General features: G+C 46.1%; 1 protein-coding gene and 1 long non-coding RNA gene across 2 annotated transcripts; one reads left to right on the top strand and one right to left on the bottom strand.

The window, feature by feature from the left end:
- The first annotated feature begins 334 nt into the window (after positions 1 to 334).
- Positions 335 to 4,399, top strand: LOC310748832. Its single transcript, XR_014541374.1, has 5 exons — positions 335 to 491; positions 762 to 821; positions 1,332 to 1,529; positions 2,227 to 4,351; positions 4,385 to 4,399. It is a non-coding gene; the product is annotated as an uncharacterized lncRNA (long non-coding RNA).
- A 2,247-nt stretch (positions 4,400 to 6,646) lies between these two features.
- RAB26 (RAB26, member RAS oncogene family) lies at positions 6,647 to 116,605 on the bottom strand. Its single transcript, XM_083584773.1, has 9 exons — positions 116,183 to 116,605; positions 111,815 to 111,925; positions 33,589 to 33,630; positions 31,537 to 31,603; positions 25,857 to 25,909; positions 11,254 to 11,319; positions 9,969 to 10,025; positions 9,123 to 9,199; positions 6,647 to 8,887 (listed from the first exon to the last, which is right to left on the bottom strand). Exons 1-9 carry the CDS (start codon positions 116,435 to 116,437, stop codon positions 8,785 to 8,787), a joined length of 831 nt encoding a protein of 276 aa, XP_083440899.1. The 5' UTR covers positions 116,438 to 116,605; the 3' UTR covers positions 6,647 to 8,784.
- Between the last annotated feature and the right edge of the window lie 7,359 nt (positions 116,606 to 123,964).

Genomic DNA, 123,964 nt, shown 5'->3' on the forward strand with positions numbered 1-123,964 from the left:
CAAGGCATCTGGTTGGCCAGTCTCAGAACGGGATGCTGGACCCCCTTTGACCAGGTCCAGCCCCTGGGCTCCTTGTTAAGGCCTCCTCTTTTACCTTTCCAGGTGTGTTTGCTGCCACTGAATGATATGAACCCAGTAGATAGGGAGGAGCCTAAACTGTGATTTTGGAAAATCTGTGTGGGTAATCTGTTAGGCCCATCAGACAGCAGCCGATGATGAGCTCTTAATTTTCTGACACCTCGTATGAAAACTGGTTGCAGTTTACTGATTACGAGCACGAGCTGAGGCTTAAAAGCTGGTTTCAGAGAGGCACCTTCCTTTCAAGCTAGAACCTTGTTCCTGTCTATTTAGAAAACAAAATGTATTATTGGCACTTTATTCATTCTTATTATTATTTTAATTTTCTTCAGGAAGCACATGGGAGAAGAGAAGAGACTATGTTGGTATCAGAAGTGATCTAGCAGGACACTGGGTTGTGCCAGGCCTTTGTGGTGAGTTTTTAACCTACATCCAAGAAAATTTACCAGACACACTTTTCGTTGTGCACTTTACGCATAAGTAGACCTAGAGGGTGCTCCTTGGATGAATAGCCCCAAATTTTAGCCTGTTACTAGTTAGTTTTCCTTTTGAAAAAGAAAAAAATCACCTGCGACATAAAATGTCCCAGAAATACATCGAGTTTTGCCATTGAGATGCATTTACTACCCCAGCCAATGTTAGTGGATTGAGATAACTGTATTATTCCATTGTTTTTCTCATAGGAAAATGGCCAGCAAACAGAATATGTGGAGTGCCAATAGGTTGGTACAAACCTAATTCAGGTGTGTTGAATTTTTCAACTTTCAAATTCAAAAAATGAGGGGTGCTAAAAGTTGCAACATGACTTGGGAATTCAAAAAATATTTTGGTTGAATTAATATAATTTAGTTTTGCTTGCTAAATAAGTACAGTCATACCTCGGGTTAAATGTGCTTCAGGTTGAGCGTTTTCAGGTTACGCTCTGCGGCGACCCGGAAGTAACAGAAAGCATTACTTCTGGGTTCTGCTGCATGCACAGACGCTGAAAATGACGGATCCCGTTCACATCGAGGTACCACTGTACATACAAACATTTTTAACATTTGTGTGGAATTCAACGTAATTTTAAATTTCTTATTTTTAAAAAATGTGTAAAATTGCATAAACATTTAAATAATTGTCAAGTACTTGCAGTTATATATTGATTCTATTTTTTATTTATATACTATACATATTTTTATATAGAATTGTATATTACAGTTAAACACATATAATTCACTAATGTGCTGTAGCTGTATTTGCTTCTTTCACAGATTGAAGAATCTTCATCATTGTGTTAAAAATTACTTGTCTGTCAGTGCTGCTACTACTACCGTCTTAACCAGTGGGAATTGACCAATGGATTCTAACCAGAGAACAAGTCTTGGGACATCCGCGCACGTGAGCGATCTAATTGGAACTGGCAGAGAATTGTTGCCCTCTGAACTCCCAACTCTGCGAGACGTTATGAGGTATGGGCTGCTGCTAAGAGAACAAATTGGTGAGGGGGGCTGGGCGATGTATCAATACAGTGGTGCCTTGGTTTACAAACTTAATCCATTCCAGAAGTCCGTTCTTAAACCAAGGTGTGCTTTCCCATAGCAGCGGGGGACTCAATTTACAAATGGAACACACTCAACAGGAAGTGAAACATGTTCTTATTCCAAGGTAAAGTTCACAAACCAAAACACCTACTTCCGGGTTTGCAGCGTTCTTAATCCAAGTTGTTCATAAACTAATCCAAGTTGTTCCCCCGTTGCCATGGGAAAGCATGCCTTGGTTTAAGAACCAATCTGGAACGGATTAAGTTCGTAAACCAAGGTACCACTGTGTATAGTTCAAAACCGGTTCTGAAGTCCACACTATTATAGCATTTTCATAGTATGTGATGTGGCAATAAATCATGATGTGTGTGTGCTATGCAAAAATCATGATTTTAGAAAAACCGTGAAGCCAGTGCTTTTTTTATTCCTGCGCAGTGCAGGCTCAGCTCTCCACTGCCATCTACTACTTTCTAAAATTTTAAAGTTGCCCCCAAGACTATATAGGACATTAATATCTTCTCCAGAAATCTTTAATTGTTTAGTTGAAGAATGCTATCATTGAGTTGCTTTTCATATATCGTATATATCAAAATTAGATTTTTCTTTTTCTTTAATGTTTTCCCAGATTATATGTAACTCATCATCGCCGTTCTTTGAATTGTCCTGAATACCACCATTTGGTAGCCAAGCCCAAAACCAAAAGTGCCGTTTGGGTGCATTTTGGCTTGCCTGCTGATGAAAGTGACCGTGTGGTGGTTGATAATATCGCCATTTGTAAGATATGTTTGAATTCGGTATCTGCGAAAGGCGGAAACACCTCAAATCTAAGTAGCCACCTCAAGTTTCACCACCCACTGAAATTTAGGGAGTTGGCTTGTCCATCAAGAGACATTTCCGTCGATTCGTGTAATGAAGCTGATGATCCTCCACTTGCAACAACAGTTAGTGCTGCTGAGCCTGCAGTAACGGTTGCAGAAAATCCTAAAAAACGGCTGAAAACAACATTGGATGTTCAGCCGCTCAATTCGAAGGCACCAAAATCTTGTACTCAGGCCATCATAGAGTATGTGGCTACATGCATGCAGTCTTACGACACAGTGGACCACCCAAAATTTATCCAGATGGTTAACACTCTAAACCCAAGATATAAGTTGCCCAGCAGAAAATACTTTGCAACCAAAGGAGTTCCAAAACTGTACAATGACACCGTGGAGAAAATGAAGAGAGAAGTAAGCCGGATAAAGGATACTGAGCTGGTCATCACTACTGATTGCTGGACATCAGTGGCAGGCACTCAATTTTTGGCAGTGACTGTACATTTCATATCAGATGAGTGGAAGTTGACTAATGCTTTCTTGGGCTGTAAACATATTTTGAAGGACCACAACTCAGATAATCTTTGTGAAATGCTCACAGACACATTATCGGAATGGGGCATAGATGTAAAGAATATATTTTGCAGTACTACTGATAACGGTACAAATATTGTAAAAGTAGTTAGGCAGCTGGGTTTAGAGCATGTTTCCTGCTTTGCCCACAATATAACTGTTGGGGTTAACCGAGCTTTAAACTTGACACAGCTGAAAAAGGCAGTTACAAGATTGAAAAACCTGCAGAATAGCATTAGCCATAGTTGGAAAATGAGAAGAGACTTTGCCAGATCTCAAGAGATACTTCAGATGGAGAAAGTTAGCTTGCCAAGTGCTTGTCCCACAATATGGTGGAGCACATTTAAGCTCTGCCAAACGTTTCTTGAAAACAAAAGTGCATTAAGTGAGATGTTTCTGGGTTACCCCTCCAAAAACCATTTGATGTTGGAAGAGTGTGATATCTCTGCTATACAAGACTTTGTGTCTGCAACTACTGTGTTAGAGGACATCACCACGACTCTGAGCGGAAGCAATGATATCACTGCTTCATCTGTTCTGCCGCTTTATAGACAAATTAAGAAAAGTCTCCAGCCTGATGAGGGAGACAGTATGCTGCTGCAGGATATTAAACATGAAATTTTGGGTGCACTGTCAGAAAAGTATGAAAGTGCACCTATGACAACCACTTTAGGTCTAGCTTCGCTGTGTGACCCAAGGTTTCGCCTGCGGTTCTTGGAGGCTCCTGAGGCTGTCAGGCAGGAGGCCATAAAGAAGATGGCAGACTTGCATGGGAGTCTGTGTGCTGCTTCTACGGAGCCCAGTACTCCGCCTCCTCAGCCAAAAAAAGGGTTGGCGAAAATTTTTGATTTAGAGGAGGAAGAGGAGGACCTGGCAGAAGATGGATTAGCACCGTTGTCTGAATTGAAAGCAGAAAAAGAGCTAAGAAGCTATATGGCTATGCCAAGAGTGGACTTTGATGAATGCCCTCTGATGTGGTGGAAGGCACATGAGGCATCCTTCCCAATGTTGAAGGTGCTTGCAAAGAGGTTTCTGGCTATCCCAGGAACAAGTGTGCCGTGTGAAAGTGTTTTCAGCACAGCTGGCAGTGCTCTTCAAAGACAAAGGGCATCTCTATTGCCAGAGAATGCTGAAATGCAGATTTTCCTGGCCAAAAATGTAAATTTTGTTTAATACATTTTCCTTCTGTAATTTTTTATCTGTTCTTTCTAGTGTTGCCTGGCTTAGAAAAGAAATGCAAGTTTTTCTGGCAAGATTTTGTAACTTTTGTTTAATAAAATGTTCTGTAAAATAAATTTTTGACATCTAATTGCAAGTGTAAAAAATTTCTTTGCTCTGGATTCGGCTGCCCTGCAGATGCTGGTTGCAAATAGGAAGCACCCTAAGGAAATGAAGATCTGTGTGAAGGAACTTGCTTTCATTAGTGTTCAGAGACTGGTTCTGTTGGAATGCATCACGTGGGCTTGCCAGATCTGCCTGAGCATAACAGACAAGTCAAAAAGCAGAAGTGCCAAAAACAAACCCCTGTGTTGCAATGAGAACCAGTCACAGAAATATAGACCCAACACGTAGACTAATAACTGTTAGAGCATATATAATAGAATAAGGAGATCATTCAAAAGGTAGAAATAAAGCAGAACATTAAGCCATGTGTTCAAGATAGGCATCAAAGGTCAGTCACAATGGTTATTCAAAACTTTCAACAGAAAACGTCTAAAAAGTAAAGTTTTCACAATAGTTTTTCAAAAGTTTCAACGGAAGATGTCCCAAAAGTCTCAAGGGGTGTTTCCGGAATGATACTACTGTTTCATAATAGTCTTCATCAGCCAATATTTTTCACAAGAATATGTAAGTAAGATTCACGCTATGGATCAGTGCTCACTATACTGGCTGATGAAGACTATTAAGAAACAGTATCAGTTCTTGAGACTTTTGGGACGTCTTCCATTGAAACTTTTGAAAAACTATTGAGAAAACTTTACTTTTTAGACTTTTGAGACGTCTTCTGTTGAAACCTTTGAATAACCATTGTGAGACTGACCTTTGACACCTATCTTGATTAAAAAGCAGAAGTGGGCAGAAGATGAGAAGAAAGCAGCTTGCTGAATCATAGAATCATAGTGTTAGACGGGACCTCCGTGGTCATCTAGTCCAACTCCCTGCAATGCAGGTGGCCTTTATGCTGATCAAACCCACAACCTTTGCGTTATCAGCACCATGCTCTAAACTCTGCCCTCCAGATGTTTTGAGACTACAATTCCCATCTTCCCCGACCACTGGTTCTGTTAGCTAGGGATGATGGGAGTTGTAGTCCCAAAACATCTGGTGGGCCGAGTTTGCCTATGCCTGCTCTGACCAAATAAGCTAATGCTTTATTATTACAAGGTAATGTATGCTTAGGACACATTTTATCAGAAAGGCTGTGCTTTTATAATATCTGACATTTTCAGAAGGTAAACTTAAAATCTTTTGGTTTTCCAAGGGCTTTTTAATCAAACGTATGTTTAGCAAGCTAAATGTTGTCCAGTCACAAAAATAAGAGCAGATTTGAATTTCTCTCATGCCAAAATATATATATAAGAGCCCTTGGTGAAGAAGTTTGCAACAATATACTTTTTTCCAATTAATAATAGCTTATTAAAGAAACAGATTGTGTTTGCGCAATGTGCAGGGGGAAAGGTATACTGCACAGAAAACTTCTGCCTCTGAATAGAGTTTCTGGCTCTGGATGTTTGGGGATTATCAAATCCTTCATCTCACACCACAGACACCAACTTATCTGAGCTTCTCACACTGTCATTTGATAAGGGAGGGCAGGTAGTTGTAGCCCAATGGTATAGTATTTGCTTGAATGCGAAAGGCCCCACATTCAGTCATGATTCCAGGTTGGGCTGAGTGTCCCCCCTGTTGGAACTCCTGGAGACCTGTTTCGGGGGGTGGGGGGGAGTGAAATTTGTTTCCTTGGCTGTTGTTGCCATTATGCAATATGCCTATTTGCCAACAGGAAAAATAACACACTGATTTATGCTAAGTGGCAGTTAAATGTCTGAGGCTTCTACTGATTCTTCTCTTCCACTCCCCCTCACCCCAGTTTGAATGATGGATGGTGAGAATGGTGTTTGGCACAAGATTCTCTGCAGATCGCCAGCTGAAAATCAGGGTGCAGGCAACAGATCTCTTGGGTTGTAGTTTAGGCGGGGACGGAATCTCAGAAATTCTCACGCTGGGCAGGTTTTAAATAAACTGCCACGTATGGTGATGGAGCGCAGCACTCTTAAATTGGTTGGTGACATTATTACTAGTTTAATGAAATACCTGCCATTCACCCAAAGGTCCCATGGGAGGGTCACAAAAATACAAATGACAATGATGAGAATAGGCTGGATCCTAAGAATATAAATCTCGAATGTCAAAATGCCATGGTAAAGAGGTGCATCTTCACAGGATGAAAGCATTACTTGAGTGTAGGTGTCAGGTGTCACCTGGAAGCTGCACATGCCACACATTAGGTTCCTTCAGTGGTGCAACTACCAGGACTTACACCCACAAAGGTCTTTTAGAAAGGAAGCATTCTTTCAGATCAGCAAAACGGAAAATGCAAGTTCTTGTAGGGAGAGTTTTGGCTTTCCTTTCCTAAGGCTTTTGAGACCGGAAAACGACGTTTTAAAAAAGTCTTTTATTAGGAATATTGAGGTGGGGTGAGATAGAGAGAGAGAGAAAGCTATAAACAAGAGGCAGCATTTTCTTACTACATTAATAACACTGTTTGGGAACTGGACAGGCCTCTCTTGCTAGGTGGCAGTAACAGCCAGTCTATGTAGGAGGCAGACCCAAGTCCCTGCAAAGAGGCAGCGTTTTTGAGTCCATGCTTCTCTTGCAAAGTGGAGGCCGCAGAAGCCAAGCTGCAGGATTCTGCAAAGGGAGTGTTTGGATCGAGAGCCAGCAGCAGGCTTTCCTATGGTACAGGATTGAAAAAAAATGAAACTGCCCCAATTCACATACTATGTGGCTGGTTTCCTCTGCGATGCAGTGACCCTTGAAGCTTTTAGGAGAGCTGTGAGCATGCAAACCGGCTCTGAGGCAAGGTGGTCTTCCTTAGGAAACTTGTAGTAGCTCGGAAACAATAAGGAGGGGAAAGGAATCCAGCCTAGGGCCTTTGTTTCTGAATAAACCCTTTAAGTAAAAGAAAATGAGCAGCATACACACACAAAACTCCCACAGTACCAAAGAAAGCATGATAACTTAGTATTTATAAATAAATATACATATATATAGCACTTTGAGTGTACAAAGCACTTCATATACATTCTCAATTATCCTTACAACGGTAATGTAAGGTGTTGGGTTATTCCTGTACTGTCAAGGGCTGGTGCTGTGCCAAAGATCTGGGGCTAGTTTGTGAGATTTTGCTTATGGCTATTGAGTCAGGGACTTTTCACCTTGTGCTTCCGGCCACGAAGCTACACTACCTCCCTTTTCTTGACGCCAACGGGAGGTGGAAGCTGGGGAGAGCTGCAGGCAGAAGCGGGCAAGGTGGTTTCTCAGCAGCTTCCCTTGCAACAAAGAACAGCAAAGCCCCCTTCCTGGAGACCCCACAAACCCCCATGGGCATCGCACTTGCCTGCTCCTATGGGGGGGAAGCAAAGCGCTGCATTTTCAAACCCCTGCCATAAAAAGAAAGCCAGGCAGCTCCACCATCAAAGTAGCTGAAAGGGCAAGCGTTTTTTTGTACACGACGTTGCAGCTGTTTGAAAAAGACCCTCTTGTATCCAAGAGCAACCATGAGAGACACAGCAAGGGAGTTAAACAGTACCAAGTGGTGGGAGACAAATTGCACTTTAAAAATAGTTACTTCAAAGATACAAAACCAGTTAGCTTTGTGTAATAACCTACCTCCACAAAAAGAAGCCAAAGTGTTTGCGCTCAGGAATGAGCCAGTCGGACTCCCAGCGGTCAAGTGACCCAAGAAGAAAACATTGGATTTTTTTCCTTCCTCCCTACAGGCTATCCACATGTTGCAGACAGCAGCAATTTCCCCTCCCTTTCTCGGATGTTAAGAACAGCGCAGGATTTAGGGAGGTGTGAGCAGTTCCCCTACACGGGGTGTGCAGAGCCAAGGGAGCGCAAAATAATAATGGTAATAAAACTTATTTATAAGGGTACCTACTCAGAATTAAGAGGTGCCAAATTCTGTCCCTGCTCTGGGTGCTATATTACATATGCAGGGTACGTATTGCAGCGTCAGTGGAGTTTGAAAAATAATAATAAAGGACTTATAAGGGTTGGAAGTACCAGGCCTGGGTACTTGCTGAAGCTGCAACAATAACATGGAGCACAATTCCAAAAAGGTTGCCGCCAACAGGGAAAAGCTTAACATCAAGGGGGGTACAGAATGCCATCCCCTAGGAAAACGTCCTACGTGCGCACCTCCAAAATGCACAGGAGTTGCATGTCCATTCACACAAACCACACACCCTGTTCGTTTTAGTGGTGCCTGTGCTTGAAGGCTGCCAAAGATACTTCACTCGCTGCCACAATTCCCGTTGATTATCAACTACCTTCTTCCCTGACAGATCTATTATTTTTAGCCTCTTAGCTGTGTCTGGCTTCCTGGAAAGAAGCCACCCAGGCCCTCCTCCGCCTCCCGCACTCCCACATGTCCAATTTCACCTGGACAAACACACAGACACGAAGAAGGAATCATGTAGTGGCATAGACAGATGCAGCAGGGGACGTGGGACGCTGGTTGCGAGTCTTTGTACAAAGGGCAGAACCTCAAATGGGCCAGGCGGGTTCTAGGACCCGCAGCAGCCGGCGCCTTTCACCTCCTTCTTGACGTAGTCGTGGAGTTTAAAGCGAGGCTCGTTGGGCAGCTTCATAGATCTGTGCTTCAGCTCCCTGGAAACAAAATGCAAGCAGTTTGATCAATCTGGTTCCCTAGTCTCTTATCACAGCCCTGCAACAAGGCGTTTCTCCTGCTTACCTGTCTCAGGTAAGGACCAGTTTGCCACCAGTGTGGCACCATCACAAATGGTTCTTTTTGAGACACGGCCCCCTTGGTCCCATAAACTCACCCCCAGTGCCACGTCCCCTGAGAAAGTTAAAGATGGAAAGTCAAAAAGAAGCAACTTACTTGGCAATAGCTGTGAACGCTAAGTCGACATTCAAACCACTCTTGGCACTGGTCTCCATGAAGGGCACTCCGTATTCCTACAAAAATGAAGATGGTATTCAGTGTTTGCCTGTTCCCTAAAATTCAGGATTTGTGGTTTTGTTTGGGGGGGGGGGGACTCGGCTCCCTTTCTGTTAAAAAAGTATATATATTTTATTGTCGGGAGGGCTGGAACAGATATACACCCAATGCCTGGGCCAAAAATACACCTATACCTGTAATGAATAATGTGGCCATTTCTAATCCAGATCATTATGTGTGTGAATTTTTAAATCGCATCTTACATTTAGCCACTGCCTCGGGGGGGGGGGGGGGTCGACAGCAAACAAAGAAAGAAACTGTGTGGTGAGTTCTCCCACCATTTTTTCCAGAAAAAAACCTACATTCCATTTCTTTTAGAAGGAAATCTAGCTCAACGTTCCCCAACAAGGTGCTCTCTGCATGTTTTGGACTATGACTCCTGTCAGCCAGGAATTTTAGTCCAAAACAGCCTGAGGACACCGATTTTGTGTGAGGGCACTGATTTTGTAAGGACTTGATATTTTAGTATGTCAGCACCTACACTTTGGAATCCCCTGCCTGTTGATATCAGGCCTTCGCTGAACTCCTTTTATCCTGATATCAACTCCTGATATCAACAGGCAGACAATTATTTTCACAACAACTTTGCAAACATTCTGGTTTAGCTAAGCCTCCCCAGATGTTTGCAAAGTTGATGTGAAAATAATAATTAACAAGGTTGCAGAAATTAGGCTCTCTTGAAGCAGAATTTCAGCTTGTTTTAGTGAGGGCAGGTGGTTCCCGTACCTTGGCTAATTTCTCCCCATCTTCTCGTTTCACCACTCGCTCCTGGGTCGAGTCCACCTAGGGGTGGCAAAAAAACAAAAACCAGCATAAGAGAATAAGAAGAGCCTGGCTGGATCAGGCCAAGGGCCCACCTAGTCTTCCATCCTGCTCTCACAGTGGCCTCCTAGATGCCCCAAAGGGAAACCCAGAAGCAGGACCCAAGCACAAGAGCCCTCTTCCCTCCTGTGGTTTCCAGCAACTGGTCTTCAGAAGCATTGCTGCCTTCCACTGTGGAGGGATATCATAGCCATTGTGGTTAGTGGCCATCAATGGCCCTCCATGAAATGGTCCAATCTTCCAACGCCATCCACATTGGTGGCTGTCACTCTTTCCAGCAGAATTGTGTTCTTTGACTATGTATCTGCAGTGATGCCTAGTGTTCATTGGGACTGGTGGGGCAGAAAGCAAGGAATCACAACAGTGGCTGGAGCCACAGTCAGTGTGTGATGGCCTGGGAATCCAATTCAGATGCTGATCCGGAGGAATCCCAGCCTGCACAGGAGTCCCCGCCTCCAGGGCCGGCTGAACTGGGGCAGGGCCTTGATTCTGAAGCGCCTGCACCTGTGCCGGATCCTCAGGAGCAGGCACCAGGTGAAGCCACTCTGGCTCCGGGGGTGGTTGAGGACTCAGTGCCTACAGGTGAGTCTCCCCCTGGGTCCAGTAACCCTTCAGCCACTCCTGAACTGCAGAGGCTCAGGGCAGAGAGGCGAAGGGAACTGGTTTCTCCCAGGAGGAGTGCTTGCCTTAAGGCCAGGAGAGGCAGGTCTCTTGGGGGCCGGGGCCGCCCCTGGCCTTAGAGAAAATAAAGGCCAGTCAGCCCGGTCCCAGGTTGCGGGAGCAACGTCGTTAAAGAGCTGTTTCGGCCAGCATCCAGTCCTGTTCTTCCAGTATTCCTGTCCTTGCCCGGCTCCTCGCTTTGAACCCCGCTTCGCCCGTGGAGGACTGTCTGCCGTCCCTCGACTCAGGTCCTGGACCTCGCCCCACGGTAACCTCCCCCTGGGACCGGCACACAGTGACAGATACAGTCACCTGCTGTCTGGTTGTAAGAAAGATGGCGGACAGGTAAGAGGGCAGTGGCCTCCACTGCCTAGCTGGTTGCTGCTGCTGCCCCCATCCGTGTGCATGGGCAGGGTTAGCCCTGAGACACCTGCCTCCGCATCCACACCCTCTTCATCCCAGCAAACGGCTTCCATTGCCGCAGAGCACCTGGCTCTGTATTGTTCTGCCAGGAACTAGCCTGGTTTACCTTGTTTCCCAGCAACATCAGGACCACGTCTTGCTTTGCGTATTCATGGATTTCTGTCAGCCAAGCCTGGCAAAGCAAAGGAAAAACAACAAGGTCAGAGGAGCTAAAGCTAGAAACCAAGGAGAATAGCCAGCTGCTGTGGAGACCTCAAGCCTCCTCTGGAAGCAGCTGGCTGGGGCCGATGGAGAGATGTAGTTCAAAACAGCCAGGCTGAAATGCTGCTCTCAGAGAGGCTAATTCAACATAGTAGAGTGGTTGGGGGTCAAGTTAAAAAAGACAAGTTGGAGACAACTTGGTTTATGTTTATTACTTTTATGCCAACAAGTCAACTTCCTCAATAAAACTTCCAGTGATGCACATACACTGTGGAGAGATTTAATTGTTTTAAGAGTATTATAACACAATGTACATTTGTAATTGCCTCACATAAATGACAGACGGTACTTTTTATTCCGTTTGGGTTTGGGTTAAACACAGTTGTCCTGTGCTTATTGAAAATCAAATATATTAGAACCCGAATTGATAGATTCCAGTTATAAGAAACAAGGCCGGATTTAGGTTTGATGAAGCCCTAAGCTACTGAAGGTAATATATGTCCAGCTGTCCTTTGTCAACAACAAATTGTCACTGTTTTTTGTGTTGAATATATGCTATATGGTAATTTATGGACCTAATAGGTATCTAAAGCCATTTGCACATAATAAAATAATAATTTTTAAAAATCTTATATTTTGGAAATGTACATCCATTTTTTTGTTTTAATTTTTTGGGGGCCCCCAAGAGAGTGGGGCTCTAAGCTATCGCTTGTTTAGTTTATACCGTACGTAAATCCAGCACTGATAAGGAGATTCTACCTAAGCATTAGGAAGAACTCTCTGGCAGTAAGAGTTGTGGACATAGGAATGGACCATCTCAGAAGGTGGTGGACTCTCCTTTGTTGAGCTTTTTAAATAGACGTTGGATGGCTATATGCCAGTGAATCTTTAGCTGTGATTGCTGCAGTGCAAGAGGTTGGACTAGATGACCCTTGAGGTCTCTTCCAATGCTACAATTTTAGGAACTAGGAGCTGCTTTGTCATCTCAGATACTTCCCCAGATGCCATTTCCTAAAACTTCTTCAGAAAGTCACAGCCCCACCACAGGTGGAGGAAGGTCCCAGCTCTACTACAGCCCCTCCAGCAAAGGCGTGAAATGCCTTTAAGGATTATGATGTAACTTTAGAGGGGTCTGGTGCCAGCGAAACGAGACTTTTAAATGCCGCTACCTGAATTTCAGTCAGTGAAGCTAGACCACTTCTGATCTGATGCCACAAAAACATCATAACAACATTCAACACCTGAGGAAGCCATTCCCGATCTAAGTAAAACTTGCGGCCCCATAATGAGACTCAGAATCTAAATGGACCCTTTTCTTTCTGGGGAGGGAGCTGTGTGGGCTGCACATGTATTATAATGTCATGAGCCATTAGCCAAACCATTTCTCCAGCTCCTGGCTTCAGAGGCTGGAATTAATGTTTTGCTCCCATGCAACTTGGCAGTGGCAGAGGGAGGAAGCAAATGACAAAAAAGAGAAAAGAACAGTTAATGCCTCTCCTCCAGTACTCTTCTGGGTTCACTTGCTTTACATCCAGGCCTGCAGCTCCTCCTCCTCCTCTTTTTCTTCTTCTTCCTATTTGTGTCCAGCATGCCAGCCTCCTCTCAGGGCAGAAACAGCATGGCATGTTGAAACGAGACTGCCAGGCCTGGCCCTTTAAGAAAAACATTTCATGCCCCTCTTTCTTCAAGCATGGCACAGCTCTGTCTGAACCTCTGCCTGTCTGTCTGTCTGTCTGTCTGTCTGTAAGGAGCGTTGGGAGCTGGGGCAGACCAGCCTGTGCAGAACATGAGTTGCATACTTGAGGATCCCACACTTCAAACTGTTGGTGAGCCACAAGCACAGAGGAGAGCCCAAGGCAAGCCACCAATATTAGCCCTACTCAGAGTAGAACCACTGAAATCAATGGGGATGGCTAACTTAGCTCCATTTATTTCAGTGCGTCTCCTCCACATAGAACTTTGTCGGATACAACCCTCAGCCTCCAATTTTTAAGCTATAACAAGAGGCCTATCATACAGGGTTGTTATGAGGATCTGCTGAGCACTTCGAACACTTAGGAAAAGAGCTCTGCAAATGTCACAGAATTGTAGAGTTGGAAGAGATCCCAAGGATTATCTCGTCCAACCCCTGCAATGCAGGAATCACGGCTAAAGAACCCCTAACAGGTGTCCACCCAACCTCTGTTGAAAAACCTCCAGTGAAGGAGAGATAACCCCCTTTGAGGAATTCCATTCCACTGTTGAACTACTTTTACCATCAGAAAACCATCTTCCTAAGGTTAAGTCGGAATCTCCTTTCTTGTAACTTGAATTCATTGGTTCGGGTCCTACCCTCCAGGGCAGGAGAAAACAAGCTTGATCCATCTTCCATGTGACAGCCCCAGAGATATTTGAAGACAGCTCTTATATCACCTCTCAGTTTTCTTTTAACCAGGCTAAACATCCCCAGCTCCTTCAACCGTTCCTCATAAGGCTTGGTCCCTTTATCCTCTCTGACACCCTCCTCTGCACACCTCAGAATCATAGAATTGTAGAGGATATTGGCACGAAGGGTTATCTAGCCCAACCCCCCTGTGGTGCAGGAATCTCAGCTAAAGCATCCATGACAGGAGCCACCCAGCTTGTCAATATCCTTCTTCAACTGTGGTGCCCTTGCAATGTCCAGACTGGACAACATTCTGCTCACACAAGGTCTGATCCCCTCAGTGGAATCAACGAACATAGGTAACATAAGAATCACAGACCACGCCCCAGTAGAAGTTACCCTTGGAATAGGAGAGGGAACACAAACCACCCCATCATGGTCCTTCAGTCCCATCCTAACCACAAATAAACAAATTAGAGAGAGTCTCACAAAAACTCTCCAGAACTACTTCAAGGAAAATGATGTAGACAATATAACAACCCCCCTCCTATGGGACGCAATGAAACCGGTCACCAGAGGAGCTTGCATAAAAGAGAAAACATCCCTTTAAAAAAAACCCACCTCAAAAGTGAGCAAAATAGAACAAGACATCACAGCTCTCACATCGCACTACAAACAAACAGGATCTAAAAAACTACTTAAACTTCTAGAACAAAAGAGAGAAGGAGACTAGGCTCCCTAGAAATCAGCTGTGGTGCCCTTGGTCTTTGGTCTCGGTGCGATGTGAGGTTGTTTCCCCACTGCCTCTCAGCTCCTGACACACATGCACCCTCCCCAGAACAAGAGTGGGGGGACTTATCCTGCCACCTGCCTTGCCAGCCTGACACCGTGCCACAACATAGTAGTAAAAGAAAACCCGCAAACTTATTAGTATGGATGGCCAGTGGCAAGCTTGATGCTTCATCCAGACAGCCGTTCCAGCAGGGCGAGAACTCGTTTGGCAGTTCCCACCAGCCCTTTTTAAAAATTCGGAACAGATTTAATCAGGGGGAGTCCGGCCGAATTCTTGACAGGGTGTCTGATGGAGCGGCAGGGGGCTGTTGGAAGCTGAGAGGACCACACCGGCTCACCTCACAGAGCTGCTGCTTCATCACTCAAATCCCCCCTCCACCCAGGACAGATAATAACTGGTTTTATTCCACATTAAATCCGTCTAGCATAGAGACAAGCAACAGGGCGGAGGTCTATGGCCAAGCCCAGCCCCCCCCCCCAAAGCATCATCTGGTCCAAGGACCCCCTTCCTCTCCATGCAAAATATCGTTCATTTTTATACATTATTACATTTACCTCTCACCTTTCCTCTAAGGAACTCAAGGTGATATAAATGGTTCTCTCACACACCCTTATTTTTTAAAGACATGTGGATAGTTCAGGTGGTTAGAGTGTGGTGCTGATAATGCCAAAGTTGCAGGTTTGATCCCCATATGGGACAGCTGCATATTCCTCAGGGTCCCTTCCAACTCTACAATTCTATTTCATGAAATGGTTCTCACACAAACCCTCCCTTTAAAAAAAAAAAAAAAAAGGCATTGGGTGTTTATTGGTATTTTTTAAAACCCATCTTTCAATAATAGTAATTGCATTGCTTTCAAACCTTTTTTTGTTTGCTATTTTTAACTGCATGATTTCAAATTGCCTTGAGATTTCTACGACTTCTCTGAAAGGCGTTTCATCATTTAACACAACGCTGAGAACAATTCAGAGGTGGCTGCTGAAAATGTTTCCATTCTGCCAAGCCTATGCAAGCAATCAAGAACAGATCCCTCCACAACGGTTAATTGACATCTGTTTCTTTACTTTTTAATGTTTTTATTGTTGTAAACCACTTTAGTTTCCTTTTTTATGATATACACACACACACACACACACACACAGAGAGAGAGAGAGAGAGAGAGAGAGAGACTTCTTATAAAACAAATAATAGAAATATTCTGGACAAACATCCAAAACAACTGTGAGGTTGTTTAAGCTGAGCTGCAGTGCCTGGTCCAAGGTCACCCAGTGAGCTTCATGCCCAAGGGGGTATTTGAACCCTGCTCCTACATCCTAGGTCCAACACACTAACCACTATGCAACACTGGCTCTCAGTTGATGCCTATTCACATCAAAGATGAAACTAAACCTTCTCTCTCTCTGATGGGAGTTGCAGCCAAAAACATTGAGAGGGTGCCTGGTTGAGAGAGGCTGCTCAGGAAGGAGGCTGGAGTATTTTAAGAAGATAGAAGAAGTTCTAACACTGTACTTTCAAAGCTGGATTGGGGAGAAAATGTGTCAGTACAGTGTATTTTCTGACCAGCATGCAATGGCTGCATTTTGGCACAAGATGGTGCCCGAGAGACACATCTGCGCTTGCAAACAAATAATTTGTATTTGCAACATGTCTCCTAACAAGCAGTCACGGTTGCTGCAGCTGAGAGATGTTGTTGATATGTCACCATTCTCTACTTTTATTTTTAAAACACCCACTCTGGGAGGGGGCTATACTTCAGTAGCATTCCTAAGAGCACAGAGTTCAGGTGCAAGAGTCCATATCAAGCAGCTGGCTCACATTTACTCCTCTGTGTGTGTGTGTGTGTGTGTGTGTGTGTAGACCGGAGGCATGTGTAAATATTGCTCAATGCAGAGATTCACAGCTGCTTTGGAAGTGCCAGGATGGTACCCATAAGCAAGCTTCATCAGTAAGAGCATAAGAACTGCTCTGCAGCTGGATCAGGCCAATGGCCCATCTAGTCCAGCATCCTGTTTTCGCAGTGGCCAACCAGTTGCCCCAGGGGGGATCCCACAAGCAGGACCTGAGCACATCAGCACTCTTCTCCCCTGCGATTCCCAGCGACTAGTCTTCAGAGGCGTAATGCCTATGGCAGTGGAAATGCAGACCCTCCAAGCACCCCTATTTTCCAGGGACGGTCCCAGATTTACAGAAGCCGTCCTGGTTTCTGCTTATTATTTTTTATTTTTTATTCATGCTTTTTGAATTTATACATTCCATTAATTTTACAATCATTTAAACATTTCAAGGTTTGACTTCCTTCCCCCTCTTTCCGCAGTTCCTTAGATTTATTTTTTAATATCTTCTGCATATCCAAATTCATTTAATTTGCTCATTTAATTATCTACTTTAAATATATATGAAACTGCAGGTTATTACAATGTCCTGGTTTCTGATTTGACCCTGGAATATCCTGCTTTCCCCTAGAACGCCCCTATTTTCATGGGAGAAATGTTGGAGGGTATGGAGTTATGCAACCCCTGAGCCAAGGAGCTAAGTAACTATAAAACCTTTAGAAGCCCTGTTTGGGGAAGTTTTTAAAGGTTTAATGTTTTATTATGTTTTATATATGTTAGAAGTTGTCCAGACTGGCTGGTGCAACCCAGTCAGATGCGTGGGGTATAAATAATAAAATTAGTATTCTTATTATGGAATAGGACGTTTCTATTTTCATCGGAGAAATGTTGGAGGGTATGGAAGTGGAACATTGCCATTGGGCTTAGTAGCCACTGATAGTTCAGTCACACAGATCTCACCACTGGAAACTGCAGCCAGCAAGTGATTTGACATGAGTGTATGAATCGCTCTGTTAGAATGCTGTGCTGTTGGGTGAATGAATGGTGGATAGAGAGCGGGATGTCAGTGTGTGTAAGAAACAGCCTACTTCATTGCTCCACCCATTTTCCTTCTGGGTGTGCTCACCATTGGCATGGTGGACCAGAAGGAAATGGGGCTCTCAGGCTGAAAGAGATTCCCCACTCCTGACCTAGAGGGATTTAGGCTTACTCAGGATCCTCACCCTGGCAGGGTTGGAGGAACATCAGGTGAGGCTTGGCCAAGTTGGTACCTTCTAGTTGTTATGGACCATGATTCTCGTCATCATCTTCATCATGTATTAATTTACGTACTGCTTACAGGCCAAAATGGCTTCTAAACCATTTACAAGTATAAAACCCTCTCACCATCAAAGTACGCAATAAAAACCAAATTCCATCAAAAAATTAAACCACCCACAGTTATCTTTTTCATTGAAACGCGGCTGTAAAGTAACAGTTAAAAGAGCAATTAAAGCAATCAGATCAGGAGGTTCAAGTTCAGGGAAGCAGCTGCATAAACCAGTATTCCTTCAAGAGCCGGCGGAATGCCAATGCTGATGGGCCCTCTCATATTTCGGCGTGGGTGGAATTCCACAACGCTGCTGCCACCAGTGAAAAACCCTGCTTCTATGTTACCATAAGCTGATCATCATCAGGCCATGGCAAAACTAACCTGGTTCCATTTGATGATTTTGAGGCCTGAACAGGGAGTGGAGAGGAAGAATGTTTTCCATCATGCATGCCCAGCACAACCCAATGATGCTGAGCCTGGTGGAAGCTGGGGCTGATAACAGACATATAGTCCTAAACATCTAGAAGGCACCGGCTTGGAGAAAGATGCTGCGACCGTTTTGTAAGCGCACCATTCCTGCAGTGCAGCAATTACTTGAAGACGGAAGTTTCCCTGCCTGCAGCCCAGTCATTGTTAATTAATCTCCTAGCTTAAATGGAAGAGGCCTACAGACTTCAGGTGGCAGAGCTCTTAAAACGAGTTAATGTGCTCTCCTCGGGAGTGTGTCATTGTGTTGCTCCCGATGGGGCTATTTCAGTTTTCTCATCTGCTCCAAGTGGAACTGCAAAGGGCCTCGCAGAGTTGCATGCAGGGTTTGTGCTTCTCCTGCTCTCATCAGGCTGCAATGGACCCTCCTGCTGCTGTGTTTATTAAACAGCCAGATGAACTGCTCCTCCAGAACAAGGATAAGAAAAGCCTGCTGGATCAGGCCAGCAGCCCACTGAGTCCTACTTCCTGCTTTCAGAAGCAGCCAACCAGATGCCTCTGAAACGTCCACAAGCAGGACCAGAGCACATGAGCATGCGAACCCAATAGGAGCCCACTGGATCAGGCCAGTGGCCCTTCTAGTCCAACATCCTCTTCTCACAATGGCCAACCAGATGCCCCTGTGCAGGACCTAAGACAAGAGCCCTCTTTGCTCCAGCAGTTTCCAGCAACTGGCATTCAGAAACATCCTTCCTCCAAGAGGGAGGGAGATCAAATATCATCATTAGGTAAAGGTAAAGGGACCCCTGACCATTAGGTCCAGTCGTGACCGACTCTGGGGTTGTGGCGCTCATCTCGCTTTATTGGCCGAGGGAGCTTCCGGGTCATGTGGCCAGCATCAAAGTGCAAGTAGATAAATAGGTACCACTCTGGTGGGAAGGTAAACGGCGTTTCCGTGCGCTGCTCTGGTTCGCCACAAGTGGCCACATGACCCAGAAGCTGTACGCCGGCTCCCTTGGCCAGTAAAGCGAGATGAGCGCCGCAACCCCAGAGTCGGTCATGACTGGACCTAATGGCCAGGGGTCCCTTTACCTTTACTTTCCCAGATCCTAGTCCAACACTCTAACCACTACAACACACTGGCTCTGTAAAAGGACTGTAGTCAACATAGCATAGCTCTGGGAATGTTTGGGTGCATGTAGCTCCAGGGTTTTCTCCCTGTCACTTGGCAGACTGTGGGATGGCCTGGCAAGGTCATTTTGCTCTTCAGACTCCACTCTCGCTGGCCTGGATGACGCTTTTGTCTTCTGTGCCCTGGAGACGTTCCAACAACACACGTTCCTCTTTCTCCTCTTAAAATATGTTCCATCTTTGAGGAAAGGGGGAGGGAAATAAAGTGAGAACAAGCAACAGTTGAGCCAATAATTGCTCCCCATCTTGTAGGATTTTCCATTGGAATTAAATTGCAAGTGCTACTAATGCCCCTAATTAAAGTCATTATTACACAGAGGAAATGAGGAGGCAATGCCTGGCAGCCTCTGCTCCTCGCTGTGTAAAGTCATCATGCTTTGCCTGCTGGTTTTTTGCGTGGGAGAAAAAAAAAGGGTTTAATAAAGTTTCCTAATTGCTTGGCCCTGAGGTACACAGTTGATACATCAGAAGCAACCTTCTGCTGCTCGTCTGCTACACGGCACGTGCCAAAATATGCTCGGATTCCACTTTCCAGAGGGAACGGGTCTTCTTTGTTTACTTATTTAATCCAGATTTATACCTTGCCTTCTACACCGTGCCCCAGAAGCTCGGTGAATGCTGCAAAACATACAACCCTAACGCAGCAAAAGCAGCATCTAAAAACGGCACCAAGAAGTATAACATGAGCACGTAAAGAAGAAAGCAGGAACGTCTGGACTCAAAATAGTGCCATCAAGCAAAGCCGAAAGACACAATCAGTGCAACAGCCTGAAAGCGTGTCTAAATAATCATCATAGAGAAATAGTCTTTGCTTAGTGGTGCAAGGCCATTAAGTAGATAGATTGGGCCCTCCCCCAAAAGAGGATGTTGCAAAGCCTGGGGGCAACCATGGAAAACGCCTCTAATGCAACACACACACACACACACATCTCTGATGTTCGGTGGGACACAAGATGCACTGCAACAGAAGATCAGGAAGGAAAGTAAGGAGGCCAGGGCGGGACAGTGGAATAGATCAAAGGCAGAACTCAAGAGCATCCAATGAAGCTGAATGAAGATTCAGGGCAGACAGAAGAAGAAATTTCTTCATGCAGAGCTTAGTTAAACCATGGAACTCTCTCCTGCAGGAGCCAGCGATGACCACCAACCTAGATGGCTTTAAAAGAGAACTGGACAAATTCATGGAGGAGGGGAAGGCTATGCCCATGGCTATGCTCTGCCTTGATGGTCAGAGGCAGCAATGTTCTTATGTTCTTATGCCCATCGCACCAGCTGTGTGAAAGAAAAGGGGGGGGGACCTCTTCCTCCCTGGATTTGCCCCATCCTCTTTTATAGCCATCCAAGTTGGTGGCCATCCCCAACTCTTTGGGGAGCGAGTTCCATAGTTTAACTATGCACTTGTGTGAAGACGTATTTCCTTTTGTCTGTCCTAAATCTCCTATCCTCTTTGATCAAGAATTATGAGAGAAGTAAAACTTCTCCATCCACTTCCTCCACACCCCAAGCATCATCTTGGATGTCTTTATCATGTCTCGCCCTTACTCAATTTTCTTCTAAGATAAAAATCCCCCCCACCAAGGTTGCAGCCTGTCATCACAGGGGAGTCATGCTTGCCTCTTGATCATTTGGCGTGCCCTTTACTGTCCTCTTTCGAGCTCTACAATATCTCTCCCCCCCCCCCCATTTTATTTTATTTTTTGAGATGAAGCAGCTAGAACTGAAAACAGAATTCCAAATGTGGCATCACCATCGTTTGGTAAGACAGCACTACAATATCAGCACTTTTGTTTTCGATCTCTTTCCTAATGATCCCCAATATGGAATTTGCCTTGGGCAGAAGAACCCATGTCACTCAATTTAAATCACTTCAAGGCGGGGTTGACAGCAGAGGAGTGGTGCCTGGGCTCAGAGATCAAGGGATGTCCATGAAGCTTGCCTCCAGTATCAGTCATCCCAAATTTATTACTCAGCCTGGCAAAGCGCTCTTGTTAATTGAATGTATTTGGGGGCGGGGAGATGGAGGAGCCACGTATCATGGTACTTCCAGCAGAGCTTTTCCTGTGGCAATATCATAAAATCACGGAATTGTCGAGTTGGAAGGGGTCCCGAGAGTCATCTAGTCCAACCCCCTGAAATGATGCGGGCCAAGGAGGGGCAAATGCACTTTTCAACACAGCAAAAGTGGTTCCAGGAGATGGTCTGAAGACCCATGAAGCTACCACCTTGCTGAAGGTGGTCAGGGTCTGATCAGTGCCTGCTGCTGTGAGATAGAATACTAGAAGCTGCCTTATACTGAGGGAGACCATGAGTCCATCTAGCTCAGTATTGCCTGCACTGACTGGCAGCAGCACTCTAAGGTTGAAGGCAAGGATCATTCCCACTCCTACCTGGAGATGCCACTGAGGACTGAACCTGGCACCATCTACATGCAAAACAATGGCTCTACTAATCACCTGTGGTTCCTGCCCCTAAAAATAAAGCAAGATTCCAGTCCCTGGGGTTCTCAATAAAGGGCTGAGTTAAACAGAACACTGGAAACTGCTTTGTTTACACTCCCATCTTGGGTTAAAAAAAAGGGATTCTTTAAAAAAGCAACATCTAACTTAATATAAAATGTATACACTGCTTGATTGTTAACAGAACCTCTAAGCAATTTACAAAAAAAAAAAAAAAAGTTAAAAACATTGAAATTTTTAATAAAATGCAAAGTTAAGATCAGGTGGTTTTATAATCAAAATATAATTAAAATAAACATTTAAGCTAAAAACAGGTTAATTTCTACATGTCTGGATTAGCTTGATTCAACAAAAATGCTTTTAGGAGGTGCTTTAAAGAGTAGAGTAAATATACCTTCCTCATGTCAACAGGCAGGGAGTTCCAAAGGGTGTTTGCTGCCAAACAAAAATACTTTTTTTTTTTTTTTACAAGTATATTAACTGGCACCTGTCACAATGCCATTCCACAGATTAAAGCAGCCGAGCGGGCACATATGGGGTAAGGAGATCCTGCAGGTAAACTGGCCCCAAGCTATTGTGGGCTTTATATACCCATGGTTACACCTTGAATTTGGCTGCGTAATATATAGGCAACCAGTGCAGATCTCTGAGCAGTGGTCTCATGCTGGCAAGGTAGGGTCTTGCTCCTGTCAGCAATTGTACTGCAGCATTCTGCACTAACTGCAGTTTCTGGATCAAGCACAAGGGAAGCCTCACATTGCAGTAATCCAGCCCTGAAGTAACCAGCACCTGAACTACAGTGCTCAAGCTCCTCTGATCCAGGAATAGCTGAGACTGTCATATCAAGCACAGCGGGCAAAAGGCACTTTTAGCCCCTGAGGCTACCTGGGCCTCCAAGAAGCAGAGTGGAGCCCAGAAGTGCCCCTAGACCAGGAGTCAGTAAACTTTTTCAGCAGGGGACCGGTCCACTGTCCCTCAGACCTTGTGGGGAGCTGGACTATATTTGGGGGGGGGAATGAACGAATTCCTGTGCCCCACAAATAACCCAGAGATGCATTTTAAATAAAAGGACACATTCTACTCATGTAAAAACATGCTGATTCCCAGACCATCAGTGGGCCGGATTTAGAAGGCGATTGGGCTGGATCTGGCCCCCGGGCCTTAGTTTGCCTACCCATGCCCTAGACTGTGCAATGTACATTCGGTGGAAACGGAGCTCTCCTTTTTTGTTTTCTCCATCACGTTAAAGGCATGTAGAAGCAGCACAATGTAGGCTAAAAGGCAGACTTAGCAGCATCCTGACTCTCAACACCGCCTGAAGTGTCAGAACAGCTCTGAGGTTGCTAGATAAAAAAAAAGGGGGGGGAGTCCACGTTTCAGCCAATTTATCCCGGAAACTCTTTCGAAGCTGTATATCCAGGCACTTAATCTTCATGATATCGGTAGTGTCAGAGATATCCTTGTAGCAGATTAATAAAAGGCAGCTCACCTTCCTTCTCCAGAAGCAGTAGTCTCAAAACCTCCCCTGTTAGCTTTCCAGGTTTATCGGAATAAAATGAAGGCATTTTTAAAAAATACTGTTATCCCAAGTACAGATATAATTCCAGTGGAGATGTGACACTTAACCACAATCCGTTGCCAAAATCCTGGTAAAGCAAGCAGCCTTTCTCAACCTGTGGGTCCCCAGATGTTGTTGAACTACAACTCCCATCACCCCTAGCTAGCAAGGCCAGAGCTCAGGGATGATGGGAGTTGTAGTCCAACAACATCTGGGGACCCAGAGGTTGAGAACCGATTTTAAGAAGCGCCTTCTGGATCAGGCCAATGGCCCATCTAGTCTAGCATCCCACTGCCCAACCGGATGCCCCTGGGAAGCTCACAAGGAGAACTTGAGTACCACAGCGCTCTCCCTACTTGGGATTCTCACCGGCTGGCATTCAGAGTGATTTGGGAGAAGAAAAGGCTAAGGAGTAAGGCCTACACAAATCTGGAGTGGAGTCCCTAAGCCAGTTGGGATGATGCTTTGTACGCCTGCTTCTGGCAACTCCTGCACCAAAGCTGGTGCCAAACATATTGATCTGCTTTCCTTTGGACCACATCAGCAAACCCAAAAGTGGGGTCGTCATCTGGGCAGCCCAGGACCTCCAAACACACTACCCGGGCTTGTGTCCCAGGGGAGACCACTTCAGAGCGGTATCACTGCATCCCCGGAAGCACACTCTATGGTCTCTTGAGACAGACAGTTGCCAACCACAACAACTGGAATTGGTTGTTCGGTTGGACTCCAAGTCCAAATATGGCAGTGCTCTGGCATGACTTTTTGAAAGGATTCCTTGTTTTAAAAGCGGGGAGGGAAAGCCCCTCTTCTTCTAAGCTTTCTTGTGTGGGGGTGTGTCTCCATCTCAGAACAAATGACAACTTGCTTGCTATAGGTATAACTTTTGTGACACAAAAGCTCCACAAATGTGGTCGAGGGACAAATTTATGCATTAAAAACAAATCAATCAATAATGTATGTCTGGTGTGTTTAGTCAGTGGACCGATGTTTATCTGAGGGCAAAGAAAGATGAAGCACGTAAAAAGAAGTCACGGCGGAGTCCTTTGCCAACAGGCTGAGCCCAGCTTGGACTAGCAGCAAAACATACCATCCAACATTTGCTGGTTCAGTTATCAGTGTTGCATCTGTGCAGAGACAGGTGCTCCCCTTTTCTCATTTAGTGTTGCATTTGTTCATGGTTAAACTATGGATCTTGCTCCCATAGGAGGCAGCGATTGCCACCAGCAGTGCTTTTTTTCAACATGTGGGTCATGTGGCCAGCACGACTAAGCCGCACGGAAACACTGTTTACCTTCCCGCTGGAGCGGTACCTATTTATCTATTTGCACTTTGACGTGCTTTCAAACTGCTAGGTTTGTAGGAGCAGGGACCGAGCAATGGGAGCTCACCCCATCGCGGGGATTCAAACTGCCGACCTTCTGACGTCCTAGGCTCTGTGGTTTAACCCACAGCGCCACCTGCATCCTTCCTCCCAATTAAAGAGGAGGACCCCCCCAAAAAAGAGGGCAGGAAAAGATGAGACGGAATGAAACCTCAGGAGCAAAATATTTTGCCACCAACTAAATGATGAGTTTCTGACCACACCAGAGCTTGCCCCCGCCCCCCGCAGTCACATGCAAAAGACAAAGGACACCGTTTTAATTTAAACCTGCTGTATCTGAGGGAAAAGGCCCCAGAGGGGAAAGCCAACCTCCCAGAGATGTAATTTCCTCATCCAAATTCAATACTGTGGCCTTTTAAACTTACTACTGCTATTATAATTGGTATTCTCCCAAGCTCCTTAGTCCTGCGAGCTAACTAATTCTGCACATGGCCATTTTTCTCCTAATACTGAAAATATCAGAAGTTGCCTGAGACGATTGGTTTGAACTGCTGGAAGATCAGGGCCATCTCCTTTGTAGCCCTCCAAGCGCGCAGACAAAGCGAGGCCTACCAGAGACCAATTTAAACTGCAGCAGCCTTTGTCCAATGTGGTGCTGGAGGTGTAAATAATTACTGGACTTTGAAAAACTGGCATAGAACTATAGAACTGTAGAGCTGGAAGGAACCTCAAGGATCATCTTATCCAAATCCCTGCAATGCATCATGGGAGATCAAGTTCCTCAATTTTGTTGAACTGATTAGTTTTAATTGGATTTGGAATCAATGAGTAATTAATTGTTACAGCTTTGAATTTTATCGTCTTACTATCTTCCTTAGTGGGTCTGTTCGGAATAATGCTTTTTATAGGGTAGGGGGCACAGGGGGTGAGTTTATAGGACCAAGGGGACAGTGACCCAATAAGGTTTGGGAAATGCTGCTCCAGGCAGTGTTTAATGGAGAGGTGCAGGAGTTGTGATGTCTTCTGGAGAAGTCTTCCTTCAGTGAGCAGCTGCAGTTTGGGTCTTTAGTGTAGGAAGAAGGGAGTTGCGGGGGACTTCCAGTGTCATGGTGGCTGGGAGGATTAACAAGCTGCTCCATGCCCTGTTCAGCAGCCCACTTTGTCAGGACCAAACCTTTCGGCATCATGGAACAACCGGAAAAGGCACCAGAATTCTTGCACCCCTGGACATCAGCAACCATTGTCAAGACTTACCTGGATGTTGTCGAAGGAGGTTCTGTTAGTGACGTCATAGAGCAGCAGCAAAGCTGAAGAGGAAGACCAAGGGACAGGGAGAGAAGGCAAGGCACAGGTCAGCCCGCTAGTCAAACACCACAGATTAGAACCACAAAACTGGAGAGCTGGAAAGGGACCAAAGGGTCGTCTAGTGATATCCATGTCCCTGCAATGCATGCCTTGTATTTTACATAGGACAGTACATTTGGGGTCGGGTACCTTTTGGCCAGGGCTGAATTAGGCCTCTTTTTTAAAGGGTGCTTGTGAGGAGTGGGAAAATTTGATTCTGTTCAAATAATAAGGTGGTTTATGGACCCCTGTGGTGCAGGTACAAAGCACACAGACACACACCTCTCTGCCACACAACAAATGCAAAATCTAGCCTGTGGATTTTGTGGTCTCAGCTTCACTGGAGATATTTAAACAGAGGTTGGCTGGCCATCCACCAGGGCCTTTTGAGCTGTGATTGCGGGGGGTTGGACTAGTTGACCTTTGGAGGTCCCTTCCAATTCTACGATTCTATTCTTTGATCCACCCCAGCTCTTCATACCTCCAGGGTTCCCGTGGTGAGAAATTCTCTCTTCCTGCTTCTGCATTTTTCCTTCTCATCAGCATTTTAATCACTTTCACTTAACGAGCTCCCTTTCCACTTGAGAAACCACTAACTGATTCTCTGAGAGAGCTCTAAATTTTTTACTGCTGAAGTTTTAACAACAAGCGTTTGGGAAACAGCTGAGTCCTGGCAGGCCTGCTTCCTGTGGTCTTTAATTCACGGGCAATGCTTTAGTTGGCGAGTGGAAACTGGACTGGAAGAGGCTTCCACACATACACACCCCTTGCTCTCTGACCCCTCAGCTTTGCAAGACTAGTAGATGGGGTGTCGGGGGGGGGCGCTCCCATGTCCAGCAGTATCAGCAAAGCAGCTGCAATCAGAAGGGGCCCTGGACACACCCAGGTGGGATTGCTGCAAGGATTTCTGGAGTTGTCCCAATGCCTTCTTGGGTGCCCCATTTTGGCAGAGCTGGTGTCATGGACTGGCTGAATTGCAGAGGAGTGGTGCGAGGCACCAGCAGGGGAACCCCCAAGGGAAGAAGGCTCAGAGCCTGGGGATTAGCAGTGGGAGAATGACAAGTGGTCAGAGGGAGAAGAGAGGGCAGACTGGGAGGAGGAGGAGGTGTCAGAAGGAGAAGAGGCAACAGGGTTTAGTGAGCAGGGAGATGCAATGGCAGGAGAGGAAGTGGGCCATGAGACAGAGATGAGGCAGGCTGCTGAAGAAGCCAGGGAGTCTCCCCCTCTTGCTGCGACCAGCTCCCCCCCCCCCCCGGTCTCCTAGAACCTGCAGAGGAATGAAGAGGGAAGAGCAAAGAGAGACAAGACGGCGGAGCCTTAGGCTGCTGAGGAAGAACCTTAGAGAGCAGTGAGAAGGCAGGGACTTCAGTCCTCGCAACTGCCTCTTTTGATCGAGACTGGGGAGGGTTGCTGTGACCACTAGGCATGAGCTGTTTTGCTTCTCTGAATGAGTTCACTGACATCAGGTGCTTTATGGTTTTATTGCTGACCTACGCCTGACTCCAGCTTCTGTCAGCTGTTTGGGATTGCAAAACAACCTCCAGGCCAGCTTTCCTCTCATGGTGCTCTTTCTACTGGGTGGAGAGTGTGTGGGCAGCAGAAGGGAGAGGCAATTGCGATGGGACCCTCACCTGCCCTGCCCTGGTTCCACAGAGGAGCACAGAAAGCAGACAGACTGTTGTTTGTTGTAGGCCTGGGGAGATACCCTTGAGAGCTCTGACTAGGTGAATGGAGCACTTTTGAGCCTCTGCCTCTATCCCACCCCTTCTGGAGTCTCTTAAAGGGTCAGCTCTCTGGCCTGAAGGCAGGACCCCCTCCCAACTGGCCTCCCAACTGGTGGTGCACAAGCCTGCACTGCTTGGACTGGTGAGGTCTTGCCAGAGGCACACTGTGCCAGGGGAAAGGATCTTGGCCATAGTTCTATGGGCCTGGTTACCATGGCAGCTGGTTCAGTGGCCTCCTGCTGCCAGCCTCAAGTTCTGTGGTCATCTGATGATGATGATTTATCACATTCCTCCAAGGAGCTCAAGGTGGCATACATGGTTCTCTTCCTCACAACAACCCTGTGAGGTAGGTTAAGCTGCGAGACTGTGACTAGCCCAAGGTCACCCAATGGGTTTCATGGCTGAGCTGGGATTTGAACCCTGGCCTCCTAGACCCTAGTCCAACACTCTAAAAACCACGCCACATCAGGCTCAGACCCAGGAAGCTGGTCACTTCCTTAGCCGAGGACACTGTTGCCTCCAACTCAGTATCCTAGTTGCTGCTGGGGTCGTTACATTGCCTGTTCAGCCAGAGGGAAGTGGGAGGCAACCCACTTAATCTGGAGTAGGACACTAATTTGCCCCACCTTCCTTATTCTGTGCACCTTCCCCCACCCACCCCCATTTTTAAAAAACCTCTGTTTCCTGCAGACCTTTGAAGGCTTCCTTTGAAGGCTTCCAGTGTGAAAGTTTCCTCCTTGCTAACGAGCTAGGCAGAGACTTCAAGGCACTTCATGGGGCTGCCTGCCTGACTTTAGAGGGCTGGGAGAGCAGCAATCTGAAGAGGGAAACAGCGCTTGCCAGCATCTGCTGGCAGCCCTTGACAAGGCAAAGGGGGCTTTTCATGCTGTCGCTTTCCCTGTTTGGAATTCTGTGCAAGTTCAAAGCATGCAAGGAAAGGAAGAGCCTAGCTCGATACCCCCCAAATATCCCACCATTTAGCTCCTTGATCTTCCTCTGCAAGAAGTGAGTGGCATTCCTTTTTCTCTTGCCTTTTGCAAAATGCCACTCTCTGCAAAGTCACAAGTGAGGCCGGGGAGGAGAGGCAATGGCCCTTTGATGTTGGAAATTCTGAACCAATGTGGCAAATCCCATCCCCTCTGAAGAATGTGACTAAACGCCAGGTAAGGGACAGTGTGGTGTAGTGGTTAGTATTGGACTTGGAGACCAGGGTTCAAACCCCACTCAACCATGAATGAAGCTCATTGGTTGACCTTGGGCCTTGCCTCTCAGCGTAAGCTACCTTGCAGGGTTGTTTTGGGAATTAAATTAGGAGAGGGGAAACCATGTTCGTCACCTTGAGCTCCTTGGAGAAAAAGGTGGGATACTAATGCAAATAATAATTAATAATAAGAACAACAGCAACTTTCCCCTTGCTTTCCACTTGCTCTGCCAGGCTGGAGAAGCATTTTGGCGAACTCGAGATCAGGGGCATCTCTCTCTTAGTGTTAATGGAATGAACCGTCCAGCGAATAGGAAGAATATCTCTTATTGGATTAAGAGAGGGGAAGATGATATGGTGTGTTTGCAGGAAACCCACGTGGCTCAAAAGGACAATCATTTACTAACTAACATAACCAAAGGGCATAAAGATACCATTTCATGCAGCAAATAAAACTAGATAGGTAGCTGTAATAATAACAGGCAGAATCACAGAACTATAGAATTGGAAGGGATCCCAAGGGTCATCTAGTCCAACCCCCTGCAAGGCAGGAATCACAGCCTAAGCAGGGCAGGTGTGGCTTCCCTAAAGTGGCTTCATGGGCCACATGGGGAGCCAAGTTTGGCCTGCAGGCTGAAAACTCCCCAACTCTGTGCTAGAACCTCCAGCCAGTGCAGGGACAGGCTGTGATGACAGGATTCAAAACATAAAAGTTTTCAAATCAAACCAGGAAATATATCTGGCCAAAGACTTTTTAAAGTCCTTTTCACATGGTCTCTATAATTGGCCTCACTCATGAGGGGATAAGGAGGCTTTCAAGGAGCTCAAGAGTTGTAAATTACAGAGCTAAAGTTCCCAGAGTTCCCTGGGAGGGGGGGACAGGTTTCTAAACCACTCTGGAAATTGTTGCTTTAGGAGGGGAATAGGGGGTCTTCTAGCAACTCTCGGTACCCTTAACAAACTAGAGTCCCCATAATTCTTTTGGGGAAGCCGTGACTTTTTAAAGTGGTATAATAGGGATTTAATTGTATGCTTTGTATATGACCTGAATCCACCCTACCAAAGAAGAATAGCAGATTAAGTTGATGGATTATGCTGAAATGGCTAAAATGACAGGAGGAATCAGAAATTAGGAAGACGAAAACTTTAACAAGGAATGGGGGAAATTTATAATTTATCTTAAAAACCATTGTGAACAGCTAAAATCATTAGTAGGATTGGAATGACATTTGTAGTTTAACGGTGAATTTTGTACATAATGGAGATGTACAAGATTTGGATTATCATAAAAGATGCCGGAGGAAATGATTAACAATAGGACCCACAAAGGGGAAGAGGGAAGTCCAGGAGATTCTTTGGAATCTTGTTTTTATGTTGTATGTTGGATATGTGATTGTAAAATATGAAAAACCAAATAAATAAGTTTCATAAAGCAGAGAAAAGCAAAAGAAAGAAAGAAAGAATCTGCCCTGAGTCCAATCCAGCACTGGGAACCAATTGAAGTGGCTGAGGGATACCAGAAGCTGACAGCTTGTAGAAGTTCAGAAGGGGTGAGATGAAAGGGCTCATTGCTTTTAAAAGACAATTTTAGGAATGTCAAAAGGTTCCTTTCAACTGTTTTCCAAGGATGGCTTTCAAAGTGCTCAAACCCAACACCTTCATTCTCCACTGACTCTCTCTGCTCCCGTTTACAAACCTGGCTGGCTTTGTAATTCTGTGCCATCATCCACTGCTCACTACATGATCTCTTATTGGCTGGGCTAGTCCATGTCACTAAACTATGAAGAAGCAGTGATTAGTGATGGAAGCAAGGATCTGGTATTAAGGAAAGTAGGAGGGCAGAGGTGGGAGCTGGAAGCCCTCTTTGTCCATTCTGCTGAAGACCAGCAACTTTGGGGCTCCTCCTCTCCCTGAAACACTTCTGTCCCAGCTGGTCATTAGAAGAACTTGTAATAAAGAACTGCTACCCAAATTTGCAGTTTTCCTCCTCCCTCCGAAATCCATTTTCCTCTTGTGTTGTGTCTTTCATATTGGAGCTGCAAAAGGTAAGGGCCATATTGTATTTACTGCTTTGGGACGCAGGAAGCTGCCTTATACTGAGTCAGACCATTGATTCATATAGCTCAGTACTGCCTACACTGACTGGCAGTGGCTCTCCAGGATTTCAGATGGGGATCTCTCCCAGCGCTACCTGGAAATGTCACTGGGGATTGAACCTGGGACCTTCTGCAAGTAACACAGGTACTCTACCACTGAGCTATGGCCCTTCTCCTAGGTGATTTTTTGGGGGGGCGGGGAGGAGAGTGGGTTTTGTAAATAGATAGATAGATAGATAGATAGATAGATAGATAGATAGATAGATGGATGGAAGAATGTTGCTGAAACCACAGGCAGGGGTACAACAATAGTCATGTGTGGGCTTGGAAAGGGGCGAACATTTTCATAACTAGGAGGTTTGGGGAAAATACTTCTCTTTTTTTCCATATTTGTTTATTTTATTTATTTGTTCAATTTCGGTACCACCTTTCTGCCCTGCTTCCAACCTGAAAATCAAAGCAGAAGACCAATGGATGGAGCCCCAGGCTGACAACAGTTTCTCTCTTCTAACTTCTCCCACTCAAACTGAGTTTCAATCAGAAAGCAAGAAACGCTTAGAGGTTCCTACCATGGGCGTCTCGGTAATAGGCATGTGTGACACTGCGGAACCTCTCCTGGCCGGCCGTGTCCCAGATCTGAAAACATCAACAAGCAATGAAGTCACAAGAGGCCAACTCGTAACACACATCATCTCCTTCCTTCCATCCCATAAGTCAATGCCCCAAGTCAGTCAGGGAGGTGGGGAGAGAGGGTGGATTCATTCTTCTCTTGCTGAAAGCACCTGGTTGGTAGGAAGTGACATTTCCCTTTTTCAGCTTGTTTATTGGGGTTTCCAAAATTCTGAGGGTTGAGTCCAGACCTTTAATGGTCTTGCTTTTAATGGATCTTTACGAGAACCACCTGCCCACAGAGCCTCCATCTCCCCAGGATGTCTCCCCAGGCTTCAAATTACAGGCTGCCCTTGACGCACTGTTTTGGAAATTGTTGAGCAGAAATCTAAAGTTGTCCTTTCTGAAAAGAAGCAGGAAGTTGAGCTCCTCTCTCCACGATCACCAAGGCAGCTCCCCGCCCTTGGTGGAAGGTGTCCTTCCTAACAAGGAGCTGAAGGGGCCCCATCAATCTGAAACATGATTAATTTTCTCAGCCCGCAGAGAGATGTTGATAAAGATAATTATAGGCAAAAGGTGACATGAGTAATGCCTCTTCAAAACGGGCCGTGCCATTCCTCAGCCTGGCAGCATTCTGAAGCCGTTCCCATTTACTTGACGAACAGCTTACGGTGCATCCTTAAATGAGAAAATCCATCCGACAACCAGCCAGAAGGGCACCCTCATAATTAGATTTATCTGCCTTTAATGGACTAAAGGCATTTTCACAGGGTGAACCATCTTCCTCTGTTGTGTGGGGAGAGGATTGCCAATGCCACCAGTCCCATCGGTACTAAAAAAATCCCACCATTTTGCACATTCCCTAAGCCCCTTCTGAAGATGGAGACAGGCGGTGACAAATTGCTACCTGTGGAACTGTTGGTGCTGTATTACGGTATACCCCCCAACTGATCATGACTATGTGGTAGGACTTGGTGGGTTTTCAGCGTCTCTAGAAGGGATCCAAGTAAGTGTGAGCAGAAGGAGAAAGGAGGTAGAGGCAGACTTATAACAGCACAGCACCCTGATGCCTCAGGGGGCTGCATTGTAACATGAGCATCAGCAAATAATGGAAATACGTTTGTTTGTTTTTTTGCAGCCAGTCATAATCAAGAGCATGTAACAGCTGAGGACCAATTCTACTAGCAATGATAGCTATGTTTTACATCCACAGTCTGCTATTTCTAAAAAACCAGTTGCTGGAAACAGCAGGAAGGGAAAGCACTCTTCTGCTGGGGGTGGTCCTGTTTGTGCATTTCCCATTGGGGCATCTGGGTGGCTGCTTTGAGAACAGGAGCATGGACTAGATGGGCTGCTGGTCTGAGCCAGAAGGCTGTTCTTTTTATTTTGTATTTCATAAAATTTATACACTGCTTTACTGGGGTGGGGTGGGACCCTCAAAGCAGTTTACGAAAAGATAAAACGATTTTAAAAAATCACTACAATACTTTAAAATGTACACAAAGTTAAAATACTAAATCAGGTTAAAATTCACAACAACTTTCTAACCATCTGGGCAGGCTTGTCTATACAAGAATGTTCTAGCAGGTGCCAAAAAGAATACAGTGAAGGCACCTGCTTGATATCAACAGGCAGGGAGTTCCTTATGTTCTTCAGAAGAGCCTGGAAGCTGGATCAGGCCAATGACCCATCTTGCCCAGCAATGGCCACCCAGATGCCTCTTCTGGAAATGCTGCAAGCAGGATGTGAAAACCATGCAAGGCGTGAGACTGGAATGACCCTGTAGGTGAAAAATGTGCCTGGGTAGGGCTTCTCTTTAAATATGACACCTCTCTTCACACTCAGCTGCTAGAGCATTATTCCATTAAATTCCACTATTTAACAGTTGTTTGGCAGGGTGCTGGGAGCCCAACACATGACAAGGGCTTTGCTCATGGAAAGAGTTATCCTGGCACACACACCCTAAACATATCAGAAGCACCCTGAGCTCAGAAGGACACAGTTTGCCTTACCTGCAACTTCACTTTCACGCCATCCACATTCAAGACTTTATTCTGGAAGAGAGGAGGGGAAAGAAGTGAATTAATCCATGTGTGATGTGAGCCTCTATCGACATCAGGTTTGGGGCAGCCAAATAACCTACGAAGCTGGATTACAAATACTTCTGATGCCCAGTGGAGGCTAGTCACCTAGGATGAACAGGGCACTGCCCCACCAATTTCAGTCTGTCTACAGCCAACCCACACCTGCTTGCCTTCCCTTCCTGGGGGGGGGACACAGCTTGCCACCTTCCTCCTCTTCCTCCATCTCAGTGTTGCCCTTGTAGAACTCAAAAGGAAGGTGGAGGGAGACAAAAATTAATGAGCTCTGATTCTGATCATCATTGGCCCTGGTACCACTTTCTGTTGGGCTCCCTGCCTGCTGCTGGTCTCAATTTATTTATTTTCAAATCTCATACAATTTATACACTGCTGTTTTTTAAAAAGCCCTCAAAGCTAAAAAAAGAAAAAAAGAAGGGATTAAAACTCACATTAACTTTCTAAACATCTAGGTAAAGGGACACCTGACCATTAGGTCCAGTCGTGACTGACTCTGGGGTTGCGGCGCTCATCTCACTTTATTGGCCGAGGGAGCCAGTGTACAGCTTCCGGGTCAGGTGGCCAGCATGACTAAGCCACTTCTGGCGAACCAGAGCAGCGCATGGAAACGCCGTTTACCTTCCCGCCGGAGCGGTAACTGTTTATCTACTTGCACTTTGATGTGCTTTTGAACTGCTAGGTTGGCAGGAGCAGGGACCGAGCAATGGGAGCTCACCACCCCGTCACGGGAATTTGAACCGCCAACCTTCTGATCGGCAAGTCCTAGGCTTTGTAGTTTAACCCAGAGCACCACCACGTCCCATTAAACATCTAGGTAGGCTCGCCTAAACAATAATAGTTTTAGCAGGTGCTGAAAAGAGTGCAGTGAAGACACCTGCCTGTTATCAATAGGCAGGGAGTTCCAAAGTGCAGGTGCTGCCGCACTAAAATAGCTATTTCTTACAAATCCAGAATGGGCGTTAAGCAGCACCTGTAGCAATGCCAGTTCTACAGTTCAAAGGAGTTGAGTGGGCATTTATGGGTTAATGTGATCTTGCAAGCAAACTGGTCTCAAGTTGTTAAGGGTTTTACATACTAATAGTAGCACTTTGAACTTGGCCCAGTAGCAAATTGGTTGTCAATGCAGATCTCTGAGCAAAGATCTTTCTGTACTAACTATAGTTTCTGGATGAAGTGCAAGGGAAGCCCCACAAATGGTGCCTTGTAGTAATCCAGTCCTGAAGTATTGGGCACCAGCAAACATTGTTGGCAGATGCTGAACTTTAAACCGAGGTGGGACCCACCAGAGCCCCCTCCAACCTGCCCACCTCCCTAGTTCTTGCACACTCAAGCATCTCATTCACCATGCTTCTTGCAACACTTTGCCATCAAATGCAGAAGCTGACACAGCAAACTCTTTGCAGACAATCCGTCCCTGCTAGGCGAGAGCAGAGACTACAGACATCAAAGTCTCCCTCCTGGGATAGGCCAGCCTTAGAAGTTAATTCAAAGCCATGTCAAAGTCTCAAGAGAACAAAGGCCGATGTTAAAGGGTGCGCATATCCGCAAAGGGAACATAGAAAGATAGAAATCACAGAGTTGGAAGGGACCCCAAGGATTATGGAGCCCAGCCCCCTGCAAGGCCCAATCCTCTTTTAAAGCCCTCTAGGTTGGGAGCCATCACTGCCTCCTGAGGGATTGAGTCCCACATCTCATGGAAGACCAAGGTTTCCCCATTTTGGGGTCCCTTGGCTGCATTATGCATTTTCTAAACATTGCAAATCCGGTCATTTATCATCAAAGAAACATTATGTATGTTCCCCGATTCCCTCCAGCATTTACAGAGTTTACTAGGCAATAAAATCCACCGTGAAGCAAGATTAAAAGCTTGGAACAATAGGCATTAAAAAGGGATATCAGCTGTTCTTGCCAGAAGATTAGCACACAATTACAGGAAACAGGTCAGGCAAAAACACCACTGGCAGTGGTTACTCTCAAACATTCAGACAAAGGATATTCCCAGTCTTATTTGGAGATTCTGGGGATTGAATTTGGGGTGCTTTGCTTGCAAAGCAGACACTCTACCACTCAGATAAGATTCTAGACCTCATGGTTTTGTTATTCAGCTGACTGAAACAGGAGCATAAGTAGTTGCCTTTTACTGAGTCAGACCACTGGTCCATCTAGCTCAGCTTTGTCTGCACTGACCAGAGGCGGCTCTGCTGCTGGGTTTCAAATAGGGGTCTTTCCTAGCCCTACCTGGAAATGCCAAGAACTGAACCTCGGACTCAGTACAGATTTTGGTAGCAAAACTGGGCTGCCTGCCTGCCTGCCTGCCATCTCCATCACGTCAGCTTCCAGCCCTTCTGTGAATCTGCGAGCATCATCGCTTTAGGAAGATTAAATCTTTGACCGAGACTCCGCGAGGCAGGAACTTCCAGAACGAGAGCTACAAAGCTCTCATCTCAGGCTCCAAAGCCGCCATCCCAGAGAGAGTGGAGCCAAGAGGCAGCCAGCTTCAAAAAAGCGAAGCGCTAACCTTCCCCATGCAGGGGCTGGGCACGCTGAAGAGATCTAACAGGGGGAGGAAGAAGGGGAGAGGCACACACCAGCAGCAAGCACATCAGGCGCGAGACAGAAGCTGTAACGTCCCATGCGCAAACTCCAAAAAGCCATCAAAGAGCTCAGCTGCGCAAGTATCTCTGCTCCCCCTACCGCACTCAGAAAATCAAGTTTCTGGTGCTAATGTTTCCCTAGCAGCTTGATAAACTCTCAGAAGTCGGCCTGCGTGTGGGGAGGCTATGAAGGATTTATTGGAACCAGGACAAGGATTCTGTGTTGTTTTCATAATTCACAGAGCTGCAGAATTCAGCTTCTCTTGATACAGTACAGTGGTACCTCTGGTTACAGACGCTTCAGGTTACAGACACCGTTAACCCAGAAATAGTACCTCGGGTTAAGAACTTTGCTTCAGGATGAGAACAGAAATCATGCTCTAGCGGCGCGGCAGCAGCAGGAGGCCCCATTAGCTAAAGTGGTGCTTCAGGTTAAGAACAGTTTCAGGTTAAGAATGGACCTCCGGAATGAATTAAGTACTTAGCCCGAGGTACCACTGTATTGGGTTACTTTAGCCCAGGATTTTGAGCTGGTTTCATGGTGCCCTCCTTAAACCCCGAACCAGATTGCCAGTCAGCACAGCCTCATTGCCCTGCCCTTCAAATCTAACACACACACACACACACACACACACACACACACACACAGCCTTGTTTTATCATGACACATCCATGCCTGCAAGCTTTGCTTTCCTGGTTCCAGTAGGATCCGCCGTCCCAAACTCTCCCATTTCCTCAAAAGGCACGACTGTTTCAACCTTCCTACCCGGTATGCCTGGAACTACCGTATTTTTTGCTCTATAAGACTCACTTTTTCCCTCTTAAAAAGTAAGGGGAAATGTGTGTGCGTCTTATGGAGCGAATTCAGGCTGTGCAGCTATCCCAGAAGCCGGAACAGCAAGAGGGATTGCTGCTTTCACTGTGCAGCGATCCCTCTTGCTGTTCTGGCTTCTGAGATTCAGAATATTTTTTTTCTTGTTTTCCTCCTCCAAAAACTAGGTGCGTCTTGTGGTCTGGTGCGTCTTATAGAGCGAAAAATACGGTAACTCCCTGAATGCCTGTGTATTCCTTCAAAATGCCACTCCCTCTGCCAAACACACACACACACACACACACTGCTGCCACCACCATGAAACTCAACAGATGTGCAGGCTGCAACTGATGGGAGCTGTAGTCCTTTGCTTAAATGACAACGGCAGCACAATGTATCTTAAACTGGTTGCGAAACAGGTTTCAGTGCTGTAGGTTCCTCAAGCTACTACAGGAACCAGAGTTTTCTGAGGATGCTAGGACCTCTTCATTAGAGGCCCTTGGTCCTGTCACAGCACCAGAGTGCCTAAGAATGAGGTATGTCAGTGACATCCAATAAAACGGGAAATGAGAGCAAAATTTGCTCACGTTCACTTATTCGTCTCACATCTAGTATGGAAATCAATCAATCCAGCAAGTATGTTTTCACTGTTATTGTGAGTTTCAGTCTGCAAATGCAATTGATTACATTTCCCCCTCATTTGCATAGCCTTTCTCTGCACTGAAATGAATGGGATGGAATTAGGTAATGATAACTTAACTTACATAGCAACTTACTTAGTTATGTAAGTTACGATGTTTGAGCGGAAGGCGGACTGAAGTGGAACAGAAACGTTGGAGCGTTTACCAAATACAGAACAGATGAGCAAAACAGTGCCTTCTTACATTCCTGCTAAGGACTCTTGGTTGAAAGAGGGTTGATAACTGGATTAAACATTTAGCACATATATGCCACAAGAATCCCATAGGGAGATCAATAATCTGGATCAAGAAACATGTTTTTAAAGAAAAGTCAGAACAGCTAAGATGATATAGTGTAAATAACCTCACTTTGTTATTTATTTACTGTCATACCTCGGGCTGAAGTAGCTTCAAGTTAAGTATTTCCGAGTTGTGCTCCACAGAGTGTGTTACTTCCGGGTTTTGCTGCTCGCGCATGCGCAGACGCTCAAAATGAAGTCACGCGCATGCGCTGAAGCACCGAAACGCGGTCCGCACATGCGCAGACACGCATTTGCATCTTACGTTTACTTCAGGATGTGAATGGGGCTCCAGAATGGATCCCGTACGTATCCAGAGGTACCACTGTATTACAATTATATCCCACCTTTCCTCAAAGATCCCAAGATAGACCTCTTCCTCCATTTTGTGCTCACAACAGCCCTGTGAGGTAGGTTAGGCTAATTGGCCCAAGGTCACCCACTGAGCTTCATGGCTGAGTGGGGATTCGAACCCTGGTCTCCTAGGATCTAGTCTGATGCTCTAACCACTACACATCACCCCAAGAGCCCTGGTCACCAGTCTGTTTTCCAACCCCATATCCATTTTGCACCTATGAAACTGCTGGGCCCTTTATCAAAAATTCATTCAACCAGCTCTTGCCTCCATTAGCAGCTTAGCAAGTGGCAGCAAGATCAAATGCTCTTTTTTTTTTCTTTATTAAGCATACCCATCTTTATGCATCAGGCTTTATCAGAATCTACACTGGAATGGATATTGGCATCTCAGACAATCCTCACCAGGCTGCCTCTGACCGTCCATCAATTACGACCTGCAATCCAAGCTGGCGCCTCACTCAATGCAAGGAATAAATGAGTTTGCTTTGCAGAGAAAAGCAAGGCCTCAAGTTCATTACCCGTGTCGACAGCACGGCTTATCCCCTCCACGGATTTGCTTTCATTAGGGATCAAGTGAGATTCATGTCCTAACAATGCCAGCCGGAGAGAAGGGCTCCCACTTCTGAAAACAAACAATGGTTTTCTGAGAGAACTGCAAGATGAGAGCTCCAGGTTTATGTAAGCCCTGAAGCAAAGGAGGACTGTAGCTCAACCACGACAGTCAGCCCCATAAGGGGCTTATCCACACTTACCTTTTGCCCCACTCTTTCCAGGCAGAGGTCAGGGTTTTAATGCTCCATGTCCAAATGGCTGTTTTTGTTTTGCTTTACCCCAGGTTTTCCCCATGAAAACCTGCTCTTTAAAGCTGAATTGGAGAAAACATTCATTCGGGTTTTCTGTGGGTGTATGTTTGCTCTGATCTAGATTTAAAAAGTGGGGTTTGGTGGTGAAAGCTCCGGAGCAAAACAAAAAGAGGGTGCCGACACAGAGCTTTAAATCGCAGACCGTGGCTGGAAAAAGCAGAGGAAAAGTGTGGATAAGCCCACAGCACACTGCTGAGGCAACAGCTCTCTCTCTCTCTCTCTCCCTGGAGAGTCTGTGCCAATGAACTGTCCAGGGTCCTGATCAGTGGCTTCTCTAATCGTCTGTGGTCTGTGGACTCCCTGCTCTTCAAGACACCACATGGAAGCAAGTCTGGTTTAGCAGTCAGTGTCAGACTAGGGCAGGGGTCAGCAACCTTTTTCAGCCGTGGGCCGCTGCACTGTCCCTCAAACCATGTGGTGGGCCGGACTATATTTTTTTGGGGGGGGGATGAACGAGTTCCTATGCCCCACAAATAACCTAGAGATGCATTTAAAATAAAAGCACACATTCTACTCATATAAAAACACGCTAATTCCCGGACCGTCCACGGGCCTGATTGAGAAGGCGATTGGGCTGCATCTGGCCCACGGGCCTTAGTTTGTCTACCCCTGGACCAGGGCCTGGGAGACCATTGGTCATTGGTGTGACCTTCAGCCAGTTACAATCTCCCAGTCTGACTTACCTGGCAGGGTTGTTGTGAGGATAAAATGGGGAGGTGGAGGAGAACCACGTATGCTGCCTTGAGCTCCTTGGGAGGTTTCTAAGCAGAGTTTGGATGGCCACTGGTCAAGGAGTCCATAGCTGTTATTCCTGCATTACAGGGGGTTAGACTAGATGACCCTTGGCATCCCTTCCAACTCTACAATTCTATGACAGTGTGCCACAGTCTCAACAGATGGCCAGGCATACCAGTGCCTCAATCAGGCCTGCCTTCAGCTGTCACACCTTTACACATGCCCTAATCTACCTCTCTAGGAAACAAGAACGAACCTCCCCCTTTCTTTGCGTAACAATTAGGCTGTATTTTGTCCTTTGCAAAAACCTTCAACAGTTACAGGAAGTTCGGCCCTGTTCTGCTTGCAGTGGGTAATTTGCACATCCTTCAACACCTCTAAGCTCAGTGACAGGCTGTCTCTAGCAAAGTACAAGACAATGGGTTTTTGGGGTGGGGGGAGAAGGATTTCCAAGTGATTTCATTATCACCAGGGAACCTTCTCCTGCTTTAGTTAACGGAAAGAACCACCATTCACAAATTATGATTGAAAAGCCACACTCTGGTGAGCATGGGAGCAGAGAAGACATCCCCCTCCCCTAGTTGCTAGTCTTGGAGGTGCCATGCAGCTGGACTTAGGTACTGGCCCATCAAACCAATTAACCTGCCCAACTGCTACAAGCGGTCCTTTCTCCAGGCAACTGAGTACAAGCGGTCCTTTCTCCAGGCAACTGAGTACAAGCGGTCCTTTCTCCAGGCAACTGAGTGGCTTCTGTTGCTCTTAGACCAGCGAAGAGGGATGCCTTTGGCGACTGGTGGAGTGAAAAGCAGGGAACCCAACTGGTGGAACCAGATAGGTGTTTTGCCCCCATTCTCACTTCAGAAGACCAGTTTCTCTGCCCACTGGAAAGGCACAAGTTTTTTACAGCCTCCTTGTGGAGATGAAGGCTCCTGAGGACTACGAGCCACAATGGCTGTGCTCTGCCTCCATAGTTGAAGACAGTGATGCTTTACAATGCCAGCTGCTGAAACCACAGGAGGAGGAGAAGAAGAGTTTGGATTTGATATCCCTCTTTATCACTACCCGAAGGAGTCTCAAAGCGGCTACCATTCTCCTTTCCCTTCCTCCCCCACAACAAACACTCTGTGAGGTGAGTGAGGCTGAAAGACTTCAAAGAAGTGTGACTAGCCCAAGGTCACCTAACAGCTGCATGTGGAGGAGCGGAGACGCGAACCCGGTTCCCCAGATTACGAGACTACCGCTCTTAACCACTACACCACACTGGGAAAACGCACTTGTGCTCAAATCCTGCTTGTGGCTTTCCCACTGAGGCATCCGGGAACAGGATGCTGAACTAGATGGGCCACTGGCCTGATCCAGCAGGCTCTTCTTGGGTACTTATCCTTGTCCTGGGGGAGCAATTCACCCCAACCTGGCAACTTCTTCTGTTCTCAACAAACAACTCTTCGTGCCTGCAAATACCTTCTTCTCTTACCGCAAACTAGCGTTTCCAACTGCTCTCAAACTAAGAGCATTTTTATTTTATTTTGGGGGAGAAGTGGGGGTCAGGGAGAAGAGGCAGATGGGCTTTTGAGACTGAACAGAGTTGTCGGACTCCTACATGACATGCTTCTGCCGAGCATCAACCCATCTCAACTCACACAGAGCGCTTCTCTGATCCCAACCCTCTTTCCCTCATCTCGCTGCTCCCTCTCAGGGAGCTTGTCTCTGATAACAAGCATGTGGCAGCAGCACCTTTCAATCAGGGCACCCAACCTCGAAATGAATCGTGCTGATGCTCTTGGAGGCGGTGAGGTTGCTTGCAGAATATAAATGACCTTGGGAGGAGGGGAGGGGAGAGAAGACCCCTCACTTCCTGAAATAAACCAACAGCTGCTGAGAGGCTTCAGGTGGGGGAGAATGCAGGTGCCTGCCTTGCCCTTGGTTCATCTAGCTCCGTATTGCCTTCATTGAATGGCCGCAGCTCTCTAGCATATCAGACAGAGCACATTCTCAGTTCTACTTGGAGATGCTGTGGATTGAACCTGAGACCTTCTGCATTATCTACCACTGAGCTACATCCCCTTCTTCAAAAATGAAGCTTCCAGCCTTCATGATTTTGAGTTAAAAGCTGATTTGAATAGGAATATAAGCTGCCTTGGGATGCAGGTGGTGCTGTGGGTTAAACCACAGAGCCTAGGACCTGCCGATCAGAAGGTCAGCAGTTCGAATCCCTGTGACAGGGTGAGCTCCCCGGGGTGAGCAATGGGGTTGCTCGGTCCCTGCTCCTGCCAACCTAGCAGTTCGAAAGCATGTCCAAGTGCAAGTAGATAAATAGGTACCACTCTGGCGGGAAGGTAAACGGTGCTTCCGTGCGCTGCTCTGGTTCGCCAGAAGCGGCTTAGTCATGCTGGCCACATGACCCAGAAGCTGTACGCCGGCTCCCTCGGCCAATAAAGCGAGATGAGTGCCGCAACCCCAGAGTCGGTCACGACTGGACCTAATGGTCAGGGGTCCCTTTACCTTATAAGCTGCCTTATAACAGAGTCCATCTATCTCAGTATTGTCAACAATGACAGGCAGCAGTTTTCCAGGGTTCTAGGCCACTCTTCTTCCTGACTATACCTGGAGATGCTGTTGAGGATTGAATTCAGGGTTTTCTGCATACAAAGCAGGTGCTCTAGCACTGAGCTGCAGTGGCTCTTATCCTGATTGGAAGAGGCACTCAGTGGCAGGTTACATCAACACTTCAGTATCTCTGCTGCCTTCTGGTCTTGCCTACACAATTGATCAAACAAACAGAGCCTTCAGCAACCTGAGTCTAAATAGCTGAGAGCGGCCTCCGGCATTATTTCCAGAGGGGCGGTTGTTTCAGCCATCTGAGTCCCCTACTGTCTACAGCAAAACATCAACAACAGAGGGTCTTGAGGCAACCTCAAAGCTAGCAAATTTATTGTGGGCATAAAGATTTTGCAAATGATGGCTCACTTCATCAGAGGCAAGGAAAGTATATATTCACATGAATTGTTGCTTTTTGCTTTTTTTTGCTGGGGTGGGAGCAGGATTGTGAACAGTGAGGTCAGAAGGAAATGAAATGCAAAGAAGGAAGGTTGGTGATAATAATGACACAATTAACAGCAGTAATTCACAAAAGCCCTGCTCCTGGTGCACAGGTGAGCCAATTAACATGTATGATGTCAGGGCTGGCCCAATATGTTCCTCTGCCTGGAGCAAAAACAAGATGGTGTCCCACTCCACCCCATTCTGAATACATAAGCCAGCTGAATCTTACTGCAACACTGTCAGTGGGACAGCAGTAGAGGCTGTTGGGCACACACACTTGTCCTCCAACAGAGGGGAACAGGAGGCGCTCCTCAGGAGAAATGGCCATAGGGTTGCTGCCAAAGGCCCCCATCAACCGCTACCTGAAGCAGTTGCCTCTTTCTGGCTAATGGTAGGGCCGGCTATCAATAATGTGCTAAATATATATATTGTTGGAACTCATGGGAGTTGTTGTCCTAACCTTCTAAAGGGCACCAGGTTGGGGAAGGCTGATTACATACCATCCAAAACATCCTGGGAACTGGAGGCTGAGTTATAAATATTGCCTTCCAGTCTCACAGAACTATAGTTCCCAAGGAACCCTGGGAAGAGGAAGTGTGTGCTAAATCTCTTCAATTCTGCCATGCACAAATACTCTCACATTCTCTGCTCCACTGAATTGCTATAGATACTTTCCTCATTTGCAGCCATGTGAATGCGCAGCAAAACAAGTATTGGTACAGAAGCCTAGCATATTGATCAGGGGAAGCAACAGTCCCACTCTATTCTGCCTTGGTCAGACCCCACCTGGAGTCCTGTGTCCAGTTCTGGGCACCACAGTTTAAGAAGGATATTGACAAGCAGGAACCGTCTGCAGAGGAGGGCGACCAGGCTGATCAAGGGTCTAGAAACCAAGCCTTATGAGGAACAGTTGAGGGAGTTGGGGATGCTTAGCCTGGAGAAGAGAAGTGTAATAAGTGACATGAGAGCCATCTTCAAATAGCTGAAGGGCTGTCAGGTGTAAGATGTAGCAAGCCTGTTTTCTGCTGCTTCAGATTGGAGGACCCAAAACAATGAGATTCTGGCTAAACATCAGGAAGAACTTTCTGATGGTGAGAGCTGTTCAACAGTGGAATGGACCATCTTGGAAGATGGTGGACTCTCCTTCACTGGAGGTTTTTAAACAGAGGTTGGAAGGCCCAACTATCAGGGATTCTTTAGCTGAGATTCCAGCACTGCGGGGGCTGGACTAGATGACCCTTATGGTCCCCTCCAACTCTATGATTCTATTAAAAGAACAGTGCAGGGTAGAAAGAGCTAATGGGAAAATACCAGCGAAGTGGGAGGCAAGGAGAGGGAAGGTAGTGCATTACTGGAATGGACAAATGAAGGCGGCCCCAAACAATTGTGAAAGAGTCATTCTTTGAGCCAGGAAATGTCTCCAGGAGCTGTTGAGTGCCAATGAAGTCAAGAACATGGTGACATTTTGGATTCAAAGCCAGAACAAACAGGAGACAAAAATCAACCCTTGCCAATTTATTTCAAAGAAATCCAGTGTTGGCTCGTCCCTCTTTTCGATTATACGCCGTCCAAGGATCAAGCAAGCTCAGCATGCACAAACAGATTGGGATCTTTTTGGTGCAACATGAAAACAAATCAAAAAGTGTTGTTACACAGGGCCCTGGCTGTGTGGTGGGTTGGGGGTGTCTTCTACAACGTGTCGTCGACACAATAATAGCGCATCAGTCCTGGGTTTATAACTGGATTGTCAACACTTCATTCTATTTTATCAGTTGTCCTGCAATGCTTCCCCGATGTCACCGAAACATTGCCATCTGGAGAGGGACTTTTGCATCACAGAGCTACAAAAACAGGACATAAAAGCCCACAACTCCAGAACATTAGCAGTATTGTCTATGCTGCCTGGCAGTAGTTCTCCAGGGTCTCAGACTCCAGCCTTACCTGGAGATGTTTTTGCAGACCGGACCTGGGATGTTCAGCTTGCCAGACAGATGCTCTACCACTGGCCCTATCCCCAAAACCAGCTTTTAAAAAACAGAAAGTTCTTTTAGAAGATCGGTTTTGTGTGCAAGCAGCAGATAGCCGCCCTGCTAATAGATTGATTTTTCTTGATTGATAGGTCAGGAATTCAGATTCCATTCCTTCCCAAAGGATCTGGCCAGGACCCTTCTCCTTATCCCCCCCCCCCCGGAAAAAAAACCCCAAGCCTTCACAAAGGAGAGAAGATGAGGAGAAGCAGCAGCAGCAGCAGCGAGGCAACAGGCTAAATTTACACCGTCTGCTGGAGGGGAAATGATGATTTAAGAGGTTTAAAAATACCTTTACAAAAAACCCAACTGTCTGAACAGGGAGAAAGCGAATGAATCACAGTATTGGGAAAGGTGGCGGTTTAAGAAAGTAAGAAAGAAAGCAAAATCTGGGGGAGCGAGAATGCAAGAGAGACCCTTGGAGAGATGCTCCGCCAGGAGAGCGTTGAAGGTCAGTGCAGAGGCTGCAGCTGGATGATACCTGTTGTAGCAGAAAACAGCCCAGCCAGGAGGCCAAATCTGGTACTCCCTTCTAGCAGCAGACTTTTGGTTGTTATGAAGGATGTTTGAGGGTGAGCTGGACGGCTCTGAACATGGGCATCCATAGGAATTGGGGGGGGGAGGCAACAATCCCAGCCGCAGCCCAGATGAATCGCCAGATCCCCAGCTTTCATTTTTTTAAAAGAGCACGTCTCTAGCATTTGCAGAACCTGAGATGTAAGGCAAGATGGACAGGCATACATTTTCTCATTTGGGAGGTAGGGAAATTAGCCTGTTCCTCTATTGACAGTTTTATCCTTTTCTTGTTTGTTTGTTTGTTTGTTTGTTTGTTTGTTTGTTTGTTTCCTTTATTTATATCCCACCTTTCCTCGAAGGAGCTCAAGATGGTGGGACATGGTTCTCCCCCAATCTCATTTAATCCCCCCAACAACTCTGTGAGGTAGGCTAGGCAGGGAGTAAATGGCTGGCCCAAGGTAACTCACTGAGCTTCATGACAGAGCAGGGATTTGAACCCTGGTCTCCAGGTCTAAGTCCAACACTCTAACCCAGCCTTTCTCAACCTGTGAGTCCCCAGATGTTGTTGAACTACAACTCCCATCACCCCTAGCTAGCAAGGCCAGAGCTCAGGGGTGATGGGAGTTGTAGTCCAACAACATCTGGGGACCCACAGGTTGAGAACCGCTGTGAGTCCAACCTTTGCTTTGCTTCCTCACTGGAAGAATCCCTGTGACTGCCCATGACTCTGACCCATGGGGCAGTTATTCTGCGCTAGCCCCTCTTGCCCACCAGGTTAGACCCATGGCATGTCCACGCAAGCCTTCGAATGCCCCCTGCTCTAGAGTAAGGTTACCAGACATCCCCATTTCCCAGGGACAGTCCCCGGATTTACAAATCAGTCCCCATACAAAATCCATTGAAGTTGAGAAGTGTCCCTGGATTCATTGAAAAAAAATCTGGTAACCTTAACCTAGAGAGCTGCTGCCGGTCAGTGTTGCCTTCACTGTGCAAGATGGACCAAGAGTCTGAGTTGGTACAAGGCAGCTTCCTTTGTAAACCAGCCCTTCATTCAGAACCATGAAGACTAGAACCTTATCAAGGCTTGCTGCCTGCAACACTGGAGAGCTGAACTGCCAAAGCAGTGCAGACAGTGCCACCCTAGATGGAATAATGGACTGAACTCTGCCTAATGCAGCTTGTCATGGGATCACAGAATCCTAGAGTTAGAAGGGATCCCCAAGGGTCATCTAGTCCAACCCCGCTGCAATGCATGGTTCCCCCATCCAATTTGAAACCATAGCTCTTCTCCTGTGGCTGTTTGGCAGCCCCAAAGCCCCTCCCTTTCCCACACAACCACTTATTTGGTAGGTGAGGAAAGAAAAGGACCCGGTGTTGGCGGCAGGTGCTGATTAGCTGCTCTGTTCTGCAATGGAGAGAATTTATCCTGGCACACTGCCTATTCCTTAGCACTCCCTGTGTGTTGCTGCTTTCGCTCGTCTCCTCACACATCTGCCAATACAGATCCCCATGCAGACAGCTCTGACTTGCAAACGCTTCTTGCAGGAGCCAGCCTGGGAAGAGCGGAACTGTCAAGTCGAACCCAACCCATCACCTGGCGGTTTCTTCATTCCTCGGAAGAGACACAGATCGCAATGCTACACAGTCCAGCGGTGTGTGTGTGTGTCTGTTTGTGTACAGAGGGCTCCAAAGGGCCCTCATCCGTGTTGCATGGAAATGGCTGCCTTAAGATCAGCTCCATCGGAGACACGGAGAACGCAGCTGCCGCATTAGGAACATTTTAGGGAGCGCTGGAAGAGTGAAAGGCAGATAAGATTTCACGGGGCAGAGAGTGCAGGCAAAGGCGGCAGAGAACAAACTGCATGTGGGAGGAGGTAATAACCAGATGGTGGTTAAATGCAGGATAAATGCAACAGTGTCTGGGTTTAAATGCAGGATAAATGCAACAATGTCTGGGTTTCGACAGCAAGAGATATAAGTTCAATTCCCCACCCTGTAGACATGGACAGAACAGGCTCTCGGCTTCAACAAAATCACGGTGTTGTGCAAAATATGAGGAAGAACTTTCTGATGGTAAGAGCTGTTTGACTGTGGGATGGACTCCCTCAGTAGGTGGTAGATGCTCCTCCTTTGGAGGTTTTTAAACAGAGCTTGGATGGCCACCTGTCAGAGAATCTTTAGCTGTGATTCCTGCATTGCAGGGGGTTGGGCTAGATGACCCCTGGGGGGCTCCATCCAACCCTACAATTCTATGATTTTGTGCAGAGCATCTCACACTGTGATGCTTCAGATCAGAGCTGTTCAAATCAGATGCTTGAAATCACACTATGATGCTTCAAATCAAATCAAAGTGACTTGGACTCTGAGCCTAGAAAAGCAAGATTCCAAGATTGGGGTTATGCAAATATGTACCTTCTGTTTCCAGTAGCCATTGGGGGTGGGGGGCAGCTACATTGCCCTGTCCCACCTGGAGCACTGGGGATGCTGCTCAGCCACATTATGATGCCCCAAATTTCACAATGCACTGTTCATGTGTTTTAAAGTTTGTATGTCCTAAAGGTTAGAAACTTGAACAGTTAAAAAATAATAATGACACAGGCTGCAATCCTAAACTTACTTTTCCTAGAGTAAAACCCATAATTCCGAGTATAGACCTGGTTAAGATTGCACTGTTTGCTTGCTAAATTCTATACCCAGATACCATTTTTTGCAGAGGATGTACAAAAGGCAGCCAACCTTTCCTGCAGTATCATTTACCCAAATCCCCTAGATCCCAACTGCACTGTGTTTGCACCCCACAAACTCCTGTTCAGTTAGCTTCCCTGCTTTGAGAAGGCTTTTGATCACTGCCTGTCTTTGAGTCTTCAATGCCACTGTTGCACCCTCAGGGTGAAATCCTTTGAGAGTGAGATGTAGAACGAGGAGGGTCTGTTCACTTGGCGAACTTTCCCTGCATCATAGAACTGTAGAATTGGAAGGGAAACCAAGGGTCATTTATTCCAACCCCCTGCAATGCAGGAATCTCAACTAGATCATACATGATAGATGACCCTCCAAACTCTGCTTAAAAGCCTCCAAAGAAGGAGACATTAAGTTCATCCTGACTTGAAGGTGTTCAAGGACAAAGTCAAGCATCATAACTTTGAGATAGCACACATTAAGAGTAAGGAGGGAGAGAGAGATTTGGAATTACAGACTTTTACATATCAAGCAGATCTGTCTGATGCTATCGTTCAGGCTGGTTAACACTAATTATGACATCTCTGCCCTTTCAAACTACGTTGGTTTAATTAACGAAGCTGCTCCCCTCCCTTGCAATTCACGGAAGGCTTGCTATTAATTCCTGAGTCACACGCTGAACTTTCTTAAGAGCAGAGAAAGTTACCGAAGGACCGGCAATCTGAGGCTGCACAAAAGCAAGGAAGGAGAAGTGGTGCATTTGGGGCATCATTAAAGGTGGCTGAGTAGGAGGCAGGATGAAGCATCTCTGCTGTCTGCAATCAGTTTGGTCCCCGGCACCCTCCTCCAAAGTGGCAGAGAGCACTCTTTATGCTTTAACTCGCGCGCTGATGGAGCCCAAACCCTCCTCTCTCCCGTTCCATTTCAGATAATCTCTCCCATTGTTGCTTTGAATGAAAGTGCATGAGGGAAAAGTCACATACTAACTATCTCTGTAGCAATTTGGCCAAGAATAGAAAAGGCGGCCCCTCAGGTGCTGCAGAGATAGCACTGGAGAGAAGCAAGGGGGGGGGGCTTTGCACACCTGCTCCCTCCGGCAAGAGCATCATAAATACAGCTCCTTTGTGCACCACAGCAGCCCACAACTGGCTGTGATAGAAGCCACTGGGAGGAGGGAGGATGGAGAGGATTGAGTTTGCTTGCATTTTAATGAGAAGCTACCTCACCACACTTCCCAAACCAGCCGAAACTCAGCTCTCCTTGATAGCCCACACTTCACATTTTGCAACACAGTCCCCCAATGAATGAACCAACCACTGTGTGCAAACATGCAATATTAGGGCAATGGGTGTATAAAAAATATGTATGGTGGTGAAAATAACATGCAAAAATGAATTATATCAGGGAAAACTGCTTGCAAAACCATGCACGTTGGTCAGAACTTTGTTAGGAGAAATGCTTTCACCAGCATGAAAATGTGGGGAGCTGAATTTAAGGTTGGGAAAAATGATAAGCTGAAATTGACAAATTCATCCATCCCTCCTCTGGAATGAACCACAATCAGCACAATCAAGGGATAGCATCCAGATATAATTATCTGCACTCAGAACATGCTGGCTTTTGCAACATGCTGACTTTCCTTTTGAGGTGTTTGTAAGGGTCTTTTCTTACATTGCACAAACAAATCATCTCACCAGGGGTCTGGAGTGCAGCTTTCCTGGCTGCTCAACTAAAGCACAGGCCACAGGCAGAAAACATCTCTCTTTCCCATGGGGCTTTTGCAGATCAGGAAGGGTGAGTAGGCAGGGACATTGCAGAGTTTACCAGGAAGCCAAACACACACCTCACTGTCGCCCACCCCACAACAATAAGGTGCATCCTCAAACCACAGACCCCCCCCAAAATTACAAAGAAATCCTCAAGCATCCTGAGAACAAGGCAGAAAAATGGAAGTCCATTTTCCCCCAGGAAGAAAAGTGTTGAGAAATTGGGAGGATTGGTACAGCTGGTAGTCCATCTAGAAGCAATTTGTGAGCTGGGAGCTCAGCTGAGAAGTTTGCCTGAAGGGGGATTGGAATGAGGATTTGGCAGTAAGAGAGACGGGGGGGGGGGGGCAGTGAACAGGCTGGCTGGCAGGCAGAGGCATCAGGAGCAAATCCGAGACACACACACAGTAAGTCCAGTTGCCAGCTCTGCAGACACCAAAACCATCTTCATTATCTGCGAACCTTGAAATTTGAGACCCCCCCCTGCAAAAAAACTGATGCCAATGTTTTGCACTCATTTTGTATTCACCTTGCACCACAAACCCTGTGTTTTGCATCAAACCGGGCTTTGTGGTTCTCACTCAAAAACCCAACATTGTCCGATTCACTCCAAAGTAGCGGCAAACGTCTGCACTAGTTATGCACCCCTTTGCACTGAAAAACTCACATCTTGCTTCCTCCACCCCAAAAATGCTCAAAGCAAAATAGACAACCTTGGGTTTGGGGGTGGGGTACCCATGACCCACAGTTTTGAGTATCATATACTCACTATGGGGCACAGGGTTTTCACTGCAAAATGGTGCAAAACCTTGGCACCGGTTTGGAGGGGATCCCAAATTTTGGTGTTCACAGTTAATGAAGCTACCAAAACCTGGCCTGGAAATCATAGAATGATAGAACTGGAAGGTACCCCAAAGGTTAATCTAGTCCAACTCCTTGCAATGCACGAATCACAGCTAAAGAATCACTGACAGATGTCCATCCAAATTCTGCTTAAAAATTTCCATGAAAGTAGAGACCACAACCTTCTGAGGGAGTCCATTTCACTGTCAAACTGCACTTAGAATTAGAATGTTCTTCATACTGGCAGGATCTCCTTTATTGTAATTTGAATCCATTGGTTTGGGTTCCACCCTCCAGAGCAGCTGAAAACAAGCTTGTTCCACCTTCCATGTGACAGCCCTTTAGATATTTGAAAATGGCTATCCTATCACCTCTTAATCTTTTCTTCTCCAGGTTAAACATTCCCAACTCCTTCAGCCGTTCCTCATCAGGCTTGGTTTCCAGACCTTTGATCATCTCAGCCGCCCTCCTACTGCATACCTTTCAGCTTGTCAATAGCCTTCTTAAACTGTAGTGTCCAGAACTGGACACAGTTTTCCAGGTGGGGTCTGACCAAGGCAGATTAGAGTGGTACTATCTCTTCCCTTGACCTGGACACTATACTTCTGTTCATGAAGCCCAAAACTGCCTAGGCCAGAAATACTTACAAGGTGGTCTGGGTAGGGGGAAGCAATGGGAATTAAGCCATACCTGGGTATAGAAAGAGAAGCTTGTGGGCACAGGGACCCCTCTTTCTGAAGCCTTGAAATCCCAAGAGGCTCCCATTTTGGACACAGGACACAACCACACAACAGGAGTAGCAGCTTCCTAGGCAACACATACACAACCCTGGGCTCTGTGCGTTTCCATCCTTTCCAGCTTTATGGAACTCGTGAACACATTTATCTCTAGCAGTAAACATGAGGACTCATCAACATCAAAGCCTGTTTAATCGCATTGGCCTTGAAACTCTGAAACACAGACACACGCATTTGGACCCCCATGGACCCAAACCAACAGGAGAAAGAAACTCTCCGCTTCCAACAGAATCTCAAGGTGGTGGTGGTAGCTGCAAGGGGGGTATTAAGGAGAATAGGAATGGGCATTAAAAATGTAAATCTCCACCACACTCTGCAACCAAGTGATCCAACTGCAGAAGCAAACTGCTGACTGGGAGATGGAGCGCTCCAGCTGGAATCTAGTCAGTGACACCTGGGAGATGATAAAAGGGCTGTCATTTGCACTTTCTTCTGTTGATGCAGTCTAGAAAATAATTGTATTTTTTTGCTGCTACATCACACTGTTGACTCATGTTAATCTTGTGGTCTACTAAGACCTCAAGATCCTGTACTACAGTAGAACCTCTAGTTACGACTGCCTCTACTTGGGCCCGATCCAAGTCACGACCATGGCAAACCCAGAAGTAAATACCGGGTTTGCTGAGATTCGCACATGTGCAGAAGCGGCTTCTGCCATTTGCGCACGTGCAGAAGCAGGTGCTGCCATCTGCACATGCGCACAATGGCACTTCTACCAGCGACACGTTTCGCCTAAAGGACGGGCTGCCAGAATGGATTATGGTGGTAAGTAGAGGTTCCACTGCACTGGCGAGCCAGATGTCCCCTTCATATATTTGTGCAGCTGGTTCTTCCTGCCTACGTGTCAAACCTGATGCCTGTCCCTATGGAAATTCATTAGTTTGAGTCCACTTCTCCCATCTGTTAAAGCAATCTTGAATCCTGATTCTGTCTCTACCACTCTCAGTTTGGTGTCACCTGCAAATACCTTCGTTCAAGTTGTTTATAAAGATGTTGAACAACAACGGTCTCAGAAGAGAACCCTGCAGCAACCAGCTTGTCACTTTCCCCCAGGATGACGAGGAAGAGTGAGCACTCTTTGGGTTTGGTCAGCTACAAATTCACCTAACAGTCACGTTATCCAGCCCACATTTTACCAGCTTCTCCACAAGAATATCATGGGTGATTTGCCTCGCATGACTTGGTTCTGAAAAATTCATGCTTTTCAAAGTGCTCACAGACCAACTGTTTATCTCTAGAACCTTTCCTGGTAGTGATGTCAAACTCACCAGTAGTTACCTGGGTAGTGTAGTTGGGGGGGGGCAGTCCATATTGGGCAGCAGCTTCCAGAGGGCGGCCCATCGCCTGCAGGGCACCCCAGCTGTCGTGGCCACCCTCCAGCAGGCCCAGTGCTGCCGGAAAAAGCAGCGCAGGGTGCGGCACCGGGAGGGCAACTGGGAGTGATGCCCTCCCCCATGATCAGTGTGCCCATGCAAGGCATGTGTGACCACCTGGGCACTCAAGCAGCTTGCTACGCCACTGTCTCCCCCCCCCCTTTATGAAGATGGAGACATTTTCCTGCCTCCAATCCACAGAGACTTCACCTGTTCTCCAAGCATTCACAAAGATTATAGACAAAGGCTCTGATATTACATCCACAAGCTCCTTTCGTACCCTTGGGTTCAGCTCAGTAGGAGAAACTGCTTGAAAGAATGAGTATATTAGGCAAAATTGCACACCCAAATGTGTATATTTGGAGAAATGAGCAGCAAAAAAAAAAAAAAAAAAAGAATTTTCATGAGATCTTACTTTTTTTAAAGGCAAGCTTCTGCAGAAAAGCTGGGAACGGAACTTAAGACTGGAAAAACAAGAAACAGAGAGAAATCAACACTGACAGATACACCCATCCCTGTACTCCTATTATTCCAAGGGAGAAGAGATACTTATATATTTCCCCCCGCCTGGCTGATTCTCAGCAGCATCCAAACAACGGCAAAAACTACTCAACCAGCAACAAAAGTGTAGGCAGATATATATACATATATAGCAACGGCTGCTATGAAATGGAGGTGGTGAGTGTATCATGCCCAGAAAAGCTTAATTAACAGTGGAGCTGACAGCAATTGGATTATACCTAATTAGTACCACCCTACATTTGGCAAGCCAATACATACATATTTAAACACTTTGTGCCAATTAGAATTAAATGTTTAAAGGCAAAGGGAACAGAATGAGCAAGCCCAGAGCAAAGCCCCGCTGGACCACGATGCGAGCAAGAGTTGCAAAGCTGACGTTTGCAGGCTCCATTAGTTTTAAGAGTGCTCTCTGCGGGCATATTTGCTGAGTAAGGAGAAGGCAGGCAAGAAAGCAAACCAGTGTCTGCCTGTAGAGATTGTAGAGACCAAATCCTCCATCTCACCAGGGACCCCTCCAGGCTGGCTTTCTTTGGGGGGGGGGGAGTAAGGCAGGTGTCTTGTACAATATGTTACTGTGTACTGGGGTGCATTTGCACTGAACTGTCCACTCAACATTCCATCCACACAACATTCTGCTTTGTAAGTTGTGCTGCAATGCTTCTCCAATATTGCAGCATTGCACTGTAGTGCAACGAAAGCAGGACACACACACACCCTGCAGAAGTCCTGGAACATATGCATAGTGAAAAGTTGCAGGATTTCAGCAACAGGCTAAAGGACAGCGCTGTGGGCTAAATCACAGAGCCTAGGACTTGCTGATCAGAAGGTCGGCGGTTCGAATCCCCGCAATGGGGTGGGCTCCCATGGCTCGGTCCCTGCTCCTGCCAATCTAGCAGTTCGAAAGCACAAAGTGCAAGTAGATAAATAGGTACCGCTCCAGTGGGAAGGTAAATAGTGTTTCCGTGTGCTGCTCTGGTTCACGAGAAGCGGCTTAGTCATGCTGGTCACATGACCCAGAAGCTGTACGCCGGCTCCCTCGGCCAATAAAGCGAGATGAGCGCCGCAACCCCAGAGTCGGCCACGACTGGACTAATGGTCATGGGTCCCTTTACCTTTTAAAGGACATTCACCAATTGGAAAAGAAGCAGGTTGTCCCCACTAAAACTTTTGCAGAGGCCCGTAGTACTGAACGTGGGATCCCTTTTAATTGCAACTCCATCACACACAACATAGGATTATCTTATGGAATTCACTGCCACAAGATATGGTGGTGAGCACTAACCTGGGTAGCTTCAAGGGGGAAATCTATACAAACTCATGGAAGGAGAAGAAGACAGCACGTCTATCACCGGCTATGACTAAGGGAGGCAGTGTGGAAGTCCCAGCTCTAAAGGCAGCCTGCCTTTGAATACTGGTACCTGAGGAATAACAGCAGGGGAGAGCTCTTACTTTTGTGCCCTGCTTATGGGCTTCCTGAAGGCATCTGATTGGCCACTGATGGAAAGAAGGTACTAGAGAAGCTGGACTTTTGATCAGGGCTGGAAGGTGTGCAGAGGAAGATGACCAAGAGGATCAAGGGTCTGGAAACCAAACCTTATGAAGAATGGTTGAGGGAATTGGGAATGTTTAGCCTGGAGAAGAGACGACTGAGAGGTGATATGACAGCCATCTTCAAATATCTGAAGGGCTGTCATCACTTGGAAGATGGAGCAATCTTGTTTTCTGCTGCTAGGACCCGAACCAATGGACTCCAATTACAAGGAAGGTGATTTTGACTCAAGGAAGGTGATTCTGATAGTAAGTGCTGTTCCAATAGTGGAATGGACTCCTTCAGAAGGTGGTGGACTCTCCTTCATTGCAGGTTTTTAAACAGAGGCAATGGGTCAGAGATTCTTTAGCTGTGATTCCTGCACTGAGGGGGCTGGACAAAGTGATCCTTTGAGGTCCCTTCCAACTCCGCAGTTATATGATTCACTGAATCTTCTTACAGACTTATAGAAATGAGTTCAAAAGTTTGTTGGGTTTTTATGTGATACCCACAGACACACCGTGTTTCCTTTTTTTTATTACACATGAAGTTATTTTAAAATGTAATTTTAAAAACAGGCAGAACTTTATGTTTTCAATTTTGAGAGTTGCCTTTAATGACTCTCAAAAAAGCTCAGCTTCCTCGCAGACTGTCTGTGTCTCAGCATTTAAACTGAAAACTATCCCGACGGACTGGAGGAGGCTGAAAAATCACCTCGTATGAAAAGTGTGAAGAAGAAAAACTGAACTAAAATCTCAAACCGTGAAATGACTTTGGGATAGTATCAACAATGGCATTAAATTGTGAGGTGGGAGTGGCAGGGGGAGATGGAGAAAAGATAAGGAATGCAACAGGCATGCAGGAATGACCAGAGGACACACCCTCAGAGGTGCATGTGCTGATTTCATAGAATCATGGAACAATAGAATCACAGAATCATAGCAATGGAAAGGATCATAGAATCATAGAATCATAGAATCATAGAATCATAGAGTTGGAAGAGACCACAAGGGCCATTGAGTCCAACCCCCTGCCAAGCAGGAAACACCATCAGAGCACTCCTGACATATGGTTGTCAAGCCTCTGCTTAAAGACCTCCAAAGAAGGAGACTCCACCACACTCCTTGGCAGCAAATTCCACTGTCGAACAGCTCTTACTGTCAGGAAGTTCTTCCTAATGTTTAGGTGGAATCTTCTTTCTTGTAGTTTGGATCCATTGCTCCGTGTCCGCTTCTCTGGAGCAGCAGAAAACAACCTTTCTCCCTCCTCTATGTGACATCCTTTTATATATTTGAACATGGCTATCATATCACCCCTTAACCTCCTCTTCTCCAGGCTAAACACGCCCAGCTCCCTTAGCCGTTCCTCATAAGGCATCGTTTCCAGGCCTTTGACCATTTTGGTTGCCCTCCTCTGGACACGTTCAAGGATCCAATGGATCATCTAGTCCAATTCCCTACAATGCAGGAATCACAGCTATAGAACCCCTGGCATAGGTTCTCCCCAACCTCTGTTTAAAAACCTCCAATGAAGGACAGTCCACCACTTTCCAAGGCAGTCTTTTTCACTGTCAAGCAGCTCCTACTGTCAGAAAATTCTTCCTAATGTTTAGTCAGAATCTCATTTTTCAAAATTTTGATCCACTTGTTTGGGTCCTACCTCCTGGAGCAACAGAAAACAAGCTTGCTCCACCTTGTTTACACACAGAACAGCCTTTTAGCCCAAGCAACCTTTTCTAACCGTCTCTGAGCTCAAAATCTGGAAATAAGATTGGATATTACTCCTGTTCAGCAACACACTGCCATGTTCTCCACTCCAGGATCTTCTCAGCCAGAGAATGTGGCTTCACCTGGCCCCTCAGAGGGAGCCACACACAAACACCCCTGATGTGGTCCTCACCACTTCCACCTGGCAGGAGCCAGCAGCTGGAGAGTCACGCAGAGCCAGTGTGGTGTAGTGGTTAAGAGCAGTAGACTCATAATCTGGGGAACCGGGTTCGCGTCTCCGCTCCTCCACATGCGGCTGCTGGGTGACCTTGGGCTAGTCACACTTCTTTGAAGTCTCTCAGCCTCACTCACCTCACAGAGTGTTTGTTGTGGGGGAGGAAGGGAAAGGAGATTGTTAGCCGCTTTGAGACTCCTTCGCATAGTGATAAAGCGGGATATCAAATCCAAACTCTTCTTCTTTGTGAAGCACCATCATTTCCTCCAAGGGTTAACCACAGGCCCAGACCAGATGGCCTTCAGATGGCCTCAGGAGGCCTCTGCGCAGCACTGAGACAACAGCTCTCCTTGGGCAAGTTCCAGCCAGCTCCAGCCACAGCGATCTGTCCAAGGTCCTGACAGTTCAGGCTTTGTCTCATCTGTTGCACCCTTGCATAGCCTGCCCTGGCTACTTCAGTTCAGCCTTCCCTGGGAGCCTCAACTGAGACAGGGCAGGGCAAAGATACCCAGACTCCCTTCCTTGGAAATGAAACTCAGGAAAAGTGTTGTGACCACCAGATTCTGCCGAACGAAGTTCAGGAATTTAATTTCCTTCTTTGTCGAGCTGTCAGAAAGAACACGGAGGCTGATTAATGAGCACTTCGCTGCCATGAGATATTCTTCATCCCAAATTGCCTATAATGGATCTGGGAGTCAAAACCAACTGGAATGGGGAAGGGAGGAAGGGAGCAGGCTGGGCCATTGCAAATAGTGTTTTGGGAGAAGACTTTTGGATATCGGCAGCATCTTTAGAAAAAAAAGAACCATTTTTGTTTGTTTATATCCCCCTTTTCTGCTAAAAGATTCAGCCCTTGCGACGAAAACAAATTCATCAACGAAACAAAAACACAAGATGAGGGGAGAAATTAATTAGATAGCACAACGGATAATTAAAATAATCAGAGTTTGGAGAGGGGGAACTATATAAGGCTAATGAAAAGTTTGATTAAATAAACATATCTTAACTAAGCAGGAGGATTTTTTTTTTGGTTCAAAAAACAATTTAAAGTAGCAAAGGATTTGTGACCAAACCACTAGCTCCTTGGAAGACTAGATTCAGGTCACCTTTACTCAATATCTTTAAAGCACTATACCACTTTAAACAGTCATGGCTTCCCCAAAAGAATTCTGGGAGCTGCAGTTTGTTAAAGAGTGGGCTGAGAGTTGTTAGGAGACGCCTATTCCCCCCACTCAAGCTATAACTCCCAGAGTGGTTTCCACAGTCAATTCCTCTTCACAGGGAACTCTAGGAGTTGAAGTCCAAAACATCCAGAGGACATCTGTTTGCAAGGAGCTGCTCTGAGCTGTGACTATACAGTATGGGATCAGAATAATCAGCCACTGGGAAGAAGCACACAAGAGGTAGATCCAAACAATCCATTTAAAGCACATAACTTCCCTGACGGAATCCTGGGAACTGTAGTTCACTCCTCACAGAGTTCATCAGCACTCATAAACTATAGCTCCCAGGGTTCTTTGGGGAAAGCCATGTGCTTTTAAATGGATAGTATGTTTCTGTGAAAGAATGATCTTTGATACCCCTTGCTCCCCGTTTCATTTCCATGCCTGAGAGCCCCTGACGCCCTGAAGGAGATGATGAGGAAAATACATGTTTCCGGGTTATTTTGGTCTGCCCTTCTGCACCATGGATATCCTGGCCTTCTTAAAAAGTCAAGGCACAGTGGGCTGAGACTGAAATCTTATTTCACAGCCATCACTTGGAAAGTGATGATACACACACACACACACACACTCCCAAACTATTCAACTTGAGAACAACCACCAACCTAAACAGAAGATTCGGAACATAGAAACCAAGTCTTTTCCAATACATTGCTTGATTTTGTGTCAGGCTAACCTGCCACACTTCCTATTATAGCTTCATACCTGGATTTAGGGCAAGTTAGCCTGATATACAGTTTAAAAGCAGAAGTGCCTTGCTGCCAGTTCATTTCTGTGCTCATTGAAAGGCACTTAGTACTTAAATCTCTAAACGATTTAGGCTCCAAATAACTAAGAGGCTGACTCGGGTCAGCAGAGGGGACCCTCTTGGTTGTCCCATTGCCCTCAGAAGTTCAGGATGGAGGTGCCACAGGATGAAGAGGACATTCTCTGTGGCAACCCCCAAGGTCCTGAACTCCCTCTCACCTGGCACCTACACTATACCATACCTGCCAGTTGCCCCGATAAGAACAAGACACCCCCATTTTTCGCGTGAGATTGCAGCAGCCACTTTAGGTGTTTCGATTTCGTACTGTGCTCTTGCCCAGAAAAAGTGCTTTTTCGAGGTGAGATCTCAGCACAGGTCATGTGACTTGCCTGGGAGCGTCCCGGTTTTGTGTCTGAAAAAGTTGGATGGTATGCTATATGGTTTTCATTGTCTGCTGAAGACGCATCTCTTTTACCCTGGCTTTTGACGCTTGAGAGGTGCATTTTCAGGGCCCCTCCTATTCCTGGGACTGTAATCTGTTTTAACTTTTCGTCACTGATTTCTAAATTGTTGTTGGGACTGGCTGGAGAACGGTGGTAACAAAATCTAACAGCGACACAACTTTCAGGAAACACAACTACACAGATGAATACTATCAATGGCTATCACTAGCTACAAGCCGCAATGGCTATGCTCTGCTTCCACAGCTGGGGGCAGAAACGCTTCTGAATACCAGTTGCTGGAAACCACAGGAGAGAAGAGTTGCTCTTGTGCTTGGGTCCTGCTTGTAGGTTTCCCTTTGGGGCATCCTATTGGCCCCTGTGAGAACCGGATGCTGGACTAGGTTGGCCACTAGCTTGATCCAGAAGGCTCTGCTAAGGTTCTTATGACCTTAGCTGACCTGGAGGAGAGAGTGCTGGACCACGATCTGGGTTCAGATTCTGCCTCTGCCACAGCTACAGTAGGCAAGCCAAGTCCCTCTCTGCATCTCAAGTACCTTTCTGTAAAACGGAGAAATAGAGAAGGAGGTAGCGAGAATAGGTGTCTTCTTTCTTATAATTTCACAGGCCTCATTCAAGCAACTCCTGACTTGCCTAGAAAGCAGCCAAGCACCACTCAGGATATGGTCCTATCACATTATCCTCATCCAGTGACCCTCCAACACACACACACACACACACACACATTTTCTAAAATCCTTTATTATGGCAATGGCTTTATCAGGCCAACCAAAAAGTAAAATATTTTTTTTTGCAAAAAACCAGAATGCAAACTTAATAGAGTTCTCCAGAACGCTTCATCTGACTAGTCATTGGATCAGGACTTTTCCCCTTCCTTTTCCCCCTTCTGATGAACCTCCAGAGGCTAGTGGGGAGTTGGCAAAGCACAAAAAAATGTGCATTTTACATTTCTGCAGTAGAGTAGTTTCTATCCATGCACTTGCACAGCCCTCTCTATTTCCCATCCAAGCAAGTAAGTAAGAGAGGCATCATCAGAGATCAAGGTCATGTTCCAGCCAGGCAAAATCATTCAAGGACAGGGCAAAGCAGGACCAGTGATGATTGTGGCAGAGATGTGGTGTGCAGAAAAGTCCCAAGGGCCAGACAAAAGGAGCTCAGAGAGGGCAACACCTCTGTGCTAAATTATAGACATGAAAATTGGGGGCAGGGAGAGAGAAATGGTTGTCTGCCACAAATCTGCATCTTCTAAGAGTCTTAAGATGGAAAGGGGGGGGGAGTCTGAAGATATTCAAATGAAGCCCTGTAGATGCGACACAGGTATCAGGTTTGGGAGGGAGAAGCACACAGAGTCCAACAAAAAATAAAAATAAGAGAGTTCCTGCTTGCCTCTAGAGGTGCATTGCTGTAACTTAAAGAGGAAGATATGATGTATTCGGGGTACAAGTGAGGGAAGGTGAGGCCACTGTCAAGCTAATTACCAGCAATGATTTGGCTCTGACTTCCAGAGGTACTGTCAAGGGGCGAATACATATCAGTTTTGCAAACCTCATTATCACTACAGCATCCACAAATTAGGACCCAGAGGCTGCAGGAATTTATTCATTTTTTAAGCACACACACAGACAAAGTTGGTTGCCGAAAGCAAAAGCAGATGAAGGAGGAAATGCCTCACCCAGATACAAAACTAGTGAAAGACAGTGTGGTGTAGTGGTTATAGTGTCTGAATAGGATTTAAGAGACCTGGGTTCAAATCCCCACTCAGCCACAAAGCTCACTGGGTGACCTTGGCCAGTCACTGTCTCTCAGTTTAACCTACCTCACAAGGCTGTTGTGAAGATGAAACTGGCAAGGGGAGAACCACATGTGCCGCCTTGAGGTTTTGTACACAAGGTGGGAGGAGAAATACAATACAATACAATCCCTAGGGAGAAATCCAGAGAGGTTCCCTTGCATTCATTCATTTTTTAAATAAAAAGTTTGTATCACTATAATTAAAATCTCTAAGCGGTTTACATAAAAATACAACAGTAGCATCCAGCTAATTTTGCTAAGACCTAGATGAGCAGCAAAACTCAGATATATTATCACAAATAGAACTGAGCTGGGAAGAAAATAAAAACGTAAGGATCACAAGTCCAAGAGAGCTTGGCTAGACATGGTCATCTTTAAGAGGCATTTCAAGGTCATTACTGTCTCCGTCATATGAATTACCCAGGGTAGGGAATTCAGGAGGGTGGGTACTGTCATCAGTGTCATCAGTGAAAACTTTAAGCCTGACTAAGGGCTCGTTCATACTCCCGATTGTTCCTCCCCCCCCCCCCAATATCATTTTTATTAGTTTTACAATAATACTTTCCATTGCAATGTCTCCTCTTATATTATACATTTTGGCTTTTTAGGGCCCTGACTTCCTTCAAACCTTCCTTATGATTTTCTATCTTTCATTTCAAATTTCTGCATTTTCACTATTTAACCATTGCTTTAAAATCAAAAACATTAAAACACCATCCATTCTTGTTCTTATCTGCAGTGGTTTTTGTACCTTTCCTTACAAAGCTTCTTGCAATCCTACCAGCGTATTTGATTGAATGCAATTGCCTTTCAAATAATTTACAAATTTGGTCCAGTCCTTGGTGAACTTTTAGTCCTGCTGTTCTCGGATTCTTCCCGTCATTTTGGCCAGTTCCGTATACTCTATTAGCTTCAATTGCCATTCTTCCTTTGTCAGTAATACTCCTGCTTCTTCCATGCATAGTTTTCCACTTGATCCATATTTTCTAGGCATGGGTCCAAGCCGTTGTCTCTTTGCTCCCCTCCTTTCCCAGGGAAAATCTGCTTTTTCCAGGGGTGGAGGGAAGCACCAGGACATGAGGAAGTTTGGATAAGCTCTCAGTCACTAACAGGTAGCCAGTGCAGATAATTCAACACCAGGGTGGTGTGTGTAATGCTGCAGAAGTCCCACTAGGCACCTCAGCCATTGCATGTTGCACCAGCTGCACCTACCGCTGAAAGACAGGCAAAAGGACCACCTCCAGCTTTCTTGGGAGCTGAATTATACGGTGTCAAAACTTGTACAGAGACAAATGGTTTAATCAAAGCTGCCAAGCCCATCGAGATGGAAGCATAACAATCCATCACTCTTTTCCAAGCAGTTCCAACTGCACTCAGCCTCAGCGTTAGGAAAACAAAAGGTGGTGTTATTACTACTTGAACTGAACAGTTCATTTACTTTTAAAAGTTTTATTAGTAGCACAGCTGAAGTAAGGAGAAAAGAACCCAGGGAAAGAAAGGAGGAGAGGGGGGAGAGGGAGAAGGAGAACGATGCAAGCCACCCTGAGCTCCCTGGAGGAAAGGTGGAATACAAATGCATTAAATAAGTACCGTATTTTTTGCTCTATAAGACTCACTTTTTCCCTCCTACAAAGTAAGGGGAAATGTGTGTGCATCTTATGGAGCGAATGCAGGCTGCGCAGCTATCCCAGAAGCCAAAACAGCAAGAGGGATTGCTGCTTTCACTGCGCAATGATCCCTCTTGCTGTTCTGGCTTCTGAGATTCAGAATATTTTTTTTCTTATTTTCCTCCTCCAAAAACTAGGTGCGTCTTGTGGTCTGGTGAGTCTTATAGAGCGAAAAAAACAGTACTTTTTATGAGCTGCATGTTGTAAGTCACTTAAGAGACCTGTGCATAACAAGCAATTAGTAAATATCCTAAAACAGCAGCAGCAAATGGGATACACAGTGCTGGACTCCAAAACTGAGTTGCCTGAAGGGAAGCCATTAAGAAGTACTCACCATTTTGTTAGCCTTGACTAGTCCTGCCCTCATCCCTACCCCGTGCTGAGTAATTAGATCTGGCAGGTTATATCTGCCTTGCTAGGTAGGCACCATGCATCTATTTAATCAAAAACAACAACACAGTGTGGCTGAACTCCAAAGAAAATGCAGTATTAATTGTTGACCTTTCAAAAGCAAATAATTGGAATTATTACTGGGAGGCCTGTGGTTACACAAATTAGGTGTGGAGAAGCATACATTTTGATCATGTTGCTCATTGCCCAAAGCCCCAGGATTAATAATTGCTTTCTGTATTAGTTGAGATGCCCTCCTAGACAGCAGCCTGGAGATTGTTTGGAATCAAAGAAACAATTCTCCACAAGAGATTTGAAATGGGACTAAGGGTTGGGGACAACAGGGTCAAGATTTTTAGGGAAACCTCTTTTAAATTAAGAATTAGAATAAATTTTTGACGGAGGCCTTAAAAAATGCAGACATACGATATATATGGGAGTTTCCCGAAGGACACTCATTTATATATAAAGGCGAAAGATACAGACTTACAACAAAAATACAGGCACATGAATTTTTTAAAACAAGGCAGAGACTTAGATAGACAAGAAGCAGGTAGGCATGGGAGACCCCCTCTGTAACAGCAAAGGAATTGTTGGCACAAGAAGAAGAAAAAGGTGCAGTAGGAGGTAGTCCTACCTCAAGAAAAATAGTCAATCCCTAATGTGGTTAAAGTGATTACTGCCTGTTTTGGGTCATCTGGGGCAAAAGATTGTGATCTGCAAAGGTTATCTCTTTGAAAGCTTTGTTAGTGATTCCAGGAGCAGACCAGCAGCTGCTACTAGTTGCCCTTCCTCCTCTTCTTCCTCCCCTGTTTTGCTTGATGAGTTGTCCATATACTGCTGTCACCCTCAATCTAGCCTTCCCCAACCTGGTGTTGTGCAGGGATTTTGGAGTACCATCAGCCCCATCCAGCACCACCCTTGACTTTGAGGAGCCTATTGCAAGGTATGATATTCCTAATCTGGCGTTTTTGACACAGTATGGTTGCACAGGGGTTTTTTGCTTATGGACAGAGAGCCCTGGAGCAGCTTCCCAGAATTTCAGGTACGCTTCTCTTCCACAGCAGTACCTGGAGATGCTACTGGGCATTTGTTTATTTTATTTATTTATAAAAATATTTGTATACAGCTGTACCTTTTTTAAAAAAATCAAAAGAATTTAGGGCAATAAAACCATACAAAAGGTTAAGGTAAAGGACCCCTGACAGTTAAGTCCAGTCGCAGACGACTCTGGGGTTGTGGCGCTCATCTAGCTTTACAGGCCGAGAGAGCCGGCATTTGTCCGCAGACAGTTTTTCTGGGTCATGTGGCCAGCTTGACTAAGCCGCTTCTGGCGCAACGGAACACCAAAACCAGAGCAGCGAACGGAAACACTGTTTACCTTCCCGCCGGAGTGGTACAAATTTATCTACTTGCACTTTGATGTGCTTTCGAACTGCTAGGTTGGCAGGAGCAGGGACTGAGCAACAGGAGCTCACCCCATCGCAGGGATTCGAACCGCCGACCTTCTGATTGGCAAGCCCAAGAGGCTCAGTGATTTAGACCACAGCGCCACCCGTGTCGAAAACCATACAAATAAACTATAAAAACCATTAAAAGTTGAAAAACAGACATCAATTAAACATTGTGGAAGGATGTAGTCGTAAGTGCCTGCATAGATTGAATCTGGGAGCCTTCTGCATGCCCAGCATGTATTCTGCCACTAAACGAAGGCCTTTCTATATAGTTGTATCTATGTTACAAACACACATGCACATTTAAAAAGCAAAACAGAAAAGCATGGAAACAAAGCTGGATCCAAAAATAACAGACACCAAAAATGTATTATTAAAGAGGGCATCTGATTAAGAGATTTGGTCCGGGAGGGGAGGGGGACTCTTTTTAGTCCAGTTGTCTGGTGCTGCATTATTTATAGAGTCTGTGTAGAAACCTGGCATGTTGCTACGGCACAGACAGTGTGACAACAACTCCTCACAAGCATATGGTCTCCCGCGAGCTTATTTCTCATCACAGCGAGGCTCCTCCTCCCCACCCATTTGCAGCAAGGGGCACCCAGTGACCCACAATCAGAAGACAGGGCCATCCTGGCTACAGAGAAAAGGAGAAGGGTGCACCTTCGGGTGAAGACCGGGTGCTGGACGTGGAAGTGCCGGCCCCCAGAACTGAAGGGAGAAGGGAGGAGGAGGAAGCATTTCTAGCCAAGAAAGCAGAGCAGAAGATACAGCTTGTGATGTGTGCATAAATCTTGCTTGCAGAATCCATTTAATTAGCTGTTCTATCCAGTGTGTGGAGGAAAGCAGCCTGTGGGGAGGGGGGAGAAGGCGCCGTAGTGCTGCCTAGTGGGCAAGCGATTGTGCTCCAACTTATTAGTATTATTTGTTAAATTTCAATAGAAAACTTGGGTTCAAGGCATAGTCCCGTGCAGATCTGTCTGACGCATAGCTGTCAACTTTCAGATTTGAAAATAAGGGATCAGCAGCCTCGAAAATAAGGGATCAGCAGCCTCACCTGTCCTGGGGACAGTCTACGGGATATCTAACAATCTGGGATAGCAGCAGGAAGCAGCAGAAAATGGCACTGGAATAAGGGAATTTCCCGCAAAAAAAGGGAAGGTTGACAGCTGTGGTCTGACAGCCTCAGCACCTGATCTAGAAAATGGGTAGCACAGCCACTAGCATTCTTGGCAGCAAACATGGGACATGAGTGTCATAAGAAACAAAATAAATGGGGTGCCTTGTCTAGGAACACAAAAGATGTTTCAAAGCAGGTCCCCAGAGTGCTCCAGAACCTGGGCCTGCAATTCCTTCTTGCTTGGCGGGAGGCAGGTTTTCCAGCTCAGAGAAACCCGCAAGACGTAGACAAGAACATACTCTTTGGACTGGGAAGCTCATCATGGTTGTCTAGCGGAGAGAGAGAAATTCTCGGCACATGCCTCAGAGGCACTCTCGCCTTTGTCCTCACTTCTACAATTCTATGACTCCTACCTTAGGGAAGGGCCATGCTGAGCAGTGGGGCACCTGTCTTGCATGAAGATTCCACGCTCAATCTCTGTCAACTCCAGGTACAGCCAGCAAAGAGACCTGTGTGCAAGCCTGGAGACCTTCTGCCAACCTGTGTCACCATTGCCAAGTTACATGGACCAATGGTCTGATTCAGTTCAGTACAGTCATACCTCAAGTTGAATGTGCTTCGGGTTGAGCGCGTTCGAGTTGCACTCCGCGGCAACCCGGAAGTAACGGAGCGCGTTACTTCCGGGTTTCGCCACTCACGCATGCGCAGACGCTCAAAATGATGTCACGCGCATGCGCGGTAGTGGTGAAACGCGACCCGCGCATGCGCAGACGCGCCATCACATCTTGCGTTCCATTTGGGATGCGAACGGAGCTCCGGAATGGATCCTGTTCACATCCCGAGGTACCACTGTATAAGATAGCTTCCTAAGTTCCTAAACGGAAGGACCATAACTCAGTGCACCTGCTTAGCGTGCAGAAGCTCCCATTTTCAACCTCTGGGAAAGACGACTGCCTGGAACCCCAGAGAGCTGCTGCCAGCCAGTGTAGGCAATATTGAGCTAGATGCAGTGAGGATCTGACTCGGGATAAGACTCCTCTCCCAGGCACTAGCCAGGCTGACGGAGTCCCACCCAGGGGAGAGCAGTCCTTGCTGCATCTGCTTTCCACCGAGTCTAATTTGCTACAGAAGCTCATTTGCTGTAGCAGCTTCCGCGAGGTAGGGCAGGGAGCAGGCAGAGCTGTCATTTATCATTCAGCAAACTCCTGCTTTATTTATTCCCTTGGCGAATTCCACATTAGCACTCAGCAGCTATAAATACATATGCAAAATATTTATTACACACAACACAACCAAGTCTCCCAAATCCTGCCAGCGGTAGGCAAAAAAATTCAGTGCAGCCCGGCCAGCCTTGAAAGCGGCAACCCAGCTGGGGGTACCCAATGCACTGCCACGCTGGAAGCGGGGGGGGGGGGGCGACCACTCCCAGCAGTGCTCAGGAATGAGGGCAGGGAATCAGTGGGAGCCCAGCAGAATCCAAAGGGTCCCATGCTTGGATACCCCTTTTAGAAGCAGATATAGTAAGAGTCACGGCCCCCAAATTCAAGAGTGAAAGGGGAAGAGTTGCAAACATTATACAGCACCATCTGGGCACTCAGTGTTTTGTGGATTACAAAGTGGCAGGTCCCTGCCCCAAAGAGTTTACAATCTAAAATGTGTTGCCAGGGAAACAACAGCGGGAAAAGAGAATTAAATGAAGTTGCCTGATTCTGAGTCAAGATTCTTGGTCCTTCCAGCTCGGGGGTTCTTTAGCTGTGATTCCTGCATTGCAGGGGTTGGACTAGACGACCCGTGGGATCCCTTCCAACTCTACAATTCTATGATTCTACAAAGGCAAGTCATAGCCAAATCATGCATTTAAAGCACATACAGTGGTACCTTGATTTGCATATGTTTTGGATTACAAACATGTCAACCCCCCCCATATAATTATTGTTTGTTAAGAGTGCTTGGGATTATAGCTCTGTGTAGGGTAAATTACAGGTCCCAGGATTCTTGGCGTGGGGGAAAGTTAGGGGGAAAGTGCTTTAAATGCATGGTGTGTACAAAGCCAGAGACTGGAATAGACCCCAGACCCTCATAATTCTTTGCTAGGGCGAGAATTGATACACATGAAGCCACAGGAAGGGTACAAACCTGACAGTTTTACTGGAGCTGTATGAAAAGGGGGGAGCTTCAGCACCCAGAGTGTTGTGGTCCCCTTTCTTCACCTCCTTAGATTCCCCAAAAGCCTAGGGTTTTGCACAAAGAATCCAAGCAAGCAGAAAGTTGGGGGGGGGGGGCGAGAAACAGCAATTTTTTTTCTTGGAACTGGCAAGCATCCCAGGCAGGCTTAAATTGGAGGCTGAAGAAATCAAGAGGAAATTGGGTGGATCGCAAAGGCTTTCTAGCACAAGCTTAACCAGGCATTTCGGCAAAACACGGAGTCACTTGATGGCCACTGCTCGCTCACTCGTCTGACCTGCTTGCTTGAACACAACGGATGACAGAACATCATGTGCGCCAGGCATTGCCAGCCATTGATCTGAGGTAGAAGAGAACACGATGCAGGAGAGGGCTATCGGTGGCTGCTAGTCAGGGTGGCGATGCTCTGAATCCACAGTCGGAGGCAGCAAGGCTTCTGAATACCAGTTGCTGGAAATCACAGGAGGGAAGAGGGCTCTAGTGCTCAGGTCTGGCTTGTGGGTTTCCCAATGAGGCATCTGGTTGGTCACCGTGAGGATAGGATGCTAGACTAGATTGGCTCCCCCTTTGGGCTCTTCTTATATTCTTAACACACAGCACAGTGATTTACCATAATGCATTGTGTTCTGGTTAGTTCAACCAGCCTCCACAAACCTGGTGCACTCCAGATGTTTTAGACTACAACTCCCATCAGCCAGCACGGCTGCATGATGCCGGGGCTGATGGGAGTCTGGCTGTGCTGGCTGAGGCTGATCGGTTAGTTTTAAACTGTGGTTAATAGTGGTTAGTTTTAAACTGTTAAGGGGCATATACACACCCCACATTTATGGCACATCTAATGCACATGGAAGGGACGTGGGTGGCGCTGTGGGTTAAACCACAGAGCCTAGGACTTGTCGATCGGAAGGTCGGCGGTTTGAATCCCCGCGATGGGGTGAGCTCCCGTTGCTCGGTCCTTGCTCCTGCCAACCTAGCAGTTCGAAAGCACGTCAAAGTGCAAGTAGATCAATAGGTGCTGCTTCGGCGGGAAGGTAAACGGCGTTTCCGTGCGCTGCTCTGGTTCGCCAGAAGCGGCTTAGGCATGCTGGCCACATGACCCGGAAGCTCCCTCGGCCAATAAAGTGAGATGAGCGCCGCAACCCCAGAGTCGGCCACGACTGGACCTAATGGTCAGGGGTCCCTTTACCCTTTACCTAATGCACATGGAAAGTGCATGACTCTCTCCTCCCTCCAAGAATAATGGGAACTGTAGTTTCCTACTCAAAGAGCTACAATACACCAGGATCTTTTGCGGGGCAAAGTGGTATCTGCCCTGTTTTGAATACTGCATTTTATTTTGCTGGAACTTGCCCTAGCACCTTCTGGTGAAGGACTGGGTAATAAATCTAATACAAGCCCAAGAGTGGGATGAAGGCTGGTCTGGACGTTATGGTGAAATAACAAGAGAAAAGGGGGTGGATCTCAGTGTTAGGGCATCTGCAGGTCTAATCCCCAAGTAGGGCTGGGAATATTCCTCCCTGAAACCCTGCAGAGCTTTTACCTGTCAGTGCAGATGATGCCGGTGGATGGACCATTCGTCTGATTTGGTACAGTTCCTAAAGAGAAGGGATGTAGCTCTGGGACAGAGCATGTACCTTGCATGCCGAAGACTCCAGATCCACTCCCCGACTTCTCCAGGTAGGGCTGGAGAGAGACCCTTGCCTCAATCCCTGAAGAGCTAGATGGACCATTGTTCTGACTTGCTATAAGGCAGCTTCCTGTGTTCCTAGAGCATGGCAGCCACCCAGGAGCTGCCTGAATGGCACGATTGGCTCAAAGAGCCTCAAATTCATTGAAACAAATACTGGAAGGCCTACTCTTGGCTGGCCACTAACCCCAGGCAGCATCCCTACCTGAAGACCTATTCATTCATTCATTCATTGCATTGCATTGACACCCCACCTTTTCCCCCAAGGAACTCAGGGTGGACTACATGGTCCTCCCCCTCCTCATTCATGAGACTCTTAATCTCAGGGTCATGGGTTCGAGCCCAACGTTGGGCAAAAGATTCCTGCATTGCAGGGTATTGGACTAGAAGATCCTTGTGGTCCCTGCCAACTCTACAATTCTATGATTTCATCTCCACAACAACCCTGCAAGGTAGGTTAGGCGGAGCGGCCATGACTGGCCCAAGGTCACCCAGAGAGCAGAGTGTGGATTTGAACCCTGGTCTCCCATCAGTTAGTCGGACATTCTAACCACTGGACCACACTGTCTCTCCAGTGGGGCTTCTAAAGACCCAAAGGGAGAAGCTCTCTTATCTTTGCACCACAAAACCAAGACTTGGGGGAGGGGCTGGCAAAGCATCCTTGTAACCCCAAATAGGTAAGATGTTCCAGAGGGAGAGAGATCTCTTAGATGGTCTAACCTTCCCAGCTTCTCCACACTGAGGGAGAACAGCAGCTCACTCTGCAAGACAGTTGGGGGGTGCCTCTGTTGGTTGGGGGCACCAGGAACTGCCTCGAGATGCTCTGAAAGCTCATTTCCTAGCCATGCAGATCCCTTGGGTGCCCCTTCCCTCAGCGAGATGAACTTTTTTGTCCCCTATCTAGTCAACCATACAAAAGTTCCTTCCATAATAAAAACACACAAATGTTTGTGCACTTCCTCTTAAACGAGGCATTGCTGGAAATTGACAGGAGGGTGGAAAAAAACACTTGAGGTGGGGGAGGGAGGGAGGGAATGAGGGAGGGATAAATAATTCATAAGGCCACGTGGCTCCTTTTTTGGCCAAGGAAAAAGAGGTGCTCCTCCTGGCCTCATTTATTTCCAAGCATGATTTCCCAAAGGGTCAACATGCAGAGGCGATAGGTTGGAGGCATTACATAACAGAGGAGGAAACCAGGCCAGGAGCGGATCTTGCAATTTATTTTGCTGCGTAAAACTCTCTGTGAGTAGTGCGGGGCATGACCAGCACCCTGTAAGCAAGCTGGATGGAATTGTGTGTGTGTGTGTGTGTGTGTGTGTGTCCAAAGGGTAGCAATTTTGGAGCCCTCAGGAGGCCTCTTGGGACAACTTTATTGGGACAACTTTGAGGGCAAAGTTGTCCATTTTCATACTTAACTTGACTCCCCTGAGTGCAGTTCCAGAAAAAAGAGCTCAGGGCACTGCCAAGTCAGGTTCTTTGGGATAATTGTCAGTTGTTGTGGACTAGGCGCTTAAACCTACCATGCAAACGTTCCCCCCAAAGTTGATGGGCACTGCCTCTCAAATTGTGTCTGTGTGCCATGTCTTGTGATTGATTATGTGGGGCAGGGCTTACCTGGGTCCCCCAATATTTTATTCAAGTTGGTACCCCTGCCAGGCAACTCAGATTTCACCAAAAGGCAACTTAAACAAAAGCTGCAGTCGCCACAGCAGAACGTCTAGTCGCAATTGGGGGGGGGCGGGGCGGCAAGAATTGTTAGCAATTTTACTCGTGAGTTGCATCAGGCACCATTTTCACTCTAGCGTAAGGTTACCAGATTTTTTTTAATGAATACGGGGACACTTTTCAACTTCAATGGATTTTGTATGGGGACTGATTTGTAAATCTGGGGACTGTCCCTGGGAAATGGGGCTGTCTGGTAACCTTACTCTACTGCCGCCTGCAGTGCCACCCAGGTGGCTCACGTTGCGGCGCAAAGGGCAGCAGTTTTATTCTCGAGTCCCAGTTGCCATGCATCTCAAATTGGTCACAATTAGACCATGCCAAGCTGCAAAACGTGCCTGGTGCCTAGGAAATTTTGAACACTGTAGCCAGGTTAGAGTGGGAGGAGGAGGATGGTCTTGATGGGTCCTGGCGCTGGTCAATGCTGTGCTGCAGGAGGGGCTGGTTCCTGGTGTGGCCCCTCCTGAAGAAGCCCTATGGCCCCATCTTGGACTTCCATAGCCCATTTCTATTCTCATCCCCATTTAGGCAACCAAACCATGTTCACCTTCATCCTTATAGGAATTATTCATGACAGACCAGATGCTTCCAGATCCTCTCAGCCATCCCCTCAGGGAACAGTTTAAAAGCTGCTCTGGCTGCCACCTTTTTAAGCCTAAGCGCCAGCTCTCTGGTGCATGTTTTCGGGCAACCGAAAGGTCTCTTAAGCAGGGATGGTGGGGAAATTCAATCAAGTCTGCATTTAAAGGCAAACCTGTTTAACTGGCGCATTCCAAAACAATCTGAAACATAGCCACCCATCAGAATTCGCAGCACTATGAATCTTGCGGTGCTGCTCAGTGCCAGGTAATAGGTGGAAAAATCAAAATTGGAAACAGAACTGTTAGATCCCAAAACTAAGATACCGTATTTTTCGCTCGATAACACGCACCTGACCATAACACGCACATCGTTTTTAGAGGAGGAAAACAAGGGAAAAAACATTCTGAATGAAACAGTGGATGTATCATTTTTGTGCTTCATGCTGTGGCCACAGACATGTGATCTGATGGTGAATTTGGGGTGACCCAATGCAAAAATCCTGAGAATCCCTGTGGATCCATGCTTTGTAACCACGTTTTTGCACCATTGCAGCCCCAGGCAACAGTGGGTATGTGATTTTGGGGGGGGCAGGCTGTAGCCATGGACATGCTATGTGCTCTGATGGTGAATTTGGGGTGACCCAATGCAAAGATCCTGAGGATCCATGTTTTGTAACCACGTTTTTGCACCATTGCAGCCCCAGGCAACAGTGGGTGCGTGATTTGGGGGGGGCAGGCTGTAGCCATGGACATGCTATGTGATCTGATGGTGAATTTGGGGTGACCCAATGCAAAGATCCTGAGGATCCATGTGGATCCATGCTTTTTAACCACATTTTAAGTGGGGAAGGAAGGAAAAATACAGAATGGACAAGGAGCACGAGAGGGGTGTGCAGAGAAGCAGCTGGCTAAGAATGCAGGAGAGGGGTATAACGGGAGGGAGGAAAGGAAGGCAAAAGTTTTCCCTCACCTACCCACCCAAGCCAGCCAGCTCTCTCTCTCTCTCTCTCTCTCTCTCTCTCTCTCTCTCTCTCTCTCTGCTTTCCCCTCTGCTTGCCTGGAGGGGAGGGGCTTTCCCTGCTCTTTGTTCCGTTTGAGCAAACACAGCAAGGAAAGAGAGGAGGGTGGGCAGTAAGACCCTGAGGCAGAATGCAGGAAAGCAGCCACTTCCTCTTTTCAGGTTTTCCTTCTCCGAGACGCGCGAATTGATTTTTGCCTGATTTTTTTTGCCATTTGGCTCCAGGGACCACACATTCGCTCAATAACACGCACAGACATTTCCCCTTCCTTTTTAGGAGAAAAAATCTGCGTGTTATAGAGGGAAAAATACGGTACTTTCAAGAATGTATAACTTGCTGTTAAAATGGAACACGCAGGATGAAACGGTCAAATCTGCTATGATTAAATGGGCACAAGATGTTGGACATAACATTATGTTCGCTGACTGGGAACAGTTGTGGACCACTGGTATGAAATTTACGGCATGTAATGCCTTAAGAGAGAATATTATGAAAATGATATACTGGTGGTACATGACACCAGTCAAGCTTGCAAAAATATATCATCTGCCCGATAATAAATGTTGGAAATGTAAAGAAAATGAAGGTACATTCTTTCACCTTTGGTGGACGTGCCCAAAGATTAAGGCTTTCTGGGAGATGATCTATAATGAAATGAAAAAGGTATTTAAATATACCTTCCTGAAGAAACCAGAGGCCTTTCTCCTGGGCATAGTCAGTCAATTGGTGCCAAAGAAGGATAGAACTTTCTTTATGTATGCAACAACAGCAGCAAGAATACTTATTGCAAGGTACTGGAAGACACAAGATTTACCCACCCTGGAAGAGTGGCAGATGAAGGTGATGGACTATATGGAATTGGCGGAAATGACTGGCAGAATCCGAGACCAGGGAGAAGAGTTGGTGGAAGAAGATTGGAAGAAATTTAAAGACTATTTGCAGAAATATTGTAAAATTAATGAATGTTAAAATGATGCTGGATTGAAATTAAGTGGCATTAGCAACAAGGTTAATTAAGAATATGCAAAAATGGATTGTTAATGGATGAAAAAATATAGTTATAATATGTTAAGATATAGAGTTAAGATAAAGGAAAGAGGGTAAGGATTTGCTGAATTGATTATGTAAAAGGGAATACAAAAAGGGGAGGTGTGAGGAGGTCAAGGAAACAAGCAAATGAGCCTAAAGATATAAAAAAAATGGATTTGTTTTTAATTTTTTCTTATCTACTTGTTTTTTGTATCTTGTATTTTTTCCTTTTTTTTCTTTTTTCTTCGCTATGTATTTTTTGTATTTTCTCTTATTTCTCTCTTTTTTATGCTTTTTCTCTATTCTGTAAACTTTTGTTTTTTGTAAAACCTTAATAAATATTATATATATATATAAAAATGCAGGCCCTGGGCTGAGGTATGCGCAAAAACCGAGCAGGTTAGTGAAAACAACAACCAGTTGGGAAAATATGGCCTTGCGCACTAGACAACATCGCATACAAAAAAAAAGACCAATGTCTTTTTGGGGAGAAATCTGCCCTAAAATGCTGATGATTTTTCACGAGGCTTTAAAAAATATCACCAATAGATGTGGAAATGTGGAGAACTGAATTAAAGGTTGGGAAAATGGGAAACCGAGATCAGCGATTCAACCACGCAAATCAGCCTGTCCTGTGTAGAGAGGTATACAGTGGTACCTGGGGTTACATGCGCTTCAGGTTACACACTCCGCTAGCCCAGAAATAGTGCTTCAGGTTAAGAACTTTGCTTCAGGATGAGAACAGAAATCAGGTTCTGGCAGCGCGGCGGCAGCGGGAGGCCCCATTAGCTAAACTGGTGCTTCAGGTTAAGAACAGTTTCAGGTTAAGAACAGACCTCCAGAACGAATTAAGTACGTAACCCGAGGTACCACTGTATTGGGCGCTCACCAATTCAGCTTCACATCAGGGCTGTCCCTAGTTGCAATGCATTCAGAAAAGGTTCAGCAAATTCTTTTGACTCCCCCGCCCCCGAACCTAAAAGTCCCATGCAAAGATGCTGGGAAATGTCCTGGAATCACCCAACTCTCCTCCTGCTCACTGTGAACCACGGCAAGAAAAGATTCATTAGCCAACTCCGTGCAAGATGGATGGCGGAGGGGACAGAGAGAAGAAAAGCGAGGCACGGCGTGATAATAAAAATGTTAACTAGAATAAAAACGTTTCTCGGAAACCATTATTTTTGCTTTGCTTCTCTGAGGCTGCGGCGCTCAGATTCATACTAGGGAAGAAGAAAAAAACAACTCTGGGAGTATGAATTTTCATGAATGCTAATACCCGGACCACAAGCTATCAAAATGTCAAGATACATTTTAATTAAAGTTCCTGGCTTTGATCCGTTTGAAGCTCCCCTCTGAGTAAACAGAGCCAGGTACAGCTTTTATAGGATGGTGGTGGGGCCAAGCTTGTTATTAGCTTACAGGTTTACGGGGGTTAGGAGTCCATAAGCTGCCAAGATTCCAGGAAAACGGCAGCCTCCACCTCACAACCTGACACAGCAGCTTTAAGAAACAGTAGGTGGACTTTGCAAAACACCCATCCATCTCCTCCTGGCACACTGAGTTCTGGGCAGCCAGTGATGGCAGGTGACCGAGTATCGGATCCATGGAAGCTTTTGGGAAGGGCGCACGTGAAATATGATGAAAGGTCAGCTGAGCATCTGCGTGAAAAGATAAGGCGCCGTTCCAGGCTCTTGGAATTAGTTGCCAAGCGCATTTCCTGGCACAGAGTAGGACATCTGCTAATTCCTTCCTTCCCGCTAAACGAGGTTTTGCAATTTAACTCAACGTGAGGTTTTTAAAGCTTTGTATCCAATGCTGCATGAATTTCACATGTTGTCAATTTATAATTTTTTCTTGGCAGTGGAGCGGCATTAAGAAAAATTGTGTTCATTCTTCTGTTCAAGTACCCCTCTCATTCAACTCGTAAGCGGGAGTGGCACATCCCATAATAGCTTTTATCATCCCACAGCTTGCACCATCACCAGGCTCCACGGCAGCAACCAGTGCAAGTGGCTGGTTTTTCTGCGTGGGAAATAAGTTCCCAATTAAGCAGCATAGGAAGTCCAAAGGAAGCATGACAGAACGACCCACTGACATCAAAGCAGCCAGCATCTTCCACTCCAAAGCCTCCTGCCTCTGAGCACACACACACACACCAACAAAAGTATCACATGAAGGAACAGGCTCCCCCCCCCCCCCCGCCATGCCCTCTGTCTAGCGGGGAAGGAGAGATGGGCTTGCCCCTTCATATGGAGCTGCCTAATACTGAGTCAGACCATTGATCCATCTAGCTCAATACTGCCCACACTGACTGGCAGCAGCTCTCCAGCATTTCAAGCAAGAGTCTCTCCCAGACTTACCTGGGACCTTCTGCAGATGAAGCAGGCGCTCCACCACTGAGCTACAGCCCTTCTCAAGTCTGCATATGGCCAAAGACAGCTCAATAGCATAGGAAGGTGTCCCACCAAGCACTTGAGAGCCCCACTCCACAGCACATTTTTTGCTGCCTGCTCAAAACTACAAAAACTGGAGTATCAAGAACTGTCACAGTTCCTTCTGAGCACTCTGATCTAGACCAGGAGGGTTGGGCATTTGAGGGTGATGAAAGAGAAGAAGCGGGGGGGGGGGGTATAACTACACAGCAGAGACCTTTTGATGAAGTCCCCTCTCCAGAGTTACAAACAAGGTGAGAGACCAAGGGGCTGCTGCTTCTCTGCTTGTGGATGACAAGGAAGGCTCAGGGATGTGACTTCCTTTGACAGAGTGGGGGATTCATGAGGGGGAGGGGATCTGGCACTGTCTCCCAGGGGAGACAGCACCCCAAGAGCAAAGAGGAGGCTCAATCCCCCAAGGCGGAGCACCCACCTGCAGGCCAGGAATTCCCACAGGAACAGGGATTCTTACAATTAGCTCAGTTGGTTAGAGTGTGGTGCTGATAACACAAAGTTTGCAGGATTGATCCCCATATGAGACAGCTGCACATTCCTGCATTTCAGGGGGTTGGACTAGCTGATCCTCAGGGACCCTTCAAACTCTACAATTTTATGATTCTATGATTCAATTAGCAGGACATTTTCCAACTCTGCTTAAAAGCTTGGCATGTAGGTGGAGAAACTCGTTGGCACAACTTTGCAGCTCCTGTGCAGTCTCTTGCATTCCTGAACTCTGGGGCTCTTGTTCTTGGACCAGATTTATTACTGCTACTCCTTTGCCTTGCAAGAAGAGCACTTGGACTAGATTCTGCTCCTTCCTAGCACCCAAGTTTGTATCATGTGATAGCTATAGTACAAGTTTGCTTGCAGATAAGTGCTTATTTGCTTGCAGGTAAGTGCAGCTGTTCTTGGTTTTTGATCACACGGAAGGACAAGGACATAACAAAAACACCATCTCCCAATGACCAGGCATCCTACTCAGGCCCCGTTCTGATTCTGAAGTTTCACAGGGGTACCTCGGGTTACAGACGCTTCAGGTTACAGATGCTTCAGGTTACAGACTCCGCTAACCCAGAAAGAGTACCTCGGGTTAAGAACTTTGCTTCAGGATGAGAACAGAAATCGCACGGTGGCGGCACGGCAGCAGCGGGAGCCCCCATTAGCTAAAGTGGTACCTCAGGTTAAGAACAGTTTCAGGTTAAGTACGGACCTCCGGAATGAATTAAATTCTTAACCCGAGGTACCACTGTATTTCAAAGCCTCACCTTCCCAGTCACGAGAATAAGAAACTCATTGCAAAGAAGAATTTCAGGGTGCCCAATATCAAATCCAGAGCCTGGGTTGAACGGCAGGACATTCAAAGCTCTGTTGCCAAAAGAATGGCTTCCTAGCAGGGAAAAAGAGAAGCAACCCCTATTTTTTCTGCCAATGAATGAAGGAATGAGTGGCACATAAAAGACCACCCAGCCTCCAAAGCTGTCAATCATCCACGCAATGCCAGCTCCAAACATGCTTTTACTAAAGTGTAAAAAGAAACCCTCCAAAAGGTGGCGAGTGGTGTTGTCAAAACAACCTCAAATCAGCCTGAAATCCTTTCTTGCTAAAGAATGGAGCAACAGGCGTACAAAAAATAAGCCGATCATTTTTCAAAAGCCTCTGTCAAATGCCCGGAGCCGGCTTTGGCATTAACTGTGCAGGGCAAGGGGTGCAGTTACTGTCACCAATCTGGTGTCTTCCAGATGTCTTGGACTACAACTCCCATCAGCCCCTGCCAGCACTGGAGTTGTAGCTGTGGCTGAGGGGAGTTGCAGTCAAAAACATATGGAGGCCATCAGGTTGGGAAAGGGAGGTGTACAGGATGCTCAACCCCCATAATTGCATAGTTCAATTATGGAAGAACATGGTTCAGCTATGGATCTTGCTCCCACAGGAGGCAATGATGGCCACCAGCTTGGATGGTTTCAAGATAAGATCAGAGAAATCCATTGAGGAGAGGGCTATCAAAGGCAACTAGCCATGATGTCTATTCTCTGCCTCCAATGTTAGAGGCAGCAATGATCTGAAACCACAGGAGGATCAGGTTATTCTTATGGATGTTGCTTCACTGAGATCTCTCAAACCTCCATTTTTTATATAACTTAAGGGAGGTTGTTTAATGGGGAGGATTGCCTGTTCAGGGGAAAGGATGCCTGATTTCTTGTCTATTTTTATATGCTGGGGTGTAGTTGTCCATTTGGAGAAAGCAACCTGCAGAGCATTGTCAGTTTTCCTTCTGTAAAATGGGTACTTTGTGACGCCTATCGCAGCTGATTAAATTTCCACATATTCCCCTGGGTTGTAAAAGCTCAGAAGCTCCAATTCCCTGCCCTGGGCATCATTTTCATTGGGCTCTGCTTCACGAAATGCACCCAAAGCTACTCAAAATAGCAATGAGATGACTGTGGTCATTAACACTGAAAATAAAATATCTGGTTTCCTTACTTTCCAGCCTTTACCTCTTAGAGGCTAAAAAAAACTAATGGAAAAGGGGAGGGGGAGGAGCCTCCCTATGAAACCAAGAAACAACATCGTTGCTAAGGGAACTTGAAGAGCAAGTCTGACAAATGCAGAAGGAAGGGGCGACAACAGGTGAACGTGATGTGGGAAGCAAGCAGCGAGCGTGCAGACCCCATCCTAAATCTCCTTGACACTTTAATACTCTCGGAAGGTAGGTATTAAGACACATACCGAGAGAGATACTTAATCTGAATCCAGGAAAGCAAGAGGAGGGCAGAGGGCAGGATCAGATGGAGGAAACGTTCATTTACAAAGTTCATTTATTCGTTTAAGCAAGCTATTTATAAACCAAAGTTTATATACCTGATTAGTGAAGTTTCTAAGCGCTGTGTGCATAAGGATGAATACGATGGGTACGCTCAATTAAAACTAATCCTAAAAACTGAAGCGCTTCCTTAAAACGCCCGCTGAACTAGGAAATTAGCCTATTAGCCATGGTCACTATGCAGTTGGAGGTAGCGATGCTTCTGAGTACCAGTTGCTGGAAACCGCAGGAGGGGAGAGGGCTCTCTTGTGCTTGTGGGTTTCCCTTGGGGGTATTTGGTTGGCCACTGTGAGAACAGGATGCTGGACTAGATGGGTCACTGGCCTGATCCAGCAGGCTCTTCATAGGTTCTTATGAAAGGTCTTTGTCAAGTGCCAGAAGTACAACAGGAAAAGGGGGTCTGTCTCAAGCCAGGAGTTTCCATAGAATTGGCCCCACAATGCTGAACGGCTCAGCTGCTGTGCTCCTGAACCCACTAGCAGATATTTCTCCAAAGATCTCAGCCACTGGGCAGGGATTTAAGGAATAAGAGGTCTTTAAGTTATCCTGAACGCAAGCCATTAAGGGCCTTGCAGTTTAATACAAGAATACTGAATCTGGCCCAGTAATGTAAGGGTAACTGGTGCAAGCTTTGAAGCATCAGTTATGTGCTAAAGGTCCATTCCTTGGCAAGAGATGAACCGCGCCAGGCCTCTGAAGATGAAGGGAGGCTGTAGAGGAGCTGCTCATTCCCGGCTGCATCCCAAGTGAGTCTTCTTTCTCCTTAAAGGTCCTCTGGGGAACTGTTCTGAATTGCAAATTAAGAACAGGGCTGTGCACACTCTTGAAATTCTGCATCAGTGCAGGAAAAAGGCACAAGGGTCAGTTTTCTTAAAGATTCCACTGTCACCTTAAAACAAAAAGATACTCTCTCATCTTTCAGGTTGCAGAGTCCTTATTGAAAAGGTGTGGGTAATAACCAGCAGCCTCAAGACTTGATTACTGCAATGCACTGCCCTTGGGGGCCTGGCCCAGAGGATCTCCCTGGTGCAAAACGCTGTGGCTAGATTATTGATAGGGACAGACTATCGGCAGCACATCACACCTCTGCTCAAAAGCTTGTGCTGGGTGCCCATACACTCCAGGCCCAGGTTCAAGGTTCTGGTATTAATTTGCAAGGCACTTAACAACTTGGGTTCAAGCCCTTCCTCTCAAAAACAGTCCAAGTTAGCAAACACAAATGTGGAAAAGCAACAGAATTTAAAATAAAATGAAAACATACAGTGGTACCTCGGGTTACAAACACTTCAGGTTACAAACTCTGCTAACCTGGAAGTAGTACCTCGGGTTGAGAACTTTGCCCAAGGATGAAAACGGAAATCACGTGCTGGCGGCGCAGCGACAGTGGGAGGCCCCATTAGTGAAAACGTGCCTCAGGTTAAGAACAGTTTTGAGTTAAGAACGGACCTCCGGAGCGAATTAAATTCGTAACCCAAGGTACCACTGTATTTGAAATAAAATAAATATATATTTTTTAAAAAATAACATAGCTAAAAAAACCAAAACAGGTAAAACTCTCAAGGCTAATAATTTCCACAGTTTCCAGGAACAGCTATCTTTCAGCCATCAAATGATGAGGTCAAAGGGAATGTTTTTAAATTCCTCCCAGAAGTTAATAATGAGATAGACAGGCATACCTCACCACCAGAGAGGGCATTCTACAAAAGGGGGATTCTACTAGGATGGAAATTGCACATTAAAAATTACTTCAAATAATATACATGAACTTCCCCTACATGTGAACACAGATTCTGGCGGATTGAGCAGACAAGACGAATTGTGGGTCTAACAGTCAATAAGGTGGTTTCTGCACATGCTGTAGAGAGGGAAGTGAGGGGCAGATGGAGCTCATCAACCAGGGAAGGTAGCCCATCTTGGAGAATGAAAACTCTGATGCTAAACCTGTGCTGCCTTGCGGCTATACTCATCTGAGTTACAGTCAAACCTTGGAACTCGAACGGCTCCGTTGCCGAACGTTTCGGTTCCTGAACACCGAAAGCCAGGAAGTAAGTGTTCCAGTTTTCGAATGTTCCTTGGAACTCGAACGTCCAACATGGCTTCCGCTTGAGTGCAAGAAGCTCTTGCAACCAATCAAAAGCTGCACCTCAGAACTCAAACGTTTTGGAAGTCGAACGGTCTTCCAGAACAGATCATGTTTGAGTTCCGAGGTTTAACTGTAAAAGCTTCAGCAGTAAACCCTGAGGAACAATCCATACTCACTGTATTGCAGGACATCTTTGGAAGAATAAAAGGGTAAGGAGTAAACCCTACACAAAACTGGAGTGGAGTCCCTAAGGTGGTTGGATGGCATTTTGTATGGCTCTTTCCAGCTACTCCTGCATTCAAGCTGGTGCCAAATGTATTGCTCTCATTTCCTTTGGACCACAGCAGCCCAGAACCTCCATGCACACTGCCCAGGCCTGCACCCCAGAGAGGTCATTTCGGTGCGGCTAATGCAGCAAAAAGAACATAGGAGACAGCAGTTACGAGTTACTGGTCTCTGCAGCCACAGCAGGCACTGTGATTCTCCCGTTGTTTGACTTCGTCCCCAGAGGCACACTCCATTGTCTTTTGAGATAGATGGATGCCAACAATGTGCATGGCAGATTGTCTATAGGACACAGACCCTCAGTTCTTTCTAATGTCACCTTTTGTGAGTTCCCTCCCCCCCCAAAAAAAAACACTCACCCCTCCCATTTGGCGTTTCCATCACTCTTGCCCTGGTGCCCACAGAAATCTCCTTGACCTCACCGGTCTCTTAATGCATTACTCTTGCGCTCTCAAAATGCTTTCCCCCCTAATCAGTATTCTAATGTGTTTTCAAAGGCGGCTGGCTGATGGAGCATCATTATTTAAAAATATTTTAAAAGCCCAGGCCAAAAGGTCCCAGAGCACCAGATTCCACCATCCTTTGACATTCCGACAATATAACATCGAAAAGCCTCAGCAGTGAGGGGCTAACTGAGATGGAAAAAACTTCTGGCAGAATTTAGCAGCCAACCAGATCTTCTTGGAAGCCATCTCCAGTTCAACCTTCCTCCTTGTGTTGTTGTGAGTATAAAATGGAGCTGAGCTCACTGCAGAAAAGGCAATTCCATCAATATATCCATACAGCAATACATAGAATTTCCTCCCCCCGCCCCCCGCCACAAAAAACAAACCAGTTGCCTCCTACATTATTTACTTTTATGAGGCAGCTAAGAAAATACCCATTTTTGTTAGGCAATGACATTGCCTGGGACACTGTTCGTAATGTCTCATTGGGGTTCATTCTTTTCAATGGGTCTCCTCCTGAGAAAAACTTAGTTTGCTACAACCCAATGTTATATAGATAAGATTTGTAGGAGGGTAGATAAAGATAAATGGTTTATATCGCTGTTTAACAGCCTTTATATTATATAATTTCTGTTTCACCCTAGGAACCTTCAGAGTTTGAAAAACCAGAATATAAATTTAATACATCGTTTATTATTGATTCTATTTAATATTGATTCTATTTAATAATTCCATAAAATATTTATTTATTTATTTATTTATTGTTTAAATATGTATAGACCTCTCTTCCATATAAAATATTGCATTGGTATGCAATGTAGAAGCATAATACTAAAATAAAAATGTTTAAAACATCAAATACTTCAGTAAAAGAATACCAGGATCAGAAGGCCTGTCTGAATATTAGGTTTTCAGAAAAAGAGCTCTGGAAGCAAGTAAGGGTGACTCCTGCTGAACCTCTAGTGGCAGGGAGTTCCACTGTGCACAGCCGTGATGTGAATGTGATGCATTTTTAAAAACGGTATTAATTAAATGTGAATGATGAATGAAAACCCCCAAAATAAGACCAGACGCGATGGAGAGAAAATGAAAATCTATTCATCTATTTGTTATCTTTTTTTGCCAGACCCAAGCCCCAACACGAATGGTGCAGACATAACAAAGGCTTTTTCTGCCCTGTCCCAACAGGAGTCTCCATGCAAGGCCGTCACTCAGAGCGATGAATCTGTCCAAGGGTCTGTTGCTGTGGCGGAAGTGAGGCTGAGCGGTTGCCGTGGAGACAGCAGTGTAAGCAAAGCTGGAAATGGAAAAGGCCTCCTGTCTCCCCAGCATGGCATTTGGACTTAGAAACATCACGGCTGGGAATGAGGGATGGGAAGGGAGAGATAAGGCAGCCTGCGCTCTGTGAAACCTGAACATTTGTGTGTGTTTTTGAAAGAAGAGGGGTGCGGAACGAAGACTGAAAACAGGAACGTTACTCATTCATGGGGACAGTTAAATAAGGGCTTTTATTAGAACCAAGCAAATGTTCAGAAGCGCTGGAAACTCAGCTGCCACGAATGGATAGGAACAGAGGAAGTTGTCATATACCAAATCCAGACCACCGTCCTGTTTAGCTCAGTATTGTCTACTACTACACTGACCGGCAGCGGCTGTCCAAGGATTCAAACAGGGGACATTCCCATTCCTACCTGGAAATGACAGGGATTGAACCCAGAACCTTCTGCATGCACAGCAGATGCTCTACTACAGAGCTTTGTTGTTGTTGTTTAGTCGTTTAGTCATGTCCGACTCTTCGTGACCCCATGGACCAGAGCACGCCAGGCACTCCTGTCTTCCACTGCCTCCCACAGTTTGGTCAAACTCATGCTGGTAGCTTCGAGAACTGTCCAACCATCTCGTCCTCTGTCGTCCCCTTCTCCTTGTGCCCTCTTTCCCAACATCAGGGTCTTTTCCAGGGAGTCTTATCTTCTCATGAGGTGGCCAAAGTATTGGAGCCTCAGCTTCAGGATCTGTCCTTCCAGTGAGCACTCAGGGCTGATTTCCTTAAGAATGGATAGGTTTGATCTTCTTGCAGTCCATGGGACTCTCAAGAGTCTCCTCCAGCACCATAATTCAAAAGCATCAATTCTTCGGCGATCAGCCTTCTTTATGGTCCAGCTGGTTCCTGCTCCAGGTGGATCACGTTTGGTCAAAACTCTCCACTATGACCTGTCCATCTTGGGCGGCCCTACATGGCATAGCTCATAGCTTCTCTGAGTTATTCAAGCCCCTTCGCCACGGCAAGGCAGTGATCCATGAAGGGGACCACAGAGCTACTCCCTTAAAAATAAAGCAAGATTCCAGTCCTCATGGTTCAGAATTACCGTAAGGTCTGATTTTTTAAAAAAGACATTGCAATCTGCCTTATACAGAGTCCATTGTTGGCACTGCCTGGCAGCAGCTTTCCAAGGTTTCAAACAGGTACAGCCTTATCTGGAGATGCCAAAGACTGAACACGAGACCTTCTGCAAAGAAGGTGGCCTACCGATGAGCTATGGCCAGTCCAGGGAGGGGGAGATAGCTACTCCCTCACCCAAATGACTCCCAAATGCAGCTTCTCAAGCAGAGAGATGGGGGAGGAATTCAATTCCATTTGCCTCCGAAGGAGAACTTACAGCACTTTCCACACCAATCTGCAAACTTCTTCAAAATCTGCACTTCTACAAACTTTGCAGCACAGCTTTCTAGCCAGGTCATGTGTACAAAAATGCATGTGCCACTGAAAATAGCCCCCAAAATGCACTATATTAGGAGAAATTCAAAGTAAAATGCTGGAAAAAAATTCCATGAAGACTTAAAAAAAAAATGATAGATTTGCCCACCCAATGCTACCTTCAAGCACAGTTTGCTATCTTGCATTTCTCCAACCCGAGGTTCCTACTGACCTCCAGTGATATTCTAATGCCCTCTAAAAATGCCAGGAATCTCAATGTCATGCTTGAAGTCCTATTTCTTTGCTTGAATCCATTTTACTGAGATGCATGCAAGTTTGCCATGATATTTATCATTCTTTTAATTTATTCAGAATGTGTATATCCCAACCTTTTCTTTTAAAAAGAAAGAAAGAAAGATCAAGGGACCTAATAACAGAAAGAGATTTGTTTATACCACAATACAGCATCATCACATTCCCCAAATAACTTTGTGAGCATGGAGAAAGAAATTAAGCAAGGAAGAGCATCACTGAGACTAGCCGGCATCTAAAATGTGGGGAACAAGACTTCGTGTCACACAGGACTCTTCTTTAGGCTGTGTACTCAGGAGAAAAAGTGGCATGCTGGGCTTGCTGATCAGAAGGTCAGAGGTTCGACTTCCCATGATGGGGTGAGCTTCCATTGCTCTGTCCCAGCTCCTGCCAAACTAGCAGTTCGAAAGCACGCCAGTGCAAGTAGATAAATAGGTAGCACTGCGGCGGGAAGGTAAACAGCAATTCGGTGCGCTCTGGCACTCGTCACGGTCCTCTGTGTGCCAGTAGTGGTTGAGTCATGCTGGCCACATGACCTGGAAAACTGTCTGTGGACAAATGCTCCCTCAGCCTGAAAGTGAGATGAGCACCACAACCTCATAGTCACCTTTGACTGGACTTACCCGTCCAGGGGTCCTTTACCATTACCTATATAGAAGCTAGCAGCTAAATGGCACCTTAAACCTAAGTTATGGGCACAACAACGGAATGTCTAGGCACACTTTTTTATAACAAGAATACAAAGCTGAAAATGAATGAACTGCAGCTAAAATCTTATGTTCATTTTTCACATAGTCTAGTCCTCATCTGAATACTGCAAAAAACAAAGCCCCTGCTCGCCCTCCTAATATTCTTAAGAGGGTCTCTTCTCCAGTCTTCAGAGAGTGGCTGGAAGTAGGGAGGCAGAAAAGGGTCCTCCTTTCCTTCCACTCTGCAGTTTTAATCTAAAATCTTGGGCACAGTACTGCACCCAGAGCTCAGAAACTGCTTGTGCTAATGAAATTCCCTGTTGCAAAATGCGCCTAGAACAATGGGAGTTTCGAACACTGGTTGGCTCCACTGTCTCCAAGACAGGCAGATTTCTCAGAGTTTTGCCACTTTTTTTTTCTTTTTCAGGTGAGGCTAAAAATACTTCATTTCTCTTTTAGACAGATAAAAGGTCGGATGAATTATGCTCCTCTCCTGCCGATGGATTACTCAACACAGGAGAACGTGGGTAGCCGAGAAGCGGGAGAAATAAGAGGCATGAATGCTGCAGACGGTCTGTCCTAGTAAACACAGACCTCCCACAGGTCCATCCATTCTTCCTTGCCTGCTCTTTTACCCCTGCAATTCTCTAATCCCCCTTCACCTCCACCACTACTTGAAATGGAGCTGAAGTGTGTGCAGCTTCACTTATGCTTGCTCTCTCTCTCTCTCTCTCTCTCTCTCTCTCTCTCTCTCTCTTTCTCTCTCTCGTTCTTTGCACGGCAAGTTCTTCGGGGGCAGGGACCTCCCTCTCTTTTTTGCACATGCTACCCTGTAAAGTGCCTACCTGCTAACCCCACTATACTGATTGATGGACATGAATTATATATTTGGTGGCCCTCAACAAGTTCCCAGGGTGGCTCCAAGGAACAGCAAAGCAGTCAACTTCAAGTTTCTTCTTTTTCCAATCTTAAATTCACATTTCCATATAAGCTTGCATTCTTTCTAAAGTCCTCATAAAATTCATCAGCATCTTACACGTCAAATGCAAACCCTGGACTCAGCTATATAGCTGCAAATAAAACGCTTTAAGTGTGTTGTAAAGTGCAGTCTACAAATGTGACACTAGATAGCAGCAGTGAGCTATGGCAAACTCAATGTAGTTTTCAAAATGTTTCAAAATTCACAGCGTTTTTTATATGTGCGTAGATTCCACCTCAGTCAAATTTCCCCCCTGTCCCAAGGTGGCTTACAAACAAAATGGTCGTTAAATTAAAAAACAAAACTACTAACATTATCATGCCACAGCTGACAGGGTCAGCCTGTATGAGCAGCTGGCCAAAATAAAACAAATCCAAAGCACGTAATTTAGAAAAATTGAAATGACCCTTTCACACACCCTTTTAAACACATGAATTGGGAGAGGATCCCTAACTTGGTAGAGTGTGTGTGTGTGTGTGTGTGTGTGTGAGAGAGAGAGAGAGAGAGAGAGAGAGAGAGAGAGAAGACCTGAAATATAGGACAAAACTGTATCAATACAGGACATGGCAGTTTACATTGAAATACGTACAGAACAATCCTGTATTATATAGTACAGTGGTACCTCGGGTTAAGAACTTAATTCGTTCCGGAGGTCCGTTCTTAACCTGAAACTGTTCTTAACCTGAAGCACCACTTTAGCTGATGAGGCCTCCCGCTGCCGCCGCGCCGCCACCACACAATTTCTGTTCTCATCCTGCAGCAAAGTTCTTAACCCGAGGTACTATTTATGGGTTAGCGGAGTCTGTAACCTGAAGCGTCTGTAACCTGAAGCACCTGTAACCCAAGGTACCACTGTACAGGTAGGAGGCAGGTCCCTCCCACCACTCTCCCAAAGCCTGCCCTTTGGGAGGAGGCAGAAGGGCTCCAGCATTCCTGTCAGATACCTGACACCTCCTTCCCAAAGCCCAGGAAGCTTCTGTTGTGATGCTCACACACTCAGTGTCAGTGCCCACCCACAATCACCCTTGCAAGCCGGCACCTCTGGCCCTAGCTGTTCCCCTACAAACAATTTCACCGCATGCCACTGGCAGAAGGTCTTTCCAGGGTTTCAGGCAAGGGGCACGTTCCCAAGATTACCCGGAGAGACCACTGGGGATTGGACCTCGCACCTTTTGCCTACGACACTTTCCCCTTAGCAACTGCATGAAGTAGCAATTGCATGAGGTTGTTTCATTTTTTTAATAGAGTCAACCGCATGCGCACTGGCCCAGAATGGAACCCTATGGGGGGGTAGGGGGGGGAGTTTGCGGGATTTAACCCTTTGGTACACATGGAGCTCTCAGTCTGCATGGACCCCCACAGATGTTCCCAGGCCTGTTTTGTTGTTTTTTTTGCATCGGGAGCGAGCCTCCCACTGGGGCCAACAACAGCTTTCCTCCTGAAGCAGTTTGCATAAAATATAGTGTAAAATATTCATAAGAAAGCAGCATTAACACTCGAAAAACAAGCAGGCACAAGAACATTATCAAAATAAAAGATAAAACCAACAGTTGTTAAAAATATGTATATACATTGTAAAACCACAAGGTCAGGAAGGCTTGCCTAAACAAAAAAAGGTGTCAGAAACAGTACAGTGGTACCTCAGGTTAAGTACTTAATTCATTCCGGAGGTCTGTACTTAACCTGAAACTGTTCTTAACCTGAAGCACCACTTTAGCTAATGGGGCCTCCTGATGCTGCTGCGCCGCTGGAGCACAATTTCTGTTCTCATCCTGAAGCAAAGTTCTTAACCTGAAGCAATATTTCTGGGTTAGTGGAGTCTGTAACCTGAAGTGTATGTAACCTGAAGGGTATGTAACCCGAGATACCACTGTACAGCAAAGGGGCCTGCTTGATATCAACAGGCAGGGAGTTCCAGAGAGTACCGTAGATGCTGCCATACCGAAAAGTCGGTTTCTTGCAGGTGTGGCAGTTTCACAGGTGTCACAGCCATAAACCTGAGGTGAATAGTTGGGGATTTTTCTACAATCTTTTGGATAAGCAAGGGCCACCAAGGAAGGGCTGAGCCTGGTATGTGATGGTATGGGCAACTGGGTGCACAATTCTGGATTTGTAGCTGGCAGCCTTGCAGGTTCAATCCATCCCCCTTGGCAGGAGGTATTTGGATTTGCACTGAGAGCTTTCAAGACCAGAGAAGCCTATTATTCATGATTGTGCCCCTTCTCCAAACGCCGTGACATGCTGTATATATAATTTCCAACAAAATTGAATTTAAAAAGTAGTTCTTTGGCACGGATCCAGCCCACTAAAATGCCTCTTCAAAATGGCAAGCCTCTCCTCCGCTCCATTTTCTACAATTGAACACACACACGACTTCAATAATCATATGTTCTGGGTTACGAAATTTCAGTAGGTAAACAGCCACTCAATCTCCACACAGGCAATTACCATAGAAACAACTGGCACTTCAGTAAGCCCATTTCAGCTCCTCAGAGCAGCCTTCGCCAACTTGCTGCTCCTCACACCTTTTTGAACTACAACTCCCATGCTGGCTGGGAGTTGTAGTCCAAAAACCCAGAGGGCACCAGGTTGAAGCACCAGCTGGTTTAGAGATGAGGAAGTCTCTCCTCTGCCTCCTTCATGTCAAGCAAGCTTCAAGGGTGTTCACTTTCACCTACCTGTCTCAGAAATGAACAAATTTCCTCAGCACCCAAACTGCCAACATTCAGAGTGTAATAAATTATCAGCTGGGGCCTCATGCCAGTTTCCTGCCACTTCCATTTTTCCTCTGCTAATATTGAACAAAGATGATCTAGGGCAAGACAAATCCTTTTATGATTGGGATGTTAGTCATCTCAGTGGCTATTTTTTCCTGTCAGGAAAAAAATGGGGCTACAATGCAGGAAAAAGTTGTTCTAACTTCGGAACACTAAGTCAGTGGGGCAGTGGGGGAGGACAGTAGTTTGGGGAGGTAAGAAGAGAAGAAGAGTTTGGATTTGATATCCCGCTTTATCACTACCCTAAGGAGTCTCAAAGCGGCTAACATTCTCCTTTCCCTTCCTCCCCCACAACAAACACTCTGTGAGGTGAGTGGGGCTGAGAGACTTCAAAGAAGTGTGACTAGCCCAAGGTCACCCAGCAGCTGCATGTGGAGGAGCGGGGAATCGAACCCGGTTCACCAGATTACGAGTCCACTGCTCTTAACCACTACACCACACTGGCTCTCACATAAGGTAAGGTAAGGGCTTTCATTTCTGTGTACACACACACACACATACACACACATGCAAGAGCAGGAAAGCTTTTTGTTTGTGTGTCTAGCTTAAGAGCCCCAAAGTGGAATAAATTGATTCATGTTGGTTACTTTAAGCAGGGGGTTTAATTCATTTCTCACCATTTTTTTTAAAAAAAGCAGCCCCATTTGTGATTGAACCACATTTAATTGCGACTAATTGTCATGCCCTTTTAAAAAAAAAGTTTGCCAGTTTCAAACTCTGCAGCAATTATCTTTATGGGGCTGTATTGAATTGTTTCATCTCTTTGTTAAGAGGAATAAAAAGTATATTAATTGCAGACTGTAAGAGGTCGGGAGGGGAACGCAGGAAGAGTGCATTTGTGAGCTTGGAAAAGCAGACATTATGCGAGCTGGTAAAATCCAGAACGCAGTCACAAATGTTGCCTGGGTAAGAGCTGCTGGAAATGAGAAAAAAAGGCCAACTGCATGTTTCAGAACAAGGAAAGCTGCAGACAAATGATGGCTTGAGAGAAAGCTCTGAGTGAGAGTGCAGCTGGTGCAGGGGGTTGGACTAAATGACCCTCAGGATCCCTTCCAACTCTATAATTCTATGGCGCGAGGAATGTACATTCAGCCTATTTGTGTCTCTGGTAAAACAAGCTTCAAAGGTTCTTGCATTGCTTCAAAAACCTGCAACACTTATTTGACCAGCAGGGACAGTGGAACAAAAGTGCATGGACACCTCTCATGGGTAGCAAAGCTTCTCTCAAGCCACTTTCAACTCCTCCACACCTGGGTCCATTCCCAGATGAAATCTCCTGCATCTTCACACCAAAGATATAGTGGGTTTCCAAGCAGGAGGGGGCAGAAGGTGGACCAGGATCTACGGAGAGATTTGAAGTTAGATCAGCAAGGGTGTCTGAGTCCAAATTCCCAGTTACCACCCCCTACCCCAGTTGGTGCTGATGAGAGCTGGAGGGCACCAGGTTAAAGCCTAGACAAAACTGACATCTCGCCACCCGCAGAGCTTGCCTACATTCTTGCAAAACATTTGCGCTTCACACAAGATATTGGCACTGCAATCATCTGGATGCAGATTTTTAACACATCTGGCAATCTGTAACAATCAACTACAAACTTGCTGTTATTTTGGCAATTAAAGACCCTGCAGACAGGGATGAACCGCCTGTGAAATGAGAACAATGCTATTAAGCGGCCAATTAGCCTAGGTAAATAATGGAGTCAGCAATGTCTGGTGAACAATCTGTCCACTGCAGCACAAGAAATGATAGCACAACATCAGAACAAACACATTATGCAAATGCAGGCAGGCTGACTAAGGAGGGCTTTGCTTGGCCATGGACAAAGTAGTATACCATAAGAGATTCTGGGGCAGCAGACATATCATACTTTTAGAGCAACAGGAACCAGCCTTTGTCTACACAGGAACAGAGTTTGCACCTTTCTGAAGGACAAAAGATACTGACATTTGTAAAGTTAAAACTATTCTCTTTTTCTGTATGAAACCCTCTACATATCAAAGCAGTTTTATTATTATTATTCATATAAAAAGCATTGTGAACAAAGTGTTGGTCCTAACATAGACGTCCCTATATACAGCTCAAGACCAGACCACTTGAGAAACTACCTCATCCGTTTTACACCCAGAGTAGATGTTTACAGTCCAGTTTCTCCAAAGATATCAGAAGCCCACATGGCAGGGCCTTCAGGGTTGCTGCCCCATTCTGTGGAATAGCATTCCTGTCGAAATATGGCATCGCCTGCACATTCTGGGAGCAACTGAAGACATTTTTGGTCCAACAGGGTCTTTACCACAAGCGTCCACTTGTTAGGGACTTAGTCTTGTTTACATTTGCTGTTTTTAACTGTTTCAAATTATCTTATGAGCAAATTGCCTCGAGACAGCAACAAACAGTCCATGATATCCTAGCATTCAGCCAATAGCTATTGCGGGATGGGAGGCTCAGGCAGACAGCAGGAAGAAGGCAGCCAACTGATAGCTTTGTCTCTGGGCAATTACATCCCACCTCTCATTTTCTTCCTTCAGCCTTCCTAATGGGTAAGCAGAGCAGCATTCAGGAGGCTGTTTCCTACCCAATCAGCAGACAAAGTACTCACCAATCTTTTCTACTGATTGACATCATAGGCTGTTTCTATGGCGATGATGATGATGAACGCAGAGCATTACCCTAACGACATCTGATTCCAGTCTTTAGCTATTCTAATCAAATGCTTTTAGGCATCACCCACAAAAGAGACTGTTCTCCCCTCCCTCCCTCTAACCATTGGAAAGGGAGAAAACAGGGCTGGGGGGGGGGAGGGAAACGTCTCAAATTCATAGCTGACAGAATCAAATGTTCAAGAGGGCTTTTAAGCAAGAATCAGACAAATTCAGGGATGATTGGTCTGTCAGTATTTCAGCAATTATGAGCCACGATCCTAGCCCAGGCTGCTCCAAGGTGGTGCCCACCAAAGGCTTTGGACTACAACTCCCATCAATGCCCTGCCAACACAGCCATGATAGGAGTTGTAGTCCAATATGGCTGTGCTGGCCAGGGCTGATGAACATTGTGGTCCAACAGATTTGGACAGAGGTGCCACCTTGGACCAAAGACACATCATTGGAAGTGCATTGTTGGGAGGTGGCTTTGCCCAGTGTGGCACAGCTTCAGTGGTCATGGTTCCTCCTCTCTCACACACAAGAGGAGCTTGCCTTTGATGCTGTGCCACACTCAGCTTGCTGGTTTGGCCTCCTCTGCCCCCTCAATCATAGGGGAAGGTGAGCCCTCTGCTAAGGAATATTGAGAGGGCTGATGACACCTCCGTCCTCTAGAGTTGGCATGCCTGGATCTGGATGACAACTGGATTCAGGAAGGCTGGGCTCGCCAAGTGCATCCTCCAAATTGGTACCTGACTGACAGGTGCAAGGGGCAAGCAACAGGAGTTGGCCAGCTCCATCTTGCTCTTCCCATGAGCTTCCCATAGGAATTCCCGTGTCAGGCTATTCTTTTGGAAAGGAATGTGAGACAAGAGGAACCCTTGGCTGCAGCCACCACAGACTGGACTGCATCACAGCTCCACATTCCGTGTCAGTGTGGAAAAGCATAAAGCGGGAAGACCGGATGTGTAATGTACCCAAAGGTCTCAGCAGTCCTTGATTTCAGAAAGCCAGGTGAACCAGCTGCTTTCTACCGAGTCAGACCAATTGGTCCATATTGCTCAGTATTGTCTACACTGACTGGCAGTGGCCCTTCAGGGTTTCAGGCAGGGTGTCTTTCACAGCCCTTCCTGGAGTTGCAGGGGATCGAACAGAGGGCCTTTGGCATGCAAGGCAGATGTTCTGCCTCCAAGACACGGACCTTTCCAGTGGTTGAAACACTGCAGAGCCCCCTGAACAGCTCCTTCCGCATGACCAGCAAAACCCGGAACAATGCAAGGTCAGAGAAGTTGCAAACTACACAGAAAAGGCAGACTTTCTTGGAGTAGGATTTGGATGATGGGGTAACCGCAGGACATGTGCAATTGTGGTGACAGGCCACACTTTGGCTCCAACACTTCAGCCAAGTGAGCATCCCAGTGGTTCCAGGGTCATGCCCCTGGCTCCCTTTCGACAGTTTCCACGCTGCCTCCTCTGCCTGCCCGCCCTCCCTCCCTCCCAATCCTGTTGGTGCAGCTGCAATGAACCAGCTAAAGCTTTTAGCAGCCAGCCAAAAGGGGAGCCCTCCAGAACTGCATTTGGTGGTAAATACCTTTTTTCCTTTCTAATTGCCGGGGGCAGCTTTTAAGGAGATTGTGTTATTGCATATTACTCTGCAGAGGGAACATCGTAATCGCTGCCACTGATTTACGATCGCTTTCTGTTTGGCAAGCAAATCTGTTTTGATTGGTGCACAGCTGATGCGCTGATGGAGGCTAATGTGGAAAAACATTCCCGGAGAGAGGAGGACCTTTCATCCCCTTCGCAAGCACCTGGAGAGGCCTCCCTCTCCACTGCTCGCAATAGCCTGCAGGGCTTCCATTAGCATACATGGGGATTTATGGAACAAGGAAGCCTTTCCCCAAACCTGGCATCCTCCAGACACATTGGACTACAGCTCCCACCAGCCCCAAGTTGGGGTAGACTGGAATCATGTGAACAAAAAGAAGCTAACACTTTAAACTTTGACTGTTCCTGCTTGGCTTGGAAGATCCATGAGGCTCTTGAAGGGAAGGGAAAGGGGCAGAGGGAGAGAAATAGGTGAAGTGTTATTGGTTTCAGCAGGGGGTGAGAATCTAAGGATTGACTTTGTTAGTTTAGAAAATGTATACTCCACTTGACTGAAGTTCTTTTTACAAAGAGGGGGGAAAACCCCAGTTAAATTATTGGTAAAATCTTTTAAAACGCTCATTTAAAACATTCAAGGAAATTAAAATAAAAAATAAGCTACAAACCAGATCAAAACACACGTTGGCATTCTATGTTTCTGGATAGGCTTGGCTAGACAAAAATGTTTCTAGCAGCTGCCATAAAGAGTACAGTGAAGGCACCCTCCCGATGTCCATAAGCAGGGAGTTCCAAAGTGCCACGCTAAAATATCCATTTCTTACAAATGTGGAATGGGGATTATTTGGCACCTGTAACAGTGCCTGTTCTGTCAATCAAAGCAGTCAAGTGGTTGCATATAGGGTAAGGCAATCTTACAGGTAAACTGGTCCCATTTATTACATGGATGCAATTAACAGGCATCTTTTTAGGTCACATCAAACTTTAATTGCTTTATTGCTTATGGCCAAATATATTTTCTTTTTTAAAAAATCAAACAGGTTGAATGATATACAACAAACCACATCTGCAAATACTGAAAATAATCTTTGCATGTAGTTAAACTATGGAACTTGCTCCCATAGAAGGCAATGATGGCCACCAATCTGGATGGCTTTCAGAGTGGATTGGGCAAATTCAGTGAGGAGAAGGCTATCAACAGCTCCAGGTCACAATGGCCATGCCTGGTCTTCACAGTTACAGCCAGTACTGTTTCTGGATACCAGTCGCTGGAAGCCACAGGAGGGGAGAGGGCTCTTGTGCTCAGATCCTGCTTGCAGGCTTTTCTTTTGGGCATCTGTTTGGCCAATGTGAGAACAGGATCATGGAATCATGGAACTGTAGAGCTGGAAGGGACCCTGAATGTCATCTAGCCCAACCCTCTGCATTGCAGGAATCTCAGCTAAAACGCTGAACAAGATGAGCCACTCACCTGATCCAGCAGCCAAGCTCTTATGTCAATGACAGATAAATAAAAATACAGCAAAGAAAATGAGAAAAAAGCAAGGATTAAAATAGGGGGGCAATAAAAATATATTTAAAGCAGGGCACCACCATGCTAATGTATAGTTGTCTCTGAAAGCATTTTGGTGTGAATCCTAGAGGCAGCAAGTACAAAAAGAATCACCCCATAAAAGTCACAATAAAGTTCAGATCCGATGGTAGATATACTCTCTTTTCTGAAATGGTTTCTGAACTGCCTTTTAAAAAGGTAAAGAGAGATATCATCTATCACTCTGCTTGCTTTTGCCTTCCAGCATGCTCCCAAGCGTTCCTCTGCAACTGTGCTTGTTCTGTGCCAGATAGTACATCTCATCAGGGGATGGAAAGGTGGGTAAGGCTTGCCCAAAGAGCTTGGCAGACCAAACTCAGAGGGCCCACCCCTGACCTAGTGGGTTGTTGGGGGTCACTAATGGTTGAGAGCGAAAGGACCTGAGGCTGAATGTGTGCAGAGGTACAGGTGTGTTTAGCATATGTGGAATTTGTGTGGGTACCGAGTGAATCAGATCCTCTCTTATAAATTTTGATGCTTCATACTGTATTTAAGAACATAAGACAAGCCTGCAGGATCTGGCCCAATGACCCATCTAGTCCAGCAACCTGTTCTCACAGTGGCCAAGTAGATGCAAGCAGGATTCAAGCACAAAGAACCCTCTCCCATTCCTGAGGTTTCCAGCAACTGGCATTCAGAATTAATGTATTCGCTTTCTCCAACCATGTAGGCAGAGTACATCCATCATGACAAATAGCCACTGATAACTGTTTCTGCCATGAATTTGTCCAATCCTCTTTTAGAGCCATCACTGCCTCCAGTGGAAAGGAGTTCCATAGTTTAACAAATTAATTTACTTTTTTTTGTTTCATATATTATATTTTGTGGAGGTTATAAACTACCTTGCCATGTCTTCTGACGAAAAACGGTCAGCGGGATAGGGTGTTCATGAAAACTTACTATTAGCTGTTTGTGGATATCCTCTCTCTGCTGATCTCGACAAGAAACGAGATAGGCAGAAAATGGATATCCACAAACAGTTAATAACGAATTCCTGTGAATACACTACACTGCTGGGTTGTTGTGAGGAGAGGCAAAGCGGAACCATTTTTTTGCCACGCTGAGCTCCTTGGAAGGAAAGGTGAGGTATAAATATAAAAATAAAAAAGAGAAAAATAATTAAAACTTGGCAGCACGAAGTGTTTGGTTCTGTGTTACACAATTCGGAGCTTCCATCTGAGAATGCACACAATTCTTCTAGGCTCACAGACATTGATGAAGCATTGCTCAAAAGCGAAAAGGAAGTCCATTTATTGTGTTGAAACTCTGCCGGACGGGAAGTCTGAAAGGAAGGGGAAAGAGGCTGGCACCCTCTGGCTGGCTCAAAATAAAGACAACCAAATCCAAGGCTGGTAGTGGGATTCAGGCACTTAGGAGTTGCCACCTCCACAGGGGCAACTGGGGGCTTTGTCCAAAGGGGGCCCTAATCTGGAAAGCAAAGCAAACAAGCAAAAATCCTCCAGAGCAGGCTCACAACATCCAGCCATTGTGCCGCCTTAAGGCCAGGGGCAGGGAACCCGTTGCCCCTGAGACGTCGTGTCCTGGCCTTCATGGCGGGGTGAAGAACGTGAACTCTCAGCACCGTTTCTGCCATAAAGTGTTATAAGGCATAGGTTCACAGGTTAGGTGGAGGTGCTCTGAATACAGGTTGTCACTCAGAAGGGTCCAGAATGGCTGTGGCTCAGGGGCAGAGCACTTCCTTTGCCTGCAGAAGGTCCTAGGTTCAAGCCAGGCATCGCCAGGTAGGGCTGGGAATGTCCCTTGCCTGAAACTCTGGAGAGCCCTTGCCAGTCAGTGCAGACAATACTGAGTCAGATGGACCAGTTATCAAGCAGCTTCCTAGGCTCCACTGCTGATCAGAAGTCCTAAATTTCACCCACACCTCTTCCTTCCTATCTGGTGAGCAGTACGGAGAAGGAGGCTGTCAATGGCTACTAGCCGCAATGCCTACATACTGGCTCCATTAATTGAGGCAGCATGCCTCTGAATGCCACATGCTGGGAATCTCAGGTCCTGCTTGTGGGCTTCCCTTGGGGGCATCTGGATTTTATTTTATTTATTTTAATTGTCAAGAGTGAATTTCTGTCGAATTATTATTTGCTGATGTTTTGAGAGTTAATTTTATTGTGCACTACAGTGGATGCTCAGGTTGCAAACGTGATCCGTGAGGGTGCACATTCGCAACCCGCAGCGTTCGCAACCCACGTCTGCGCCTCTGCACATGAGCGGGTTGCTATTTGGTGCTTCTGCGCATGCGCAAAGTGCGATTTAGCGCTTCTGCGCATGTGCGACAGCCGAAACCCAGAAGTAATCCTTTCTGGTACTTCCATGTTTCAGCAGTCCGCAACCCAAAAAAACGCAACCTGAAGCGGCTGCAACCCGAGGTATGACTGTATTATATCTAGAATCATAGAATCATAGAGTTGGAAGAGACCACAAGGGCCATCGAGTCCAACCCCCTGCCAAGCAGGAAACAATAACAGATGATTGAATATTACTTTATCTGATATAAGTTGCCGTTCCATTTTAAAGTTATGTTTTCTTATGGCTTTTTGTATTAGATCAGATTACTCTATGACATGTGTTCCCTGTTGTGTATTTTGTTGCTGTAAACCCCCTTGCGTATAGTAATATAGAAAGGCGGAATACAAATTAAAAGTGAAATGAAATGAAGATGCTGGACTAGAGAAGCCTCTGGCCCGGACCAGCAGCAGGGCTCATATTTTGCTCAGATTTCTCCTGAAACGGGGGGAACTCTTTACAGCAAAGCTGAAAAGGAACTCTCTGCACACCGTGGGATTTGCTGCTCAGCAGAGCATCGCTTGCAAAGCTTCTGCAAAGCTGATGCTTAACAGTTGTCACCAAAAGCAAACTGGAAGGCGGATAAAGGGACATAGTACAGTGGATACGGCACTGCTTTGCTTGCAGAAGCTCCCAAGGTTTGATCCCTGGCATCTCTGGGTTGGGTATTTAAAAACCTGGAGCACTGCTGCAAGTCAGTGTCAACAGCACTGAGGGGGATGATCAGTATAAGTCAGCTTCCTATGCTATTTCCTTGCAACACCCATTTTGAACACACACATTTCCTAGGGCAAGAAAGAGCTTTGCTAGGAAAACACTACGTTTAAACTCAACCAGGCAAATAGGTCCACAAACGTCATTATTAGCCCACATTTTTCATAGTTCACATGCACCCTTGTTAACACATTGACAGCCTGGAAGGCAAATAAAAAAATACTCCCCCTTCCTCCTGTTTACAAAGGTTTCACTGCTTGTTCGCCTACAGGCAATCCTTCCTCTCCATGGGTGACCAGGAAAGCAGCTGTTATAATAATATTAATTTTAACCAGGCTTGGAACCCAACAAAGATAATTTAAGTGGTTTTCCTGTTGCCAGTCAGAACCGACGCAGCCGGGATCTTATCATTCAATCCTATAAATAAGACACACTGTATGCTTTCACCTAAATCAAACCCTTTTGTTATAGTATGTCCCTGGCTTCAGGGCTTTTGAAAAGAAACTAATTTGGCAGTGGGGTAAGAAATGTCCCCGTAAGTTTTCAAAATGGTAGCTGGTAAGAATCAGGTGCATTTTATCAGGACTGCGGTTATTAAAGAAAGCACCCGTTCCATCCACTCGTTTTTTAAAAAAGCACCTTATACAAGTATTAGACTTCTAAATGAAGGTTCGTTTACCTCCAAGGCACGAATAAACTGACTTGAAGAAGTGTGTGTGCGCGCGCTGCATTTGACATTTCTGACTTAGCAGTGAGTCACCTCCCAAGCACAAATAGTTACAGCAAGGGAAAAGTGCTAAATTTCTCCTGAGAGGAAGAGCAGGAAGGTGGACAGATGCGTAGAGATAGGACCTGAGCTACTAGCCAGGGGTCTAGTATGCAGATTAGCATATTAGCAAATATATTTGTGCATGGGTTTCTACACCTGCCCCACACATGAAAGCAGCTTGCCTTCTTGCAGTTTGTCCCCATGCCCCCAACTGTCGTGCAAATTACCAGCTGATCAACAGAGACTGCATATGGGCTTTTGCTGCAAATCCGGGGGAATGCAGAGAATGGCATGAGGCACAGATTTCACCTTCCTGAGAAACTCTGAGTTTGTGGTTGTGGTGGTTGCGTTTTAAGCAAAGAAACAGCAAGCTTTATTCCTTTCTGGCCCTGAAGGAAATTTCAGAAAGGTGGGCAACTAAGATTCTTAGGAATCACCTCTGCTGCAACAACACTCACTTATGCAAAGCAAAGGGAATAGTTCCATAATTTATACAAGTCACGGAATGCAGGATTCCATTTTTTTTTCTTCCCATCACAGAAAGTAGCCGATCGTTTGCTGCGAACACCTGTGCACCATCTCCAGGGGAGAATTTTGTCATCTGGAAAGGGCTGATCTCTCCCCAGGCATTTCAGAAAGGAAGGTTCTTGCGATAACCTGAAGGAGAGGAAGTCGCTGGCAGTAATTAAGATAGCTAATTAGTGTCGGAAGCTACAAATTAGACTTTTGTTATTCTTGGCGGAGAAGGCTCTGCATTGTCGTTGTCCCCCGCCCCCATTCCATTCTTGTTTTCAAACTCACAGGGGAAGAGTTTGTTTTTCCAATTCAGCTCCAGCACTTATCAGGACTACTAAGCAATCTTAATACCATTGTAATGAACACTCTTGCAAGTAGTTCTAAGAAAGGCCACAGCTCAGTGGCAAAGCACCTGCTTGGCATGCAGAGCGCCACGGGCTCAATTCTCCAGCATCTCCAGGCAGGGCTGGGAATGACTCCCTGGAAAGATGCTGCCAATCAGTGTCAACAATACTAAGCTAGGTGGGCCATGAGTCTTGAGTCAGTGTAAGGTGGCTTCTGTCCTGGGCCAGGAATTGGCTTTACCTGCTGAGCAGCAGCCTGAAGGAGCAGGAGGCACAGTGACTTCACCCACTGCTGATCAGCCTTCTTGCTCCTGATGTGAACCAGCTGGCTCCAGCTTTCTTAAGCAGGGTTTCCAGCCTCATTAGGGCCAGGGCCTTTTCAGTACTCATCTAGGGCTAGGGCCTTTTCAGTAGTGGCCCCGACTTGGTTGAACGCTCTGTCACAAGAGACTAGGGTCCTTGACATCTTTCCGCAGGGCCTGCAAGACAGAGCTGTTCCGTCTGGCCTTTGGTTTGGACTCAGTCTGACCCTTATGTTTCCCTCCCCTTATGGTTTTGATTTATGGGCTACTTTTAAAATGAGGCTGCATTTTAAATTGCATTTTAACCTGTATTTTAAATTGTTTGTTTTTTTCCTATTATGTTTTTACTGTAATTTTACTGGTCTTAGCCACCCTGAGCCTGGCTCTGGCAGGGGAGGGCGGGGTATAAATAAAATTTATTATTATTATTATTATTTATTATTATTCAGTTGCTGGAAACAACATTTGTCATTCCTGGCTAGACCTTGCTGCTTCTCGTGACCTTAGACTCTCAGCTTTCTTGACCCCCGGACCATCTGACTACATGAACTGAGATACTCCTGAGCTTAGGACTGGACTGAACCTTGCATACAGACTCTGTCTCAAGGCAAGTACACCCCCCCCCCCGGAACTTGGCTGGTTGGCTGGCCTTCCTGCCACTGAGTTTTGCCATGGCTAAGCAGCACAGGACTATGACAGCTTCCTATTTAAACCAGTCCTTTATTCAGAACCAAGAGGACTAGAACCTTACTTTCAGTTTAGAGGAAAGACTATAGACTGCACACTTCATATGTAAAAAGGGCCAGGTTCAACCTTGGGCATCTCCAGGCAGTGCTGAGAAGGATCCCTTGCCTGAAATCCTGCTGCCAGTCAATGCAAACAATACTGAGCCAGATAGGTCAATGTTCTGACACTGTATAGTGAAGGACCGTAGCTCAGTGAGTAGAATATCTTCTCTGCAGTCAATAAAGGCTCAATGTCATGGACTCGTTGGATGCAGAGGAATGGTGGGAGACACTAGCTGGGGAACCCCCAAGGGAAGAAGACAAAGAGCCTGGGGACTGGTGGTGGGATGATGATGAGTGGTCAGAGGGAGAAGAATGGGAGGAAGAGGTGTCAGAAGCTGAAGAGGCAAAGGGGCTTAGTACAGGCATAGGCAAACTCAGCCCTCCACAGGTTTTGAGACTACAGTTCCCATCATCCCTGACCACTGGTCCTGTTAGCTAGGGATGATGGGAGTTGTAGTCCCAAAACATCTGGAGGGCTGAGTTTGCCTACGCCTGGCTTAGTGAGCTGGGAGAGTCTGTGGTAGAGAGAAGCCCAGAATCAGAGGCAGCAGCTGAAGCAGGAGAGGAGGGAGGCCAAGAGGCAGAGATGAATCAGGCTGGTGAAGAAGCACGGGTGTCTTCCCCTTTTGCAGCAAAAAGCTCCCCTCCACCCTCATAGGGGCAAGAGCTACGGAGAAGAGTTGTTGTGCTCTTTAGCCTGACACTCCTGAGTAGATCTTGTTGCTCCTAATAGAGTTAACTTTCACTTACTCCATGTGGTTTATTGCTGGCTCGCTTCTGACACCCAGGTAGCACTAGGAATTATCCCTTGCCTTAGACCCTGGAGTCAGTGTAGACAATACTGAGCTGGATCATTGGTCTGACTCAGTACAGCTTCCTATGTTCCTAGCAGATGATAAACAAACTAGGCACTTAAGCCCTAAACTGAGGTTTGCTACTGTGCTGCAGGAAGACAGCTAGCAGGTCATGAGAAATTAAATTTAATCAAATGCTCCAGTGAGCCCCAAAGCTCTCCACTTGCAGTGCTTCTGCATGGTTCACTGGCCTGCCTCACTTTGCCTCTGGGACACAAGAGCCTAGAGAAATTAGGAAAGGGAGTCAGCTGGAGGAGACAGGCAGGGTGGAGAACTGACAGACAGAGGTAGTATCTTTGCCACTCTGTCAAAAATTAGAAAGCACGAACACTCAGATACACATCCTTCAGAACCATGGACAGGTCTTAGGCATGGGAAGACTCGCTTTAACAAGCTCACCTTTGTCAACCTGGTGTCCTCAAGATGTTTTGGACTACAACTCCCATCAGTCCCAGCCAGCATGGCCAATGGTCTGGGGTGATGGGAGTTTCAGTTCAGCAACACCTGGGAGGGCACCAGGTTAGCCATTCCTGCTTTGCAGTCATGATGGCTAGAAGCATGCTCTGTATGTTAGAGTGAAAGTTAAGCCCCCAATAACCAGATGTCGCCCTTTGCTTGCTATGCAAGTACACTTGCACACAGATTCTAAATCCTGCAAATTCTGAACCCATTACTTCAAACACATCTCTTCTCCGCGTTCCAGCAGTGAGACAAGAAAGAGTTAGCTACAGGCTTCAAATCTAATAATTCATTCTAGGGATGTTTCTTCGTTATCCAGACACTTGTCTGTGTCTTTGCAAATTAGTCATTCCAAGTGTGCATTTTGGTGTTTCAGTATCTCTCCTCTTAAATCAGGCAAGAACACAATTTGATTCCTCCATGGCACTCTCCGCGCTGAATAATTCAGATTCGTGCGGAGAGGGTTACAGAACGCCTGGATGGCAATCTTTTGCAATCCCGCTTGCTGAATATTTGCTAATTTCATCCTTCTGATTCTCTCCCCTGACCCCACCCTCACCTTACCCCTTCATCATCAGACTGTTTGTAATGGCTGGACAGTTTTTGCATTGAGAAAACTTTCCACCAGAGAAATGTCTTATAGTTCCTGAGGCATGGGCAGAAGAAGAGGGTGCCTTGCACCTCAACCCAAGCAGGCCTAGATCTGGCCAAGTGCCTGGAAAGGAAACTGCCTGGGATCCCACCCCACATAAAGCAAGCCATTCTCCAGTCCATATTAGAAAGACAGGGTGAAAATAAAATAAATATATTCCCATCCCCATGCCTCAACATACTAGGCAAGAGACTGAAAAACACAAGAGAGCTCAGTCAAGCACCCCCCATATTTTGTCACAAATACTGACTTTGGAGAGGTGGAGGGGAAAATACTTCCTTTTTAAAAAATGTGATAACTTCTCTAATTGAGATTTGTTAACGGACTCTACATCCTCCATGCATAACTATGCAAGAGCATAAAAAGCAACTGCTGGATCAGGCCTGTGGCCCATCTAGTCCAGCATCCTGTTCTCACAGTATCCAGCCAGAAGCCCCAGTTGAAAGCCTGTGAGCAGGACCCGGGCACAAGAGCAGCTCTCCCCTCCTGTGGTTTCTAGCAAATGGTATTTAGAAGCATTGCTGCCTTCAATTGCTGAGAAAGAGCACAGCCATTATGGCTAATAGTCATCGGTAAGCCTCTCCTCCACGCACCTGTGAGCACAGCACAATATTGCCAACAATGTCCTCCTCAGCCTTCACCAATCAGATGTTATGGACTACAACTCCCATCACATCCCACACAGCATGGACCATGGTCAGGGATGATGGGAGCTTTGCACAACCCTAAAAGGTAAAAAACGATAAAGGACCCCTGGACAGTTAAGTCTAGTCAAAACTGATTATGGGATTGTGGCACTCGTCTCACTTTCAGGCTGAGGGAGCCGGTGTTTGTCCACAGACAGCTTTCTGGGTCATGTGGCCAATAGCACTAAACCGCTTCTGGTGCAATGGGACACCATGATGGAAACCAGAGCGCATGGAAACGCCGTTTACCTTCCCGCCACAGCGGTACCTATTTATCTACTTGCACTGGCGTGCTTTTGAAATGCTAGGTTGGTAGGAGCTGGGACAGAGCAATGGGAGCTTACCCCATTGTGCAGATTTGAACCGCCAACCTTTTGACTGGCAAGCCCAAAATAACATGGTGAGTGGTACAGAAAAGTTTCAGGTAACAGAAATCAACACAAGTCTATGGAAATTAATAGCACCGGTAAGTTTCTACTAGCTCACTTACATCAGTGTAAGTCATTTGGAGCTCATCCCCAGATTAAAAGGGCACCCCCCCAAACCCCCCCCCCCAAATAGTACTCTGTTAATCTGGAAGCTTGATTCTTATGGCAGGAGGAGCATCAATTCACAATCTCAGCTTGGTGCCTCTTCAAAGCCTTCAAAAAGTCAAAGATGAGGGTGGTGCTGATACTTTTGTCACTCTGCTATCTCCCATTTATGGAGAAAGTGTTAATTTATTTCACTTTCCATTATGCAAGGAATCAAACACAGTTCGAACCTTGTCAGTCAGCCTATTGATGCGTTAATTAAGGCCTAGGAAGAGCCAGAGAAGCTCAATCTTCCCTGATAGAGGCACCACTTTTGCCGTGGTGGAAAAACAAATTAAAGGCACAAAACACAGGCAGCTAGAAGGTCCCCCTTGTGCCACCGGAACAAGCCTCACCTGTTCTGCAACTCATATCGGGACAGGAACAATGGGCAATTGCAGCTGTCCGACAAACAAGTGAAACTCTCCGGTTCATAAGCCAATGTGCAAGGTGCCAAAGAAAGATAGAAATTTCTTTATGTACGCAACAACAGCAGCAAGAATTCTCATCGCAAAGTATTGGAAGACACAAGAGCTACCCACCCTGGAAGAATGGCAGATGAAGCTGATAGACTATATGGAATTGGCGGAAATGACTGACAGAATCCGAGACCTGGGAGAAGAGTTGGTGGAAGAAGACTGGAAGAAATTCAAAGACTATCTTCAGAAATATTATAAAATTAATGAGTGTTAAAAATGTGCTTGGATGGGTAATAAGTGGTAATTAGTGATAAAAGTTATTAAGATTATGCAAAAAAGGTATTGATAATTGGTTGAAAAATAGGGATATAGTATATGTTATGGTACAAAGTTTAAACATTTGATAAAGGGTAAGAATTTGCTGAATTAAATATTTGAATGGGAATACAAAAAGGGGAAGGTGCGAGGAGGTCAAGAACATAAGCATATGAAATTGAGGTTATTGGAAAAATGGAATGGTTTTATTTTTTCTTTGTTTAAATGTAATTTTTCTTAATTAGTTGTGTTTTTCTTTCTGTATTTTTTTTTCTTTTGTGTGTTTCTTTTTTCTGTAATTTATGGTTTTTTATTCTGTGAATTTCTATTTTTCTTTTTTGTAAAACCTTAATAAAAATCTTATAAAAAAAAAAACAACATAAGCCAATGTGCAAATCCCAGAAATGAGCATCAGGCACTGGGCTGCTGCAGAAAGGACAAGCAGAATGGCAGAGCAGCCTTCCCCAAGCTGGTGCCCTCCAGAGGCATGGACTACCACTCCCATCAGCCCCAGCAAAGCCATGGCCTGAGACCAAGTCAGACAGCTGGCCCATATAGCTCAGTACCGTTGACACTGACTGGCAGCAGCTCTCCAGGGTTTTCAGTCTCGGGAAGAGCTTCTGGATACTGTTTAGTGCCTGCACCCAAATCACCACTCCACACATTGCAGGGTGCAAACACAGGGGCCCTTCTGCTGTCTCCTGCTGCCACCAGCCCACACCCTCTGCTTCAGACAATCCTGGAAATGCTGGGGAAAGAATTGCAAGCTATCCTATTGCCTGCCACCAGCAGAAGTAGGCCGCCAAACGGTATCCCAATCAATAATTCATAGAATATGAAGACAAATTTTTGTTTGGGATTGGCTTGTCGCAACAGCGAAGAAATCTGTCCCAGATAATTGCATGGTACACAACACTGGCAACTGCCGTTAATGAAACGAGGGCTTAAAAGCAACAATCCCACCGAGCTAAATATCTGCTACACCAGAGGCGGGGAACATTTTGCAGGCTCCCTTCTGGGCAAGCTTGCAGGACCAGTGAAGGGTGTGGGCCTGGAGAGAGGGGTTCAGCTTGGGGAGAGTTATTGAGGGCCACATAGAAAGGTCCAGAGGGCCTGATGGTTTCCATCCCTGTCCCTTCCCATTCTGTAACAAGGAAGTAAGATGACTCAAAGACAGAGATTGAGATCACAGAATCGTAGAGTTGGAAGAGACCCTAGGGATCATCTAGTCCTAGGGATCTGTCCCAATCACCTATAAATCCGGCCCATGGACTGTCCGGGAACTAGTGTGTTTTTACATGAGTAGAATCTGTCCTTTTATTTAAAATGCATCTCTGGGTTATTTGTGGGGCCTGCCTGGTGTTTTTACATGAGTAGAATGTGTGATTTTATTTCAAATGCATCTCTGGGTTATTTGTGGGGCAAAGGAATTCATTCCCCCCCAAATATAGTCTGGCCCCCCACAAAGTCTGAGGGACAGTGGACCGGCCCCCTGCTGATACTAGTCCAACCTCCTGCAATGCAGGTATATGCAGCTGTACCAAACAGGGATTGAACCTGCAACCTTGGCATTATCAGCACCACGCTCTAACCAACTGAGCTATCCAGGTGTTGCTATACCATTGCCGATCGCCATGGGACTTTTGGGTTTGGGGTTGGGTTTTTGGAAGACGCCTGTGCATGAATTTGTTTTATGTGTGTAGATCAGTGCATGCTGATCAACGCACAGTCTTCGCAGTAGGGCTCTGTTCCAAAGGCATAAAGTAGTCACGACAAACCGGTAGATTCCTATCTGCTGCAGCCTTCATCTGCCTTCACAGCCATTGTAACATACCGCTTGTTATCATCCGCCTGTTCTGCCGTTGAGGACTTCTTGGATCATTCTTTGGCTGGCTCCTTCCCTTTGACCTTACCTCCTTGGGTGACCCTGCTGGGAGTACGAGATTCCTGATGGCTTCGCTCACAAGGGTTACAGGAACATGCAAGCCCACTCACCACGACAAAGTGATGATCCAGCGAGTGGGACTTTGTTGGACTGGTCATGTTGTGTGGATGCCTGATGATTGTCTTCCAAAGCAACTACTCTATTCTGAACTTAAAAATGGAAAGCGTAATGCTGGTGGTCAACAAAAGAGGTTTATAGACTGTCTCAAGGCAAATCTTTAAAAATGTAGTATAAACACTGACAACTGGGAAACACTGGCCTGCGAGTGCTCCAGTTGGAGAACAGCCTTTACCAAAGGGGTCATGGGCTTTGAAGACACTCGAACTCAGGATGCAAGGGAGAAACGTGCTAGGAGGAAGGCATGCTTGGCAAATCCACACCGTGATCAGCTCCCGACTGGAAACCAATGTCCCCACTGTGGAAGGATGTGTGGATCCAGAATTGGCCTCCACAGTCACTTACGGACTCATTGTTAAAACAGTGTTTATGGAAGACAATCTTACTTGGCTATGAGTGATCGCCAAAGAAGAAGAAGCTATACCATTGTGTTTTTTTTCTTATTTCTAATTTATCATCACAGTCAGTTTACTTTTTCCAGCTTTTGGGAAACATGGTTGAAAGACATCCAGAGGGGAAACTGTGTTAAGTTTCTTGCAGGAAAAACAAGAAAGCCTCTTCTTTCACCTTAAAGACTTACAAACCTGCTCTGTGAATGGCCACAGTTACTTACATAATTGCAAGCGTCTGCACTTTTCTGCATTTCATGTCCTTCTGATCTTAATGCTTTAAATCCCCACCTACTCCCCCAAAACATGCAAAGAGATTCCTGTAACTCAGAATGATATTTCACACATCTGATAAAATGGATTGTACTTCACAAAAGTTTGTACTGCAGTGGATTTAAGGTGCCACAAGACTTGTTTATGGTTTGAGAACTTTGGCAAGTCATCCATCCAATTTTATTCGCCTGCCACAAGCCCGCAGAAAATAAAACACCAAAATCATACAACTACTAACATAAAATGAGTCAAAATATGTGGCACATATACACAGGGGAGAGAAAATCCACCTAAACTTCACTTGAAGTTGACAAAGTCTTTGACAAATCTCTATATGTGCACAACTAAATAAATAACTGGGGACAATGCTTATGTTAACACACCCATAGAGTCTAGAAATACGAAAGGCATTTATCACAAAGATCACATACACTTCAGGTACTGGAAATTTATCACTGGAGGATGCCCAAGAACATAACTGTCCCACCCTCCACAAATCAGCCAAAATCTCCCGTGAGGAACATGGAAACTGGCTGCAAGACCTCTCCAAATGAAAGGAAAACAGGGCTTTGGGGAGCTCAACAAAATCAACTGAGTCCCACTCTGTCAAGGGATCAGCTACTATAAAAAACTGCCATTTCACTGGGAATTCTTTTTTAGAAAAGCACAGCAGGAAGCCAGCACATATATCCTTGCTGGTACATAAAATTGGCATGTAAAAAAAATTGTTTTCCAGTTGTTTTAATATACCGTATTTTTCGCTCTATAACACGCACCCGACCATAACACGCACATAGTTTTTAGAGGAGGAAAATCCGTAGGCATGCCACCCGTAGGCATTCCCTCCATAACATGCACAGACATTTCCCCTTACTTTTTAGGAGGAAAAAAGTGAGTGTTATGGTGCAAAAAATACGGTATTTAACAGTTCTGTATTTATTTATTTATTTATTTTATCTCATAAAATCTATGCACCCTTTGATTGTAAAAACTCAAAGCAGTTTACGAAGAGAACAAAACAATAAAATTATCCCTGAAAAAAACTCTTTAAGGCATTCAAAAGATGAAATCAGCAATAAACCAAAATCAGATTAAAACAAACACCAACATTCTGCACTGCCTAAGTAGGCTTGAGAACAGTGAAGGTGCCTGTCTGATGTCAAGTGGCAAGGAGTCCCAGAGGGTGGGTGCTGCCGTGCTAAAAGATTCCTTACAAATGCAAAGTGAGTGCTATATGGCAATTGAAACAGTGCCAGTTCTGCAGATCGAAGCAGTTGAGCAGGCATATATGCGGGAAGGTGGTCTCACACAGGTAAGCTGTTTTATGCTTTTATTAGATTGTAAATCACTTTGGGCTGCCCCACGGAGGGTGATTCATAAATGAAACCAATACGCTCCACACATATTTCCAGATCTAGCTGCATTTGCAGGTCCTAATCACCGCAGGGGAGATTTCATAGCAAAGCCTTCCATGGGCAACCAGCCGACAGGGTTGCAACCATTGCTGGGGGGCAGGGAGAGAGAGAAAATCTGGTGCTTGCTGGCCAGCTTCCTTGCAACTTGAAAGAGACTCTCATCACACCAAAATCCTCTTAAAGAGGAATGAGAGATCTGAAGAGATACTGCGGGGGGAACGGGAAAGAGAGCAAGAATAAAAAGCAGATGCTACTAAAAGGGAAAAAGCTCGTGTTCTGTAGCTCCGCGACTCCAGAACGCTCCGTGATGCAGTTCGTAAGAAACTGACAAGGTCACACCATTGATGGTAGGTAGGGCCATGCACACTGTGTGTGTTCCAGCCACTTAGCTATTTATAAAATGTGCATGTTGCTTCTCTAGCTAAAACACAAACCATTTAAAAACACAAAAGGCAATAGGAAAGAGCGCAGTTAAAAAATTAAAAAAGAAAAGTCTAAAACGTGGTAAAAGCACTTGTTTTTCATGTAGAAGGTGCCAGGTTCAATTCCTGGCATCTTTAGGTCAGGTTGCAAATATCCAATCCCCATCCCCAATTGAAAACCTGGAGAGCTGCTGCAAGTTAAGAGTCAAAAAAATCGTTCGTCCTGAGAGACGAATGAGTGCTGGAAACCACAGGAAAAGAGAGGGCTCTTGTGCTCTGGTCTGGCTTATAGGCCTCCCTTTGGGGCATCAGTTTGGCCACTGTGAGGACAGGATGCTGGACTAGACGGGCCTGATCCAGCCAGCTCTTCTTATATTCCTATGTGGACGACTTAAAGGGAGGCCAGGCGAAGAATCACAACAGGCAGACTTAATCAGCCAGTTCCATTCCATTCCATACAGTATTTATATACAGGGATGGGGGGGGGGAAACACCATCACCAAGGCCTCATGGGTCTGAGATGGTTCAGAACAGTATGTAAAGCGGTACTGGTACACAAAATGTATTTGTATATTTTTTGTTATTTATTTTATGATACTACACTACACCACCTCAGAACGCCCACATAATAGATAGTCTCATCACTATAGATAGAATAAGAGAGGGTTTTTTGTTTTTGTTTTAAAAAGGCAAATGTTCAATTCAGAGTCATCCACCCAGATGGACCTGCTTGAAGCAAACCCATGTTTGAACAAACGGTTTTCTTCCAAGAGAGAAGGGTTTCAGCATCTTCCTAACCACATCACAACTTCAGGTATGACATTTGCAACCGAGAACATGCATTAACTATCATTGCCGGCAGGTACTTTCAGACCCTGGGCTTTTAAGGTATTACAAGCCACAAGTATTATTACTTCAGCTGTGAAACCCACAATTCACTTTCCTCTCATCTTCACAACCGACACCACCATTCCGTGCTTTACAACAGCTTCCACACCCCTGACACTGCAGTAAAAAAGCCAATTCCGATAAGAAGGAAATACTCTGAACACGAGCAGTTTCAAAAATCCACTTAAGCCATAGCACCTTCAGGACTACAGGAATAAAACAGGTCTCGCTTCCCTGGCAATAAGTGTTGGAGGAAAGAACAGTAAGGAGAATAACAAATAGCACTAAATAAAGACTTGTTTATTGCTAGCTGCCCAGAGAATACATTTACTAATAATGCATTTTTAAAGTAAAAAACAATGAAGTGAGCATCCATAACCATGTTCATGGCAGGCTTGCCCCAAACTAGAAAAGTAAGAAACAAAAGTAAGAAACAGCAGATCTTACAGCAACCAGCATCAGTCCCAGTGGGCCTTGGCAGGCCATCAACGGCTCAAGGTGCTGATGTTGGATCTGGTTTGCTGCTCCATGAGTGGTCCTTTCAGTTCCCCCTTGGTTACGTGGCCCTGGACTTCTGCTCCAAGATCAAGCCCTATCTGCCGTACCGACATTCACAAACTCATTGCAAAATGTATAATGAGAACATTTGCTTCCCCTAATTGTAAAATCCAGGGAAATGGGAGGTCATTTACAGAGCAAAGGAACAACACGCTCTCTGATCTGGCAACAATTGAGTGCCCTCAGAGGTCCTCCAAACACACAACCCTTCAGGGCACCAGCTTTGAACGGAAAGAGTTTCTTTTGCAAACTAGGCAGGTGTCCATCGTTACAGCACCACAGTGACTATCAACATGGCCAAACCACCAACAAAGTGGCAGGAGAGCTCCCCGACATTGGTCCGTGACCATCTCATGTAATCACCGAGGGCTGACGGCTCTTGGTAAAAGGCAAGGGATAGACAGGTTGGGTCTACAGGGTGCCAGCCACCAAGACAGCCTCCTGTCCCACAGTGGCGCTGAAATAAAATGAAAGCCATTGCATGAGACACAGTTCCTATAAGGCTGGAGCAGAAAAATGAACATCCAGGTGGCTTAGGCTCCCTGTTCATGCGGATTCTTGACTCTCCGACCCCCAAAATGTAATGAAGTCAGGCCTGTGCAGCTGAAGCAAAGGAACAAAGTCACCCCAAAGATCACCTTACCCTGAAATCAATGCCCACTGTAGAGATGAAGCTGCCAGCCAGGAAAGCACCATCCTTGAACCGCACCAGCAGGCAGGTCTTGCCAACCCCGGAGTCGCCAACAAGCATCACCTAAAGAGAAAAGAACAGGCATGGGGCGTGGGGATTAGAGCTGGATAAGCCCCTTTTACTACTAGTGACCTGGAGCCGCAGAGCTCTATCTTCTGGGCCCTCTGCTTCTAGCCATGGCCATAGCTAGGGGGTGTTGAGGTGGGCCCCCACCAGGGGCACAGGGGACTGGGGACGCAAAACCGGCTAAAAAAATGTCCATAAATATAAATATTGATTATTGCCTCATAAGAAATGGTTTTAAATAGAGGGTGAATTGAATGGGGGGTTGGAGGAGAGGCAGAAAGAAGAGCTGATTTGTCTGTGGCTAGGGGGCGCAATCTGGATGGTTCTACCAGGGGCGCAAGATCACCTAGCTACGGCTCTGCTTCTAGCGCATCAGACTGTGAATGGATAACACTGGGGCATGGTTGGGGAACCTCAAATCCAGGGGTCCAATACAATCCTCAAACCACATTCTATACTACGACTATTACTACATTGCTATCTGCCCCCCGACCCTCAGCTTCTGGCTTGCCTAGTTAGTGCTGGCCCTCTTGACACAATTCCAGCTCCTTATAGAGAGAACTCATCTATCAGTGCCTCATAATCAACTCTCTCTCCTGGCAGTTTAAACCTATCTACGTGCCAGACAGGCTGCAAGTTTTCTGCCGGGCACACGGCGGCTCTGGGCTGGAATCAGAAGCGTGACCTGACGGACTGTGATAGACTTCATTGCTCTGGCCCCAGTTATTTCAGTGGCCGGTCAGATAACACTTTTAGCAGCCACCCCCAACTTGGCACCTCAGTTGTTTGGTGCTCTACCTCCCATCAGTCTCAGCCAGCAGGGACAGAGAGTTGTAGTACCACTGTTGGAGGGTGCCAGTTCTGGGAAGGCTAGTTTAGAGCAGCACTGCACAGCAGCCCACATCCTGAACTCAATATATTATTTCAAGCAGGGGCTTCTACATACATACATAATTTTATTGGTATGCCACCTTTCCATATGTTAAAATCATGCCCAAGGCAGCTTACGACATGAACAAAATACATAATTAGGAAAAAAATACATAATTAGAAACATAATTAGTTTACATAATAAAGTAAACAATATAACATCAAAAAGCACACAAGCAAATAGAAGCAACGCCCACATAAAACATAATTAAGATTTAAAATTAAGGATACAAAAATTAATATCACTAATAACACAACACCAACACCAATAAGAGTCTGTTCAGCTGCTTTTGTAGCTGGAGTCAGTCCCTCACTCCCAGACCTGGTGGAGGAAATCCAGCAAGGTAGGAAGCAGATCTTCCAGGGTTCACAGCCAGGACCGTCTCTGGCTACCTAGAACTTTGTAAGGATGTAGGATGCTTATACTGAGTCAGAGAACTGGTCCATGTAGCTCAGTACTGTCCAGTGACTGGCAGAGGCTCTCCAGGGTTTCAGGAATGGACATTCCCAGTCCAACTTGGAGATGTCAGGGATGGAACCCGGGACCTTCTGCATGAGAAGCAGATGCTCTACCACCGAGCCAAGGTGCTTTCCCCAAATACAATGAGAACTCAATGAGCCCTACTCCCAGGTAAATCTGTATAGGATTAGCTTGTGGGTCACTCTCATGTTATTTAAGAAATGTAAAAACTGAGTCCTGCTGGGTCAGGCCAAAGGAGCCTATCTAGTCCATCATCCTGTTCTCACAGTGGCCAACCAGATGCCTGTGGGAAACCTGCAAGCAGGACCCAAGCACAACAGCCTTCTCCTCAATCGTGTTTCCAGCAACTGGCTTTCAGAGGCATATGGTCTCCAACACTGGAGGGAGAGCCTAGCCATTGTGGCTAGTAGCCATTGATACCCTTATCCTCCATTAATTTGTCTGATCCTAATTTTCTGAACTCTGTAGTTTCTGTTACATAAGAAGCAGTTTTATACCAAGTCCAACCATTGGCCAATCTGGCTCAGTATTTTCTGCACAGACTGGCATCTTCTCTCCAGGGCTTCAGAAAGCAGTGGTTCCTCATACTACCTGGACATGCCGGGACTGAACCTGGGACCTACTGAATGTGGAAATGTTCCACCACTGAGCTGCAGTGGTTGGACTAGATGACCCCTAGGGACCCTTCCAACTCAAGAATTCTATGGTTCCAAGACCCTTCTCTAAGGCACAGAAAGTAAGTTATGAATTCCTTCTCACAGGCACAAGAACTCTCTAAACTGCAGTCCTAGGAAACCGATCACCAGCCTCACCCGCTCCATGATTTAACTTGGCAATCACTTTTGCTTGCAGGTGGGCTATTACACATTGCAGAAAAAGTACGGTGGTGTTCTTTTCAAAGACTAATTCCATATTTTGTGCAACCTTCCACAGACATTTACGTATGTGCAAACGTGTAGTAAATGTGCAGACATGCAAACCATGCAGCTGCCTGCACATTTACTACATCTGCATGCCTGTTTTGCACATTTGCTACATGTTTGCACATTTACTACATTTGTGAAACGTATAGTAAACATGCAAACAGCTGTCAAGCATGTCGTAAATGTGCCAAACAGGCATGTTTTTAAATATTTGTTTGCTTTCTAATATTTTAAATTATTTTTAACTCTACATTTAATTGTAAACGTATTTTATTGTGTTTTATGTGCTCTGTTTTCTGGCATGCAAACGTGCAGTAAATGGGATAGCCGAGTGCCCCCCATGCCCTTCAGAAAACAGGGAGTCAACCCACAGCCGAAGGTGTGCTGCAACCCAGAACTTTTCTGTCAATCATGCCTGACTGAGTATCTCAGCTGCAACTCAGCAGTATAGGCAGGCCTGCTGTGAAAAGGGCTAAAGAGAAACACTCAGCACACACCCCTTCACATTCACTATTGTTGCTTTTTAACAACTTTCTAAACTGAAAAAGGAAAGAGAAGGACTAATTGGCAGAGAACACTCCTCACGGCTGAGTACTGCCATGGCCACAACATTTCCCCCAATTCTCTCCAGGGAGCGGGAGCCCAGAAACTTCTGTAGGGCCACAGCCCCCCTCCCCTAATCTAGGGCTCAGCCCCTGAAACCCTCGCTCCAGGACTCACACCTGAGACATATGGTGTGACAACAGTCATTCTGAGCATGTGCAGAGCAATTTCCATTCCTGCACACCTGCAATAGGGAAAGAGGCTTTCTTTCTGGCACCTTTCCTATATAGCCTCTCTGTGCTTTGGAGAACAGCCCTCTCCTGTTAAGCAGCTAGACCTCAGGATCACAGGAAGATAGGGAAGCAAAAAAGGGTGATGGAGAGGCAGTGTGGTGTAGTGGTTAAGAGCGATGGACTCGTAATCTGGTAAACCTTGCCCCCGCTCCTCCACATGTAGCTGCTGGGTGACCTTGGGCTAGTCACACTTCTTTGAAGTGTCTCAGCCCCACTCACCTCACAGAGTGTTTGTTGTGGGGGAGGAAGGGAAAGGAGATTGTTAGCCACTTTGGGACTCCTTCGGGTAGTGATAAAGCGGGATATCAAATCCAAACTCTTCTTCCCTTCTTCTTTGTCACAAGACATTATGATGACCATGCACAATCCTAACCATGCCTATCCTACTGAATTCAATGGGGCTAGGGCTGCAACCTTAGGCAGCTTTGGGGGGAAAAGAAAAAGACAGGCAGATAGAGAATCATATGAAATCCTCAGTAATGTCTAACAGCTGCCATCTTCCCTACCAGGAACCTCCAAATAGAGAGGCAGTCTACCAGCAAACACCCACATCCTGGAGGCAAAGCAACAGGTGTTCTCCATAGGAGTCCCATAAATATGCAGCTGAAGGGTGACTAAACACCTCCCCCTCCAACCAGCCGGACTCCTCTCCTGGGGCTTATCTGAGACTCAAAACAAGCTTGGTTTGAACCCCTCTTCTGCAGGAGGGGGACAGCTTTGCAGAACGCAGCACCACAAGGCGCCCCAAGGCAAAAGGTGCATATGGAAAGGGGCTTAATTGCCAAACGGGTCATTGGCAACAGGTGTGTGTAAGTTTTTACTTTCTCAGAATTCCCCCCCACCGCGCCAAAATAAATCTAATTTGAATGAGCTGGCGAGATACAGCCTGGCTTTCTGATGTCCTGAACCCCCCCCCCCAAAAAAAGACGCCGCCACCCTCCACGGCTCTGGGAGCCCTCTTGGCTCAAGTCTCCAAGCGCCTTTACGCACCCGCGGGACTGCCTGGGGCGCCTCGCTCGCTCTCTCCACCCGCCGCCCCGGGTCTGGTTCCCCCTCCCCGACGGCGCCGAGCTCCGGAGCTCACCTTGAAGGCGACGTCGTAGAACTCGCCGCTGGAGCTCAGCGAGGGTCGGCTGGGCAGCGCAGCCCCGTTGGCAGTGGAAGAGCCGGCGGCGGCGGCGGCGGCGGCTGGGGCGCTCCGGGCTCCGGCTCCGGCAGCGCCCTTGGGGGCTGCCGTCGGCGCCGCGCCCCGGGAGCCCTGGCCGGGCAGGGCGGAGGAGGGCGCCGAGGCGGTGCCGGCGCCGCCGCCCTTGGTCTTGGGGCTCTTCTTTCGGGACATGCTGCTGGCTCAGGCAGGGCGCCCGCCTCACCGCCGGCTCCCGCCGGGCAGCTCCCGCGCGCTCAGCAACCTCTCCAGCGGCAGCAGCGGCAGCAACATCCCCGCCTGCCTCGCTCGCTCCCTCGCAGCCGCTGCCGCTCGGTCCGTCGATCCGCGCGTCCGGCCCCGCCTGCCGCTCCCGGCGCGTCTCCGCCGCTAGGGGCGCCCGAGTTCACTCACGCCGTGAAGTCGTGGGGGGGGGGAGCCAAGCCACTGCCAGGCTTTTCTGCTGCCCCAGGAGATACACCTGGGTGAAGGTGAGCTGAGACCCGAGGGGGGGGGAGTTCTTTATTTAATATATTTGTGTCTTGGTTTTAAGAACATAGGAAGAGCCTGCTGGATCAGGCCAATGCCCCGGCTAGTCCAGCATCCTGCTCTCACAGTGGCCAGCCAGAGGTCTGTGGCAGGGGTGCCACCTCGCCCTCAGGATTGTGGGTGCTCGCCACCACCACGCAGACATGCGACATCACACGCACACACCTGCACATGGACACCTGCACACACATGCATGGGACGCAGGTGGCGCTGTGGTCTAAACCACTGAGCCTCTTTGGCTTGTCGATCAGAAGGTTGGTGATTCGAATCCCCGTGACGGGGTGAGCTTCTGTTGCTCCGTCCCAGCTCTTGCCAACCTAGCAGTTTGAAAGCACAGCAGTGCAAGTAGATAAATAAGTACCACTCCAGCGGGAAGATAAATGATGTTCCCGTGCGCTCTGGTTTCTGTCATGGTGTCCTGTTGCATCAGAAGTGGTTTAGTCATGCTGGCCACATGACTTGGAAAGCTGTCTGTGGACAAAAACGAGATGGCCTAAAGCGAGATGAGCGCTGCAACCCCATAGTTGCCTTTGACTGGACTTCACCGTTCAGGGGTCCTTTATCTTTTTACCTTTTTACTACATGCAGGTATGTGTGTGTGATATCACACACCCGCATTGTGGTGGCCGGCGGCAGCCGCTCCACAGCCAGCAAGGCACTCTTTTCTGTGGGGAAGGGAGAGACTGTCTCTATGTCCAAGCCTGCCCACCCCTCCTCAGTGGCAGAGCCACTGCCGCCTGCCGCCTTATCTCATTGACTTTGTGGGTGCCCAGCTACCACAATTATATTATTGTGGGTGCCCAGCACCAATGGCCCCCTGAAGTTGGCTCCTATGGCCTGTGGAAAGCCTGCAAGCAGGACAGGAACACAAGGCCAATTCTCCATCTGCTGTGGCTTCCAGCAACTTGTTGTGAGGATAAAATGGGGGAGGAGGAGAAATATGTATAACATCACCTTCAGCTCCTTGCAGGAAAGGTAGGGTGTAAATGTTAGAAGTAAGTAAGAATGAATAAATTTACAAGGTTGGTCAATACTTTTGACAGCCAGTGTGATGTAGTGAATCCGGGAGATGAAGGTTCAAAGCCTCCTTCAGCCATTGAGCTCACTGGATGACCCTGGGCCAGTCACTGCCTCTCTCAGACTAACCTATCTACCGCACAGGTCTGTTGTGGGGATGAAATGAGAGGAGGACCATGGACACCACCCTGAGCTCCTTGGAGAAGAAGGTAGGATATAAATGCAGCAAATCATTAAATACATTGAGGGAAGGAATTCAGGAACCTAGTACTGTGCAGCAATCCAATTGTGCAATACTTATTCACGAGAATTATCAAGGCAAAATAAGAGAGAGGCAGTGGAGAAGGTGGAATAAACAAACGCTTTTGAGCTACACTTGAGCTGTACAGTCTAAGGTACCATTTTATTAATCACCTCGAGGAATGCAAAGATATGAAACCGGGTACATGCCATTTTTAATCTTGTGGTTTCCAGGAAAGCGGTTGTGTGCCGCCCCCCCCCCCAGTACAAAAGAACTGTTTATATTCATGCCCTTCCACACTGTAGTCGGGAGATTGTGATTTTCACACCTTTCTAACTCCAGATATATTACTCAAGATGGTAATCAGGTGATGTCTGAGGGGAAAGGTTCTCAGCTGGGAATTCCCGGGAAGGTGAAAATTAAGAAAGAGGCAGCTCATCTTTCTTGTCAGACTGCTCCCATAGATGGAAAGCTGTATTCTCTTCTCCAGACTAAACATCCCCAACTCCCTCATAAGGCTTGGTTCCCAGACACTCTTATCATTTTGGTTACGCTCCTCTGCGCACATTTTAGCTTGTCAATATCCTCCTTTAGCTATGGTGCCCAGAACTGGACACACGACTCCAGGTGGTGTCTGAGCAAGGCAGAATAGAGCAGTACTATCACTTCCCTTTTTCTGGACACTGGACTTCTCTTGATGCAGCCTAGAATAGCATGAGCTTTTTTTGCTGCTGCACTGGATCAGGACTGGAGCAAAAGAGTCTTCTCTCTACCCCCCTGCGTTTTCCAGCGTCTGTTATTCAGAAGCATTTCCACCTCCAACCTTGGAGGCAGAGGCAAGCCACTACATCTGCTCTCATTCCTGGCACTTTGTTTACTAGCCTAGGTGAACTATTTTCCATACTGAGTCTGAAACTGCAACCTTATTTACTTTTATACGTTTGCTTTTTATCATTTTGTCCCATTGAGGTAACTGTTTGGCTACTGTGACAGCAGGGTACCGAATTAGATGAGCCCCCTTAGGACTGATCCAGCAGGACCCTTATTAAAATTAAACCCATTTACATCACGTTTGCATCTTCCAACTAGACATATTTTTACTCCTCCCGATTCCCCCAGGCAGCAGGGCTTATGAATAGAATCATTAAAAAAACATGACTTGGCTCTACCTCCACCATCAGAGACATTGTGCCTCTGCTTGCCAGTTCCTGGGCATCACAGGTGGGCAGAAAGCTGTTGCACTCAGTTCCTGGTCCTGCTTGTGGGCTTCCCATTGGGGCATCTGGCTGGCCACTGAATACAGAACAGGATGCAGGACAGGATGCTGGATTCAACAAACAGGCTCCTATGTTTGTACACCATGCGGTAATAAAGAATGAAGCCAGGTAGTGAACAAATCATGTTGGACGCCACTAGGAAGGATAGGTCTCTCCTTATGCAAGCTGACACTCCCTGTGAGTATACTGGCATGCCCACATAAGTTTGTTTGTGTGTGTGTGTATAGTAAGATATGTTTTGTCCTTTGCACAGAAATTGCTAATGTGAAAACGTCTCTCTTAAAATGAGTGAGGAAACCATGGTCAAATGAACCCTGGCCTCTCTAACTGGCCTTTGGGAGTGTTCCCAGACAGCATCCCTCACTGGTCCTTCTCTGTGTAACAAGAAACTGTGGTTAGTTTAAACCAGGAGGTGGGTGCCCCCAAGCTCATTCACGTAGCACTAAGCTGGCCACAGTAGGGAGGCAGTGGAAGCTGCCTCCTCTGGCCACAACAGATGCCAATTAATCCCCAAGGTGCCCGCTTCATGATTTAGTATCTAATTTACGTTGTCTTTTAAAAAATCCCAATCATTTGAGATGATCATGACTGCTATGCTAGGTTAAGAGCCTCTCTGTAAACATGCTCGGGCTCATTCATTAATGACTGCTGGCACATATGAAGATATAAAAAGGGCTGAGGTCAATTAGTAACAAACTTATTATTAGTCTGGTGTCACAGGGGACAATTAGAACTGGTTTTGGAAAACATTCAGAAAGGCTTAATGGTGGCATAGGGACTTGTTGGGTAGCAAAGCAGACACCTGCTGGGTTGCTTAAGCAAGTCTCCCATCGCTGATCGCTTTCCAATAATGTGGGCTGCCTCAGTTAGAGAGCAAGACAGGGGAATGTTATGTAGAGAGGAGTAGTTTTCAGCGGCAGCGTAATTAGTAAAAATAGAGCACTTGCAATTGCTGGTGGTCACTCCGGAGGATTCCTTCCCCCCGCCCCACTGGCAAGGTGGACAGGGAAGTCATCAACAGAAGCAGTGCAATTAAGACGGGGTTATTATTCTTGTCCTGAACGAAATAATGAACTTTAGGTCATCAAGCTTGCCCTCAACGTGCATTTTAATTTTAATCATGTTTTAATATCGTCGTAACTTTCCCTGGGACCTTATGCTGAAGGGTGGGTGGTAAATCTAATATTATAACAGTAATTGTTAAGAAAAACACAAGAAGAAACAGCTGGGCCAGGCCAAGCATCCTGTTCTCATAGTGGCCATGGCCAGGTAGATGCCCCAAAGGGAAACCCTGTAGGCAGGGCAAGAGCCATCTCCCATCCTGTGTCCTCCAGAAACTGGTATTCAGAAGCATTTGTGGAGGCAGAGCATAGCCGTTGTAGCTAGTAGCCATTGATAGCCTTCTCCTGTTTATTTTTTCCAATCATCTCTTAAAGCTATCCAAGTGAGTGGCCATCACTGCCTCCTGTGGAAGGGAGTTCCGTAGTTTAACTCTGTGCTGTGAGAAGAAGTTGTTTCTTCTCTGTCATGATACTTCCAAAAATATTGCTGGTGGCGGTGATGACAATGGGGCAGTAATAATGTAAAACATCTCTGAACCCAGCTTCACCATTCCACTTGCTTGTAAATAAATGATTTCACAGAGGACTGGTTGACAAATATGAAATGGTTGTATGTAGACAATAAAAATAAAATGGGGGCAGTGATAGAGATGTATGAAATTGTGTGTGGTGTCGAGAAAGTGACTAGGCCTCTCTCACAGTGCTAGAGCCCAGTGGGGTCATTCCATGAAGCTAAATGATGGAAGATTCAGGACAGACGAAAGGAAGGACTCTTCCACAGTTGTTGTTTTTTTAATATATATATATATATGTGGAATTTGTTCTCTCATAATAGAGGGTTTATTCACACTTACCTTTTGCCCCACTACCTCCAGGCACAGATCTGAGCGTCATTTTGTGTGTGTTTTTGGCCTGGAGCTTTCCCCTCAAAAACCAGCTAAGTTAAGAGGAAACATCCATTCAGATTTCCCTCAGATTGGTGTTTGTTTAGATGCAGCAAGTTTTTGAGGGAAAAGCTCTTTTTTCAAGTGAAACAAAAAAAGGGGGTGGGGGCACTCAGACACAGAGCTTTAAAGTGCAGGCCCTGCCTGGAAAGAGTGGAGGAAAGGGAAGTGTGGAGAAGCCCATTGTGATGGCATTGAACCGCTTAAAACGGTGTTAGACAATTTAATGGAGGACAAGGCTATCAGTGACTACTAGCTATGATGGCGATGCCCTACCTTCAGTATTGGCCCTGAATTTTAAAAGAATAATTTTATAAGTTGTGCGTCTTTGTTTCTCGGTTTGATCCTTTTACATGGCTTTGTACGTATTGCGGTATCACATGCATTGTGACTTGCAGTTGTTTTTTATTGATCATAGTTAAGTATTTATCTATTGTAGTTCTTAAGAGTGAATTTATGTTTACGGTAATTATTATTTGCTGGTGTTCTGACTGAATTTTATTGTGTGCTATTATATTCTAATAGATTCTTTAATATTACTTTATTTGATATAAGTTGTTCGATTTTAAAGTTATGTTTCATTATGACTTTCTGTATTGGATCAGATTTTTATAAGGTGTGTGTTCTTTGTTGTATAGTTTGTTGCTGTAAACTGCCTTGTGCATAGTAATATAGAAAGGCGGTATACAAATTAGAAGTGAAATGAAAAAATGAAATGAAATTATTGCATTTCTAGGTTGCTGGAGTTCCTAAAGGCAACTGGTTGGCTAATGTAAGAACAGGATGCTGCTTTAGAGAGGCCTATGATCTGATCCAGCAGTTAGGCTCTTCTTATTTTCTTGTTCTTTAAACAAGAAGTCTGCACATCAACATTATTACAGTATATGAAATTGTCTCGCCTCACTTTAAACCAAACGAGCAGCCATACCACTAGAGAAAAATGTTGTTGAATAATGTAAGTACCTGCCTCTGGAAATCATCCTGAATACTAAAAATAACCATGCAAATTTCTTGCCGTTGTGTGCAAACATAATGTATTATGCAAGATAATTATGATTGCGCACCTAATGTATAGATAATCAATTGAAAATCTAGGTGCCTGTCCTGTTTGTGCCACGTGTTCTCTTTGTAATGCATGAATGAGGAACATGTGTCAGGCCAAGGGCCCAGATGGGAGGGGTATAAATAGTAAATTTATTATTATTATTATTATTATTATTATTATTATTATTATTATTATTCTCTTCTGAGCAAGCTACTTGGGGCCACTTGCCAATGGATGGAGCAATGAACACAAATTATGCCTTTGCACAGTGGACTAATTTCTGCACTCACACCTTCTCTAGCTTCCATCAGACAAGCAAGAGGCATTGAGTTCAATGACACATTTGCTGCCCTAACCATGATCTTTTCGTCCCTACCGAGTCTTGTCAATTTCCTCATATAGGTGGGGGGAGGGTCAATGAGCCTTTTGATATCTCTGCCATATGAGCAGAATCCACAGACCTCTGCAGAGTGCCCAATACCAAAGGTAAAGGTAAAGGACCCCTGGACGGTTAAGTCCAGTCAAAAGTGACTATGGGGTTGTGGCGTTCATCTCGCTTTCAGGCCAAGGGAGCCGGCGTTTGTCCACAGACAGCTTTCCGGGTCATGTGGCCAGCAGGACTAAACAGCTTCTGGCACAACGGAATACCGTGACAGAAACCAGAGCACACAGAAACACCGTTTACCTTCCTGCCACAGCTTTTTATCTACTTGCACTGGCATGCTTTCGAACTGGTAGGTTGGCAGGAGCTGGGACAGAGCAACGGGAGCTCGCGCCGTTGCCCAATACCAGCCTTTTGTCTGCACCCTCTTGTTTTGAAAACAACATATGAGATTTTCCAATAAACCTCAATAGGTTGCATCCAGTAAAATCATTGCCCCTGCAGAATGAATTCTACAAGTGCCAATGGATCTCCCTTCTCATCCCCCAAATGTGCTCTGTGTTTCTCCCCAGTAATCTGAGCATATTTGGGGGTGGTGTGGAAGGCACATGGTGGGGGGGTAGTTTGCTTGCGCTTGTGGAAGTTGTTCTGTGCATGGAACAATTTAAGTTGGAGACAACTCGGCTTGTGTGTGTTAACCATAAAAGCAATCACAATAGCAGCTGCCACCAATGGAGTACAGATCTGTTTTACACAACAGCTTGAGTAAAGACAGGGTTTGACAGAGCCATTGGGTGTAAACAATATTACAGAGTGGCTTCCATTCAGTGACCTTCATGAGCTGGAGACATCATTATGGGACCTCTCAAGCCAACTTTGGGACTCTTTCCCCCTCTTGGCCATTCGCCGAAAGAGACCCCTTGGAAGAAAATACTCTGAATAATCTGCTTGGCAGGGGGTTGGACTCGATGGCCCTTGTGGTCTCTTCCAACTCTATGATTCTATGACTCTATGATTCTATCTCCCCCAATTTTTTTGTATAGTGGCTGTCTCCCTGCTTGCCCCTGCATAGCAATTCCCTGGAACAAACCTGGAACTGGGTGCAAAATGGCAGCCAGCCAGCCAGGCTAGAAATTACCAATACCATATGAACGAAAGAGCCAGCAGGGGATAGTTTTGCCGCTGCAATTCTTCCATGTTTTACTA

This window comes from Podarcis filfolensis, assembly GCF_964270895.1.
Source record: "Podarcis filfolensis genome assembly, chromosome: 14".
In the NCBI taxonomy this organism is placed as follows: domain Eukaryota; kingdom Metazoa; phylum Chordata; class Lepidosauria; order Squamata; family Lacertidae; genus Podarcis; species Podarcis filfolensis.

Bases quoted from the DNA above. Each gene is read 5' to 3' on its own strand.
- RAB26 (XM_083584773.1), bottom strand. From the start codon at position 116,437: ATGTCCCGAAAGAAGAGCCCCAAGACCAAGGGCGGCGGCGCCGGCACC. The intron at 31,604-33,588 runs GTAAGGCAAACT...TGATGTTTTCAG, and splicing joins GCGTGAAAGTGAAGTTGCAG to ATCTGGGACACGGCCGGCCA. The intron at 25,910-31,536 runs GTAGGAACCTCT...CTTCCTCTTCAG, and splicing joins CTATTACCGAGACGCCCATG to CTTTGCTGCTGCTCTATGAC.